The sequence below is a fragment of the Pseudorca crassidens genome, chromosome 5 (genome assembly GCF_039906515.1).
Source record: "Pseudorca crassidens isolate mPseCra1 chromosome 5, mPseCra1.hap1, whole genome shotgun sequence".
NCBI classification, from domain to species: Eukaryota; Metazoa; Chordata; class Mammalia; order Artiodactyla; family Delphinidae; genus Pseudorca; species Pseudorca crassidens.
Window position 1 is genome coordinate 90835232 of NC_090300.1, and position 121896 is coordinate 90957127.

The 121896-nt window shown below is 36.6% G+C and overlaps 1 protein-coding gene across 1 annotated transcript; it reads left to right on the forward strand.

The window, feature by feature from the left end:
- The first annotated feature begins 23753 nt into the window (after positions 1 to 23753).
- Positions 23754 to 118865, forward strand: SLC9C1 (solute carrier family 9 member C1). Its single transcript, XM_067737159.1, has 27 exons — positions 23754 to 23898; positions 25054 to 25154; positions 27892 to 28020; positions 37519 to 37684; positions 40477 to 40605; positions 45543 to 45704; positions 50222 to 50321; positions 54310 to 54453; positions 56093 to 56267; positions 69127 to 69208; positions 71632 to 71798; positions 73671 to 73796; positions 77212 to 77306; positions 80611 to 80730; positions 89327 to 89522; positions 92970 to 93158; positions 94216 to 94365; positions 96266 to 96317; positions 97541 to 97689; positions 101391 to 101516; positions 102652 to 102750; positions 103279 to 103452; positions 106269 to 106400; positions 106534 to 106719; positions 108186 to 108309; positions 116493 to 116557; positions 118785 to 118865. The coding sequence occupies exons 1-27, from the start codon at positions 23754 to 23756 to the stop codon at positions 118863 to 118865; spliced, it is 3564 nt and encodes a 1187-aa protein (XP_067593260.1).
- The last annotated feature ends 3031 nt before the right edge of the window (positions 118866 to 121896 follow it).

A 121896-nucleotide genomic window follows, 5' to 3' on the forward strand; every position in this document is an offset into this window, starting at 1 on the left:
TTTTCTTTGTATTTAATTTTTGACAGTTTGATTAATATGTGTCTTGGCGTATTTCTTCTTGGATTTATCCTGTATGGGACTCTCTGTGATTCCTGGACTTGGTTAACTATTTCCTTTTCCATATTAGGGAAGTTTTCAACTATAATCTCTTCAAATATTTTCTCAGTCACTTTCTTTTTCTCTTCTTCTTCTGGAACCCATATAATTCAAATATTGGTGCGTTTAACATTGTCCCAGTGGTCTCTGAGACTGTCCTCAGTTCTTTTCATTCTTTTCTCTTTATTCTGCTCTACAGTAGTTATTTCCACTATTTTATCTTCCAGGTCACTTATCTGTTCTTCTGCCTCAGTTATTCTGCTATTGATCCCATGTAGAGTATTTTTAATTTCATTTATTGTGTTGTTCATCGTTGCTTGCTTCATCTTTAGTTCTTCTAGGTCCTGGTTAAATGTTTCTTGCATGTTGTCTATTCTATTTCTAAGATTTTGGATCATCTTTACTATCATTATTCTGAATTATTTTTCAGGTAGACTGCCTATTTCCTCTTTATTTGTTAGATCTGGTGGGTTTTTATCTTCCTCCTTCATCTGCTGTGTGTTTTTCTGTCTTCTCATGCTGCTTACCTTACTGTGTTTGGGGTCTCCTTTCTGCTGGCTGTAGGTTCGTAGTTCCCATTGTTTTTGGTGTCTGTCCCCAGTGGTTAAAGTTGGTTCACTGGGTTGTGTAGGGTTCCTGGTGGAGGGGACTAGTGACTGTTCTGGTGGATGAAGCTGGATCTTGTCTTTCTGGTGGGCAGGTCCACATCTGGTGATGTGTTTTGGGGTGTCTGTGGACTTATTATGATTTTAGGCAGCCTCTCTGCTAATGGATGGGGTTGTGTTCCTCTCTTGCTAGTTGTTTGGCATATGGTGTACAGCACTGTAGCTTGCTGGACGTTGAGTGAAGCTGGGTGCTGGTGTTGAGATGGAGATATCTGGGAGATATTTGCCGTTTGATACTATGTGGAGCTGGGAGGTCTCTTGTGGACCAGTGTCCTTATGTTGGTGCTCCCACATCAGAGGCACAGCACTGACTCCTGGCTGCAGCACCAAGAACGTTTCACCCACACGGATCTGAATAAAAGGATGAAAAAAATAGAAAGAAAGAAGGAAAGAAAGAAGATAAAATAAAACAAAGTAAGATAAAATAAAATAAAGTTATTAAAATAAAAAATAATTATTAAGAAAAAAATTTTTTTAAAAGAAAGAAAAAAAAATTGGACGGATAGAACCCTAGGACAAATGGTGAAAGCAAAGGTATACAGAGAAAATCACACACAGAAGCATACACATACACACTCACAAAAAGAAGCAAAGGGGAAAAAAATAATACATCTTGCTCTCAAAGTCCACCTCCTCAATTTGGGATGATTCATTGTCTGTTCATGTATTCCACAGATGCAGGGTACATCAAGTTTATTGTGAAGCTTTAATCCACTGCTTCTGAGGCTGCTGGGAGAGATTTCCCTTTCTCTTCTTTATTCACACAGCTCCCGGGGCTCAGCTTTGGATTTGGCCCCGCCTCTGTATGTAGGTCTCCAGAGGGCATCTGTTCTTCGCTCAGACAGGACAGGGTTAAAGTAGCAGCTTATTCGGGGGCTCTGGCTCACTCAGGCCGGGGGGAGGGAGGGGTGCGGATGCGGTGTGAGCCTGCGGCGGCAGAGGCCGGCAGGACGTTGCACCAGCCTGAGGCTCACCGTACGTTCTCCTTGGGAAGTTGTCCCTGGATCCTGGGACCCTGGCAGTGGCGGGCTGCACAGGCTCCCCAGAAGGGAGGTGTGGATAGTGACCTGTGCTCGCACACAGGTTTCTTGGTGGCAACAGCAGCAGCCTTAGTGTCTCATTCCCGTCTCTGGGGTCCGCGCTGTTAGCTGCGGCTCACGCCCATCTCTGGAGCTCCTTTAAGCAGCTCTCATAATCCCCTCTCCTCGTGCACCAGGAAGCAAAGAGGGAAGAAAAACTCTCTTGCCTCTTCAGCAGGTCCAGTCTTTTCTCTGGACTCCCTCCCGGCTAGCCGTGGTGCACTAACCCCCGTAGGCTGTGTTTACGTCGCCAACCCCAGCCCTTTCCCTGCGCTCTGACTGAAGCCCAAAGCCTCAGCTCCCTGCTCCGGCCGCCCCGGTGGGTGAGCCGACAAGCCTCTCGGGTTGGTGAGTGCTTGTTGGCACCGATCCTCGGTGCGGGAATCTCTCCGCTTTGCCCTCCGCACCACAGTTGCTGCGCTCTCCTCTGTGGCTCCGAAGCTTCCCCCCTCTGCCACCCGCAGTCTCTGCCTGTGAAGGGCTCCCTCTTTTTCTTGATGAATCTGGCTAATGATTTATTTATTTTGTTTATCTTCTCAAAGAACCAGCTTTTAGTTTTATTGATCCTTGCTATTGTTTTCTTTGTTTCTATTTCATTTGTTTCTGCTCTGATCTTTATGATTTCTTTCCTTCTGCTAACTTTGGGGTTTTTTTTGTTCTTCTTTCCCTAGTTCCTTTAGGTGTAAGGTTAGATTTTTTATTTGAGATTTTTCTTGTTTCTTCAGGTAGGCTTGTATAGCTATAAACTTCCCTCTTAGAACAGCTTTTGTTGCATCCCATAGGTTTTGGATTGTCCTGTTTTCATTGTCCTTTGTCTCTAGGTATTTTTTGATTCCCTCTTTCATTTCTTCAGTGATCTCTTGGTTATTTAGTAACATATTGTTTAGCCTTCATGTGTTTGTGTTTTTTACATTTTTTCCCTGTAATTCATTTCTAATCTCATAGTGTTGTGGTCAGAAAAGATGCTTGATATGATTTCAATTTTCTTAAGTTTACTGAGGCTTGATTTGTGACCCAAGATGTGATCTATCCTGGAGAATGGTCTGTGCGCACTTCAGAAGAAAGTGTAATCTGCTGTTTCTGGGTGGAATGTCCTATAAATACCAAATAAATCTATGTGGTCTATTGTGTCATTTAAAGCTTGTGTTTCCTCATTAATTTTCATTTTGGATGATCTGTCCATGGTGTAAGTGAGGTGTTAATATTCCCCACCATTATTTTGTTATTGTCGATTTCCTCTTTTATAGCTGTTAGCAGTTGCCTTATGGATGGAGGTGCCCCTATGTGTGGTGGATATATATTTATAATTGTTATATCTTCTTCTTCGATTGATCCCTTGATCATTATGTAGTGTCTTTCCTTGTCTCTTGTAATGTTCTTTATTTTAAAGTCTATTTTATCTAATATGAGTATTGTTACTCCAGCTTTCTTTTGATTTTCATTTGCATGGAATATCTTTTTCCATCCCCTCACTTTCAGTCTGAATGTGTCCCTAGGTCTGAAGTGGGTGTCTTGTAGACAGCATATAGATGGGTCTTGTTTTTGTATCCATTCAGTAAGCCTGTGTTTTTTGGTTGGAGCATTTAATCCATTCACGTTTAAGGTAATTATTGATATGCGTGTTCCTGTGACCATTTTGTTAATTGTTTGGGGTTTGTTTTTGTAGGTCCTTTTCTTCTCTTGTGTTTCCCACTTATAGAAGTTCCTTTAACATTTGTTGTAGAGCTGGTTTGGTGGTACTGAATTCTCTTAGCTTTTGCTTGTCTGTAAAGCTTTTGATTTCTCCATAGAATCTGAATGAGATCCTTGCTGGGTACAGTAATCTTGGTTGTAGCTTCTTCCCTTTCATCACTTTAAGTATATTATGCCACTCCCTTCTGGCTTGTAGAGTTTCTGCTGAGAAATCAGCTGGTAACCTTATGGGTGTTCCCTTGTATGTTATTTGTTGTTTTTCTCTTGTTGCTTTCAATAATTTTTCTTTGTCTTTAATTTTTGCCAGTTTGATTACTATGTGTTTTGGCATGTTTCTCCTTGGGTTTTCCTGTATGGGACTCTCTGTGCTTCCTTGACTTGGGTGGCTATTTCCTTTCCCATTTTAGGGAAGTTTTCAACTATAATGTCTTCAAATATTTTCTCAGGTCATTTCTCTCTCTCTTCTCCTTCTGGGACCCCTATAATGTGAATGTTGTTGCGTTTAATGTCCCAGAAGTCTCTTAGACTGTTTTCATTTCTTTTCATTCTTTTTTCTTTATTCTCTTCCACAGCAGTGAATTCCACCATTCTCCTTTCCATGTCACTTATCCGTTTTTCTGCCTCAGTTATTCTGCTAGTGATTCCGTCTAGCATAGTTTTCATTTCATTTATTGTATTGTTCATCTGTTTGTTCTTTAATTCTTCTAGGTCTTTGTTAAACATTTCTTGCATCTTCTCCATCTTTGCCTCCATTCTTTTTCCGAGATCCTGCATCATCTTCAGTATCATTATTCTGAATTCTTTTTCTGGAAGTTTGCCTATCTCCACTTCATTGAGTTATTTTTCTGGGGGTTTATCTTGTTCCTTCATCTGGTACATAGCCCTCTGCCTTTTCATCTTGTCTATCTTTCTGTGAATGTGGTTTTTGTTCCGCAGGCTGCAGGATTGTAGTTCTTCTTGCTTCTGCTCAAAATATCTTTTCAATAATAATTTTGATCAATGGCCTTTAATAATATTTTGATATGATTTGTCTCCTTGGAGAAAATCCCCTCTATATTCCCAAGTTGATACTTCTGGTCCTTATTTGCTCTGTAAATTACAGATTCATAAATCTGGATCCTTCTACTCCCTTGCTTTAATTACTTCAATGGATTGATATTGCAGACACTTAAAAGCCCAAATGTCTTTCCAGGCCTATGGGCCTTACCTGTTCTGGCCCTCACTGCAATCTCAAAATTATTGTTCTACTCATGTTGACTTTCTCATTTTTCTTTGGACACACCAAGCTCATTCCCTCCTTGGGACTTATAGTAACTCTTCCTTTTTGTCTGGACTACTCTTTGCCAAGAACTTTACTCACAACTTTTTTTTTACCCATTTCTCATTTTAAAATTCACCTCCTCAAAGAGACCACTCAACATAAATTGGCCCCATCATCTCTTTCAATTATATCATTCTACTTTATTTTCCAAATAGTACTTATCACTACCCAGTATTTTCTCATTTCCTTGTATCTTTCCTTGATTGCCTCTCCCCACTGGGACATAAGTTTCTGAAGGCAAAGAACTTGTCGGTTTTAGTTGTGACTCTGTCTCCCACACTGAGAACAATGCATAGCAATGTATAGGCATTCAGGAAGTATTTGTTGAATAACTGAATCAATATTTTATTATATTAGTCTTGTAAAGTAAGACCACTGTCATCTTACTGTGGCTTTGTCAGGTACATTTATCTCAAGTTCCCAATCTCAACCTTTTTGTGTGTGTGTGTGTGTGTGTGGTACGTGGGCCTCTCACTGTTGTGGCCTCTCTCGTTGTGGAGCACAGGCTCCAGACGTGCAGGCTCAGTGCCCATGGTTCATGGGCCCAGCCGCTCCACGGCATGTGGGATCTTCTCAGACCGGGGCACAAACCCGTGTCCCCTGCATCGGCAGGTGGACTCTCAACCACTGTGCCACCAGGGAAGCCCCAATCTCAACCTTTTTTTACCACCCAGAGGTCAGCTTCCCACCAGTTGTCTGAAGTCCATATGCTCTCTCCTATCAAAATCTGTCCTCAAGAAAGAATCTTAAACTCAATTTATCATAAGCATGAATGATTACTAATAGCCTACCTCTATAACAATCCCAAGTAGCATATCATTTTAATAAGAATAAACCCTTGAGTGCAAAAATTACCAGGGATATACAAAGGAGTTTTCCATGATGATTCTTTCCATGATGAATTCTTCCAGAGCCCTTGGAATTTTTCTGTGGTTTTTATTTTTCAGATTTGAAACTATATGTGTTTAATCCATCTTTTCTATCAAAGCAGGTAGTAATACAACTTACTTTTTCTTTCTCTGAACAATACAGATGATGATAAATAACATACATGGAACAGTAATGAATGCACCAACTATACACAGCCAATTATAAGAAAAACCAGCAGTACCTAAAAAACACAAATCAGAAACATGTTCTTTGGGACTATACTTCTTTATGTACACTGTACTGACATTTTGGCACCTTTAATCTGTAATGCTCTTTTGATTTACCCTTGCTTTGTTGACATGCAAATTGATACGGTAAGATTATTTGTCACATTTCATTTTGTAAAATAATATACTAATATATATTAAAATTGAAGACAGACAATATTTATTTTCATCCTGCTACTCTCAGGAATTTAAAAAAGTATAGCCACCTAAATATCCACTTATATATAATCACTTAAAAGTGATTAACCAAACTATAATATAGTCACTTGATGAAATATTATCCAATTACTAAATGGAATTTCCAAAGAGCCTGTAATAACCTTAGAAAACAAAAATAATTAGTATTTAAGATTAATGTTCTAAGTAATGTGATAAACTTTTTATAAGGCTTATGTAGGGGAGCAGTATTTGCCACACCAAAATATATCTCTTTCACCTAAGGATTATTTCAGGCTGATTTTTTTAAGAAGCTGCAAACACAGGAGAAACATTGAAAACCAAGTGGAAGTTACCCTTTTGTAAGAGACATGTTCATGTATAAGAGAGATCTCCATTTGTACCAGGAAGAGGGAGATGACTCTAAATCTCTAGAAATTCTTATCAATTGAGAAAACAACAACTTAAATCTGCATAACAACCTTACCCTTGTTTACTGTGCTTTTTCTGGTAACCTCCCGTAACTGACTCTCCACCTCTAACATCTTCTTTCTTTAAAAAGCTGATGATGGTACTTAAGGTGATGGCTTCAATATTTTTAAAGATTCAGTTTTCGTGGGTCTCTCCCATGTATACATATATTAAACTTTAGCTTGTTTTTCTCCTGTTAATCTGTCATACCATTTTAATTATTAGACTAACCAATCAACCTAAAAGGGAAGAAGGGACAAATTTTCCACCCCTATAATTATTTACATCAACTAGGTGAGCACAATTATTTGTTATGAGATGGAAAATGGGGGCTCTGAGATGTAAGAAAATTGCCCAAAACTATATGGTGTTTTGTTGGCAAAACTTGGAAGCAAGTGCAGTTCTGTCTGAATCCAGGGCCTGCACTCTTAAGAAAAACACAAATGGTAAAATTTTTAATAACAGTGAAAAACAGATCTCCAGGCTGGAGGCAGGAGGTCAGTGAGAAGCCTGCTGCATAATCCAGGCAAGAAGTGGAAGTGGATCAGAACAGGATAGTAACATGCTGAGAAGACACAGAGAGCAGACAGCAGAAGCAGGGAGAAGTACAATCCTGCAGCTTGTGGAACAAAAATCACATTCACAGAAAGACAAAATGAAAGGCAGAGGGCTATGTACGAGAGGAAGGAACAAGATAAAACCGCAGAAAAACAACTAAATGAAGTGGAGATAGACAACCTACCACAAAAAGAATTCGGAATAATGATAGTGAAGATGATCCAGGACCTTGGAAAAAGAATAGAAGCAAAGAATGAGTAGATGGAAGAAATATTTAACAAAGATCTAGAAGAATTACAGAACAAACAAAAAGACACGAACAACACAATAACTGAAATGAAAAATACACGAGAAGGAATAAATAGAAGAATAACTAGGGAGAAGAACGGATAAGTGACCTGGAAGACAGAATGGTGGAATTCACTGCTGCAGAACAGAATAAAGAAAAAAGAATGAAAAGAAATGAAGAGAGTCTAAGAGACAACTGGGACAGCATTAAATGCAACAACATTCACATTATAGGGGTCCCAGAAGGAGAAGAGAGAGAGAAAGGATCCAAGAAAATATTTGAAGAGATTATAGTTGAAAACTTCCCTAACATGGGAAATGAAATAGCCACCCAAGTCCAGGAAGTGCAGAGAGTCCAATACAGCATAAACCCAAGGAGAAACATGCCAAGACACATAGCAATGAAATTGGCAAAAATTAAAGACAAAGAAAAATTATTGAAAGCAGCAAAGGGAAAATGACAAATAATATACAAGGGAACTCCCATAAGGTTACCAGCTGATTTCTCAGCAGAAACTCTACAAGCCAGAAGGGAGTGGCATAATATACTTAAAGCGATGAAAAGAAAGAACCTACAACTGAGATTATTCTACCCGGCAAGGATCTCATTCAGATTAGATGGAGAAATCAAAAGCATTACAGACAAGCAAAAGCTAAGAGAATTCAGCACTACCAAACCAGCTCTACAACAAATGTTAAAGGAACTTGTCTAAGTGGGAAACACAACAGAAGAAAAGGACCTAAAAAACAAACTGAAAACAATTAAGAAAATGGTCATAGGAACATGCATATCAATAATTACCTTAAATGTGAAGGGATTGAATGCTCCAACCAAACGACATAGACTGACTGAATGGATACAAAAACAAGACCCATCTATATGCTGTCTACAAGACACCCACTTCAGACCTAGGGACACATTCAGACTGAAAGTGAGGGGATGGAAAAAGATATTCCATGCAAATGAAAATCAAAAGAAAGCTGGAGTAACAATACTCATATTAAATAAAATAGACTTTAAAATAAAGAATATTACAAGATACAAGGAAGGACACTACATAATGATCAAGGGATCAATCCAAGAAGAAGATATAACAATTATAAATATATATGCATTCCAAATAGGAGCACCTCCATCCATAAGGCAACTGCTAACAGCTATAAAAGGGGAAATTGACAGTAACAGAGTAATAGTGGGAGACCTTAACACCTCACTTAAACCAGTGGACAGATCAACCAAACAGAAAATTAACAAGGAAACACAAGCTTTAAATGACACAATAGACCAGAGAGATTTAGTTGATATTTATAGAACATTCCATCCAAAAACAGAAGACTACACTTTCTTCTCAAGTGCACATGGAATATTCTCCAGGATAGATCACATCTTGGGTAACAAATCAAGCCTCAGTAAATTTAAGAAAATTGAAATCATATCAAGCATCTTTTCTGACCACAGCACTATGAGATTAGAAATGAATTACAGGGGAAAAAATGTTAAAAAAAAAAAAACACATGGAGGCTAAACAATACGTTACTAAATAACCAAGAGATCACTGAAGAAATCAAAAAATACCTAGAGAAAAATGACAATTAAAACACGACAATCCAAAACCTATGGGATGCAGCAAAGGCAGTTCTAAGAAGGAAGTTTATAGCTATACAAGCCTACCTGAAGAAACAAGAAAAATCTCAAATAAAAAATCTAACCCTACACCTACAGGAACTAGAGAAAGAAGAACAAACAAACTGCAAAGTTTGCAGAAGGAAAGAAATCATAAAGATCAGAGTAGAAATAAATGAAATAGAAACAAAGAAATCAATAGTAAAGATCAATAAAACTAAAAGCTTGTTTTTTGAGCAGATAAATAAAATTGATAAACCTTTAGACAGACTCATCAAGAAAAAGAGGGCGAGGACTGAAATCAATAAAATTAGAAATGAAGAAGGAGAAGTTACAACAGACACCACAGAAATACAAAGCATCCTATGAAGCTACTACAAGCAACTCTATGCCAATAAAATGGACAAACTGGAATAAATGGACAAATTTTTAGAAAGGTATAGCCTTCCAAGACCGAACCAGGAAGAAATAGAAAATATGAACATTTATGATAAAAACTCTCCAGAAAGTGGGCATAGAGGGAACCTACCTCAACATAAAAAAGGCCATATATGAAAAACCCACAGCAAACAACATTCTCAATGGTGAAAAACTGAAACCATTTCCAGTAAGATCAGGAAGAAGACAAGGATGTCCACTCCTGCCACTATTATTCAACATAGTTTTGGAAGTCCTAGCCACAGCAATCAGAGAAGAAAAAGAAATAAAAGGAATACAAATTGGAAAAGAAGAAGTAAAACTGTCACTCTTTTTAGATGACATGATACTATACATAGAGAATCCTAAAGATGCCACTAGAAAACTTCTAGGGCTAATCAATGAATTTGGTAAAGTTTCAGGATACAAAATTAATGCACAGATATCTCTTGCATTCCCATACACTAATGATGAAAAATCTGAAAGAGAAATTAAGGAAACACTCCCATTTACCAATGCAACAAAAAGAATAAAATACCTAGGAATAAACCTAACTAGGGAGAAAAAAGACCTGTATGCAGAAAACTATAAGATACTAATGAAAGAAATGAAAGATGATACCAACAGATGAAGAGATATACCATGTTCTTGGATTGGAACAATCAATATTGTGAAAATGACTATACTACCCAAAGCCATCTACAGATTCAATGCAATCCCTATCAAATCACCAATGGCATTTAATACAGAAGTAGAACAAAAAATCTTAAAATTTGTATGGAGACACAAAAGACCCCAAATAAACAAAGCAGACTTGAGGGAAAAAATGGAGCTGGAGGAATCAGACTCCCTGGCTTCAGACTATAATACAAAGCTACAGTAATCAAGACAATATGGTACTGGCACAAAACAGAAATATAGATTAATGGAACAGGATAGAAAGCCCAGAGGTAAACCCACGTACCTATGGACAACTAATCTATGAAAAAGGAGGCAAAGATATCAGTGGAGAAAAGACAGTCTCTTCAATAAGTGTTGCTGGGAAAACTGGACAGCTACATGTAAAAGAATGAAATGAGAACACTCCCTAACACCATACACAAAAATAAATTCATAATTGATTAGAGACTGAAATGTAAGACCAGACACTATAAAACTCTTATTGGAGGGGCTTCCCTGGTGGCACAGTGGTTGAGAGTCCACCTGCTGATGCAGGGGACACGGGTTCGTGCCCTGGTCCGGGAAGATCTCACATGCCGCTGAGCGGCTGGGCCCGTGAGCCATGGCCGCTGAACCTGCACGTCTGGAGCCTGTGCTCCACAACAGGAGAGGCCACAACAGTGAGAGGCCCGCGTATCGCAAAAAAAAAAAAAAAAAAAAAAAAAAAAACCTCTTAGAGGAAAACATAGGAAGAACACTCTTTGACATAAATCACAGCAAAATCTTTTTTGATCCACCTCCCTGAGTAACAGAAATAAAAATAAACAAATGGGACCAAATGAAACTTAAAAGCTTTTGCAAAACAAAGGAAACTACAAACTAGACGAAAAGACAACCCTCAGAATGGGAGAAAATATTTGCCAACGAATCAACAGACAAAGGATTAATGTCCAAAATATATAAACAGCTCATGCATCTCAATATTATAAAAACAAAAACCCAATCAAAAAATGGGCAGAAGACCTAAAGAGACATTTCTCCAAAGAAGATATACAGATTGCCAACAAACATGAAAGTATGCTCAACATCACCAATTATTAGAGAAATGTAAATCAACACTACAATGAGGTATCACCTCACACCAGTTAAAATGGGCATCATCAGAAAATCTACAAACAACAAAGGCTGGAGAGGGTGTGGAGAAAAGGGAACCCTCTTGCACTGTTGGTGGGAATGTAAATTGGTAGAGCCGCTATGGAGAACAGTATGGAGGTTCCTTAAAAATCTAAAAATAGAATTACCATATGAACCAGCAATCCCACTACTGGGCATATACCCAGAGAAAACCACAATTCAAAAAGACACATGCACTCCAATGTTCATTGCTGCACTATTTACAATAGCCAGGCCATGGAAGCAACCTAAATGCCCATCGACAGACGAATGCATAAAGAAGATGTGGTACATATATAGAATGGAATATTACTCAGCCATAAAAGGAACGAAATTGGGTCATTTGTAGAGACGTGGGTGAATCTAGAGACTGTCATACAGAGCGAAGTAAGTCAGGAAGAGAAAAACAAATATCTTATATTAACGCATATATGTGGAACCTAGAAAAATGGTACAGATGAACCAGCTTGCAGGTCAGAAATAGAAACACAGATGTAGAGAAGAAACATACAGACACCAAGGGGGGAAAGCAGCTGGGGGTGGTGGTGGTGGTGTGATGAATTTGGAGATTGGGATTGACATGTATACACTGATGTGTATAAAATGGATGACTAATAAGAACCTTCTGTAGAAAAAAATAAATAAAATAAAATTCAAAAAAAATTTTTTTAATATTAACACTTTTTACAGCAGGTATTATGACCACAGTGTACTTAAATTGTACTATAAATGTCACTTCTTTCTACATAGTCTTCTGAATATAATTTATATTTTACATTGCAACTTCAATTCAAAAAATGGCCATCATTATGATTATCAATGATAGTTCTTAGGTGTAACATAAAAGTGAACCTATACCTTGTGGATGGACCTTAAGGAAATTTGCACTTATATTAAGTGGCATGAACTACTGTGCATTTTGTATTCTTAGGTCTTCTCGTGAATGGTTGTTTTTGTCCTCTTTCTGATTGTCAGATTGATGTCATTTGTCTGCTCACTGTAACCTCTTTTTCCTTTTTAATTTGCTGCTTTAATTTTCCATTATCATTGAAGAAAAAGATAAATTCTTATTAGCAATTACTTCTTCCCTGAGATACTATTAGAAAGTCCATATTTAATTGAAAAACTTTGTGCTATTTATTTTTGACTGTTCAGGTATCACTTTGCCTCAGTTTCTACTTTTAACTATGTTCTTTTTCAACGAGATATTACATAGCTCATTCAAAATGTGTGGAGGAAGTTGAATGGGAAGAATTTGGCACAAAAATGTGAACACAGCCGTGAAGTCAATGGCAACAGAAAAAGGGAGGAGGGAGGGAGCTCTATATAAGATTTCAGCAAAATCAGGGATTTATATCCCAAATACTTGTTATGAAGCTAAGCAAGGAAGAATCCTCTTTTGAATTGATGTTACTTCTTTACAGACGTTTGTATCTCAGTGATAAGTGAAATTAACCATAATAATCTACCCAATAGATTGAGAGGACCCACATATACTATTCAATTGCCATAATTCAATCTCATGATTTGGGGAAACTTACCAGGGGAAAAAAGCTGATTAACTTTCGTTTTAAGAGATACATGTGGGCTTCCCTGGTGGCGCAGTGGTTGAGAGTCCACCTGCCGATGCAGGGGACACGGGTCTGTGCCCCGGTCCGAGAAGATCCCACATGCCACGGAGTGGCTGGGCCCGTGAGCCATGGCCGCTGAGCCTGTGCGTCCGGAGCCTGTGCTCCGCAACGGGAGAGGCCACAACAGTGAGAGGCCCGCGTACCGCAAAAAAAAAAAAAAAAAAGAGATACATGTAACAGAAATACTTACCTCTATTCTTTCCTGAAACTCCATTAAAGTAACAGTAACAAAAATAAAATGATTAAATGAAAAATAACAAGTAGACAGAAGAGAGACCTTCATTAGCAAGAAGTTTAAACAAACTTATGAAAGGTGTAAAAAGGTTAGAAGAATGGCCTATGAAGGTGCCGGATGAAAGAAGCTGAAGGTTCATTTATGTACAAAGCAGACTATTTCTGCAGAGAGAGCCCTGCAGAACCTGGAGAGGCTCAGGATTCAGACAACAAAGGAAGGAATATTCTGAATCACAGAATAAAAGAGTCAAAAGCATCCACTTCCATGGACATAGAAACTGTCATACAGACTGAAGTAGGTCAGAAAGAGAAAAACAAATATCTTATATTAACATATATATGTGGAATCTAGAAAAATGGTACAGATGAACCGGTTTGCAAGGCAGAAATAGAGACACAGTTGTAGGGAACAAACATATGGACACCACTGGGGGGGAGCAGGTAGTGGTGGTGGGATGAATTGGAAGATTGGGATTGACATGTATACATTAATACATATAAAATAGGTAACTAATAAGAACCTGCTGTATTTAAAAAATGAATAAATAAAATAAAATTCAATAAATAAATAAATAAGCATCCACTTCCATAACCCAAAGCACAACTTTGGACAGCCAAGTGCTTTTGCCAACCACTCAGGCAAAAAACATGAGGTGGTAGTTCAAGTAATTTATTAAACATACAAAATAACCAGGGTAGAGGGGGTCAGAGCACCAGAGTAAAGGCCTCTGCATTCCAGCTTTTAGACTCTCCTGGCTAATTGCTACCTACTCTCTACAAAAAAAAGTTTGTCTCTTCACAAGATGCAATAAACCAAATAAGGATTCTTTAAACTCCCAGTGAAGGCTCACTAGACTTTGAAGAAAGCCTGTAATCAAAGTGAAAAATACTGAGTAAAAGAAATATAAAATTAAAATGATGGTAGCGGAGGTGAGGCAGGGACTGGTGAAGATAATTAAAGATAATTATAGCACCTCTAAATTATTATTCCTAGATAGATTTGAGGGGGTATTTTTTCCTTAAAATAAGAAGATAAGGGTATGAATTAAAGCAATTTTAAATTGTAAAATTAATTTTAAATTGTAAAAGCAATTCAAAATTATAAACCTGATTATCAAAAGAAGGAAACATTTAATGAAAGAGTTTGAAGACAAATTTTAGAAACTCAGACAGTCTGAAAAAAAGAAAAAGAAATGTGAATATTAAAGAAAAAATAAAATAAAATAAAATCCAATCTAAATACTTTAGTGACCACTTAGTCAAAGTTTATCAAAGAGAATGTTAGATGAACAAAGGGAAAAGTCTCAAAGAAATGAGAAAATAGTCAGAGTTGAAGGATTTGAGTCTCTAGATTGAATGAACTCACCAAATGCCCATCACATTAAAGGATTAAAAACAAGACAACTAAAAATAGCACCAGGAAGTTTCAAAACTCTAATAATAAAGAGAAGATACAATGTTACCACTGAGAAGTAATATTTACTATTACAATTATCAGATTGACATTTGGCTTCTTATTAATAATAATAGATAGTCAGGGTAATGGAGAAATACTCTAGAAGTTCTGAGGGCAGAAGGATGATTAAACTAAAGTTGTATAACAAGCAAGCTATCAATCACATGTGAAAGCATTCTAAGACCATAGGATAGATCCTGTGGCCTGGTAGCATGACCACCAGAGTCACCAGGGAAATTGCTAGTTTCCCTACAGCACTGAGTTTTGAACTGTACTTGAACCAGGTTGTGTAGCCTGGAGAGGCTGAAAATGACAGAAGAGGGTAGATTTTGGTGGTCTGAGTGTATTATGTTTTACAACCATCTCATTTGGTGCTAGCCTTCATTTTGTGCTTTATTTAGATTAGCCCAGAGGTTAATTCAGAGATTGATGAGATTTCCTAAATGAGGTTATGTTTAGCCCATCTGGACTGCTTACTAGACTACTCATTCCAATACTCCTGTAGTTGGCTATGTACAAAAACTGTTATATTTCCAAAAGACGTGATGTCTCCTTCACTCATTCAAAATTTATGATTCAACATCACTGAAGGCTAGTGATGCTTTTTGTTTCTTGGATGAATGTGACAACTTATGGAGATACTTTAATCTTCTCATCGTTTTCCTGAGTTTATAAAAACCAAAAGTATAGATATCTTAATAAAAGATATCTTTAAAGATATCTTAATAAAATAGGATAAGTTAAAGATATCTTAATAAAATAGGATAAGTGGGCTGACTAACATGACTTACTTAATGTTCTCACCAACTCTGAACATAGCAATTTTATGAAAACTGTCAAAATATAAGACTGGGAATTAAGATACCCTAAGTTCTACTGCAAGCTGTCCCATCAAATAAGATTCTGGAAAAGTCATTAGATTGTGCTTTCTGCAAAAGATATGCAGAGGTACTCTAGTCTTATTTCTAAAATGATCTGTAACTAATGACTTGCCTTCTCAATGTGTATTTTGGAGAAAGAAAATATTTCACTCTCATTATAAAGTCTAGGATTTGAAGCATTACTATCTGAATACTAAGCACCTACAGTAGATATCTTCTGCAGGAAGAGATGGAAACTCCAGTTGGCAGATAAGCCAAGAGCTCTTCTCTATTTCTATAAAAACTATTTAAGGCTATGTAATGAGGGCAAGAAACTGTACTTTCTTGAATTTCTGAAAACTGGGTCAAAGCACATTAATTACTGAACATGGTTAGAAGAGCCCTGTTGACAAGGAAGCTATGGAAATGCAGTTACAAAAGATGAAAAGATGGGACTTCCCTGGTGGCTCAGTGGTTAAGAATCTGCCTGCCAATGCAGGGAACACGGGTTCAAGCCCTGGTCCGGGAAGATCCCACTTGCCACGGAGCAACTAAGCCTGTGCACCACAACTACTGAAGCTGCGTGCCTATAGTCCATGCTCCGCAGCAAGAGCAGCCACCGCAATGAGAAACCTGTGCACCGCAACGAAGAGTAGCCCCCGCTCGCCTCAACTAGAGAAAGCCCGCGCACAGCAATGAAGACCCAATGCAGCCAAAAATAAATAAATAAAATAAATAAATTTTTTACAATACCCGAAAACTTTCCAGATTTGATTAAAAATATCATTAGTCTACATATCCAAGAACATTTATTCTGTAGAATAAATACAGAAAGATCCACACCGGGGCTTCCCTGGTGGCGCAGTGGTTGAGAATCAGCCTGCTAATCAGGGGAGCCCTAGTCTGGGAAGATCCCACATGCCGCAGAGCAACTGTGCCCGTGAGCCACAACTACTGAGCCTGCGTGTCTGGAGTCTGTGCTCCGCAATAAGAGAGGCCGCGATAGTGAGAAGTCCATGCACCGCAATGAAGAGTGGCCCTCTCTTGCCACAACTAGAGAAAGCCCTTGCCCAGAAATGAAGATCCAACACAGCCAAAAAAAAAAAAGATCCACACCAAGGCACATCATAATCAAACATAATCAAAGACAAACTTGAAAGTAGAAAAGGATTTTCAATAACATTAACAACTAATTTTTATCAAAAACCTTTGCAAGGCAGAAATAGAGACACAGATGTAGAGAACAAACATATGGACACCAAGGGGGGAAAGCCAGGGGTGGGATGAATTGGGAGATTGGGATTGACATATATACACCAATATGTATAAAATAGATAACTACTGAGAACCTGCTGTTAGAGCACAGGGAACCCTACTTCAATTTGTTGTACAGTAGAAACTAACACAACATTGTAAAACAACGATACCCCAATTAAGATGAAAAAGTGCTAAGAGGAGTGGCCAAGATGGAGGACTATGAAGACCCTGAGCTCACCTTCTCTCATGGGTACACCAAAATTACAATTATTCACACATAAATTATTGATGAGAAAAAACTGGAAGACTAGCAGAAAATATCTTGCACAACTAAAGATATAAAGAAGGAGCCACAATGAGACGTATAGGAGAGGTGGAAATGTGGTACAGTCAATGTGGTACCCCTGGGTGGGTAACCCACAAATGTGAGGATAATTATAATTGCAGAGGTTCTCCCAAAGAAGCAAGGGGTTCGAGACCCAAATTGGGCTCCCCAGCCTGGAGGTACTGCACCAGGAAGATGGTTCCTCCAGAACATTTGGCTTTGAAGGCAGGCAGGGCTTGCTTTCAGGAGAGCCAGAGGGCTATAGGAGATAAAGGGCACACACAGAATCTCACATGCTTCGGGAACCAGGGCAGAAGCAGTCATTTGAAAGAAGCCTGGATCAGAGCAACATGCTGATCTTGGAGAGCCTCCTGGAGAGGCAGAAGGCAGCAGGGGGCTTGCCCCAGGGACATAGACACTGGTGGCAGCCATTTGGGGAGCTCATTCTGCCATGTGGCCCGGGTGCTGGCAAGACCCATTTTGGAGTCCTGCCTCTAGCTTATAAGTGCCAGGACTCAGCCCCATCCATCAGCCTGTGGGCTGGGACACCTTAGGACAAGCAATGAGCTGAGTGGAGACACAGCTGTACCCACCAGTAGGCTTGCTGCCTTAATACCGCACAGCCCGCACCTGCCTCAGGACCTGGCCCTGTCCACCAGAGGACCCTGGACCCAGGGGTCCTCTGGCACTATCACTGAACGGAAGGTAAATACCAGATCTGAGACAACTTGGACACCTCAGCCAGCCACCATGGGATCTACCCCACTCACCAGTGGGCCAACACCAGCTTTGGGACAGCCCAAACACAACAGCGAGCCATGTCAAAAACCAGTCCTACCCACCAGCAAGCCAACTCTAGATCTGAGGCTGCCAGCCCCACATTCACCCACTGCAGCACACATCTCTGCCCACCAGTAGACCAGAACTACACCAGGACCTCCTGAGGCCATGTGGCCAGCAGGTGACCTGAGCCTGTCTTCCAGTGGCTGGGAGCCTCCTTGCAAGGCAAGGCATGGCAACCAACCAAACCAGAGGCCAGAAGGACCCATATAGGCAAAATAGGGAGCACCTCTAGAGCATAGAGCCAAATAAGAACCTAGATTTCAAAATCATTATAGAATTCCTTCCCAAACATTTTATGATGAGAGTGGGAACATGAAAATTGGCTCTATGGTAGTATCACTAAGTAATTTCAATGAAAATATCCTTTTCACATTATGTTTAGAAAAAAGAAATGAGTCTATCATTATTCCAAAAAATTTCCCTAGATAAAGGACTCAGAAGATAAAATCTATCTTGCCTGTCTTGATTGCATTCTCCTACATGGTTAGAATAGCCATTGTCTCCCTCTGTCTCTTTTTTGTTTCCTAACCCAGCAACCTGCATCCTCATATTTCAAAATCTCTATCACTCTATCTTATGTAGGAGTCTCATTCCCACCAGAATTCTGGGAAAACAGTGTCTATTGGCTCTTTGCCAGAAATCCACTGTTCCTAAGTTTTAAATTAATAGAGCAATACAATTTCTGGAGGTTCCTTTTCATCCTTGTTTATTTATTTATTTATTTATTTAAACGTCCTTAAGGCTTCAAGGGTTGCCGTAGATGTGCAGGGGCAATGATGCCGTGTAGCACCTTCTAGGACTGTATTTCATCAGCCAATCAAGTCAGGGGTTGTGAAGCTGAAGCCAATGGGTTCAGACCAGGGGCGGGGCTTACAGCAAGTAACTGTCAGTGAGATAGCAGTTAGTTGCGGCTGTTCTAGGGTGAACGGATTAGGTAGCCTCCACTTCTCACCTACATACCACACGATACTCCTCCTGAGGCTCTAGATGGTGAGTCCTCCCTTGGCTTCCCCTTCAGGAAGTTGCCCTTCTCCTTGGGTACTTTCTTCCGCAAAGAAGAACAAATGCTCCCACAGTATTCCAGCTACAGATTCAGCCAGCCACTCCCTCTTGTAGTTTCCAACTTTCCTATGGCAGCCAATCAAACACTTTTCCGAAGATCAACCAGCCTTTCAGTGTGAATTTCTGTCCCTTAGCCCCTGCCCCTCCTCCATTACACTTCCCATATCAACTTTCCAGACTGTGGTTCACCTGCCTGGTGATTGTTCCCTTTTGCCTTATGAGCACCAAGAGGAAAGCACACTGATGCCGTGGTGAATCTCCTCAGGTGTATGCAGCAGAGCCGAGAGGGAGGAGGGGCTCGTTCTGAGTGAAGAAGCCTTAGGAGGGCAACAGACTGCCCACCTTCGGAGTCTGTGAGTAAGGCCCCGCTGTATTGTGTGGAGAGTCTTCTGAAGAGACAATCCAACCCCAGTTCTGTATCTGCCATAAATCAATGAGAGCTTTACAGCTAATGAAGATTACTGGGATCCCACAGCTCTCTTTTCAGGATAATTTTGTCACCAAATTCCTGCAAAATGTGGTGATTAAAAGGAAGAAAGATTTCCCATTTTCAAGTACAGACTGAATCAGTACGATTTCCACTCCATGAGAGAGAATTTCTCAAGGCTAAGTGATGTTCAGGACAAATCCATATGCCATTTTTGAGAGGACAGTTATTAACTCCACACAGAAAGAGATTTGAGGCATTATTTAATTTATTGATAAGTTACTATAGGAAACCTATGTGGCAATTTCAAGGCAAATCAATATTTTTTACCTAATGAGGCATTAACTCACAAACTTATTCAAAATTGTCAAAAGTCAATTTAAGCTGAAGAGGAGTTTTAATTACATTGAAAATCTGTTTAATCTAAACTGCTACTTCTTTACCCATATCCTTTAAAGTATCAAACTAGAATGATATTAGCATTTACATGCTAACTTAACATGAGATCATTTTGGTCAGGGGAAAGGTTTGTTAGGAGAATTTGGAGTAGAGGTTGAAGAAGCCAAATTGAGTATTTACAGCCAAACAGGGAAATTCTGTTGAACTTGATCATATATGTCCCTAAAGTTCAAGAATAATTAAGATTTGCAGTAATTTTATTCTTTTATGAAAGAGATTTATTAGGATTGAATGTATAAACACTTATTAAGGTTTTCTTTTTTAATTTATTTTTTTATTGGGGTATAGTTGTTTTACAATGCTGTGTTAGATTCTACTGTACAGTGAAGTGGAGTTCCCTGTGCTATACAGTAGGTTCTCATTAGTAATCTATTTTTTACATATTAGTGTATATATGTCAATCCCAATCTCCCAATTCATCCCACACCCCCTTTCCCCTTTTGGTGTCCATACATTTGTTCTCTATGCCTGTGTCTCTATTTCTGCCTTGCAAACAGGTTCATCTGTACCGTTTTCCTAGATTCCACATATATGCGTTAATAATATATGATATTTGTTTTTCTCTTTCTGACTTACTTCACTCTGTATGACAGCCTCTAGGTCCATCCACATCTCTACAAATGACCCCATTTCATTCCTTTTTATGGCTGAGTAATATTCCATTATATGTATGTACCACATCTTCTTTATCAATTCATATGTCGATGGGCATTTAGGTTGCTTCCATGACCTGGCTATTGTAAATAGCGCCACAATGAACATTGGGGTACATGTGTCTTTTTGAGTCATGGCTATTAAGGTTTCAAATAAACAATTTTAGAAATGAGAAAATGCTTATGGGAACATGTGTCCCTGCTTTTAGTTTGGAAAACAATAATTTCCTTAACTGTATTAAATTCTGAGAGCCTATAGGAATGTATAACTATGATGCAGAAAATAGTTTTCCTTTTTTGGTCAAACCCATTTGCTCCAGAATATTTAGTCCAGGAGTAACAGTGAGAAAATTAATAGGTGAAATTGACAATGTTTTCCTAAATAGTTTGATGCTGGGAGCAAATACCATCAGTCTATCACAATGTTCTTCCCTAATGGCACAGATTTCTCCTAGAGCAGTGCTTCTAAATAATGGCTGATTATTAGAATCACTGGGAAGTTTTTAGGTTCCTAATACTCAGGTTGCACCTTAGACCAATTAAATTAACCTCTGTGGTACCACCCAGGTATCTGTATTTTTAAAACTCTCTGATTCCAATATGCAGTCAAGGTTGAAAATCTCTGTCTTAGAGGGATAACTGAGCTTGCTCTCCTCTATCACTTAAATTACTATCAAGGTCCCTTGGTCTACTTTCAGTTCTTAACATGTTAAAGTGAGGTTAAGGAATTTAGAAATCCTTTGAGGAAAAATGAAACAAATCAAAAATAAGCAGCCCCAAACATCAGGGAACTGGTCTGACACCCAGAGCTAGGTGTCACCTAGTATTACTACAAGCTGGTCTGATGCTCACAGCTAGTCCATGCTGTTCTCCTACCGGACATATAATCTCACAGAACATCAAAATCAGATGAGCTCACTAGGAGACCGTAAATAAAGTTGGACAAAAAGAAGTCACCATGCAACCCATACAGTACCAAACATCCCCTCCCTCATCTAAAATGAGTGGCTGCTGCTTCTGTACTCATCACAGCTTTATCCCCATTCTAGTCTGCTTTCTCTATACATAAGATTTATTGAGATACCCAATCACAGAATTGTCCTTGCTTTTTTTTTTTTGCGGTATGCGGCTTCTCACTGTTGTGGCCTCTCCCGTTGCGGAGCACAGGCTATGGACGCGCAGACTCAGCGGCCATGGCTCACGGGCCCAGCCGCTCCGCGGCACGTGGGATCTTCCCGGACCGGGGCACGAACCCGTATCCCCTGCATCGGCAGGCGGACTCCCAACCACTGCGCCACCAGGGAAGCCCTGTCCTTGCTTTCTGACAGCACCCAAGTTACAGTAAACTTTCACTTCCTTAGACCTTCTCCAAAATTACCCAGATCCACAATTAGTTCTTTCTAACATCCTTTTACTGAACCTCCCAACAGTTCCCCAGGGTGAATGGCCTCCCTCACTGAGACACATTATAAACCAAACTTGTCAACTACAGTTGTGTTTCTGGGGTCTTCACCAGAAGGGCATTGATACCCTTTCTCAAAATATCTGACTCAAGAATATTGAAAATAAGCTGGCTTTGAGACTGAAAACTGAGCAATGTTGCCTTTGAATTGGGTGAATCACAGTGGTTACTACCATTGGCTACACATTAAAATTGCCTGGGGAGCCCAAGCTGCCACCTAGACTGATTTAAATAGGAATCGCTGAGGATAAGACTCAGGCAATAGTATCGTTATAGCTCCCCAGGTGATTTCAAATAAAATTATAAATACAGGGAGAGGAATTACATAGACTGGGAAACTATACAGATTAGAAAACTGAGGCCAACAGCAAGTTGCTCAGAGTCTTTTACCCTGCAAGCAGCAGCCCATCAGATCTTTGCGTGCAGAGAGTCGCAATCTGACCAGAGAATCGACACTTTTACATTGGTGCTAATATGGTACAACGTTTGTAAACAGTGTTCACAAGGCCCTTTGATGCTGGTGTTACAATACCATGTGGAAAGAAGTAGAAGGTATAATTATATAAGGATGAACAGAACTATATAAATAAAATATATAAAAGCCACTAGATGACATGACTGTGCATATTTTTTTTTGTTTTTGAAATGCTTCTTTACATATTTATTTCAAAAATATTCACAATAAGCATGTACTCATTTAATTTTCTTTCAAAAGGTTGTTTTTATAGTCAGTAAAGAGCATATTATAAAACATATGTATGTGAAATATGAAACTGAAAAAGACATTGCTGGATTGTGAGAGGAAGTTTAGTAATAACTGATTGCTTAGCGGGGCAGCCAGATGAGATGCTAATAGACATGAGAAAAGGTTAAGCTAATACTATGAGAGAATTGGAAGAGTTCCCTGCATGAAGTTTAAGACCCCGACGTAAAACTTTCCTCACCATGGGAAGCAAGTGGGATTGGCAGACTGCAGCTATTACCTATTTCTTCAAACCAAGACACACCATGGCCTTTGTTCCTTTTCCAAGAAGTAACAATAGAAACATGTAACAACTCCCTTGTTTTAAATCATCTTGTTTTCAATATTTTTCTTAGGTCCTTGGTTGCTATAAAAATATTTAAAAGTTAGAGAAAACATGGCCTATCAATGTCTCAGAGGAGATAAAAGAAGGCTGTTATTAAACATCATCATAGTCTATTCATTTCTGTCTGGATAGAACAACAAAAGAGATCAGAATATTCTCACCACCACCACTTCTTACTTTGGAATAGCTGCCAGAACATGCTTCCAGAGGCTCAGATAAGCTGAGAGCAGACCCCTGGTTGTCCATCCTCAGAACTAAGTAACCTGCACCAGCTTGTGGTCCTGGTGACTGGTTAGATGAAAAATCCTCTTTTCAGCTGGATAGATACAGGACGAAAATAGCTGAGTAGCGCTTGGCATCATAAGAACACAGGATGACACTGGCTCGTCTCTATCACTTGGGGTTGTAATTCTTCTATCATCTAAATTGAAAACATCATAGAAGAGGGAGGCATCCCTAATTTGGGCACACCTTAAGAAATCACTAGAAATAACTAAAGAGAAATATAGGCTTTTTATTTATTTTTTAAGAAAAGCTGTAGAAGGCCACCAAGAAGGAAAATCTTATGTTCTTTTGGTCCTAGGTGAGTTTTGCAGAGTCCTAAGAGTTGGATTCAGACGGCCTATGAGAAACCACAGGATGAGTGGCCCTGTTTCTAATTTCACTTTTCTTAACAAAGGATTTACCAACATATGGCTGGATATTTTTAGGACAACATTCACGAAAACTTCTCAGGACCTCCCTGATATCATTCTAATATTGTCTTTGATCTGTACAATTGGAGGTAGGTGTAATTCTTTTTATTTAAGTGTGTTTTGTGCTTGTATTTTGTAAATGTCACCATAGAGAATTAAGAAAAGTAGCAATAATAGGAAATTAGATTTTTTTTTCTAAATTCATACCTCTATACCAAGATTTTCAATCAAATGAATCCAACGGTAATCTGCCCCTGAGGAGAGACCATGTAGATCTGATCCACATTCTTCACCTCTATTGAGTTCAGAGTATTCATACCTTCTTACTTGCTAGGTCATGGTTAGATTTAAGTGATGTGGAGAATTGAACCAGATAAGCAGAAAATCAAAGGTTAGGGATTTTATTGTTACCTGCATCATCATAAACTAGAGTTTCATTCATATTTTAAAATTAGGTGTCCCACAGATTTCTTCACTTGGAAAAAGAATTTTCAAAGTGATAGGTCTTCTGAATGATTCAGTTACTTTTTAACCCCTTGGTAGGTGTTCCCTTAGGTTTTGTCCAAATGGTAAATTATGCCCAGCTTTTATGAGAAGAAAAGAACACTGTAGAAATCAAAAGAAAGCACATTTTTTGCATGTGCTTTTGACCTGATTAGGAATTGTATTACAAAGAATTAGAAACATTAAACTGAAGGAAATGCTGTGATACTACTTATTGCACCTTGAAAAAAATTATAAACAAAGTTAAATATTCATTTTATAGGCTTTCTAATGGGTAGTATGTAATTAGTAATAGGTAGCTAGTTTTTCTCATTATTAAATTATTATACTAATTGCTCATTGCTATCTTGGGAATCAGCCAGGATATTTCATTTAAGGTTAGTAATTTATTAATCCCTCATTGCAGGATTGCTAAAGAAATGAATATCTGATTTATAGCATGTACATAAACTGCTGTAAATATTTTAGTAGGAACACAAGAACGAACGATTACTAGCAATATTTAATAAAGATTCTAAGAAAATGATAGACTTTGTAAAAGAAGTAAAGCATGAATTTAGTGGATGACCAATTATACTGATTCTATATGCTTAAGTGTGAGGGAGGGTTTCAGTTACAGGAATATAGCAAGTAAGGAGTGGTGCAGTATTTCATTGTCCTCAGTATTAAGAAGTCATGTCCAATTAAAGTTCTATAAATGTGGTATTTCACTGCCTTTCAATAGACATATTTTTTTGCAGCATTTTTGAACCTACACTTGAAAGACTTTCCAATTCCTCTCCCTGTGATATTATTTTTATTTGGATGCAGTTTTGAAATGTTCAGTTTTACATCTGACCAGGTGTGTATAGTAAATATGAGTAAATATAGTAAATATTTTATATATCTGACTATATCTAAGATTCATATAAATACAAAGATGGCTTAAGAAAATTTGTAAACATATTTCTTCACTGCTGTGCCAGTTGATAGAGGCTTATGATGTGGATAACATCATATCAGCTGTGTAGAAGAAGGAACCAGGCATGAAAGAGCTGAAATCCAGGTAACATAGTCAAAACAGAGCCTAGGTCTGAAACTAGGTAGGCAATTCAGAATGAGTACATGTACAGCTGCTAAGAATGTGAGTAGCTGAGTATTTAATCATAATTCAAAACCTTAGACAAGAAATTGGTAAACAAGATAGAAGCCCAGAGAGACTTTGAGCTACTGATACAGGACTCTAGTGGCAAGAGAATTCTGACATTGAACAAATCTATTGCCTTGGGAATGTTTCATAGTGTTCCCATTAGAGTAGAGGCTACTCTCTAAGTGCACCTGCCTTAGAATATTTCAAGAAACATACACTGAACCTCTTACATGGAGCTGGAAGTGAGGAACAAGACAAAGTATATAGTCAAGGCATATACAGTATTACTAAATAGTTGGGAACAGCCGGAGTCAGGTAAAGGAGAGACAATATGCTTACTACAAGGAATATAGAATGCATTATTGACACATTAAATAGTCCTCTAGCCCAGGGGTTGGCGGCAAAGTGTTTTCTGTAAAAGGCCATATAGTACATATTTTAGACTATAAAGGCCATATGATCTCTGTCACGACTACTCAACTCTGCCATTGTAGTTTAAAAGCAGCCATAGACAATACATAAGTAAATTGGTATGGCTGTATTCCAATAATACTTTATTTATGAAAACAGGCATTGAGCCAGATTTGTTCCCAGGGCCCACAGTTTGCCAACACTTGCCCTAGTTAATCAGTATATAAACACGAACGTGTGTGAAAATGATTGACTTTCCCAAACAAATTTAACCAGTGATGTTAAAAACCATAATGGAAACCATGTATCCATGCCAGAACCAGAAGCAGATTACTCCTTCATTTGTCATGAACAGGTTTTATAATCATCTGATTTTTGACATAAGTGCAATTTTAAGTACTTCTATAAACTTTACTATTTGTCAACAACTCTTTAAAGGAAGAGACCATATGTTGAGAACTGTGAACGGTCTAAGATTTTACTCAACTTTCAATCTAATAATTTTGCTTGCCACAGTTGCATCGCCCTGGCAAAAGACACGGGACTCCTGGGCTAGAAACAAAGGACTTTATTACTCATAGCAATAACAGAAGCCAGAGTCTCCGCATTTTCTTGCCCCTGTTCCATGAGCCCCACAGGGAGAAGTAAAGAGGGCAAGGTGAAACCTGCATACACAATGGGTTGCATTATAGGAGAAGAAATCTGAGCTTAGAGAACTTGAATATTTTATGATGGGCAGTGAGCTCATCTGCCCTCTTGCTCCAGAGAGAGATAATATCTTTATAACACTGGACAGTATAGTAAACCTGCCTTTTTCTCTGGAGGGAGACACTTGCTTTATCTTCCAAAGCTATTAACCATACAAATATTCTTGAAAGAAAATATTCCTGGAAGAAAAGCAGTCAGTGCCCCCATCCATAGCATACAGAGAAACACAAGAGACCCATGAAGAATCATTTCCCAAATGCAAGGAGAGAGCCTAACACAGTAGGTACTCAGTGTTTCCTTAATGAGTGAATGTTGAATGGATGTGTTAACGAACCAAACTTGGTCTGCTTGCCCACGGGCAGTAAAGCCAATCTACTGACAGTGGGTTGTGGTGAAGGAAAGTGCAGCGTTTATTGTAAGGTGCCATACAAGGAATATGGGACAGCTAGTGCTCAAAAAGCCTGAACTCCCCGATGGGTTTCAGCAAAGCATTTTTAAAAGCAAGGCAAAGGAAGGGAGTCCCAGGGTATATGATGAGCTCATGCACAAGTCTCTGACTGGTTGATGGTGAGGTAAAGTAGAAAGATCAAAAATTGTTGCAAATATTTCCTGGTTCCAGCCAGACTCCTGAAGGGATGTGTTAATTTCTTTCATTTGGTGCGGCTGGGGGGGGGGGGTTGCATCTGTAAAACAACTCAGGAAATGTGCATGAGATACTATTATCTAGGTACTTCAGAGAGGACCTAAAGCAGAGGATATAAGGGAGACATCTCTCTGGGGAAGGCCCCATAGGGTCCTGCTTGGTTACAGATGCCCATATAGGATTTAAAACTATCAACTAAATATTTTATGATAAACACCATTAATTGGTTATTTCATAATCTGCATTACCTTCCCAGTCTCTATCCCTGCTATTCTTCCATACACATCTTCTGTATAATCCATGGCTAATTACGTAGTTTCTGGAAATTGATACGATTGTTTACTCCTTTGTGGATTTTGTGCATGATGATCCGTCTACCTGAAATCTCTTTCTTTCTCTTGTATGCCTGAAAATCTGCTACATACCCTTTAGTACTTTTGTCAAACTGTTTCCTATATCTATTCTTAAAAAAAAAAAAGAAAAAGAAGCATAGAGATGTTCATTAACCTTTTGCTGTAGTTGGTAATGATCTGATGCAAAATTATGAAAATCCAAGAGTTAAGACTTCAGCACTTACTATGTTGTGATTAATCTTTCTATCTTGTGCTAGGCATAGGAGTGCCTGGCATGTATTCCATGCTAATAGACCAACAGATAAATGAGAAAGTAACATTTTTATATTATTAGGTCCAAAACTATGCAGATGCCATACAGTGGATGGATCCACATTTATTTTTTGATATATTTACACCAATAATTCTCTTTAATGTTGCATTTGACATGGATGTTTACCTGCTCCACAAGTTATTCTGGCAGGTAAGAAGTGTTATTTTCAATAATATTATTCACTCATGAACTACTACATGTTATCTGTGTTCAGATTTTTTTACAGTTTTAAAAATCAACTATATTTAGGTATAATTTATATGCAATAGTATGCATACATTTTGAGAGTACAGTTTGATGAGTTTTGACAAATATCAACCTATCAAGATATAGAAATTTCCATTATCCTAGAAAATTCCCTCAGACTTCTTTGAAGTCAATCCCTCATCAATGCCTCAGAGAGGTAAGTACTGATCCAACTTTCTCTTTTTTAATGATTCAATTTCATTTGATTTACCTTAGAAATTCTGTCCAAATATTATGTAATTTTTGGTACAGATAGTCATTTGCAAGGTCATGGGGTACAAGTGCAAAGACTAACTTTCTCATTACTTGTCATTTCTATATAGTATATTTCTTTTGAATATTAATTCAAAGAGAAAAGTAGGAAATCATTTCTATAGCCTTATTATTAAAGTCTCAAATAGATGCCAGGTGAAAAAATTTACATAGTGACTATTACAGGCATTATTTTCAAAAGTCATTCCTAAGCAAGATAAATTATATTCAATTAAATTGATTAAAAAATCCATTACATATTGTTTTTAGCAGGTTCTTCAAGATTTACATAACAGTGTCATTGTCTTCCATGTATGACTTAGATTCACAATCAAAAATAAGTCTCCACTTTGATACCACTGTAGTTTTCTTTTTTCCAAAAATTTTTACTTTTGATAAAGTTCATCAATTTTTCTTTTAGAATTTGTGTTTTTATGTCCTATTAAAAATTATTTGCCTATTCTAAGGTCACTAAGATCTTTTGCTATGTTTTCTTCTAGAAGTTTAATAGTTTTAGATTTCACATTTAGGTCTAAGATCCAATTTGAGTTAATTGTTTTATATGATGTGAGTTGGGTGTTCTGTTTCATTTTTTTTCATATGGACATTCAATTTTTACAAAATCATTTTTCTTCTTCCAGTTTTATTGAGATATAATCAATGTAGAGCACCATATAAGTTTAAGGGGTACATCATGATTTGACTTGTATACATCATGAAATGATTATCATAATAAAGTTAGTGAATATCCATCATCTCACAGATACAAAATTAAAGAAATAGAAAAAAATATTTTTCTCTGTAATGAGAACACTTAGGATTTACTCTCTTGACAACTTTTGTGTGTAACATACAGCAGTGTTCATTATATTCATCATATTGTTGTACATCACATCCCTACTACTTATTTATTTTATAATTGAAAGTTTTGTACCTCTGGACTGCCTTCATCCAATTCTCCCTCTCACACCCCCTCCCACCCTGCCTCTGGTAACCACAAATCTGATCTCCTTTTCTATGAGTTTGGTTGCTTGTTTGTTTATTTTTGAAGTATAATTGACCTATACCACTGTGTTAGTTCCTGTTACACAACACAGTAGTTTGATATTTATATACTTTTCAAAATGATCATCACAATGTCTAGTTACAATATGCCACCGTACAAAGATGTTAACTAGTTATTGCCTATATTACCCACACTGTACATTTCATACCTGTGAATCATTTATTTTGCAACTGGAAGTTTGTACGTCTTAATCTCCCTCACCTATTTCTTTCCTTCTCCCAACCCCTCTCCAGGTGGCTACCTGTTTGTTCTCTATATCTATATAAATCTGTTTCTGTTTTGTTACATTTGTTCAGTTAGTTCTTGCCACAGATGGCAAGATTCCATTCTTTTGTGGTTGAGTAATATTCCATTGTGTGTCTGTGTGTTGTTTGTGTGTATATATATATATATATACACACACACACATATATAAACCGCATCTTCTTTATCCATCTATCGATGAACATTTAGGTTGCTTCCATACCTTGGCTATTGTAAATAATGCTGCAATGAACATAGAGTGCACATATATTTTTGAATGAGCATTTTCATTTGCTTTGTGTAAATACCCAAAAGTGGAATTGCCAGATGATAGGTAGTTCTATTTTTAATTTTTTGAGGAATCTCCATACCGTTTTCCATAGTGGCTGCACCAATTTACATTCCCATGAATGGTGCATGAGGTTTCCCTTTTCTCTACATCCTCTCTAAAACTTATTTGTTGTCTTTTTGATAATAGCCATTCTGACAGACGTGAGGCGATATCTCATTGTCGAAATCAGGGATTTGCATTTCCCTGATGATTAGTGATGTTGAGCACATTTTCATATGCCTATTGGCCATTTTTCTGTTTTCTTTGGAAAAATGTCTATTCAGATCCTCTGCCCATTACTTAATAGGTTTGTTTGTTTGTTTTTGATGTTAAGTATTATGACCTCTTTGTACATTTTGGATCTTAACCCCTTATTCAATATATTGTTTGCAAATATCTTCTCCCATTCAGTAGGTGATCTTTTTGTTTTGTTGAGAGTTTCTTTCCTTCACTATGCAAAAGCTTTCTAGTTTCATGTAGTCCCATTTATTTATTTTTGCTTTTGTTTCCCTTGCCCAAAGAGACATAGCCAAAAAAAACGTTACTAAGACTGATAACAAAGATCTTACTACCTATGTTTTCTTCTAGAAGTTTTTCAGGTCTTACATTTAAGTCTTTAATCCATTTTGAATTTATTTTTGTGCAGGATGTGAGAGAGTAGTACAGTTTAATTATTTTGCATGTAGCTATTCAGTTTTCTCAACACCATTTTTTGAAGAGGCTGCCTTTCCCAAATTGTATATTTCTCCCTCCTTTGTCGTAGATTAATTGCCTATATAAGTGTGGGTTCATTTCTGGGCTTTCCATTCTGTTCCATTGATGCATGTTGCTGATCTCTTAAGCTCAGATGCATTTCAACAACCCTGCATTTTTATTCCCCCCCTCACATTTACTGTTTTTGACATCATATTTTACATATTTTTGCTTTATGTACCCCTTTACTGCTTATTGTTGATATAGATGATTTTACTACTTTGGTCTTTCTACCTTCCTACCAGCTTTTAAGTGGTTGATCTACTACCTTTACTGTATATTTGTCTTTACCAATGAGATTTTTCCTTTCATAATTTTCATATTTCTAGTTGTAGCCTTTTCCTTTTCACTTAGAGAAGTACATTTAACATTCCTTGTAAAGCTGGTTTGGTGGTGCTGGACTTTTTTAGCTTTTGCTTTTCTATAAAACTTTTCATCTCTCCATCAAACTTTAATTAAAGCCTTGCTGGGTAGAGTAGTCTTGTTTCTAGGTTTTTCTCTCTTACCACTTTAAATATATCATGCCACTCCTTTCTGGCCTGCAGAGTTTCTGCTGAAAAGTCTGCTGACCGTCTTTTGGGAATTTCCTTGTACGCAGGCCTCTCACTGTTGTGGCCTTTTCCATTGCGGAGCACAGGCTCTGGACGCGCAGGCTCAGTGGCCATGGCTCACGGGCCTAGCCGCTCTGCGGCATGTGGGATCTTCCCGGACCGGGACACGAACCCGTGTCCCCTGCATCGGCAGGCGGACTCTCAACCACTGCGCCACCAGGGAAGCCCCTCCTTTGCTGCTTTTAATATTCTTGCTTTAACTTTATGATCATTACCTTGAACTCTTTATCAGGTAGGTTGCTTATCTCCACTTCACTTAGTTCTTCTGGGGTTTTATCTTCTTCTTTCATTTGGAACATATTCCTCTGCTGCTTCATTCTGCCTAATTTGCTGTTTTATTTATATGTATCTGGTAAGTTAGTTACATTGTCCAACCTTGGAGAAGTGGTCTTTTTTAGAAGTCCTCTGTGACCCAGCAACATACTCTCCTCTCATCACCAGAGTTGTATCCTCTAGGAGTTCTTCCTATGTGGGCTTTGTGGGTCCTTCTGTTGAAGGAGGATGACCACTGTGTGCATTCTGGTAGATGTGGCTGACACCCAGTCCAGTTGGTTGCCAGGTTCTGCCTTGTGTGGGTGCTGTCAGCTGCTGGTGGGCAGGGCCAGGCAGCTGCCTGCAGAGCCCTGGGTGGTCCTGGGGCTAGGGTTGGCCCACTGGTGGGCAGAGCTGGGTTCTGGAGTGGGTGGTTTTGGGACCTGGTATCCTGGGTCTAGTGTCTGCTGCTGGTGGGTGGGCCCAGTTCCTGACACAGCTGATTACAGAGTCTGGAGTACCCCAGAGTTCATGTTGGCCTGTTGGTGAGTAGGGCTGAACCCAGGGGTGGGGAGCTGAGGGGTCAAAGATATCTCAGAGCTGGTGTCAGCTTGCTGACGGGCTTGGTGGTTGGGTCCCAGAACTGGTGTTGGCCTACTGATGGGCAGGGCCATGGTCTAGGGGGTCCTGGAGCAAGTGCTGTCCTGCTGATCTGGATGGCTTTGGTGCTCTGGTGGCCCCTGGGCTCATGTCCACCCACTGGTGGATGAGGATGAGTCCTGGGGCTAGTGCCAGCCCACTGGTGAGTGGAGCTGTGGCCTAGGTTCTCTGGCTGCAGGGCCCTGAGGGTCCTGGAATTGGTGTGTTGGCCTGCTGGTGGGCAGAGCTGGGGCCTGGGTTGTCCTGGGGCTAGTGCCAGCCCGTCGGTGGGTGTGGCTTGTCCAGGGGCTAGTGCCAGCTTGATGGTGGGCAGAGCCAGGTCCTTACAGATGGCTGTGGATATGCAGGGGATCCCAGGACTAGTGCCAGTGCATTGGTGTGTGGGGTTGGATCCTAGGCCTTTTGATGGACAGGGCTATGTCCCAGGATAGTTGTACACTCAGAGAATGTTAAGACAATTGGCCTGCTGGTGGGTGGGGCTATATTCTCACCCAGGTAGCTGCTTGGCCTGAGGCGTCCCAGTACTTTCCCAAGGTGAGCTCCGGTTGCATCCTTCCTTTCTGAGAGGCGCTCCGAGATCAGCAGGTGGGTCTGACCCAGACTCCTTTCAGATCACTCCCTCTGCCCTGGGTCCCAGAGCATCTGAGATTTTGGGTGTGCCCTGTAAGAGGGGAGTATCTATTTCCTACAGCCATCTGGCTCTCCCAAAAGAAAGCCCTGCTGGCCTTCAAAGCCAAATGTTCTAGAGGAATCATCTTCATGGTGCAGTACCCCCAGGCTGGGGAGGCTGATGCAGGGCCTGGACCCCTTGCTCCTTAGGGAGAGTCTCTGCAATTGTAATTATCCTCCTAGTTGTGGCTCACTCACTGTGGGTATGGATTTTGACTATACCGTGTCTCTGGCCCTTCTACACATCTCATGGTTTGTTTTTTTGTGTTTTTTTTTTTTTTTTGAAGTATAGCTGATTTAAAATATTTAAAATATTATATTAGTTTCAGGTTTACAATGTAGTGTGATTCAGTATTTTTGGAGAACATACTCCATTATAAGTTATTATAAGATAATGACTATAATTCCCTGTACTATACTATTTTATACATGCTAGTTTGTGTCTGTTAATCCCATATACTTAATTTGTCCCTTCTCCCTTTGGTAACCACTAATTTGTTTTCTATGTCTATGAGTCTGTTTCTGTTTTGCATATACATTCATTTGTATTAATTTTTTTAGATTCCCCATATAAATGATATCAGACAGTATTGGTCTTTGTCTGGCTTATTTCACTAAGCATAATATTTTCTAAGTCCATCCACATTGCTGCAAATGGCAGAATTTCATTCTTTTTTGCATTGGTTGTATAGTGGTGAGCATAGGTGCCTTCCATTCTTTTTATGGCTGAGTAATAGTCTATGGAATACATATACCACATCTTCTTTATCCATTTATCTGTTGATGGGCACTTGGGTTGTCATGGTTTGTTCTTTATATAGTTAGTTGTAGAAGATCATTTCTGCTAGTCTTCTGGTCTTTCTCAACAAAAGCTACTCTGTAAATAGTTGTAATTTTGATGTGCCAGTGGGAGAAGGTAAGCTCGAGGTCTTTCTATGCACCGCGCCCCCCACGTCTTTGCCACTGCCCTCTATATTCAAAAATTTTAAAACTTTGCTCCAAATTGTAAAACAAAGTAAACAAGGAAAAAGTATAAAGTGTGGGAAAAGTAAATTCAGCTCTACATTTTAGTGAATAAACTATATCTTTTCAATTGTCTAGCATGTTGAAGACTCAAGAAAGAAATTATGGAGGAAAAAAGTAACAAAAAAATCTGACCGGCAAAACTTAACGCCACTTATGATTTTAACTCTGATACTATAAGAAAGCTATTATTAAATATACTAGGTCCAGTAAAAGGAAATTACTGATAAAAGTTGTGTTTCAAATACCCACCTTCTAAAATTTCCCACACACACACATAAAAGAACAGCACAGAGAAGACTACTCACAGAAACAGCAATAATCCTAATTCACAAGCTATTATGATTATTTTCTAATCATGTGATATTTGAACCCCTCCAGGAAAGACCTTGAGAAAAAATACTCTAGATTATAAGCAGGATGTGCATTTCTTTCAAAGTAATCAATACAGTTTTGCAAGTATAAAGCTGTTACCTAAAATACATTAGAATCAAAACTATTAAAATAACTTACACTTGAAACAGAGTCCAGGCAAATTAAATTCAGACAAATTACAAAAAAATGAAATTGAAAAGAATAGAGATATAATACTAGTTTGAGCTGGTTCTAGTGTTCCCTGTCAAGCCATCTCCTGAGTCTCTGTTCAACTGGGGGGTCAGCTGAGGTAGGATGAGCTAGATGGCTCTGCTCATATGTCTTTTGGTTGGTACTGTTAATATTGGCTATAGGCAATGATTGTCACTGTACATGTATCTCATTATCCAGGCAATTATTCCAGGCTTCTTCACATGGTGATTTCAGAGTCTCAAACATCAGTGGGAGAGGGCAATCTTGAATTTACTAGTGCTTTTTAAGAGAAAATTTTTATTGAAGTATAGTTGGTGTATAACATTTTCTAAGTTATTGGTGTACAATATGGTGATTCCCAACTTTTTAAAGTTATACTCCATTTATAGTTATTATAAAATATTGGCTATATTCCCTGTGTTCTACGATATATCATTGTAGCTTATTTTATGCATAATAGTTTGTATCTTTTAATCTTCTACCCCTATATTGCCCCTCCACACTTCCCTCTCCCCACTTTTTAAGTCTCTAGTTACATCAGGTTTGCTCCTGTTCAGTCAGTATGGAAGATAGCTACCCAATGGTGTGGATTCAGGGAGCAGAATTACTGCAGCCATTTTTGCAAACAATATACCATGTGATTTATTGAGGTATCAACAGCTATTTGGTGGAAGAACAAAGATTTGGATATCCTGACCCTCAATCCTCTTGTCTCAAAGCCTCATTTTAATTTGTTCCTTTGAACAGGAGTTAGTAATACAACTCCCTTGACCACCATAACCTTAAATTGAGAATTCAGCCACCCTAGAGGTAAATTACCTAGGGGACCTTGATTTTCTTTCACCATTCTGATGCTGTTATCAAGCTTTATCTACCAAAGACTCCTTCTCAATAGTGTCAGGCCTCAGTAATGCCATATAAGCACTCTGTCATTGTTCTGTCAATTTTAAGATTGGGTTAGAAATGTCTGATTAAGTGACAACGAAAATCACTCAGGACTAGCACCCGGGCCTCCTGAGTCAGAGTCCAGTTATTTCCCAACTGGACCCTAACTCTCCGCAAGAATGTCCCTGTACAGACAAAAGACTAAAATAATCAGAAGGAAGATAGCTTTTAATATTTTAGCTCTGCTGAATTCTCTTTTTCATTAACTGCATTAGGTATGTCTTTCTCCAGTGCCTATTGCAATGCCTCATTGCATAGTAGGTAGTGAATAAATGTGTAATAAATAAGGGGGTAAGAACTTGTGCTTTTTCATTTTTCTTGATGTAGCAAAAGTTGAGACAGGAACCTGGGGATTTTATTTGATTTTACTTCTCTGGAGAATTGTTTTAAATGGGAATGATTAGTACACTGCTGGTGGCTGTGTTTGTTGGTAAAACTTTTTGGAGGATATATTAGTAATCTCTATGGAAAGTTCCAAAATGATGCATGTCTTTAATTTTACTCATTGAAATTCTAAGGATATAATTAAGGATGTATGATATTGCTGTTTTTAATTTTATATTGGCAGTAAGAGCATTTTTCAACATCATTATGAAATTCTTAGTTATCCATTTTTATTTCATTTTATTTTTAAATTGAAATATAATTGACATATAACATTATTTAGTTTCAGGTGTGCAACATAATGATTTGATATTTGTATATATTTCAGAATGCTCACCAAAATAAGTCTAGTTAACATCCATCACCGCACATAGTTACAAATCATTTTTCTTGTGATAAGAACTTTTAAGACCTACCTTCTTAGCAAATTTCGAATATGAAATGCACTATTGTTGTTAACTATAGTCACCATACTGTATATTGCATCCCTATGCTTTATTTGTTTTATAACTGGAAATTGGTATCTTTTGACCCCTTTTACCCATTTCACACCTCCAACCCCCCACCCCACCCCACTGCCCGCCTCTGTTCTCCGTATCTATGAATTTAGTTTTTTGTTTTTTTAGATTCCACATATAAGTAAGTGAGATCATATGATATTTGTCTTTCTCTGTATGACTTATTTCACTTAGTATATGCCCTCAAGATCCACCCACATTGTGGCAAATGGCAAGATTTCTTTCTTTTTCTTATGGCTGAATAATATTCTATATAGATACCACATTTTCCTTATCCATTCATCCATAGATGGACATTTAGCTTGCTTCCATGTTTTGGCTATTGTAAATAATGCTACAGTGAACATGAGGGTGTAGTTGTGAATTCTCATAGGTACTTTAAGGCACAATCACCACATTTTCCCAAGTGCATTTGGTAATAAAATCTTGCTAGATAACCACCACAGGTAGAATAGGAGAAAGTAGAAGACAATGGTGGGAAGGCAGAAGGCCAGGATCCAGTTGTAGAATAACAGAATGCCCCTTCCCATCTTTTTTCTGGTCCTCTGCCCTTTCTATACATTCCTTCTATTATTTTGTTTTCTCTTTTTTCCCCTCTTTTGTAACTTCTTTCTAAATTTGTGTTCTTTTTTCTATGTTAATAGGCTATGTCTCAGTTTTTATGCATTGTTAAATGTGTATATATATATATAATATATATATATATATATGGTATGTATGTATATACCTTCACACATATACATCTATATTCAGTGGCCTTATCAAGAAAATTAAAAGTTCATTTTTTTTCCATTATGGTTTATTACAGGATATTGAATATAATTCCCTGTGCTTTAGAGTAGGACCTTGTTGTTTATCTATTTTATATGTAGTAGATTGTATAAAAGTTCCTTTTTAACTATAATGTGGTATTTCCTGTAACTGGTATTTCTTAGGTCCTAAGAATCTCATTGCAATATTTGTTCCTTATTTCCAGAGTTGCAATCACATAGATGTTAAATAAGATAATTTAAAATTTCCCTTTAATGGATTGCATGTGATTCTACATCTCCAGTATCCTGATTATCTGCATTTAAAAATGGAATACAAATGCCATCTGATTTTTCTATCTGTAAAATTTCTTTGCAGATACTTTTAATTACAATTCCTGGCTTTTTGATTAATTATACCTTAATTCTTTGGTATTTGGCATCTGTGAATAAATTAGTTTTGAAAACCACCACATGGTTATTATTTTCAGCTATCCTTGTGAGTTCAGATCCTATGCTGACTTCATCTTCTATAAAAGACCTGGGTAAGTATATTTTTCTCTTTTCCTATATTTAAAATATATTCCATGCTTAAACTGTCTAGTTTTAAGATCTTTTGTTCACTATAGCTTTTCACTATGTGAAGTGGGGTGCTGGGACATTGGGGATTGAGCATAGAGATTCAGGTGGTGATGCTTAGAAAAGAAGGAAATGCCAGTGATGGGCTTACTTAGTATTTTAAGTCTTACATTCAGTTGTGGAATAGGGCAGGGGATTATTTGTAATCCTTGACTTTATACATGCTTCTATCCTGAGCCAACAGAGTAGTTCTGGGAGAATCACAATATTGCATGTACATTGCGGTGACATTTCTATTGCCCAAAACCCCTTTTCTGTTGAAAACACTGTCATTAAGATAATTCTATTGGTAAAAAAAAAAAAAAAAAAAGAAAGAAAAAGTCGTTGGAGTGTTTGTCACCATTAAGACCAAAAGCCTAAAAAGTCAAAAACAATAAAATCATTAATGATACAGTGTGTACTATTTTAGGAGAAAGAAATCTATATTTAGAAGTATAAAATATCAAGTCAATGTAATCCAGAAAAAAATCCAAGAGCCTCATTCAAAAAAAAAATTACCTAATTTGTATTCCCTCAGCTATTTTTTAGTAATGAGAACAAAAACATTTGCTTTAAAGTAGAATTAAAGTATAATTTTAATATGGCACATACATGCACATACACACACACATACTTTTTATGGCCACTTGAAAAGGAAAGAGCTCTCTGAGGCAAGTAGAAACAGAGTAGTGCAGAAACCTCAATTGTACCTATGTGAATAAAGAAAAGCCATATCTTTAAGACAAGGAGATTTGTCTGTCCCTCAACCCTGCTTCTATGAGACTCTGTCAATGTCAGGCCCTTTCCTACTCAAAAGATTTGGAAGAGTTCTATGCTACCTGAGAGAATTCCATACTCTTCTTAATTGGAATCTAGTTACTTATTCCACTGACTTCCTGGCTTACCATTGTTGAATTTAAATAATTTCTTTGGGTTGAGTTACAAGGTTGTTCTCATAAACTTTGACCATCTTGTCGTTACTTTTGGAATTTTATTTTTCTCCTCAATTTGCATCTTAAAAAAAATTTTTTTAAATAAAGTATCTTTCTCTTGGCAACATTTTTGTCTGAGTTTTCAAAGCAAGACTTTTATATATTTTTTACTTTATTCTCAAAAATAAAATCTGCCCAGGCCAATGTCTGGAGTACATGAATACATTCACGTTGTTTTGAGCTTTTTAGGGTCCACTGACTTCTCTTATGTTCCTTGTCTGTTATTTATTTCTAAATACTCACATTTTGTTATAGCCCCATTTTCTAAAATGGAATAGTTATACAACAGTGTCAGTTAGGGTTTGTCTTTGTCTTTGTTTTTGACTAAAAAGCCACCACCAAAACATAGTGGCTTAAAACTACAATTATATATATATATATATTTTTAAACATCTTTATTGGAGTATAATTGCTTTACAATGGTGTGTTAGTTTCTGCTTTATAACAAAGTGAATCAGTTATACATATACATATGTTCCCATATCTCTTCCCTCTTGCGTCTCCTTCCCTCCCACTCTCCCTGATGGCATAGGCTGGGCTCCACTGATTGTGGCTAGGCTTACTAATGAATCTCCAGTCAGCTGGAGGGTCATTTGGGGACTAAGTGATCTAGGATGGCCTCAACTAGGAAGATTCACCTTTCTTCCATGTATTTCTCACATTCCTCCAGAAGGGTAGCCAGGGAATGCTGCCATGGTGGTGGCAGGGATCCAAGAGAGAGGAAGCAGAAATCTTCCTCAAGCCTCTGCTTTCATCAAGTCTCATTAAAAAATAATATTTTTTTTAAATTTAAAAATCAGAACTCTTTGGTGAGAGAAACTGCAACTTCTTACAGCAGAGGGCCTGGATGAAGGGAGAGGTGAAGAATTGGACCATCAAGGCAATTGAACTTCCACAGGAACAGACTGCCTTGGCTTTTCTTCTCTTCCAACAGCATACTTACTGTATTAGATTGTGATCACAACTATAGAGTGGTTGGTTCACAGGGAGGGCTTTTACCATTTCCTTAATAATATTTCCTTTCTATGGACATTTTGAAAACCATTAAAGGTGCTCAAAGTTATAGTTTTCCCCTACAGGCACATTGAATAGCAAAGAAAAATGATAATTGATGGATATCTAAACTTAGAATATCATCATAAATAGAGGAGGATGAGGATGGAAGTAGATTATATCAGGGTGCTCTCCATTAATGGAGCTTGATTTCTAAAACCATCGAAAGTGATGTATGAGAAAGTCAGACAATGTCTAATTATAGTGTGATTATCAGGACAATTGCCTTAATACTTTGATTGGGTACCGTGGTATAAAGCCTTAGTTTATAAATATACTTTATTCCTCCACCATCAGTTTTTCTTGTCTTAAATGCATGATGTATGTATTTATATAAGCCAAGTCTCAGAATTAAAAGTAATAAATTTTATGTTTTCATCTGTGCTTTGAAACAAGGAATGAGAGCTCTAGTTGATTATCTTACTTACATAAACTATAATCAACGACAATTAATTTGGTAACTAATCACGGTGATCTAGACTTAACTTGTAGTTGATACATAATGAAATTTCCTTGAAGGGAGTTTACAAACATGACTAAAGTATACTTAAGTATGTAGGAAAAGTATGTGATATAAATACATAGCTGAATATCCTTCTAATTGTTGATAAAATTTTATTCTTCAACATTGATGAAGTTTTTCCCACCTTAAAAAAATATTTTTCCTTCTGCAGGTCTTTCTAGAGGCCTCGTCAATTTAATTAATGGAGAAAGTCTGATGACCTCTATAGTGTCTTTAATAGTGTTTACTAGTATTATAGATATTAACTTTGGCTTGCAAAAAAAAGTAAACTATTCCTTAGGTAAGGACTTATTTTTTTCTTAATTTCTTAAAATTAGAATCCTGTATTTTCTGAAAGTTTACATGGATTTTGTAACACCTTACCATAAGTTATGCTTATACAAACATAATTGTATTAGTATAATGATTTACTCTTTACAAAGCACTACCACACATCCCTTATTTAATATCTGTTGTAGTTTTGTTGTGAGGCTGAGTTGGGACTTTTCACGAGGATGCATATAGAAGCAACATTCCACAGGCCTAGGCTGAATCAGAATGCTTGATAACAAGAATGAGGGATGTTGTTTTTTATGCGTTGAAGATGAACTCAAAAGATAAGCCAAGTAGTGCATCCACCAGTGGCGAGAGGAGGTGGCTTCCCTTCCCTTCGCCCTGGGACTATCTCCCTGCAGGCAATACAGAAAGCTGTCAGCTCAGGGAGGAAATGTGAGTTATACAGCCATCTACAAGGCCTGAGCGCAGTGCTTGTAAGCAAAGAGACTGTAATATGCCTGGAAGCTCATTTACCACATTCAGATAGCCCTGAACAATAAGTATTTTATTTCCTTTATCATATGTGTATGTGTGCATTTGTGTGTATGAAATAAATGATATATGCACACTATAATGAGTGATTATAAAGTATTCATAAAGTATACAGATGAGTAATTATCACTCAGGACCAGAAATACAGTTACCAGCACTCCCATGAGCATCTTATATGTCCCTTCCCCATGCTTTCAGTGGTGCTCAGAGTGTAGTCTCAATAAAATTAGAAATTAAAAAGGAGAAGTTACAATCAACACCACAGAAATACAAAGGACCATAGGAGACTACTATAGGCAACTATATGCCACTAAAATGGACCCCTAGAAGAAATGGACAATTTTTTAGAAAGGTACAATCTCCCAAGACCAAACCAGGAAGAAATAGAAAATATGAACAGACTAATTACAAGCACTGAAATTGAATCTGTGATTTCAAAAACTCCCAACAAACAAAGGACCAGGACCAGATGGCTTCACAGGGGAATTCTACCAAACATTTAGAGAAGAATTAATACCTATTCTTCTGAAACTATTCCAAAAAATTGCAGAGGAAAGAACACTTCCAAACTCATTCTATGAGGTCACCATCACTCTCATACCAAAACCAGACAAAGATACAAAAAAAAAGAAAGAAAATTACAGGCCAATATCACTCAATATCACTGATGAACATAGATGCAAAAATCCTCCACAAAACACTAGCAATCCAAATCCAGCAATACATTAAAAGGATCATACCCCATGATCAAGTGGGATTTATTCCAGGGTTGCAAGGATTTTTCAGTATCTGCAAACCAATCCATGTGATACACCACATTAACAAATTGAAGAATAAAATCCATATGATCATCTCAATAGATGTAGAAAAAGCTTTTGATAAAATTCAACATCCATTTATGATAAAATCTTTCCAGAAAGTGAGTGTAGAGGGAACCTACCTCAATATAATAAAGGCCATATATGACAAACACACAGCTAACATCACATTCAATAGTGAAAAACTGAAAGCATTTCCTCTGTGATCAGGAACAAGACAAGGATGTCTGCTCTCCCCATTTTTATTCATCATGGTTTTGGAAGCCCTAGCCACAGAAATCAGAGGACAAAAAAAAAAAAAAAAAAGAATTAAAAGGGATCCAAATTGGAAAAGAAGAAGTAAAACTGTCACTGTTCACAGATGACATGATACTATACACAGAAAATCCTAAAGACACTACCATAAAACTACTAGAGCTCATCAATGAATTTGGTAAAGTTGCAGGATACAAAGCTAATACACAGAAATCTGTTGAATTTCTATACACTAACAATGAAAGATCAAAAAGGGAAATTAAGGAAACAATCCCATTTACCACCACATCAAAAAAGATAAAATACCTAGGAATAAACCTACCTAAGGTGACAAAAGACCTGTGCTCTGAAAACTGTAAGACGCTGATGAAAGAAATCAAAGATGACACAAACAGATGGAAAGATATACATGTTCTTGGATTGGAAGAATAAATATTGTCAAAATGACTATACTACCAAAAGGCAATCTACGGAGTCAAGGCAATTCCTATCAAATTACCAATAGCATTTTTCACAGAACTAGAACAAAAAATTTTTTAATTTGTATGGAAACACAAAAGACTCAAAAGCAAACTTGAGAAAGAAAAACAGAGCTGGAGGAATCAGGCTCCCTGACCTCAGACTATACTACAAAGCTACAGTAATCAAAATGGTACAGTACTGGTATATACCATACTGTTTTGATTACTGACTATTCTTTTCCAAAAAAAATCACCCCTCTCATGTCTTCCTCTAGGGAGCTGGTTCAAGTGGTGGACAATTAATTACCCTACTTGTGCATAAGAAGCACTTGCTTTCAACATTGTTCTGTATCCAATTATTTTACCCAGGCGATGGCAGCTTGGAACATCAACTGGAACCCCAGTTTAGCACAGGAAGGTACATTCTCTTTAAATTCTTCATATATGCCATCTGTGGTGTATAAGAAAACCAAACCAACTACCTACATACAACCTTTTCCAAAATCCAGAATACAAAACGAGGTGACACCATACAGCACTTAGAGAGTTTTTACCATAAAACTTGCTGCAGATAAGGGCTTCCTGAAGATGAATAAGGTGAACAAAAAAGAAATGTTTATATTCAGAAGCATCTTAAAAACTCAAGAGCCACCCTTGGGGGAAACTGAAAAATGTAAAATGTAGTCATACATGCTGGTCAGAAGGATCCAAGCCCAGCCCCTATACCTGATCTAGTATTCTACCAGGTCCCATTTAAGATAGTAAATACTAATCACAGAATTTCAGGGAACTTTATCAGAGGCAACATCTACAATCTAATCAAAAGAGCTTTCTTGATATTCACTGAGAAGCAAAAAAAAAAAAAAAAAAAAGAAAAGTAAAAAGAAAAGTACTGATTTAGAAGTTAATTCATTCATTAATCCAACAGTTACTTGTTGATATGTACTATGTGATAGCTCCTATTCTAGGCCCTGGTGATTCAGCCATGAACATAATAGTCCTTGCTTTTGTGGAGCTTGCCTCAAAATTTTGACTATAATCAATGGAATAGAATTTTGTTTTTGATTAGATTTCAGAGGAGTACAAACTTTTAAGTAATCACTGTTAAAATGATAATAGTAACAACATTTTATTACAAATGTCTGCTGTAGAAGGAAGAGAAAAGTGAACTTATTTTCTTCGACATCAGGACTTTCTCTGAATTTTTAATAGGAGAATTTCCCCTAAGAAAGGTTCTTGATAAGTTTTACTGGTATTTCATTTATATCAGTTAACACAGCTGTGAAACAGTAATTTTCATAGTAATCATTATTTTACAACATGTAATTATTTAAACAGTAGTGCTCTATCTTTGAAGTGAACACATATTTCATAATAGGGAAAACCAAGAAGTTACTGCACTCAGAGGTTCTTACCTTTTCCTATTTGTATATTAGAAGTTTAAGAACATTATAAGAAATAATGGATTTGCTTTGAGGCTTTTCCTAACCTAATAAATCCATTCAGCATATATTGTACTCATTAAGAGCTATTTTTCTTTCTTAAAGGGGAAAGCAACTTTTAAACTGGGTCTTTTAACTCCAGTTCCCTGCATTTTTCTGAAACCAGAGTTGGCCTCCAGCCTATGTTTCATTTACAGGAGGTGCTGGATTCCCAAAATTATCATCATGGTCAACTCCATACCTAGAATGGATGTGACTTAGAGGGTCATTCATGAAATTCTCCTCCCAAGTTCACACTATCCCTACGGATGTTAAATCTTTCTGCTTGGCATATCTAGAAACCGTGGCTCCCTTTCAGCCATAGGAATGAGACTAGGTAGAGAAGGAATCTAAATAGCCTCAGTACTCTTAACAGTGCCCTCTCCACCAGTGGACATGATTGAGGATTCATAAATGGATTCTTTCTCCTTCATTTTACTATCTAAGAGCATAGTTCTAGGATTTACTTCCCCAAATTTAGCCTTGTTTTTCGATGTGGTTGCTGTTGCTGTTTTCTGTTGGCCATTCTTTGTTTCGATTTTGTTCTTGCTCTTCACATATTCTGTTGAAGTTGACCCTTCAGGCTTTCCTGACCCCAAGACCCACTCTCATCTGTAATTCAAACTTTGCTCCTCTGTTCCTCACCCTGTAAAGGTGGGAAGGACTTCCTCACCCACTGAAAATGCCTGATTCCGGCAATCAAGGCTATCAAGGGCTTAGGTCTCCTGTTTTCCAGGGGAGGGCATCATAACGACTGTAGAAAGCAATTTGGCAAGATATAATAATATCGATAAAGGATCAACTATCCTTTAGTGTAGTAATTCCACTTCTGGGGACTAAGGAAGTAATCAGAGAATTACAAAATAATTATGTACAGAAATACACACTGCAACATTGCTTATCAGGGAAAAAACTGGAAACAATGAAATGCCCAACAATAAGGAACCAATTGGATCGGTTTGGCAGGCCAAGACAATACAGGAAATTCACTCAGCTGGGACTCAGAGGCATTCCTTGTTTTGTATTTCTTTGTGTGTATTATGTTAGACCTGGAAAATAAGTTCCATGGGTTTAGAGACTTTCTACTTCTTGTTCATTACTGTTTTTCCAAAATGTATTACAATTTTGGCACTGAATAAATATATATTCCCTAATGGGGACTGAAAAAAGCTCTTAAACTAAACTGATCAAATTTTACAAATTTGTGTCTGACTTTTAACATTTGAAAAGAAAGTCTTTCAATTTAGGAATAAGAAAATACCCTACATCTACCCCAAAAACTATGAGCTATTTTTAAAGAGAATGACAAAAAGAAAAGTTGACCCAGATTATCACTTAAAATTAAGAGCAAGTAAGTTCTATTAATTATTTCCTGTTTACTCCCCTTTCTTACAGCTCATAGCATCATGGATAAAATTTGGTCATATTGTATAGAAAGTCTCTTGTTTGGAATTCTAACTTCAAAACTGGTACAATTGTGGTTGTCTACTGTTTTTGGAGATGATGTGAATCATATAAGTCTCAACCTTTCAATTCTATACCTCATCTTTTATATTTGTAAGTAAGAGGGATATGCCTAAAATTAAATGATGTAGAAAAATTGAAAATAAAGATATGGGAAATATTTAGGCCAAAAAAGAACATTCAACTGATCTAGAAGGAATATTTTTGAAAACAATGTATCAAAGGAGATTAAAAATATTAATATGTATACAATGGAAAACAATGTGCCAAGATATATAAAGACAATTATAAATGACAAGAGAAATTTGACAAAATCATTACAATGAGATACTTTAACATGCCTTTCCTAGATAATTTCATAACCAAGTGGACAAAAAAATGACTATGGCTATAAAAAGATTTAAATAAAAACTCAAATGCTTGGCTCACAAGATATATAAAGAGTTTTATCTTCCAAAACAGAATACTTATCCTTTACATAGACATATAGACATTAACAGAAATAAACTAGACTAGAAGAACATTACAATAAAATTTCAAACATTGCTCAACCACAATGCAATTAAATGTTAACTTCAAAAGGAGGATCTTTAAAAATAAACATTCTAACTGCCTGAAATTTAAAAAAACTTTTCTTGGTAACTCTTCAATCAAAAAGGAAATAAAAATAGAAGTTACAGATCAAGGAAGGCTAAACATTAGAAACTCTATCAACATTACTAATCCATTTACCACAACTCCCTTCTCAAAGAAGTATGGCAGGCAATGATAATTAGCCATATCACTGTTCCCTGACAGAGCCTCAGAATCCCTTTCAACCCAGCCCTTTAGACAGCTCCACAAATGATTTGGAGTTGGCATGTGTGATAATACTTACTTCCCAAATTACACTATGTCTTTCCATTACACTTAGGAATAAGAGTGTTGCCTAGCCTCATATCCGTGATTAAACACAGATGTAGAGAATGGACTTGAGAACGTGGGGAAGGGGAAGGGGAAGCTGGGACAAAGTGAGAGAGTGCACGGACTTATATATACTACCAAATGTAAAATAGATAGCTAGTGGGAAGCAGCTGCATAGCACAGGGAGGTAAGCTGGGTGCTTTGTGACCACCTAGAGGGGTGTGATAGGGAGGGTGGGAGGGGGAGACACAAGAGGGAGGAGATATGGGGATATAAGTATACGTGTAGCTGATTCACTTTGTTATAAAGCAGAAACTAACACAGCATTGTAAAGCAATTATACTCCAATAAAGAGGTTAAAAAAAAAAAGTTCTGGAAGCTCTAGCTAATATAATAAGAAAAAAAGAAAGACGTTTATACATTTTAAAGGAGAAAATGGTTACATTAGTCACAGCATTTTAGATTATATAGAAACACCCAAGAGAATTAATTAATAAACTAAGACAAAACATTTTAGATTATATAGAAACACCCAAGAGAATTAATTAATAAACTAAGAAAACAAGGTTCTTTAATAGTTTGATATAAGGCAAATATACAAAAATTAATAAATCAAATAGCATTCTCATAAAGCAGCAGTAACTAGTTATAAAATATAATGAAAATTGATTCTCTTTACATTAGCAAAAAGTTATAAAATATCAAGGAATAAACTTAACAAGAAGTTTGGACTTAAACAGAAAGCTACACATTTTATACTTCTGAGAAATATAAAATTTAAATAGACACAAAGAAAAGCTTCTTTTTAGAAATGCTAGAGTAACAGGATTCACTACTTTCATGTCTGAGGAAGGAAAGGCAGAACATAGGGATGTGAGGTTTCCTAACTAATCTGGATTTAAACCAATTATAATCTAGTGAGGTTGCACAATCGTTAATGAATTAATAGACAGTGAGAGAATAATGAGTCAGTACAAGTACATTCGTTACATACTACTTTAATGGTGTATTCCTAATGCTACAAAATTTATATTCCAGCAAACATAATTTCCTCTAACATCATTAAGTAAGCATAGCCTCAAGATTAAGAGTTACACTCAAGGAAATAATTTTATCTATTTTAATTTTAAAAATTGAATTATCATTGATTTACAATATTATATTAGTTTCAGGTGTACAACATAGTGATTCAGTATTTTTATAGATTATACTCCATTCTAAGTTATTACAAAATAATGGCTATATTTCCTTGCACTGTACAGTAGATCCTTGTTGTGTATTTATTTTATACATGATAATTTGTATCTCATAATCCCCTACCCTATCTCCAAGAAAATTATTTTAAATTTTTAGAGTCAAGATGTCTCAATAAACATTTTAGCAAAAAAAAAAATCCTAGGACAGAATTTCATGAAAACAGATAATGAGTAAATATAAATCTAATGTAAAATAACTTTTACCCTGACGTAGCTTATTGTTTATATTAATATCTTCAAGGTAGTCATCATAACTATTTTCCAAATTTTACCATTACTTAACAAGTTATAAAGAGTAGTCCAGGATTTGATCTCAAAGCACATGCATCCACAGTTTCCTCTTCCTTCACGATTCAAAACTGACTAAGTAAAGTGTTCGTTTCTGGCTTAGGTATCATTCCTAGCCAGAACTAAAATAAAGAATATAAAACTTGTAATTTTCCATCTCTAGAAAGGAAGACTCAATAGTGTGATAATGTTGTACATTTCATCAAATTAAGATTATCACAATCTGAATCAAATAATGATAGAATTTTGGAGGGAGGTGAAATTTTACAGAATAATTTTAAAAATTCATCTGGAAACAAACTGTGAGACTATGCATGACAACTTTTTTAAAGTGAAGAATTTTACAATTAGGTAAGTATTAAACATTTAAAAAGCCTATAGTAATTAAAATACAACTGCTATTAACAGGGAAATACAAAGTAAACCAAAGAAACAGAAGGGGCACAAAACAGATCCATGTATGACAATTTGATAAACATGGCAATAATGGTCAAAGTGGCATATCCATAATATTCTTCAATATTAAAACAAAAATTTTAATTTGTACTTGTTAACTAGAACAATGTCTAGTTCAGAGGAAAAAAAATTAAGAGAAAAAAAATAAGCCCATTACAGAACTGTATTGCTGTATAATCCCTCTGTAGTTTTTCTTAATGTGTGACTGTATATATGTATGTTAGAAGCAAGCCTCTGTGAGTGTTCACAGGGTACTCCACTCCTCTCTAAGATCTTAATCCAATTATCTTAAGCTTCCAATTCTATAGTCTATGAAAACCCAAAGATATCTCCTCATAATTTCTGAAAATTTCTGGAGTTTTCTTCCTCATAATCTCTGCTGCCTCCTCATAAATATATAGCAATTTCTTCTTCTTAGTAAACTCTAGTGAAGATGGAGACAAGGGGAGCTCACAAGGAAAATTACGTTGTGTAGTTCACAACTCTATGAGATCTAACAGCTACCCATATCTCCTCACTTTTCCATGTTTCCCGCTTAATTTTTACCACTTGTCTCCAGTATAGAAATTCAGCAAGCAGCCTTTAATGCTTGGAGTTGCCTTCTGGGTGTCTCATTCTGTACTTTCAAGTAGCTTATCTTATGATTTTTTTCTAGGCAAATATAGTCCTCTCTTCAATAGAAATTTCAATCAAAATGTTCTTTACTATGCGGCTGCTTCCCACTAGCTATCTACCTTACATTTGGTAGCGTATATATGTCCATGCTTTGTGACTGCCTGGAGGGGTGGAATGGGGAGGGTGGGAGGGAGGGGGACGCAAGAGGGAAGAGATATGGGAACATATGTATATGTATAACTGATTCACTTTGTTATGGGGCAGAAACTAACACACCACTGTAAAGCAATTATACTCCAATAAAGATGTAAAAAAAAAAAAAGAGGAAACAAACAAACAAACAAAATGTTCTTTAAAACTATACCTGAAGTCCTGGCAGTGGAATTATGGGTATTCCCTTTTTCTAAAAAATATAATCTCTATACTGTATCATATTATTTGAATTTTTCACAGTGATAATATATCACTTTTATAAGCTACTTTCAAAATTATTTTTCCCTCTAGCTCATGAAAGCTATGAGAATGTTTAAGAATATTCCACAGTTTTGTACACTTTTCAGTCCCTGACAGTAAATTCACCAAACCAAAATTAAACTGGGGGAGTAGATCCATATTAGGTTTCTATTGGCTCCACTCCCTTAGTCTTGTCACAAGATCAAACCATTTCTATCTCCTACTGTCTTCTAAGAAAAAGTATGTGAAGTGAGCTAGTCCATAGAGAGCTCATCAGCTCACTTCTATTTAATTCATCCAGAGCCCCTCTGAAAAAATTAGACCTGTGAAGGGTGCTCTAGCCTCACTAGGGCACATGAAGAGATTTGTGAACTCCACATTGTTGCCAATTATCAGAAGCCAAAGCAGTGCAAGGATGTTCATTACAGACTTTTCTGCACAGTTGGGTATGAATCTAAGGAGGAAGAAGGACAATGGGTGGTGATAATAATTTGTGATATTATCCAGTTGAAACCAAGGGGGATAGCCTCTCTATATGAAGTCACTGCTATCAGATATCTGATGTTTTCATCTCTGGCAAAATTTGTGCCACTGTTGATGTAAAATTAATATTTTATATTTGTTTCTTTAAAAACATAGGTAAGCTAGTTGGAATGTCTGGAATATTTACCATCGTCGTTATGGGACTTTTTTTAAATTCTACAAGTTTTAAACCAGGAGTTGAAGCACTTCTTCTTGAGTGAGTGGCTAGCATATTTTCACTTTGTTTCGTACATTAGAAGTTATAATATTGTAATAGTAACTACATCTACGTCTACATGGTCAAAATAAGACACTGACTTGAAAACTAGCTAACTAAAAACCCGTTCTAAAAACTCTGTTGCCTATGTCCTCTAAACCTCCATCTTTAAGCAAAATTTGTAACCTCACTTTGAGTTCATGTTGACTCTATTTCACCACTAATTCCCTTAAGTCTGACCATATTACTCAGTAATGTTCAGTCTAATCCCCTAGACAGGGGCTAGGATTAAGGTAAGGCAACTGAGGCCTTCATCTCAGGCACAAAATTTAAGAGGGTGCCAAAACACTCAGTAATCAAAGCAAATATTTTAATGCAATATTTTAAAATTGAAATTAATACAAAAAATCCATGGTGAAAATACAGAATTTTAAAAGAAAGATCAGTATTACTAACAATTCCTTTTGCCTCAGGCTCCAATATGGGTCAGTTTGGCACTGCCACTAGAATGGAAGACCAATATTTTAAGGACAGTGAAGAGAGGCCATGCAAAGCCAATTAAAAGATTAAGCTGGGGCATTTAAATACAATTGGCAGTGTTAAAAAAGAAAATAGAAGAGTACAAATTGTGCCTTGCTCAAGGGCACCCAGCTGAGGGGGTGAGTGGAATCTGTGTCAGTCTTGAAGAAGGGGTACTTTCTGTAATGTTCCAATACATGGGATGGGAACTTGGCCTAAATCACACAATGGCAACATATTAATATGTGTTAACAGAGGCCCTGAACATAATCAATGATTTTTTGGCTTTTGGGAGATCATTATGGAAGATGAAGTAAGTTCAGAAGTCAGAAGCTGAAAAGTATAGGATTTTATAGGATTTGAGAGCACGTCACTAAAATTTCCTGTCAATTACAAAGGAAGCCAGTTGTACTAGCAGCTAGGCAGCATTAATTGGGCCACCATTGTAAGAAGAATTTAAAATGTTATGCATGTATTTATATCTATGGGAAGTGATTCTGAAGGCTCCCTTCATTCTTGCTGTAACTGAAAGCTGGATCTCCCCTGAAGACATTATTTCCCTCGTGTTCCTTAAAGGTTATAGTGTCTTTCTCACCTGCATCCCTGGTGCTATAAGACTAGGGTTGAGGTGGGTGATTTTTCTGTACCTCAGTCATTTCTATATTATTTTTCTTATTCTTCCCCAGAGGAGCCCAGTTTTGAAGCTCATGCCATCAGATTATACCATCGGCCACCCTCTTGGTTGTAGTTATCTCTAGAACTCTGAGTCACACTCTCCATTTTGTGAAGATCTTGGCCGCTGTCTCACTGCGACTCTCTCCAACATCATGCTATCACCATCCTTAGTGGCATCAATCAATATTCACACAATTGATCCTACTATTCCCTCACCTTTCAATTCCAAGACTTCATCTCCTCCTGTGAGCACATCTATCACTCCGCTTCAGCCACCCACTTTATGCTCATAAAAATAATAACTTCATAATCTCAATTTCAAGAATCTTACTATCTAAAATATAATATGTGGCAGCTCCTACTCTCTGAGACAGTAGAAATCTAAGATAATAATGGTAAATCCTATAAGAGTCTACAGCAGGTCCATGCTACTCTCTAAGAGAGGAGGCGCACCATCTCCCATCTTTTCAGCTTAACCCCCTAGGACCCCAATTCTAACAATTCTGTTGTCACACTGAGAATATAACGCATTGAACCTATGATGTTTTCTGACCCTCACCCACCTCATTTCCTCCTTACCCAGATCATTTCTTTTCTTTAAAACCATCTAATAACTTCTCATTTGGCTACAAGTCAAAGTTGTTTCACTGGCAAACAAATGATGTATTTGTCCCCCTGTTACTTCTGTGATTCATTTCTACCACCCTCACCCTCACCCACCCTGCTCTAGCCACACTTGTTATTCCTCAAATATACCAAACAGGCTTCCTGTTTGGGCTTGTGTTCTTGTGCTTCTGCTCTTGAAATGTGCTTCCTTTACATATTGGCATAAGTAGCTGCCAATTTCATGCTTCTATTTCATGCTTCTATTCATACATCACCTTGTTAGAAAGAAATTCCCCAAATAAGAGATACTTCCTTGTCAACCCATATAATTCTTCTTAAGTCATATAGTACTACTTGGTTTATTTTTATTTTTTAAATTTTATTTTAATTTTGTTTATTTTTGGTTGCATTGGGTCTTCGCTGCCGTGTGCGGGCTTTCTCTAGTTGCCGCGAGTGGGAGATACTCTTCATTGCGATGCGAGGGCTTCTCATTGCAGTGGCTTCTCTTGTTGCTGAGCACAGGTTCTAGGCACGTAGGCTTCAGTAGTTGTGGCACACGGGCTCAGTAGTTGTGGCTCACAGACTCTAGAGTGCAGGCTCAGTTGTGGCGCTCGGGCTTAGTTGCTCTGCAGCATGTGGGATCTTCCCGGACCAGGGATCGAACCCATGTCCTCTGCATTGACAGGTGGATTCTCAACCACTGTGCCACCAGGGAAGTGCCAACCTGTATAATATTTTATTCTTGGCAAATTGATGTCCCTAAAATGTCCAGGCCATAAGGTCTTATCATTCCTCTAGGCTAAGGGCTGTGCAACATTGAGATATAAAAATGATACAGATGCCTAGATCTATAGTATCAAAATCTATGAGGGTGAGAGCATGGGATATCTGATTTTAAAAAACTCTTCCAAGATGATACTTATATACAGAAAGGGTTGTGACCCTTTGCTCCCGTAAAAGGTCTAGATTTGTTAGGATAACTCATGATCACCAAATAAAGGAAACAGACTTTAAAAAAAAATTCAGAAGCTTTTTTCTGTGTGCCTGACTGATTGAACACACACACGTACATGCGCACGTCTATTAGATGGATTTGGAGCTTGGTTATTCAGCTCATATCCACTCTGAATTTGGTGGGCATTGATTCCTTACAGAATCTGGTTTCCTCCTCATAAGATTTCTCCCGTTAATTTCTACCATATATGAAAGAGTCTTGATAACTCTTCAATATATGTCACTTAATTGATTTGATTACATTTTGTGCTAATCTCAACAAGACTGAGATTTTTGATATTTGGAGACATTTTCCCACAGCGTTTCATGTTGAAATTTTCTCTGGTAATGCCTAGGTATTTGTGTTTCAGGGACAGAGTCTGGCAGCATATGGGTAAAACCAAGCTCTTTTTCCTCTCATAAAATGGTGTTCATGTGCCCTTTTAATCTTTTCCATTTATTTTGCTACACATATAATGTCAACCTTAAAGACATGAAATATACAGAAAGATAACATGAAGTTTTAAATAGCTATGGTCCCAACACCCAAAAATGACAAATACTCGTGTCTGAGTGTACTTTTTCAAACTGCTTTGCCTGCAGCTGATGAGAACGTGAGCTTTGGGAATGATGCAGAGTTTTCCTGGGCTCTGGAGTACTTGAATAAGTACAGACTCAGAAATCACAAAAGGAGAATCTACAAAGGGCATTCATGTGAATAAAAGATTCATTCACATATTCTAAGTGCTAGCTAGATTTTGGGCAAAGGCTTAATTCTATCACTATGTAAATCAGACTAGTAGTTCAGTATTTCCTTTTAAAATAAACAATTTTAGATCTTCCTAATGATACAAGGACTTCACAATCAGTATTTTCCAGCTACTTGAACCATAGTGCCTGAATGAGTTCTGTCAAATAGTATAGCTACAACCTAACATATCTTTCAAAGTCAACCCAAATAGAAAGACACTAATTGACATTCAGTGTAAACTGGTTAAAATTGCTTTAGAAGTATTTGTTTACTTGCCTTAGTGCTCCTTACTCCCCAGTTAAATTATAAGCCCCTTGAGTGTTGGTGAATGCCTTATTCATCTTTATTTTCTTTATAATGCCGCACAATGCCTTACATAGGTAAGTCTTGCATTGAACATGTTAGATTAATTAATTATATTTAAATTTTTTTCTAAAAATGCAGATTCTGGAGTTGTCTATCATTTGTTGCTTTTCTTATGGTGTTCACTTTCATTGGACTTCTAATTCCTGCACATACATATTTATATATATCATTTTCTGATATATATTATTCATTAAATATCTGCTTAACACTTGTTGTTTTCAGGTAAGAAAGTCATTTGAATATTTCTATTTATAAGACATTGACTAAGCCTGAAGACATTCTTTAAATGACAGAGATGTTTCATACCTTAGAATGAAAAATTCACTCAAACTTTCCAAGGAATCATCAGCAAGTTAGCACTCAGTGTTTTATTCAATTTTTAACTACATTTCAAAGCAATGCAAACATGTTGTAAAATTTTTGAAAATTAGAAAAAAGAAAAAAACTTCTCATAATCTTACTACCTAGAAGCAACCACTATTAACATTTCGTATATTTCCTCCAGTGTTTTTTATTGTTTTTTGTTCTATGAGGTTTCATGAAGTTAAACACCTATCATAAATAAAAATGTTATCTTGCTTTGTTCGCTTAATATTATATATTAATATAATATATATATTATATAACAAATAACTTACTCTTAATAAAGTATAGTTGGAAATTGCTTTTTAAAAATCAGGGAGGGACAAATTGGAAGACTGGGATTGATATATACATGCTACTATGAATAAAATAGATAACTAATAAGGACCTACTGTACAGCACAAGGAACTCTACTCAATGCTCTGTAATGGCTTATATAGGAAAAGAATCTAAAAAAGAGTGGATGTATGCATATGTATAACTGATTCATTTTGCTATACACCTGAAACTAATACAGCATTGTAAATCAACTCTACTCCAATAAAATTTTTTAAAAAAGAAAGATAACCTTTCTTTCCTCCTAAATTATTATTCACTATTATTTGATATCTGCTCTGTTCGGTGTTCTGACGATTCTGGCATTCTGCCATGTTACGTTATGTTATGTGATGTTATGTTTAGTTACTTTTAGGTTACATTTTTCTAGCTTTGATTCAAAAAAATTAAAAATAAATTAAATGATCACATGTCTAATAAATAAATAAAAATCATATGGAAGTTCTCCTTGTAAATGTCTTTTTTTACCTAAATAATTTTTGTAGCCCCCTTTCCAGTGTTAAAAGGCAGAAAACAATCTGCTTATGTAACTGAAAAGGAGATAACATAGAAGAGGAAAACCACCATAACAATTCTTTAATCTCCATCACCAAAATTGTTAACATTCTACTTCCATCTAGGAAGATTAATTGGGACTCAACATCAAGTCAGCCAGTGCCAAGTAAATGGAAATTAGCCCCAAATTGTCAGATACAGTTAGTGTAAAATATAAGAATGATCTGTTATTAAAAGAAGAAATAGAAATGAATTAACTGATACTGGGCAGATTCAGTAAGATTAAAATCTACAAAGAAAAAGAAAGAGGACATTATTTTCTCTTGTATTTATTAGATTTGCTTTTATTTGTTTTTGAGATCTAGAATAGAGTATATCTACAAAATGTCTCTAACACTTTTTTTCCACCTGGAGAAGCACCACTCAAAGGTGATGTGGAATTACTCCACTACTTTCCTAAGAGAAAGAAAGAAAAAGAATAATACCATTCTCTTGGTATGGAATGCCCTTCTGCCTTCCTTTCGTGCCATGCCAACAGAGTGTGAAAGATGGTTCATTGGTCTGAGAGTTGGCAGTTCCACAGGGAATAGATTGGAATAGCATAGAATGGGATGGAAAGAAATTTCTATAACAAAAATAACTTTTTAAAATCTGTTTTGTCTTTTAGACTTCTGGTCTTTCTATTATTGAGCCCTCTTTTGTCTCGACTTGGTCATGGTTTCAGCTGGCGCTGGGCATTCATTATGGTCTGGAGTGAAATGAAAGGGATTCCTAATATAAACATGGCTCTTCTGCTTGCCTACTCTGAATATTCTCTTGGATCTGAGAGGGAGAAATCTCAAGTAAAGAAAGATGTGGTTTTTTATTAGAATATTTTATGAAAACTGTTTCTGTGTACTAAAATATGCTTTTGTAGTGAGATCGCTCAACCCCACTTGGAATGTGGGAGTGATTTAGCTATGATGGTAAAACTGGGGAGGGGAAAAACAACTGGCAACTTTCCTCTTCTCCATTCTAGCTTAAGGATTCCGAAATCCCTTCATCACACTCCTAAAAGATAGGTTTATTGTACAAGTTAAGAGAATTAAAATTTATAAGTCATTTAAAATATTACCTGATACAGAGTATGCACTTAATAAATGTTTCTATTTTTATTTACTTCTAACACCTACTCAAGAAAAGGAGAAACCTACTTATAATTGGCTCTATTGCCTTCTGTAACTTTATGAGGCCACATTTAGTAATGCTAGGAACCAAAACATTTTGTTTATTAACGGAAGTTATCTCTAAGATAGAACCCCCAAACTCTGCCTAACAGAACATAATGGGTATGACTCTCCCTCTACCTCATCTCAAAATAAGATAATTTCAAGGAGCTCTTTAAGAAATTTTCTATGCAGACATCACAACACATCTAATACTTCCATCGTGGCTTTTCTTTTTACATAAATTCCAAGAGTAAAGGGAACAGTACAAAGGCCATTATTATGTATAATCCAAACATTAAAAAACTAAATATTCAAACACTGCTTTCTAAACCAAAGTATCTAATATTACATGACCTCCTCCTTCTTTTTAACCTATCTCCACCTGCCTGAATAAAAATCAGCGGCATCATCATACATCCTGACCAGTATAATGGTGAACGTTGCACGTGGATATGGGTTCCGAAATTTTTAGTTGGTTGCTATTTACTGTGTGACCATCCACAAGTTATTTAATTCCCACCACCTCACCCAAGGTGTCAGTTTCCTCACTCCAAAACAGATTTACTAATAATACCAATCGTTTGCTAATAAATATTTAACAAGTAACTTTCTCAGAGAGGGGGAGACCCTAAGTTGTAGTGTTTGCCCATTTCTGTTGTGTAATCACTGGCACCAACAGGAATATCAATCTGCTCATAAACTTCCTGAAAATGTAATGATCAGCTCTCACAAACTTGTATGAGCCAGGTCTATCTGGCTATATCACTATCTCCACTGTCTCAAAGGGTTATTATGATAAATTGAAAATATACCTAAAATGCTTAACACATTGTTTAGCATATAGTAAATGTACAATAAATCTGAGCTATGATGATGATGATGATGATGTTGCCATGTAGACTTGCTTTCAAATAAAACTTTGGTAGATAAAATCATTTGAGAGATGTCTCAGTAGTAGTTAACTAGTTGAGAAGAAAGTAGCACTCCTTACTTAATTTAATTTAGCTGAATCTTACAGCTAATTTATTAATACTCACAAAGAGGCACTACAATGAAAGCTTAAAATTTTAACTTAATCCTCTCTCTACTACTCACAAGTTCAATGACTGAACTGAATATGTTCCAAACAAGTACATAAAAATATGTGAAGCCAAAACTGAGAACTAAGAGGAAAAATAGACAAACTATATTTGGAGACTTTAACACTCCTTTTTATAATTTGTTCAACAAAGTGTAGAACTAGTAAAAAAATCAGCAAGGATATGGAAAAACTAAGCAACACCATCAACCAACAGGATCTAATTGACATTTATAGAATCGTATCAACTGATACAGAAAAAGCACTTAACAAAAATTAATACTCATTTATGACAAAATCTCTCAAAAAATAGAAATAGAAGGGAATTTCCTAATGTTGATAAAGAACAGCTACAAAAAAATTTACAGGTGGCATTATAATTAATAGTGAAAGACATTTTCACCCTATAATTGGGAAAAATCCAAGAATGTCTATTCTTACTCTTTTTATTAAACATCATGATGGAAGTTCTAGCTTGCTTCATAAGACAAAAAAATAAAATTAAATTAATGAAAAAAAACACATGAATATTGAAAAGGGAGAAATAAACTATCCTTATTTGCAGATAATATTATCTATATAGAAAATTCCAAGGGTCTTCAAAAAGAAGAGAAAAAAAAGCTCTACTAGAACTAATAAGTGAGTTCAGCATGGTCTCAGGATACAAGATAAGTATAAAAAATCAAGTATTTCTATATACTACCAATTGATACAAGGAAATGAAAATTAAAGATACAATTCTACATACAATCATTCAAGAAATAAAAAGCAAAGGAAGGGCTTCCCTGGTGGCGCGGTTGTTGAGAGTCCGCCTGCCGATGCAGGGGACACGGGTTCGTGCCCCTCCAGGAAGATCCCACATGATGCGGAGCGGCTGGGCCCGTGAGCCATGGCTGCTGAGCCTGCGTGTCCAGAGCCTGTGCTCCGCAACGGGAGAGGCCACAACAGTGAGAGGCCCGCGTACCGCAAAAAAAAAAAAAAAAAAAAAGCAAAGGAACTAAAATAACGAAAACAAGTTTGAAAGAGAAGAAAAAATGGGAAAAATCACTATACCCAATTTTAAGGCATTATTACAGTTATAGTCATGGAGATTAGATAGTATTGTCAGAGAGAGAGAGAGACACGTGGAACAGAACAGAGAACCCAGAAATAGATCCACACAAACATCCCCAACTATTTTTTTTTTTTTTTTTTTTTGCGGTACATGGGCCTCTCACTGTTGTGACCTCTCCCGTTGCGGAGCACAGGCTCTGGACACGCAGGCTCAGCTGTCATGGCTCACGGGCCCAGCTGCTCCACGGCACGTGGGATCCTCCTGGACCGGAGCACGAACCCACGTCCCCTGCATTGGCAGGCGGACTCTCAACCACTGTGCCACCAGGGAAGCCCCCCAACTATTTTTTGATAAAGGTGCAAAAGCAATTCAATAGAGGATGTCTTACAAATGGTGCTGAAGAATGGGTCATTCATAGGCAAAAAAAAAGAACATTGACTCTAAGTCTCACATCTTTTACAAAAATTAATTATAGTGGGTCACAGAATTAAATACAAAATGTAAAACTAGAAAACTCTTTTTTAACTTGGAATAAAATCTTTGGGACCTAGCATAAGGCAAGGACACCAAAAGCATAATCCATAAAAGAAAAAAAAAAGAAGAAATTATACTTCATCAAAATCAAAAACTTTTAACAGTCCAATGGGCAGAATACAGGAAGAGATATTCCACAGAACAGGATATACACATGACAAATAAGCATAAAAAGATGGTCAACATGATTAGCCACTGGGGACATGCAAATTGAGACCACAAAAAAGATATCTCTCTATTAGAAGGGCTAAAATGAAATATGGTGATGAAACTAAATGTTGGTGAGGATGCAAAGAACCTGGACCACTCATACATTACTAGTAGGAATATCAAATAGTACAGTCACTCTGGAAAAGAATTTGGCAGTTACTTAAAAAAAAAAAATTACATACGCAAAGGAAGGGACCCAAAGGGCCTGGGGTAGCATGGGCGCTTCTGGCCCGGACACATAGAGCTCCCAATGCTAAGTCTGTCAAGGTCAAGGCTACAGCAACTCAACAAGACTTTCCACTATCCTCAAGTCAAGCAGTTATTGCTGGGAGCTTGGAGGTATCAAAAATTCGTGCCAGAAGACAAACTGTGCCTGTCCCTTAAACATTTGCCTTAAGGGCAGCTTCAGAGCACTACGCTCTGTTTCTGAACCAGCCCATCTGACAGCAGCCTGGTGAAGCTGCCTCCTCCATTCAGCCTCCTCCATCAGGAACCATTTTCTTCTTTGAACACCATCAGGGACACCCACAACAGGGGCTGGGGGTCCAGTCCAGCGAGAACCCAGGAACTCAGAGATTTCTCCTGATTATGTCACAGAGTGCTAAGGGTAGGACTAGAGCCGTGTGGCTGACAGGGTCTTGGTTCTCCAGCTGGGTGTCAGCCCTGAGCCTCTGAGGTGGGAGAGCCAAGTTCAGGACATTGGTCCACCAGAGAACTCTCAACTCCTCATAATATCAATCGGCGAGACCTCTCCCAGAGACATCCGTCTCAATGCTAAGACTCAGCTCAACTCAACGACCAGCCAGCTCCAGTGCTGGACACCCCATGCCAAACAGCTTACAAGACAGGAACACAACCCTACCAATTAGCAGAGAGGCTGCTTAAAACCATAAGTCCACAGACACCCCAAAACACACCACCGGACACAGTCCTGTGCACCAGGAAGACAACATCCAGCCTCATCCACCAGAACACAGGCACTACTCCCCTCCACCAGGAAGCCTACACACAACCCACTGAATCAACCTTACCCACTGGGGGCAGACACCAAAATCAATGGGAACTACTAACCCGCAGCCTGCAAAAAGGAGACACCAAACACAGTAAGTTAAGCAAAATGAGAAGACAGAGAAATACATAGCAGATGAAGGAGCAAGGTAAAAACCCACCAGACCAAACAAATGAAGAGGAAATAGGCAGTCTACCTGAAAAAGAATTCAAAGTAATGATAGTAAAGATGATCCAAAATATTGTAAATAGAATGGAGAAAATACAAGAAATGTTTAAAAAGGACCTAGAAGAATTAAAGAGCAAATGAACAATGATGAACAACACAATAAATGAAATTAAACATTCTCTAGAAGGAATCAATAACAGAATAACTGAGGCAGAAGAACAGATAAGTGACCTGGAAGATAAAATAGTGGAAATAATTACTGCACAGCAGAAGAAAGAAAAAACAATGAAAAGGATTGAGGACAGTCTCAGAGACTTCTGGGACAACATTAAATGCACCAACATTCGAATTATAAGGGTCCCAGAAGAAGAGAAAAATAAAGAGACTGAGAAAATATTTGAAAAGATTATAGTTGAAAACTTCCCTAATATGGGAAAGGAAATAGTCAACCAACTCCAGGAAATGCAGAGTTCCATACAGGATAAAACCAAGGAGAAACATGCCAAGACACATACTAATCAAACTATCAAAAATTAAATACAAAGAAAAAATATTAAAAGCAGCAAGAGAAAAGCAATGATTAACATACAAGGGAATCCCCATAAGGTTAACAGCTGATCTTTCAGCAGAAATTCTGCAAGCCTGTAGGGACTGGCAGGACATATTTAAAGTGATGAAAGGGAAAAACTTACAACCAAGATTACTCTACTCAGTGAGGAGCTCATTCAGATTTAACAGAGAAATTAAAACCCTTACAGACAAGCAAAAGCTAAGAGAATTCAGCACCACCAAACCAGCTTTACAACAAATAATAAAGGACCTTCTCTAGGTAGGAAACACAGAGAAGGGAAAAACCTGCAATAACAAACCCAAAGCAATTAAGAAAATTGTAATAGCAACATACACATCGATAATTACCTTAAATGTAAATGGATAAATGCTATAACCAAAAGACATAGACTGGCTGAATGGATACAAAAACAAGACCCATATATATGCTGTTTACAAAAGACCCACTTCAGACCTAGAGACACATATAGTCTGAAAGTGAGGGGATGGAAAAAGATATTCCACACAAATGGAAATCAGAAGAAAGTTGGAGTAGCAATTCTTGTATAAGACAAAATAGACTTTAAAATAAAGACTATTACAAGAGACAAAGAAGGACACTATATAATGATCAAGGGTTCAATCCAAGAAGAAGATATAACAACTGTAATTATTTATGCACCCAATATAGGAGCACCTCAGTACATAAGGCAATTGCTAACAGCCATAAAAGGGGAAATTGACAGTAACACAATCATAGTAGGGGATTATAACACCCCACTTTCACCAATGGATAGATCATCCAAAATGAAAATAAATAAGGAAATGCAAGCTTTAAATGATACAATAAGTAAGATGGACTTACCATCCAAAACATACCATCTAAAAACAACAGAATATACTTTCTTCTCAAGTGCTCATGGAATATTTTCCAGGATAGATCATATCTTGGGTAACAAATCAAGTCTTGGTGAATTTAAGAAAATTGAAATCATATCAAGTATCTTTTCTGACCACAGCATTATGAGACTAGATATCAATTACAGGAAAAAATCTGTATAAACTACAAACACATGGAGGCTAGACAATACGCTACTATATAACCAAGAGATCACTGAAGAAATCAAAAAATACCTAGAAACAATTGACAATGAAAACACAACGACCCAAAACCTATGGGATGCAGCAAGAGCAGTTCTAAGAAGGAAATTTATGACAAAATACAATCCTACCTCAAGAAACAAGAAACATCTCAAATAAACAACCTAACCTTACACCTAAGGCAGTTAGAGAAAGAAAAACAAAAACCCCAGTTAGCAGAAGGAGAGAAATCAAAAAGATCCGATCAGAAATAAATGAAAAAGAAATGAAGGAAACAAGAGCAAAGATCAATAAAACTAAAAGCTGGTTCTTTGAGAAGATAAAGAAAACAGATAAACCATTAGTCAGACTCATCAAGAAAAAAAGGGAGAAGACTCAAATCAATAGAATTAGAAATGAGGAAGGAGAAGTAACAACTGAGACTGCAAAAATACAAAAGATCATGAGAGTTTACTACAACCAACTATATGCCAGTAAAATGCACAACCTGGAAGAAATGGACAAATTCTTAGAAAACCACAACCTTCTGAGACTGAAGCAGGATGAGATAGAAAATATAAACAGACCAATCATAAGCACTGAAATTAAGATTGTGGTTAAAAATCTTCCAACAAACAAAAGCCCAGGACCAGATGGCTTCACAGGCGAATTCTATCAAACATTTAGAGAAGAGCTAACACCTATCCTTCTCAAACTCTTCCAAAATAGAGCAGAGAGAGGAACACTCCCAAACTCATTCTACGAGGCCACCATCACCCTGATGCCAAAACCAGACAAAGATGTCACAAAGAAAGAAAACTACAGGCCGATATCACTGATGAACATAGATGCAAAAATCCTCAACAAAATACTAGCAAACAGAATCCAACAGCACATTAAAAGGATCCTACACCATGATCAAGTGGGGTTTATTCCAGGAATGCAAGGATTCTTCAATATACGCAAATCAATCAATGTGACACACCATATTAACAAATTGAAGGAGAAAAACCATATGATCATCTCAATAGATGCAGAGAAAGCTTTTGACAAAATTCAACACCCATTTATGATAAAAACCCTGCAGAAGGTAGGCATAGAGGGAACTTTCCTCAACATAATAAAGGCCATATATGACAAACCCACAGCCAACATCGTCTTCAATGGTGAAAAGTTGAAACCATTTCCAGTAAGATCAGGAAAAAGACAAGGTTGCCCACTCTCACCACTATTATTCAACATAGTTTTGAAAGTTTTTGCCACAGCTATCAGAGATGAAAAAGAAATAAAAGGAATCTAAATCAGAAAAGAGGAAGTAAAGCTGTCACTGTTTACAGATGACATGATACTATACATAGAGAATCCCAAATATGCTATCAGAAAACTGCTAGAGCTAATCAATGAATTTGGTAAAGTAGCAGGACACAAAATTAATGCACGGAAATCTCTGGCATTCCTATATACTAATGATGAAAAATCTGAAAGATAAATTAAGGAAACACTCCCATTTACCATTGTAACAAAAAGAACAAAATACCTAGGAATAAACCTACCTAAGGAGACAAAAGACCTGTATGCAGGAAACAATAAGACACTGTTGAAAGTAATTAAAGATGATACAAACAAACGGTGAGATAGTCCATGTTTCTGGATTGAAAGAATCAACATTGTGAAAATGATTATACTACGCAAAGCAATCTACAGATTCAATGCAATCCTTATCAAACTCTCAATGACATTTTTCACAGAACTAGAACAAAAAATTTCACAACTTGTATGGAAACACAAAAGAACCCGAATAGCCAAAGCAATCTTGAGAAAGAAAAATGAAGCTGGAGGTATCAGGCTCCCTAACTTCAGACTATACTACAAAGCTACAGTAATCAAGACAGTATAATACTGGCACAAAGACAGAATTATAGATCAATGGAACAGGATAGAAAGCCCAGAGATAAACCCACACACATATGGTCACCTTATCTTTGATAAAGGAGGCAAGAATATACAATGGAGAAAAGACAGTCTCTTCAATAAGTGCTGCTGGGAAAACTGGACAGCTACATGTAAAAGAATGAAATGAGAACACACCCTAACACCATACACAAAAATAAACTCAAAATGTATTAAAGACCTCTTATAAGGCCAGACACTATAAAACTCTTAGAAGAAAACATAGGAAGAACACTCTATGACATAAATCACAGCAAGATCCTTTTTGACCCACCTCCTAGAGAAATGGAAATAAAAACAAAAATAAACAAATGGGACCTAATTAAACATAAAAGCTTTTGCACAGCAAAGGAAACCATAAACAAGACCAAAAGACAACCCTCAGAATGGGAGAAAATATTTGCAAATGAAGCAACTGACAAAGGATTAATCTCCAAAATATACAAGGAGCTCATGCAGCTCAATATCAAAAAAAAAGAAAAACCCAATCCAAAAATGGGCAGAAGACTTAAATAGACATTTCTCCAAAGAAGTTATACAGATTGCCAACAAACACATGAAAGGATGCACAACATCATTAATCATTGGAGAAATGTAAATCAAAACTACAATGAGATATCATCTCACACCAGTCAGAATGGCCATCATCAAAATAGCTACAAACAATAAATGCTGGAGAGGCTGCGGAGAAAAGGGAACCCTCTTGCACTGTTGGTGGGAATGTAAATTGGTACAGCCACTATGGAGAACAGTGTGGAAGTTCCTGTAAAAACTAAAAATAGAACTACCATATGACCCAGCAATCTCACTACTGGACATATACCCTGAGAAAACCATAATTCAAAAAGAGTCATGTACCACAATGTTCTTTGCAACTCTATTTACAATAGCCAGGATATGGAAGCAACCTAAGTGTCCATTGATAGATGAATGGATAAAGAAGATGTGGCACATATATACAATGGAATATTACTCAGCCATAAAAAGAAACTAAATTGAGTCATTTGTAGTGAGGTGAATAGACCTAGAGTCTGTCATACAGAGTGAAGTAAGTCAGAAAGAGAAAAACAAATACTGTATTCTAATGTATATATATGGAATAAAAAAAATGGTTCTGAAGAACCTAGGTGCAGGACAGGAATAAAGACGCAGACATAGAGAATGGACTTGAGGACACAGGGAGGTGGAAGTGTAAGCTGGGACGAAGTGAGAGAGTGGCACGGACATATAGACACTACCAAATGTAAAATAGATAGCTAGTGGAAAGCAGCTGCATAGCACAGGGAGATCAGCTCGGTGCTTTTTAACCACCTGGACACGTGGGGTAAGATGCAAGAGGGAGGGGATATGTGGATATGTGTATACGTATAGCTGATTCACTTTGTTATACAGCAGAAGCTAACACAACACAGTGAAGCAATTTCACTCTAATGAAGATGTTAAAAAAATAAAATAAATAAAATGATAAACTTTAAAAAAGAGCAAGAGAGGGAGACAGAGACAGACAGAAAGAGATAGGGAACAAATTACTGATATCCATAATTAAAAAGAAAACATGCCTACAAGTTATACAGTTATTAAAATAGTAATAAATAGAAATTATGCATAACTTTTTGTCAGAATAATTCAATACCTTAGATGAAAATGGTTAAACTCCTCAAAAACACAACTTACCCAAAGTGACACAAAAGAAAATAGAAAATCTGAATAGCCCTATATCTGCTAAAGAAATTGGGTATATAAATTAAAACTGTCTCACAAACTAGAAGCCCAGATGGCTTGATAGAAAATTCTGCCAAACATTTAAGGAATAAATGATAACAATTCTACATAAACTCTCTCATAAAATAGAAAATGATGGAACACTTCCTAATTTTATGTGGCCAGCCCACTCTGATACTAAACCCCAACAAAGATAATTACAAACAAACAAAACCATTAAGTAAACATGATGCAAAAATTCTTAGAAAATATGTAGCCAATTAATTTTAAATATATAAAAAGTATGACATTATGATCAAATAGACTATCCAAAAAATATGTCCAGAAATATTAGTTTAACATTCAAGAAACTATTTGTGGAATCTAAAAAAACTGAGCTCATAGAAACAGAGAACATATTGGTGATGGCCAGAGGTGGTGAGAGGAGATGGAGGAAATGGATGAAGGCAACCTAAAAGTACAGACTCCCAGTTATAAGGTAAATAAGTTGCCAAAGAAAGTAAAACCTTCATTTTTACCTCACACCATATGTAAAAGTGCTTAGAGATGCATCATAAACATAAATATAAAATCAAAAGCCCTAAAACTTCAGAAGAAAACATAAGAGAATACCTTTGCAACCTTGGAATAGACAAAGGGTTTTCAGATCAAAAAAACAATAGTAATTGGAGTTCTCAACATTAAAAATGTTTGCTTACCAAAAGATAGCTTTACATAAATGGATAATGTAAGTCACAAACTGAGAAGAAATATCCATAACACATATATCTGATAATGCACATTTTTCTGTATTTTTCTAGTGAAATATAGCTAATTCATAATGTTGTGTTAGTTTCAGGTATACAGAAAAATGATACTCTTTTCCAGATTCTTTTCCATTATAGTTTATTACAAGATATTGAATATAGTTCCACGTGCTATACAGCAGGTCCTGTTACTTACCTATTTTATATATAGTAGTGTGCATATGTTAATCCCAAACTCCTAATTTATCTCCCCCCACCACTGCTAAACCCATTGGTAACCAGGGGTTTGCTTCCTGTCTGTGAGTCTATTTCTGTTTTGTAAATAAGTTTATTTGTATCATTTTTTAGATTCCATACATAAGTGTATCCTATGATATTTGTCTTTCTCTGTCTGATTTACTTCACTTAGTATGATAATCTCTAGGCCCATCCAAGTTGCCACAAATAGCATTATTTCACTCTTTCTCATGGCTGAGTAATATTCCATTGTATATATATATAACTTCTTTATCCATTCATCTGTGGATGAACATTTAGATTGCTTCCATGTATTGTAAATAGTGCTGCAGTGAAGATTGCTGCACATGTATCTTTTCACATTAGAGTTTTCTCCAGATATATGCCCAGGAGTAGGATCATATGGTAACTCTATTTTCAGTTTTTTAAGGAACCTCCATACTGTTCTCCATAGTGGCTGTATCAATTTACATTCCCACCAACAGTGTAGCTGGGCTCCTTTTTCTCCACACCCTCTCCAGTATTTGTTATTTGTAGACTTTTTAATGATGGCCCTTCTGACTGGTGTGAGGTGATACCTCATTGTAGTTTTGATTTGCATTTCTCTAATAATTAGTGATATTGAACTTCTGTTCATGTGCCTGTTGGTAATCTGTATGAGAATGCACTTTTATCCAGAATATATTTTTCAAAATTTCTACAATTTTATAATAAAAGAAAAATGACCCAATTTAAAAAATAGGCAAGGGGCTTCCCTGGTGGTGCAGTGGTTGAGAGTCCGCCTGCTGATGCAGGAGACACGGGTTCGTGCCCCGGTCTGGGAGGATCCCACATGCCGTGGAGCGGCTGGGCCCGTGAGCCATGGCCACTGAGCCTGAGTGTCTGGAGCCTGTGCTCTGCAATGGGAGAGGCCACAACAGTTAGAGGTCCGTGTACTGCAATAAAAATAAAAATAAAAAATAGGCAAAAGAGTTGAACAAATGTTTCAAAAAGAAAGATATATACCACTAAGCACATTAAAATGCTTAACATCATTACTCTAGGGGAATGCAAATTAAAACTACAATGAGAAACATAATATTCAATTTAAATGAAGGTTTTAGAACTGGCAAATCTCACCTATAGAAATAGAAATAGGAAGAGTAGTTGCCTCGTGTCAGGTGGGGATTGATTGGAGCAGCACTGGAGAAATTTGGAGGGATATGAGAATATTCTACATCTTGATAGGACTGAGGGTTATATGGGTGTATGCACTGTCAAAACTTATCAAATGATACATAAGTACATTTCAATGTGTGTAGATTATACCTTGGTTTTTCTAATTACCAGTGTTTGGGCTGCACCCTTGAAGAATTAAATCAGAATATTCAGTGGCACCATCCTGGGCACCAATATTTTAAAGTTTCTCTGGTGATCCTAGTGTGCAAACTTGAAGGCCTCTGGTGTGGTTTCATGCTCTGTCTCTAACCTTTCTTTGTAGCCAAAAAATAGAGGACTGGCTAAGAGTTTAAAATAAGTTCTGGAAGTTAGAATTCCATAAAACGATGGAAGTATGTAGTATCAAATTGAAAAGTGTCGCTTCATCTGTCCATGGAGATTAACTTGGGATATAAATGGAGAAAAGAAACAGGTGGCACCAAAGACATCAATTGCTCCTCCCTGCTGGCAATGAGATGCCAGAGAGGCAAAGTATGAGGTGGAGCAAACATACCAAGACCTCTGAGTTGTCCTCTTTTCCTAAGTGGAGAGAATTATTTCATACAGATGTGCTGATAATGTTGAGCAGAGAACTGTGTGGCTGTGTACATGGAGGTGTGTATGGTGGATGAGAATTGGTGAAGCACAAGTATATTTTCAGGGCTCAAGAAGTGCAGTGATAGAATTTAAGAACAAGTATTTTCCCCTAATGTCTTCATATGTACATAAATATTTGTCAAACCATGTGTCCTGATTTTTGGTTTGGTTCCAAAATGTGAATGAAGCACATGCAAGAAGATAGAGAATCCCCAGAGTACTTTCATCATGTCTGACATCCAAATTCCCCTCTGCCATGAGTATCTATTGACATAGTACATCCTAGCTTAATTTACATTGGTAAATATAGAGTATATTATATGACATTGTGATGAAAACTTACTTTTTTTTTTCTATTCCAGATATTATTTCATGGAGTGTCAGTATCCTTAATTAGCCTGATTGTCAATAGATTTATTTTGCCAATGGCAGTTACTAAACTCGGTAAGCCCTGCAAATTCATATTCTGAGTGAAGAGAAAAATATTCCAAACATGCTAAAGAATTGTTAATAATGAAGAAAGAAGCCATATAAATACAAATCAATGGTGTCTAATTGAAGAGGAAATTGGATCTCTATGTAAAGTCATATGAATTGTTTAGGCCAATAAGCTTGTTAGGCCAATAAGCAATAATCTTGTACCCCAGTGTTCATTGCAGCACTATTTACAATAGCCAGGACATGGAAACAACCTAAATGTCCAACGATAGATGAATAAATAAAGAAGATGTGGTACATATATACAATGGAATATTGCTCAGCCATAAAAAAGGAATGAAATTGGGTCATTTGTAGAGATGTGGATGGATGTAGAGTCTGTCATACAGAGCCAGAAAGAGAAAGAGCCAGAAAGAGAAAAACAAATATCGTATATTATTAACACGTATATGTGAAATCTAGAAAAATGGTACAGATGAACCTATTTGTAGGGCAGGAATAGAGATGTAGACATAGAGAACGGACATGTGGACACACAGGGGGAAGGGAGGGGTACAACGAATTGGGAGATTAGGTTTGACATAAATACACTACCATGTGTAAAATAGATAGCTAGTGGGAACATGCTGTATAGCACAGGGAGCTCAGCTCCATGCTCTGTGATGACCTAGATGGGTGGGATGGGGGGCAGGGGGAGGGAGGTCCAAGAGGGAGGGGATATAGGTATATATATAGCTGATTCACTTCATTGTACAGCAGAAACTAGCATAACATTGTAAAGCAATTTTACTCCAATTAAAAAAAAAAGATTACTTATTTACATTAGTCCAGTTTAAGTAAAATTATACAATAAGTTTATTCAGTTATTTGACAAACTTTTTGTTAAGAGCCTCTTATATGCCAGTCATTATTCTAACTGATAGTAATGCATTATGAAGACAAAAAAGATTTCTGAGTTGATGGAGAGAGGAGAAACAGGCAGTAAACAAGTCAAATAAGGTAATATCAGAGAGTCATTTTTGTATAAAAATCAACAAACCACATATAAATAAAATAGAAAACACAACAGGTAATATATTCCTGAGGAAATTAGAAAATGAGTGTGTTCAAAGAAAGAAGGTAAGGTGCTGGGACCTTCGAGAACAATGCCAATAGTGAAGGAAGTTCAGATGGGAGAGGTAGGGAAAGAGTTAGATAATGAAGGACCTTAAATTTTAAGATTTTATTCTAAGGGATAAATGGATTTCTTGGTTGGTTTTAAGCAACTAAGTGTAATTTTATGAATAAGGTCCTTAAAAAGACAACTCTCGTTCTGTGGATAGCTGATTGGGAGCTATGAAGAGAATAGAAGCAGAAATACTAGTTTTAGGAGGCAACTACATTATACAATATGACTGTTTCAATCCCCTACTTTTTAACAATTGATAAATTGAAATCTAAAGAGTTAAAAGTTCTCGTCTAAGGTCACATGGCTTGATAATGACAGTTAAAGAACTAAAAACAAATTGCTCTAATGTTTTTAATCCATTGTATTCTTAACTGCTTTATCACCCTTTCTTGTTACACGCAGAGTTTTCATTCATATGGCATTTTGTAACCAATCTTAAATTCCATGTTTATGGATAATATTGCACCTTCATCCTCATATTTGCAACAAAATCTTTCCTTTCATTTACTTTTTTTATTTTCTGAGCCTTAACATAGTAAAATGGAAAAAACAGATTAAAGAGGTAAAAATTTTCAATTTATCAGATGTTCTACTTAGTAGCTAAATAAACCTAAAATTCTTATTGTGGAGCATCTGTTTACTTGCACTGAGAGCAGTGAACATTTGCTCATGGAACATTATTGCTTTCCAAAGAAACTTCTATGGCTCAGAAAAAGGGAATTTGTGTCTGGTAGTAAGATTCCTTCAAACATTGAGGTCTGGAGATATATATACATACACACACACACACACACACACACACACACACAGTTAATCCTTGATCAACATGAATTTAAACTACACCAATCCACTTATAAGTGGATATGAATTTTTTTTAATTAAAAAAAAATTTTAATATATACTTCAGTATAACACAAACCTGCTTATTGAATCTGAGGATGCACAACCATGGATATGAATGGCCAACTATAAAGTTATATGCGTGGAGGGTTGGCACCCCTGACTCCCATATTGTTCAAGGGTCAAATGTATACATCTGGAGATAAATAAATATATATCATAAATACTTATATATATGACCTTATGTATAGGTGGGAAATATATGTATATATCTACACATACACTGAGTACATATATGTATATGTATATCTATACCTCCTGCATATATCTCCTACACATCTATATGTATATATGTATATTTTATATATATCATTAAAATGATGATGTCTACTATTTATAAAATGTGTTCTTTGTATCAAAGGTCTTCATGATGTCACATCAACAAAGTATAAATCACTGTATTATACATTTCAACACTTTCAAGAACTAACCATATCTGTAGCCTCTGCACTCAAATTTGACAAAGATCTTGCTAACGCAGATTGGAACATGGTTGAGAAAGCAATTATGCTGCAAAACCCATATGCAGTAAGCAAGTAATATCTTTTGTTTATTCCTTCAAAGTGGATATGATTGCCCTTAAATAAGTATAAATGTTATAAATATTAATTCACAATTCTTCGGGATTTTTGTGACCACTATGGGGCAAAGTAGAACTGACAACCCCTTTGAGTATAGCAAGTATGTATTGTAAATTCAAAAGAAGGACTAGTGTATTGGAGCTGCCTTTAAAAGACAGCGTAGGGCTTCCCTGATGGCGCAGTGGTTGAGAGTCCGCCTGCTGATTCACGGTACACGGGTTCGTGCCCTGGTCCGGGAGGATCCCACATGCCGTGAAGCGGCTGGGCCCGTGAGCCATGGCCGCTGAGCCTGCGCGTCCGGAGCCTGTGCTCCGCAATGGGAGAGGCCACAACAGTGAGAGGCCCGCGTACTGCAAAAAAAAAAAAAAAAATTATACATATATCTATATATATATTACTTCGTAATATAAAATAGAATTCAAAGCCAGTGTCATACGATTAGATGTCGTGAAATGTCACCTCCTGCTTCTGAGATATGCTTTAGAATCTCCATGGTCAGACTTCTAATTCATATATGAGTTCATAATTCATTAGCTCTCATGAATGCCACAAGGAGAAATAATAAAAGTTGTCCTGGTATCTGCTCAATGCTTCTTCTGGGTTGCCATCTCCTACATTAAGTCCAATTTTCATTGCAATGTTTTTCTGCATCAAACAATATGAGGGGCCAACTTCTATGACTGTAGACATAAGATAATTGGTTGCTATGAAATAGGATTTCTAAAACTCCATTTTAAATTCTCTAACAGGTGCTTGAAGCTCCAGATGGGGGCTCAGATCAAGCCTTGTGTCTGCAGGAATATTGCCAGGATTTCTGGATAAGAAAAGTACCAAGTCAAATCTAAGGATTTTTTATAGTAGCTCTCAATATCTGATTGTGGCCTTTTGTTAATCTGGCTGCATCAGAATCACTGGGAAAGCTTATTAAAAAATACGGATTGATTTCCCAGCCTCTACCCAGGAGATTCTGATGCAGATGGTCTGAGGAGGGTCCCAGGAATATATATTTTTAATCCATTTACCCAGCTAATTCTAATGCAAAGTCAGGGTTGAGGTCACCACTCTGGTATTTGATCTGTTTCAGAAGGCAGATAATTAAACAACTACATTCTCCTCTTTATGATGCTGACATGAGGGATATTCTAGTGTTATAGATAGAACATTGGCTTTAGAGTCAGAAAATCTGGGTTCATATCCTAGATTTATCACTTAATAGATGCTTTGTGATCTTTATATAAACCTTTTATTTTATCTAAGCTTCAACTTTTTTCATCTATAAAATGGAGTTATCCATATACCCATTTCCTAACAGCCATGTTCACTTTTTATTCTACCTTAAGTGATTAGTTTAAAGCAGTGGTTGTCACACTTTAGCTGTAGCAGAATCATGGAATGGGTTTGTAAAAACACAGACTGCTGTCCCATCTCCCCACAGTCTCTGATTCAGCAGGTCTATGGTGGGGTTTGAGAATGTGCATTTCTAACAATACCCAGGTGATGCTGCTGGTGCTGGGGAACCACACTTTCAGAACCAGTGGTTTAAAGTGTGATCAGCAATGTAGTAGCTTTTATAAACTTTTACCAATGACATGCAAAGGTAAAAATATGATATAACTCCTTCCCCCCAAAACTGGCAATTATGTTACCTTCTAGATGACTGTGCAAACGATGAGAAAACTCATCTGAACATTTTTCTGTATCTAGCAAAATTTCTATACTTTTTTAAACCAAAATGGTATGTGAATTGCTTGAGGTTTATGCTAAACAATATGTTAATGTTCATGTATTATTTTTTGGTTTTGATTTGTGTTTTATTTAGTTGGGCCAAGAAGAAAAAGCAGAACATCAAAAAGTGAAATGTATACACTGTAACAAGGAAATAGACGAGACCCTTAATATTGAAGCAATGGAGCTGGCCAAGAGGCGTCTCCTGTCAGCACAAATAGTTAGTATTTTATTATACGCTTTTTAAATTTTTGTCCTATCATTTATATCATTTGCAAATATTATTTTACCATTCAGTAGGTTGTCTTTTCATTTTGTCAATGGTCTCCTTTGCTAAGTTTACTTAGGGCCCATTTGTTCATTTTTGCTTTGTTTCCTTTGCCTTAGGAGACAGATCCCAAAAAATATTGCTACGATTTATGTCAAAGAGTGTTCTGCCTATGTTTTCTTCTAGGAGTTTTGTGATTTCCAGTCTTACATTTAGGTCTTTAATTCTGAATTTATTTTGGTTTGTGTTGTGAGAAAATGTTGTAATCTCATTCTCCTACATGTAGCTGCACAGCTTTCCCAGCACCTCTTATTAAAGAGACTGTCTTTTTCCATTGTAAATTCTTGCCTCCTTTGTCATAGATTAATTGACCATAGGTGCATGGTTTTATTTCTGGGGTCTCTATCCTGTCCCATTGATCTACATGTCTGTTTTTGTGCCAGTACTATACTAAAAAAAATTAAATTTAAAAAATTAAATTATTGGCTAAAATTATACTGAAAAGTTTCTCCCTTGCTTAAGACATCTTGGTTATTCTCACCTGCACAGCTTAATAGATTGCTTACAAAGGCAAAGGGAAGTTTGGCATTGTCTTAGGAATCTGCTTGAGTGCAAAGAGAAAAAAGAAAAGGACAAAAAGAAAAAGAAATCCACTCAAATTAGTTTAAGTAGAAGGTGTTTTATTTTGAGGAACTTGGAATTTCACAGATCCCAATGGCAGGAATTACAGCTGAGCTCTACCACCAGATGCGTTATGCAGTCAGTTCCATGACACTGCCTATCTCTGGACCGAACCAGTTTTTCCCGAAAGAATACCACCAAGTCCACTAGTAACTGCAGGTATAGGTTAGTATGTTTTCATATCAAATCTTGGGTAAAAATTAAAGAAATTCTGTAGCACAGCAGCATATAGGACTCTGTGAGGAAATGCTAACAGCCCAGTTACCATTTTCTATCCAGGTCAGAATCTTGACCAGTTGCCATGACTCATCCTCTCAAAATGTTCATGTTGGGCCTTCCTCACTGCCTGTGGAACTGTCATGCATTTCTCTTCTGTTCCATGCATATAGGATTCTGCTTGCTCAGTCTAACTTGGGAAATGGAAGATCTTTAGGGTATGATTATTCCCTCCTCAGCAGTAGTCCTGGCAGACAAGCTGAGTCTCAAAGACAGCTTTCCAAGGACCCAAATAACTTCTTTAAGCAATTGAGGCAGTGCCATGAAGGGTGAACTTATGCCCATATCATGCTTTGTTCCACCAGCAGATTTTATGAGATCATGTCTTTGAGTCACTTCCAGATTTTTAATTTATTTCAGGAAAATATAGTATTCAGGAACCCTTAAAATCAATGCAGGAGACTCCATTTTGAGTCTTGCTTTTATTATTAATATGATACGTGACTCAGAACATATTCTTTTAAGTTATTATTCTCCCCATCTGTAAAAGGGGAAATTATGCTACCTGAATGACCTCTTAGATTCCTTCCACTCATGATAGCCTGTTTTCTGCAATATATACTTCCTGTACCTTTTTGATTTATTGTCTTAAACTTTTTTTTTCTACTATTATATCTTCATTGATTTTGTGCTGTGTGTTAGGTCTTAATCCAGAAATCCTATTTTTCAAAGTATATTGGATCTCTATGTTCTATTCTCCAGATCTTCATCTCACCTCATATATTTTTAGTCTTTCTTTGTTCTGGACATATTTTCATGTGTATCTTAGCTTGTTGATTTGATTTCTGCAATCTCAATACTAATGTTCACTGTTCTCAACAGTATTAATTGGTTATTGCAGTTTTCAAAGCTCTGAGAGTTTTTATTTAAATCTCAGCCAGCTCTTGTTAACGGGAGCAATATCTCCTCCACTACTGTATGTTAGAAGAGGGGGACTTCCCTGGTGGTCCAGTGGTTAAGACTCCACGCTCCCGATGCAGGGGTCCCAGGTTTGATCCCTGGTCAGGGAACTAGATCCCGCATGCATGCCGCAACTAAAGATCCCACATGCCACAAGGAAGAACCCACACAAGGCAACGATGATTCTGTGTGCGGCAACTAAGACCCAGAGAAGACAAATAAATTAATTAACTAATTAAAAAAAGAAAGAAGAGGAAGCACAGCATGGTAAGACAGTGGCACAGGAGAGCAGCACAACATAATGGGGGAAAAGAGAGGCAGGCTTTAAATTCAGAAAGAACTGAGTTTCCAATGTGATCTTGAGAAAACTGCTCAACTCCCTGAGGAGCCTCATCTTTCTCATCTATGCAGATTCGTATACCTTCCTCATAAAGCTGTTGCAAGAATTAAATAATTTTCTGTAAAACATAATTATGTTAATTCAATAGTATAACAGAGAGCTCAGAGATGGCAGTTATTGTTAGGAATCAACCATTCTCTAAATTCTTCTTACATTTTGGTATGAAGGATCACTTAAGAGTTAACATTTTTCTAGTATCTAACTGCTTTGTCACTTATGTCACTAAGCTTTCGTGAGCTCCATATGACTTTCAGCTTTCTTATTTTCCCCACAAACTACAGTGTTTATCTTTGAGGATACTGAAAATATTTTAATGCTACATTATTTTGCAAATATTTTAATGAAGTTTAAGGAGAAAATGATACCCTATAGAATTCCTTTCATTACTGACAAATAACCTTTTGACCATTCATCCTTAAATTTAGTTCTGTCCCTTTCTAGGATCCCCCAAGAGCAAAACCATGTTTCAATGTCTGTAAATAATTGTGCAGACAGAGTGTCTTCTATGGAACCAGGAATCTTTAGTCATATCACACATCCCAATTTAGGAAGTTGATTCTCAACAATGTTCAGCACACAGAAGTCGAGTGGGCTCTCAGTATATGGATTGAATGAATGAATGTCTGTGTTCTGCACCACAGGAGCAGCTCATTTCATGCTGGGAATCGATTGGAGACAAGAGAGTTCTGTTGTCAAAATATTGGGGGAAGTGGAATTAAATAAAGCTATAAATCAGAATTCCTTACTGTAGAATTTCTCAGAGTTTTTAATATTCTAATATGCATTATAAACTTTTAAGATGGGGATAGTTTGCAACAGTTCCCACACTTATTTGGCCACAGAACTCCACTTATTTTTGAAAACCTAATTAACATCTAGAGGAACCTAGTTTCCTGCATAACCATTTTCATTCCACCCAAAACTCAGACCTACCTTCTGCACTGACCTCATGGTCTGGACTCCATAGGAGAAAAAACTTTTTTTATATAAAGATACCAGATTATTTGGGGATTTTGACTTCTTTCTCACAGATTATTTTTCCATAAAGAAAATAATATATTGTCCCTGTTACCCATATTATAGAATGATTTGATTCAACATTTCTTTTAGGCAAGCTACCAGAGACAATACAGGAATGAGACTCTGTCCCAGAGTGCAGTCCAGGTGCTGGTAGGTGCAGCAGGAAGCTTTGGTGAGAAAGGAGAGTAAGTATATTTTCAGGAGAAAGCTTCCAGCCTAAGCCACTGCATTTAGGAAATTGTGCAAATGAGTTTCCCGCTTTTGTCCGGTAACTTGAGATCATCCAGTATTATGCGTGCAAGCCACTGCCTGCTCTCCACCCCACAACCAGGCCAAATCACCTGCTTCCAGTTTCCCAAACTTGCTCCACTCATTCACACCTCTGTGCATTTGAACTAGCTGCTGCTTCTGACTGAGATGCTCTTCCCTTTCTCCTTTTGCCCACCCCTGCAAAGCTAAGCTGTGGTAAACCACTCCTCCTTCTAGGCTACTCAGATACCTCACTGAGGTCAAAGACTTCCTTAGTTCTTCCAGGCACATCTTCCCAATGCACAACCTCTCCTGATATACTCACAATGATTTCCTTAGATGCAAGCCTCCAGAGTCGACAATGAGTTCCTCAAAGTCAGCATGTTAGGGAGTACCCTCAGATCATCCCCTGTGGAGTGGAAGGATGAAGGATGTATGATTGGGCAGAGGATGAGTTAAACTGCAATGCAGTTGCGACAGTGACCACCCAAAACCCAGACATACCTTCTTGTTCTAGATCTCACTTCTGGTACTGCGGACACCAAAATTTCCTGCTCAAGTGGTCCTAAGCTTATTTCTAGGATCGCTTGGGCCTTTTCCCTTATGTCATGATCTTACAAGCAAACTGGGCCCTTGGTGTGCACCCCTCAAAACCTAAGACATGTGCCAGCCTGGTGTCCACTCACATGCACAGGCTTGAGGTACAGTGAGAGATAAAGCTGTGTGTGGGAAGAGAAACAGCCAGACACTAGAGCATGCTCTCACTGCAGTGTGAGTACAGATTTTCAAAGAGTCTAAGAGTTTTAATTTCAAGCCTAGCCATGTAAATCATTATGACATTATCTTTCCATATATGGTGCAAGTCCTCCACCTGCCCTTTTGCTCTAGGGCCCTCAAATGCTTAGGGGACCTGAGCGATGTTAGTGAAGTAGAGGGAGAAGGCTGGGCCGATGTGATCAGTTTTAAACTATATGATTCATACTTTAAAGACAGATGCACTATGTACAGTGGAAGTTTTTAAATGAATGAACAAATGGCATGCTGAAAAGTAGTATCACTGCATTGTCCAGGAGAGGTTAACATATGTAGAATACATATAAAACAGTACCTATATAGAGCAATTCAGCCCACCACCTTGATTTTTCCTCTTAAAATCCACGAAGGCAGAAGCAACATATGCCTCTGAGGACCCAGAGTAAATGGGGTTAAGGTGTGAAAGGACTCGTAGTGGGCAACAAAGGCAAATTTTGAAACATTTATTACATTTTCATTTATACATGCAAGAGATAAATATTGAATACTAATGTGTGCAAAACTATATGCCAGCACTGGGGAATATCAAGATCAGTGAAATGGTGTTCATATCAGAGAACTTTCTCTTAATTACACTTGTGTTCAGTGATAACTGCTTTGCTGTGTTGCTTTGGAGTTGATTTCACCATCTGCTGATCATTCCTATCCATAGCCCCACCTGTTGGGGTACCCTGTGGCAAGAAAACAAGTCTAAAGATAAAAACAGTAGGGGGTTAAATAGAGGTACCAGGACCTGTGCTAAGTGCCTGCGTAATTGCCTAAGAAGCAATACTTTGAATAGAGCTTATATTTATTGTCTTGTGTCAGATACAGTTTTAAACATATTACATGTATTACCCATTCAATGTCATAAAAATCCTATAAGTGCTATTATTATCTTTATTTTGCAGATGGGGAAAGTGGGGCACAGAGAGATTAAATAATTTACCCAGGGTTATTTAACTAATGAATTACAGAGCACGGGTTCAAAGCTATCCTACCTCACTATCCAGTTAGAGAGATCATACTCTTTTCCTAAATCAGGTCTAAACAGTGAACATGTTGATATAAAATAGGAACTCAGGAGCCTGAAAAACACAATAATTTGGCCTGTAAAATATCACACACATTGATATCACAGAATTTTAGGATTCATAGGAACTTGTGAAATGATCAAATCTTAGCTTAGACATTAATTCCTTCAGGAAGGTTTCCTGATTCCCCAAGACTATATTCAACACCCTCCTTTGTGGGTCCAGAGTGTCCTCTTATTGTCTCTGCAGAATGCTTACTACACTTAACTGCAACTGTTGTTTGCATGTTTTACTCCACTAGTCTTCTGGATTCTTGAGGGCAGAGACCAGTATTAATGGTTTATCCCATGCATTTATCAAGCATAAAAGGTGCTCAATCAAATATTTTAAAAATCAGAAATGAATCAAGTCATATATACATTCATGATTTTCCATGTAATTACCACATGATTATATTGAATCACAGAGAACGGAATAACTTCCTTCTTTTTAATTATATCAGTATCCCTGTAACAAAGAAATTGCCCAAATTTTAGGCTGAGAACATCATAATCCATAGGAAGAACAAGGTCCACCTTTGTACTTAAGTCACCAATGCCTTTCCATTAAGCTGCATTTTAAGGTAGGGCCTCAGATCCAGGGATGGAGCCCCATCCTCCTTCTTATGAAGACAATGTAAGTATCTGGTCAGCAGCAGGTAAGTTCCTCATGAAATCAAGGGAATTTGCTGAGCAAGACCAAATGATAACATATAGATCTGAACTGCCTCAACAAAAAACCCAGAAGAAACCTACAGGCAACCTGGGGCAAATGTCTTTTGGCGGTTTATGAGCACCAACTTCTCCAAGTAACCATTTTTACTCTTTCACTTCTCCACTTGTATTTTCCCCATAAACTCCCTGATTACTTGCCCAGAAGGTGCAAGAAAAGAGATGGGTGAATGTGTGAGTTGGGCTGGATGCCTCATATATGCTTTCTCATTTAAGTTTCCCAGGCTGACATAAGTATTTTTACTTCCATTCTGAGAGCAAACAGGTTAATGAGGTAATTTGTTCACTGCCACCCAGATAATGGAGGATCAAACACAAAAACCCACATATATTTGAATCCCAAATATTTGAATCATGGTATGCTTTCTCTCCCTGAAACTTGACTTCTCTATTTTGAAACATTTATCTCCATTTTTTTTTTTTTTTACTCTCTGTTTAATGATGAGTCCCACAATCTAACTTCATAATTATATATCCACCTTCATCTACATCTTCATGACTTGGACCTATGCCCATGAAAGTGTCTCATTTCCTGTCGTCACTGGACAAAATAGTTTTCCTGCCTCCTGACAATACTGCATTAAACTTATCTCAAAAATTTTAAAGCATATTTAAAGGTTCTTCTTCTTTTTTCTTTTTTTTAGATATATGAGTGCAGAGACAATAAAGAATTATTCTGAAAGCAAAAAAATTCTTGTCTTTACTAGAAAAGTATTGCTCAACTGGGTGTATAATACGAAAAAGGGAAAAGGGATCCCATCAAGGTAAGTGCTTTTAAACCTTACTAGAAATGTTATTATAATCATTTGAAATTTCCTTTTATTTATTTTTAAAAATTTATATCCTGAATACTTTGTAAAATATTTTGAGGTGGTTTACAACGAAATTACTTATATACATACAAAAAGTTACTTAAAGAAAAAAAGATATAGTGTAATAACTTTTATTATAGAGGTAAATTTCATACAAGATTAAACATTAACCATTTTTAAGTGTACCATTCAGGGTTATTTAGTATATTCACGTTGGGCAACCAACTCCTCTGTCAAATTCCACAGCATTTTCATTGCCCCAAATGTAAATCCAGTACACATTAAGCAGTGACTCCCATTCTCTCTTCCCCCCCCAGCTCCTGGATAGCACTAGTCTGCTTTCTGTCTCTATGAATTTACCTATTCTAAATGTATTATATAGATAGAATCATATAACATATAGCCTTCGGTTTATGGATTCTTTTTTTTAACATCTTTATTGGAGTATAATTGCTTTACAATGGTGCGTTAGTTTCTGCTTTATAAAGAAGTGAATCAGCTATACATATACGTATATCCCCATATCTCTTCCCTCTTGCGTCTCCCTCCCTCCCACCCTCCCTATCCCACCCTGGAAGCAACCTAAGTGTCCATCGACAGATGAATGGATAAAGAAGATGTGGCACATATATACAATGAAATATTACTCAGCCATAAAAGGAAACGAAATTGAGTTATTTGTAGTGAGGTGGATGGACCTAGAGTCTGTCATACAGGGTGAAGTAAGTCGGTTTCTGGATTCTTTCACTCAGCATAATGTTTCTTCCACATTGTAGCATGTATCTGTAGCATAAGGTTTATCTACTTTGTAGCATGTATGAATACTTTATTTCTTCTAATGGCTGAATAATAGTCCATTGTACAGACGTGCTGTATTTTCTTTATCCATTCAACGGTTGATGAGTATTTGAGTTGTTCTGAGCTTTTGGTTATTGTAAACAGTGCTGCTATGAACATTTATGTACATGTATTTGTTTGAACTTCTGCTTTCCATCTTTTGGGTATGCACCTAGGAGTAAAACTGCTGGATCATATGAAAATAACATTTATTTAATTTAATTAATTTATTTAATTTCTTGAGGAAACACCAAATTGTTTTCCACATCTGCTAGATAATTATGAAATCAGGAAATGTGAGTCCATCCACTTTGTTTTCTTGTTCAAGATTGGTATAGCTATTCAGGGTTCCTTGCAATTCCATATGAATTTTAGGATTAGCTTGTCTATTTATGCACATAAAAATGTCATTGAGATTTTCTTAGGGATTACATTTAGTTTGTAAATTGCTTTGAGTAGTATTACCATCTTAAAATATTAAAATTTCTGATTCATGAACATGGGATGTCTTTTCATTTATTTAGATCTTTAATTCCTGTTAGGAAAGTCTTAAAGTTTTCAGTGTACATGTCTTTGGTAAAATTTAATCCTAAATACTTTTATGCTATTTCAAATAAAATTGTGCTCCTGATTTCATTTTTGTAGTGTTTATTTCTAGTGTATAGAAATACAAGATATTTCTGTATATTGATCTTGTATCTTGAAGCTTTGCTGGATTCATTTATTAGCTCTAGTTGTTTTTTGTGAATTCTCTAGGACTTTCTGTATTTAAGAGCATATCACCTAGGGATAGAGATAATTTTACTTTTTCCTTTCCAACTGGGATGTCTTTTATTTCTTTTCTTAGATTCAAGAGAGGTCTCCCTCTTCTCAATAGGAGTATCAGTAAATACCAAATGGATATTTCTGTACTATGGTTCTTTTAAAACCTTCAATAGTGACTTAGGCTACAACTTTCTAAGTACTTACTTCTGTTGATGTAACAAAGAAATGGAGATTTGAAAAACTAGGATTTATAGTCGTCTACCTTTTAGGCTGTCTCTTATGTATCACTCATCTCAGAGTACGTAGTACAGATTCTGGAGTCAGATGGCTTAGTTTAGAATCCTAGTCTTTATCATTTATTAGCTGGATAAGTTTTACAGGTCTCAGTTTTCTCATTTGAAAAACGGATAAAGTAATATCGATGTCATATTCTGGAGACTGATATATGTAAAGCATTTGGCAAAATAACTGGCATATAGTAGGTACTAGTATATGCTAGTTGGGTTCACCTCTGCCTACATTATGGGATTGTTGTAAAGATTACATAAATAGTGTGTGTAGAAGCACTTAGTCCAGAGACTAGCACTAAGTAAGCACTTAAATGTTAACATTTATTATTGTGCTAAATAAAAATTGAGTTCTCTAACCAGTGGATGAAGTCACTATCAAAGATGAACAAAGACACAAGGAAACAAATAATCATGAGAGTGAATCAGCAGAAATAACGGCAGATTTATATCCCTAAGACTTCAGTTATTAAAATTATCCAATATGGACTATAAGTATTAATGAAATGTTGATGTTAGTAAGTGATGGAATCACAAACATGAACAAGGCCAATCACCAAAAGAAGATTTATATAATGAAAATGAAAAAATATATAATTTATATATAAATTATATAACATGGAAAAAATATATATGATAGTTTCTACCACCTTTTCATTGCTTCCAAGGTAATTACCCAGGTCAGGTCTCAACACAGTTGGAGGGGAAAATATAGTGGCTGCTTCAGGAGACTACAACTTGTCAGCTGACGGAATTACAGGACCTGACATCAGCAAATACTAGTAGAACATATAAGGGAATGGGTTTTGAGGATATGGGACCAGAGGGCTGCAACATAAGGCCAGATTGGGGAGAAATTTATTGGCACAGAGGTCTTATCCATGATAATTCAGGATTCAACATTCTATCTAGGACACTTGGAGCTGGTGCTATTATATTCCTGAGATGGTTCTTTGAAGCTTGATCAGGCCAATAACCTACAATAAATGAAGTGCAGATGATAAAATTGGAATATTTAACCAGATTTATTATATTAGAATGAAGAACCAACCTCATGATCTTGTTCCCTGCGAAAGAACAGAGGATATTTCCCTTCACCAAGGCAACAGTGAGAAACTCAATGATAGATGTCCTCTGCAGGACATGGTTAACCATCATTAAGTCTGCTGTGGAACTGGCCTCTCTAGTATCAAAAGGAAATGGGAATGGCAGAAGACAGATGGCAACACTTAAATGTCAGAGGCAAGGTGGGCATACTTTATTTTGTGGACAGCAAACCTGGAGTAGCAGTCAGAGTGTTTGACCTAAGGATGGGTAACAAATATTCTATATTAAAAGACAATATAGACAAACAGTTAACTATGTTATTACTTGACTTTTCTAAAGATAAAAAGGGAGAGCTGTTGAGCAAAGGGATGAAGTCAATTACTGCAAGATAGCTAAGTCAATTCTCAGAACCAGAGTCCTTGAGAAAGAACTGAAGCACCACAAATATGTAGGATAAATATTTCCTCAATCTTCTCTCAAATGGACATTTAATCATTTTACCAGAGTTCCTGTGCATTGGGAAAAGAAAATACTCAGATTCTGTTAGGACTTTGGGTTATGGCATTTTAAATGATACTGATATCAAAGGCTTGAAATACTATTGTGTTCCTCAAGTTAAACTGGGAGCTTTTAGGCCAGATAATTTATGGAGTTTCTGACCCAGTCTGTCTCATAGAAGTCCACCAGGTCCACTGTGTGGTTATTTCCCTAAGTCCCTAAGTGTATAATTGGGATGAATATACTTAGTGTCTAGCTGAACACAAACATCGCCTTGTTGACCTATATTGTAAGAATCATGGCAGAAATGGCCAAGTGGAACCCTTGGCCAAAATAGTAATGAGAAGCAATATAGCATTCCAGGAGGAGTTTAAAAACTAACGCCAACATTAAAGATTTAAAGGAATTGTAAGTAATTCCCATCATATCCCCTTTAATTTATCTATCTGACATAAACAAATCAGATTATAGTCAATTATCAATTTAAGCAAAAGGTAACCTCAAGTGTAATGCTGTGCCAGATGTGATTTTATTGCTGGAAGAAATTTTAAAAAGCAGTCTGTTCTCTCAACCAAGATGGTGGCATTGAGACTCCTGAACTCAATTCCTTCCATGGACACACCAAACCTACAGCTAAACATGTATGAATTCTCCTTGAAAGAAATCCAGAAACTATCTGAGCAACTCCTACACATCAAGCTAATGAGAAAATACCTACTTTGAAACAGGTAGGAAAGGCTGAGACACACTTTCACCATAAAACTCACCCCCTAGCACAGACATACAATTGGAAGGGAACACACAGCTCCCAGTCTCTCCCAAGAAGCAAAGGGCTTGAGCCAATATCTAGTACCCCAACTTTTAAGACTTCACCCTAGGGGATGGGCCCTCAAAATACTTAGTTCTGAAATCTAATGAGGCTTATAACCACAAAATACACAAGACTAGAGCAGACAAAGAAACAGTTCTTAATGGGTTCATGAGGATGTTGTCTCCTTGGAAGGAGCTTGTGTAAAATTTGGCACCCTGGATTTTGTGGCTGCCACACAAAGGACACACCTCTTGATTGCCTGGCTCTAGTGGCCAAGGGGGCTTGTATTTTAGGACCCACAGGACTGTAGCAAACAAAGAAACACTTCTTAATGGACTACACCTCCAGGATTCAGTGCAGATGGAGCAGATAGAAATACCCATCTCCCAGTCTTTCCCTGAAAGAAGTCTATTTACATACCTCAAAAGCTGCTACCTGAGGAGTCCAGTTTCCAATCAGCTTGCATCTAGGTGATGAATGATACTCTCCACAATGGGACACAAACAGGTCTTGGCACATCCTCAACTACTGGGAGCCACTAAGAGCAAATAAGGCAGCTTGGACAATCACGAAGGTCTGAGAGACAACCAAGAGCTCAGGCTAGGCTGAATGATAAGGTTTATCTACACAAGACCAGTCCATCAAGACTGAAAGAGGTGGCTGTTTTATCTAATATGCAGAAACCAACACAGAGCATGAAGGAAAATGAAGAAAGAGAGGAATATGTTCCAAACAAAAAAACAGAATAAAACTCCAGAAACACCTTAATGAAATTTAGATAAGTGATTTATCTCTTAAAGAGATCTATTAGAGTGATTTATCTGTTAGAGAGATCAAAGATGCTCACTAGGGTCAGAAGAAGAATGTATAAACAAAGGGAAAAATTTAACAAAGAGATAAACAATATAAAAATGTCCCAAACAGAAATCACAGAGCTGAAGAATAACTGAGCTGAAACATTCAATAGAGGGGTTTAACAGCAGACGAAATCAAGCAGAAAAAAGGATAAGCAAACTCAAAGACAAGGCAGCAGAATTCATCCAATCAGAGGAGGAAAAAAAAGAATGAAAAAGAGTGAAGATAGCTTAAATGACTCATGGGACACCATCAGGTGGACCAGTATTTACATTATAGGGGTCCCAGAAGAAGAGAGAAAGAAAGGGGCAGCAAACTTATTCAAAAAACTAATGGCAGGAAACTTTCTTTACATAGGGAAAGAAACAGACATCCAGATCCAGGAAACTCAGTAATTTCCAAATATGATTAATCCAAAGAGACCCACACCAAGACACATTAGGTAATTAAATTGTCAAAAGTTAAAGACAAGGAGAGAATATTAAAAGCAGCAAGAGAGAAACAATTTGTTGTATACAAGGGACACACACACACCAATAAGGCTATCAGCATATTTTTCAGCAGAAGCTTTGTAGGTCAGAAGAGAATAGCATGATATACTCAAAGTACTGAAAGAATAAAAAAAGAAAAAACTACCAACCAAGAATTCCCTACCCAACAAAACTGTTCAGAATTGAAGAAGAGATAATGAGTTTTTCCAGGCAAGAAAAAGCTGAGGAATTCAGCACCCTCAAGACCAGCCTTACAAGAAATGTTAAAATGGACTAAAGTCCCTTTCAAGGTAAAATGAACGGGAATTTTTTAATAACAGGAAAACATATCAAAGTATAAATTTCATAAGTAAATAAATATATAGTAAAATTCAGAGTACTCTAATGTTGTAATAATGGTGAGTAAGTCACTTATAAATCTAGTATGAAGGTTAAAAGGCAGAAGTACTAAAAATAACTACAATAATTTGTTAATGGATACACAAGGTAAAAAGTTGTAAATTGTAACATCAAAAACATAAAATGTGGAGAGGAGGAGTAAAAATGTAAAGATTTTAGTATGTATTCAAAGTTAAGTTTACCTTAAAATAGACTGTTATAAATATAAACATGTTTTATGTAAACCTCATGGTAACCACAAAGCAGAAAACAATAGTAGATACACAAAAGATAAAGAGAAAGGAATCTAAGCATACCACTACTGAAAATCATCAGTAGATAGGTATGGATTTACTATTGCCATTTGATAATTGTTTTCTTGCTACTTTATATAGTTCTTTGTTCATTTCACATTCTCTTATCTCTTAAATTGATGCAGCCACTGCGGAAAACACTGTGGAGACTCCTCAAAAAATTAAAAATGGAACTACCACATGATCTAGCAATCCCACTTCCGAGTATATATCCAAAAGAAATAAAAACAAGATATCAAAGAGATATTTGCACTCCCATTTCACAGTAGCATTATTCACAATAGTTAATATACAAAAATAACGTAAGTGTCCATCAATGGATGAATGGATAAAGAAAATACAATAGAGTATTATTCAACCATGAGAAAGAAGGAATTCCTGCATTTGTGACAACATGGTTGGATCTTGAGAGCATTATGCTAAGTATAAACCAGACTGAGAAAGACAAATACTGCATGGTATCACTTATATGTTAACTCTAAAAATAAGTAAAATGAAAAAAATGAAATAAAATAATAGATTTTAAAAAGTCAACTCATAGGGACTTCCCTGGTGGTGCAGTGGTTAAGAATCCGTCTGCCAGTGCAGGGGACATGGGTTCAAGCCGTGGTCCAGGAAGATCCCACATGCTGTGGAGCAACTAAGCCCGTGTGCCACAACTACTGAGCCTGCGTGCTGCAACTACTGAAGCCTGCGTGCCTAGACCCCATGCTCCACAACAAGAGAAGCCACCACAATAAGAAGCCCGTGCACTGCAACAAAGAGTAACCCCTCCTCGCCACAACTAGAGAAAGCCTGTGCACAGCAACAAAGACCCAACACAGCCAAAAATAAATAAATTAATTCATTCATTAAAAAAAAATAGTCAACTCATAGAAACAGAGAGTAGAAACCAGAGCTGAGGGTTTGTGGAAATAGGGATTGGTAGAAGGTTACAAACTTTCAGCTATAAGGTGAATAATGCCTGAAGATCTAATGTAAGACATGGTGACTATAATTGAGAACACTGTACTTTATAACTGAAATTTGCTAGAGAGTAGAACTTAAATGGTCACACCCCCAAAAAAGAGTTATGTGAGGTGATGGGTATGTTAATCAACTAGATGGGGGGAATCCTGTCACAATGTATATGTATATACATTGTATTGTATATATACATGTATATATGATGTACACTTTCAATATCTACAATTTTTTATGCCAGTTATACCTCAATATGGCTGAATTTTTAAAAAAATAGAAAAGGAAAACAGTCTGGAGAGAGGGCTGAGAAGGGCAAAGGCAGTGTTACCATAAACTTAACAAAGCTTACACTCTATGGCTCCTCCCTCACACTGGCACTGCCTGAGGCCTTGGAGGATTTTTGCAATTTGATGACAGCATCATATATGTATTCATAATTTCATCTTCTTTTCCTTAAACAGGGGTCCAAATTGTAAAAATTTCAGGTCCTGCGTAACACGGATCTACCTCTAAGAATAGAGAAATAATCCAGCACTTACCCACTCTTCAATCAATAATTGATTAATAATTTCATTTGAGTTTTAGCAATAATAATGCATTATTATACTAGTTGAATAATTTAAAAATAAAATTAAAAATACATTAAGTAATTCCTCTCACCCACAATTCTGTCTAGCATACTCAGTATAAAAATAATTTTTCAAAGCATGTATGTTAATTTAAAGTTTTTGATAAAATATGACCTAACCTGTTCCACTACGACACATGCTGGGATTTGTTCCAGATTATATGCCTTGACAAGGAAAAATGCTCATGATCCATTGCTAAGAGAAAAAACAGGTTATAGAACAATATGTATGATATAATTCCTTTTGTATTTATAAATATGATTATATAAACAAAAATATTGGAAAAATATTCAAACTGGTAATAGTAGCCATCTCTGAGAAGTGAAATTATTAGAAGGTGGGAGAGATTTGCTTTGTTTTTTTTTTAATATTTCCAATTTGAATTATCCCTGTCTTATGATCTGAAGTATTTCTACTAAAAGTATAAGTAAAAATGAATGAGAGGTGAGGAAAGTGAGAAAGAGGGGAAACCAGCCTGAAGATATTTAGCAGAGGAAGAAATTAAAGGAAAGTATATGAAGTAGGATGCCAGAAAGTGTATGGTATTGACAGCTACTTCTCAGAATTAAGCTGGGCTTTGTAGCTGTTGATGATTAGGACAGAACTGAGCATATATTGAAATTAATTCAGTGTAATTATTTTATCAGATAAAACTATCTTTTTTTTTTTACAGCCATTGCTTTCTTCGTGTATGTCATAAAATAGTATTTACTGATGAATTTGAGTATGTCGGATATCTTGTGATACTAATGAATATATTTCCTATTATAATTTCTTGGATATCTGTGTTAAACGATATCTATGAGCTTGAATTAGCATATGCTAACTACTCTTTTCTTGCATTTTATATCATGGAGGCACTACTTAAGGTAAGCTAAAATGTGATTTTGTGTGTGTGTTTGTGTGTGTGTGTGTGATATGTCTAACAGGGAGATTTCCTAATTTCATTTTTCAACACTAGCTACAGACAGTTTTCCAAAGGAGTGTATAAAATTCTCCCTCACTCCTCAAACAAATTTATTTTTTAAAGGTGATTTTAGGGTGACAATAGAAAATATTCATACTTTAAAGATTGATTTTGTATTTGCAAATTTTTAATTAGTGTGTGTCAAAGAGATGCAGAGTGAGTTAAAAAGGTATTGGCAAAGTTCTTTAACTTAGCAGAGAGGTGAGCACCTGGATGTTCATTTTATTATTTTTTTTTTAATGGAAGATTTTTTCTTTCTTTCTTTCTTTCTTTCTTTCTTTCTTTCTTTCTTTCTTTCCTTATTTTTGGCTGCTTTGGGTCTTTGTTGCTGCGCACCGGCTTTCTCTAGTTGTGGCACGCCGGGGCTACTCTTCGTTGCAGTGCGAGGCCTTCTCATTGCAGTGGCTTCTCTTGTTACAGAGCACAGGCTCTAGGTGTGCAGGCTTCAGTACTTGTGGCATGTGGGCTCAGTGTTGTGGCACATGGGCTTAGTTGCTCCACGGCATGTGGGACCTTCCCGGACCAGGGCTTGAACCCGTGTCCCCTGAATTGGCAGGTGGATTCTTAACCACTGCGCCACTAGGGAAGTCCCATTTTATTGTTTTTATACTAGATAGATAAACAGATGGATAAGTAGATTGATAGAAATTCATTTATACTTGAAAAACATTTCATAATTTGATTTGTTAAATCCAGTATAAAGGTAGCTGTTAAATGATGGAAATGTATTGATGGGTCCACAAACTGATAATAGTATTGTGTCATATGGATCAAGTTGTAATATAAAATATTTTTAGCCAGACGATTTAAATAGAAGAATTATATATGATATTCAAACAAAGTGGATGAAATCTCGCATCGTTACTGGAAAATTAAAATGCTACTGCAGAGCTGTGATTGGTGGGGAGAGGGGAATGGCTTCACATTCAATCACATTGTATGTAATAAATTCCAATTAGTTGGAACGACCATAGGAGATGTCACTTAATTAAGAAGAAATAAAGCAATTAGGGTTAGGGTTAGTACCAGGGTGAGTGTGAGTAAAGGATTCCCTAAAATCACTTAATATGTACTATAGTGGAAAGAACACCGAGCTGGGATGCAGCAGACTTGGCTCTGGTTTTGGTTTTCTCTGACAGACAGTTAGCTGTTCACCAAGTCACTAAACTTTTCCCAACCTTAGTTTCTTCTTCTGTAAGATATCAGGGTTGGCCTAAATGAGAGGAAATGATCCCTCCAGCTCTGTGGTCTTTGTACTTTGCCAAGTTTAAGCTTCTGTCACAACTGTGCATAGCCATAGCTCCTTCAGTCAGGTCCACTTAAGAGAGCAGAAAAGGACTGCAGAGACTTCGCTACACTTCATAGCTAAGAGGGTACTCCCAAATGTGCAACTCTGTTCTTGTCTCTCCCTTCTATTTAACTCAGGATTCATCTTCACTGCCCGATTTACAAGCTTGCCTTCACTTATTTTCTTTGCTGTCTTTTCTACACAAGTTCAGTTCTGCCCCCTTTGTACTATGCCTATTAAAAATTCATTATGTTAATAACAACAATAATAAATGATCACTAAGGTACCAGGTATCATTGCAATTATAACATTTCAAATCCTTAAGTTAGCCCTTTAATGTAGATATATATTATGACTTGCATTTTACAGATGAGGGACCTGAGTCTCTGAGAAGCTGTTTAAGGTCACATAGCTAATGATAGTAGAGTTTGGATCCAACCCCTCAAAGTTTGTGTTCTTTCTAATACACAATTCTACCTTAAACTTTCCTTCTTGTATTTTCAAACTTTTCCCAAAACACTCCTCAACCTATTAGAGTAATGGATCTTTTGAAACTTTCTCAGAGGAAGAGTAATCACTCTTCTATATCTGAGTGCTGGAGGCTTCCATTACCTGAATTTCTAACCATTCTTTAACAACCTTATATTTAACAAACCCTCTTCCTTTGAAGCCTACACTATCCTTTTATACCAAGCTCTTCCTCTCCTGTGGCTGTATTCTATTGACCTCCAAAAAACTCCTTCACGTTTCCAAATACTGGGCATCTGGATAAAGTCTTACTGTTGATACCAGTTCTTTCAAGTTCCTAAGAGAATGATCTAACCTATATTCTGTTTCAATAAGAAGGAAATGAGACATCTACAGTAGCTGAATGGTGCCTTGAGCAGGACCTCACAAGACCAGGATCTGGTCTTCTGCTCCCTAGATTCAGACATTGAATTTCCTCAGCCCCGCCAAATGTGAGCAGACTCAAGGGAAATGACTCTCTACCACTAAACACACAACAGTCTGTTTACAAACAAGCATGACAGTTTCTTAATTTGTAATCGAGCTTACACTTTCCCTGGCGTAAATAGGTCTGTCTCCTACAGTCTCTGAATCATAGTGAGTAGGGGGATCAGGCTGCTAAAAAAGACAAATTAATCAAATTTACAAATCAGTATCTTAAGTGTTATGATAGAGACCTACACAGGGTGCTATGGGAAAAAAATGGAGTTCCTTACACAGAATAGTAGGTTTAGAGAAGGAAGGCTATTAAGGAAAGGAGATGCTTGAGTTGAATTCTGAATAATGAATAGGAGTCAAAGTAGGGAGTATGTGAGTGGACAACAAGAATAAGGGAAAACTTAGAAGCAACAATGTGACACATACAAGGAACAATATTCCTAATGACAGGAGCTTAGGGATGGGTTGGTCACGATGCAGATTGGAGAGATGTTAAATCTGTGAGGAGGATATGGAAAATGAGACAGGAGACACAGACGTGAATTAAATAATAAAGGGCCTCATGGGTCAGGCTATCTCAACCACTTCCCTGGCATCAACTACCATTCATAGTCTAATGATTCCCAAACTCATGTCTCCAGCTCAGATTTTATTCCGAGCCTCAGATCATATAGACAACTGATGACTGGATCTCTTCAATAAAATACTGTGCAAACATCTCAAACAGCATATTCAAAACAAATGTATCATCTCTAAACCTACTCTTGCTTCAAAATTCCCCTGGAAACCTAATTTCCCAGGCTGGATTCCACAATCATTTTTGACCGCTCCTACTCTCTTAGTTATAGTAGGTTTTCAATAAAATTTTTTTAAATAAATAAAGAATGAATTAACAAGTTAGTAGGTATTTTGAATATTTTATCTCTTGGAATAGATATTTCAATATTTTAACCATTTAATTTCAAGTTGATATGATCACTTCCTAGTATTTTAGACAAGTAGAATCTTAAGGTAGATCAGAGAAAAACCTAACTAGTAATGTTTCAGTTATTATGGAAAATGGTGTAGTAAAAGCAAAAACAAATAAGATAATATAATTTCTTTTTAAATCGACAGATAGCAGCAATGAAGAAGGAATATTTTTTACATGCCTGGAATCTATTTGAGTTAACAATTACATTAATTGGCATCATAGATGTAATGCTTATTGAGACAAATTCCATTAATTATCATACTTTTGATTTGATTCAAACAGTGGCCTTTATAAAAGTTGTTCGATTTCTTCGCGTTCTACGCATTTTGAAGGTAAAGAACTATTAAATCATGCAGTTTCGAACTGCTCCCGACTGCTTCATGAAATATGGACTAAAATCAGTTTACTAGTGTTATGGTTTCCACTTTCTGTTGGGCTGATGTTTATATTTTAGATCCCTTTGACAAATTAAATTTTATAACAGATTATATTATGAATATCCAAGTTATATTAGAAATTTGTTAGCACATGAAAGTACAGAAATACTCATCACAGCTTCTCCTTTGAATAGAGAGCACATGAAAACTCCAAAGTAATGTTTATTCTTATGAATACCTGAAATAAATGATGGAAATCAACAAAACAAACCATGTAGCGACAAAGCAAATAGTATACATTCATACAAATTAAGAAACCGAAAAATACACATTCTGTGTTATATAAACTCATAATATTATAAAATCACAGCATCAAAAATGACCTTTGACTGTCTAATTAATGTCTTCCTATAACAAGTATAATGAGTAGTTATTTATTTCTATATGAGTGTGGAGATTATGGAGCATGGACTTAGGGATCAGCCAACTCTGCTGAAGTTAGGAGACTGTACAAGGGTAACAGATAACCTGGGGACTTAAACCCTCAGCAAAGAAACAATGAAAAGTTAATTGTGGGGCCAAACAGGGAGTATAGTTGTGGTGGACTCTCACTCAAATGAACCATCTAGTGAACAGTTTAGTGGGAGGTTTAACAGGTAAAAGTGACAGTACTTTATAGACGGTCATTTTATGGCCTAAGCCCAGAAGATTAATCACATTGTTTTCCAAGAATTTAAACCAGTTGAAAATAGCATGCAATTCTCTCTAAGGGAAATAAGTAAAGAATAAAGTCTTAACCTCACAGAGACATCTAATATTATTAGTTATGGGGAAATAGCTCTAGCCATGAAATTATAGAGATACTATGAATAAAATAACCAAGAATCTTGACAAGTTACTATAGTTACCATTGAGAGCATGTCATTTTTTATTAATACCTATTTTAAACTAACCAACATAAAATCAACTATAATTTGTACAATTTATATTAAATAGTGGTCCTGTTTTTTAGCTCGTAACACCAAAGTTGCTGCAGATGTTAGATAAAAAGATGAGTCATCAGCTGTCCTTTAAGTATGCTATACTAAAAGGATATATCCAAGGTGAAGCAGACATAATGACTATAATTGATAAGATTGCAAGTTCTAAACAGATTAAACAGGTGAGGAAAACTTTAAATACTAAGAAAATGGTTTATGTTCCTCACCCCTCAGTCTCCCTCACCCATCATGTCTTCTGTCTATATATGACCTTTGATTCCTGGTTTGCTAAGAATTGTCTGTAAAAACTGAAACTGATCAACATTTAGATTACTCAAAAGGCTCCTTACTGAAGTGTCTATGCCATATTAACAAGTTATGAGGCTCTTGGAGCACATCCTTTTGTCCTTGTGGAGCTGTCATGAAACCTGTGTGCAGCGGTCAGCTTCTCTCAATGCAAGTTCCAGGATCTGTCAGGCTACAGATGCATTAAATAGGAAATATTGGAGGACGATAAGCGATGGCAGGGTTGAGCCAACGGACCTTCCTCATAATTCCCAAAGGCTCCTTCTATTTCTCTATATCCCTGATTTTCCCACAGTAAATAATGAAAGAAGTAAAGGATGGGGATATGGCAAATGGAAAGGAGTACCAATAACTTACTTAGAGGGAAATCACATCTAATTCTCTCATTATACAGATGAGAAAAATGAAGCCAAGAGAGGTTAAATGATTATGCCAAAGTCACACACATAGCTAATAAACAGCAAAGAGAATGCTAGGGCCTAAGTTCTAGACCTTATTTTTCATTTTCTCAATTAGGCAGATTATATGTCCCCACAAATTTGCCAGCTATGTGGAATTAAGCAGTCACCTTTCAAGATAATTTAAAACATTTGAATGCTATAGTCTTTTTTTTTTTTTTTTTTTTTGCGGTACGCGGGCCTCTCACTGTGGGGAGAGGCCTCTCCCGTTGCGGGGCACAGGCTCCGGACGTGCAGGCTCAGAGGCCATGGCTCACGGGCCCAGCTGCTCCGCGGCATGTGAGATCTTCCCGGACCGGGGCACGAACCCGTGTCCCCTACATCGGCAAGCGGACTCTCAACCGCTGCGCCACCAGGGAAGCCCTGAATGCTATATTCTATATGCTATATGTCCAAAGCTTTGTAGTTGAGAACATTGACACTCAATATGTAGTTGAATACAAAGAGCTGTATCTTTTCTCTCTTCACCACCTGTAACTATAAAACTATTTTGCTGCATTTTATTACCTTTATAACCACTCATATTGAGGATACACAGTAGAAAATACAGAAGGACTTGAATCTCTAAGATATTGGCCAGTTTCAGTCCTCATTTCTGCTCCCACATAGTTTGGTTAAAACTTCTATCTCATTTAAGGTTGAAAGCCACACCTGTTTCCGAAATTTGGAGGCTATCAAAAATTGAATGGGAGAGTACTAGCATGCCTGCAGTTTTCAGAATCAATAATATCCTAAAGTAAGTTACTTTAAGAAAAAATATATGACTTACCTTTAGGCTTCTCAAAATTAGCCTAGGTAATGCCGCTTCTTATCCTCTCCACCACTCTTGCTAGAGTAAAATAAAATTCATTGCACAAAATTCAATTCTAATTCCTGAAAAGTTCCCCATCATATTTTTCTTTAAAGTTATTTTTTTAATTCAGTTTATTTATTTATTTTTGGCTGCGTTGGGTCTACATTGCTGCTTGCAGACTTTCCCTAGTTGCAGTGAGTGGGGGCTACTCTTCGTTGCAGTGCGCAGGCTTCTCATCGCAGTGGCTTCTCTTGTTGCGGAGTACAGGCTCTTGGCACACAGGCTTCAGTCGTTGTGGCACGCAGGCTCAGTAGTTGTGGAGCATGGGCTTAATTGCTCCACAGCATGTGGGATCTTCCCAGACCAGGGCTTGAACCCATGTCCCCGGCATTGGCAGGCGGATTCTTAACCATTGCACCACCAGGGAAGCCCTAAAGTTATTAATTTAGGTTAAAAATTCATCAGTTGCAAATGTAAAGACATTTTATAACAGTTTTTTCCCAAAACATTTCTTTTGTTCCGTAGATGTTATTAAGGAGGATAACGAAGAATACAGGACATGCTATGGAAGAGCTAGGTAGGTACCTCTCACCCTAAAGATCTAACATGACCATCTCTTATCATCGTTTCTTCAGAGAGGCAATGGTTTTGATAACGAAACTGATCTTTGAGGAGACCTACTTACTATCAATAATAAAATGAATAACTTCAACAATCAACATGATCGTATCTTTGGCTGGATGAGAATAGTGTAATATTACCCCTCCACATTTGTTCTCTCTGCCTTATACCACAGTGAAGGACTTTTAATTTCTGTTTAAAGAAAACACATTTGCATGCCATGGTTATGCATGTCTTTATCACCTTATAAATTCTGTTTTCTTCCAAACATACCTTCCTGAGCAACACAAGGAAAGAAGCTATTTTTTCCTCCGTTTGCCACAGAGTTGCCATCTGACAATTTAGGCTTTAAAACGAGTTGAAATCGGAACAGAGCCTCACAGATCGCTGATGTGACTGCTAGGAGACTCAGTGCCCAAACGTGACAACAGCCTGTTCTCTGAATCACACCAATTCATGGTCCTAGTGCAGCACAAATCCTGGGAGTGAGACAGACACATCCCTATAGCACAGTGTTTACATGTATGGAGAAGAAGGGGGTTTGGTACCAGATGGTGGACAACAAAAGAACACAGCAAGCCTGGGAATGAGGCCAAACATGAGAGATCTTGCATGGCAGATGGTTGTCAAGCCAGACAAGAGGTCATGACCAAGAAAAAGTCCTAAGTGGATGAAACTCTCATGGGCATCCAGGAATCCACATCAGACAGGCAGGAGAACATAGATGAGTGATCTAGATGCCCAGGCAGGACAGGTGGAAATGACCCAGGAGGAGTGAGAGAACTTGATCAGAAGCCATATTTAAGCACACAGTCTGCAGTCAGAAATCTTCATTTAAACAGAATGAAAAATTGGGTCATGAACTCCAGACCTAGAGCCCAGGAGAGCCTCTCAGTGTCCAGCATAGGTGCTTCAGTATAATTTTGATCCTAGGACTAGGGCTGTCTGTCCTTCACGGGCTTAGACACAGGTATGGGCTGCCAACAAGAAAATGTCAGGCAGAATTCTGTAACTACTGGTGAATTTTGATTGATTGTAGAGACCTCTTCAGGGAGAGATACATTTCCCTGTGGTGAGGGTTATACTCCATGAGTTTAAAGAAGAAATATTAGCTTACTGTCCACATGAAATATTTAAGCAATGTCCTATTTCCTCTGAAAATATTTTGTTATTTTTCAGGCTACTTAGAGTATGACCACCCAGAAATCGCTGTCACTATGAAAACAAAGGAGGAGATTAATGTCATGCTCAGTTTGGCTAGAGAAATTGTTAAAGTTTTCAGGTTAAAAGGAATTCTTCATAAAATTGAAGGTTTTGAAATTAATAAGGTATGGTAGAATATTTTCAAAACAAATATACTTACTTGATATATAGTTATTTATGATCATCAAACCTACTTTTGGCTCTTTCCAATATAGGCCATTCCTGCAATATAAATATATAACTTAAAATAGTTGTCTAAAGAAAAGCACCTATCAGAGAGAGTTTCCTTCCTGCAGTTCTATTGGTCAACTTCCCTTTCCTTTCTTGCCATAGTGAGGGACAACTTCTTTCTACGCTTTGCACCCAGACTAAAGGTATAATGAAACTATTCCTCATCCTAGGCTAAACTGGGTATCAATATGTTCCTGGGAGTTACCTGTGACACTCAAACAACTTTTTCCATAAAAACTATGATTTATAAGAACACTCAATTATAGGGTAAGAATTAATTACATTTCCTTTCTCTAAGTTATTTAAATGGTACTGTGACATGTAAAAAGTTAGAGAGGGTCCCAACTCATTCTGTAAGTATAAAATTTATTCCCCAAATCGAGAATAGTATAAGGGGAAAAAAGTTATTATACTTGTGAATACATATATAAAACTTTTTAACACAATAGTAGCTAGTTGAATCTGGCATAATACACTATGACTAAGAAGGTTTTGTCTCCCAAAATAGCTATATAACTCACTTATTAAGAGATCAAAGAAGAAAAGTCATTTGATAAAATCCAACTCTCATTCAGAATGTTCAAAGGCTAATAAAAGAAGTAACATCCTTAACTGGATAAAAAGTATCTATTAAAAATCTGAAGCAAACATTGTATTAGATGGCAAAACATTTAGAATTATTCCCATTAAAGTCAGAACAGTACCATTCCAGGTAGTGAATGCTGTGCTTGTAAGTCTTAGCCAGATCAAGAAGAAAAATAAAAGGAACTTGAGAGATGGAAGTTTTGGAAAAAGAATAAAACTGTTATTTCCTATTGATTGTTTAATCTAAAACCCTAGAGAATTAACTTAAAATTGATAATATAGGATCAATAAAATAATTCAATAAGGTTTCCAGAAACACGATCAACTTTCAAAATTATTCCACAACTAAAGAAAATGTGGAAAAATATTGTATTCACAATAGCAATTAAAAACTCTAAATCCTTAAGAATGAACCTAAGGTAAAATATGTATAACACCACATGGCAAGAACTAAAAGGCATAAAAAAAAATAAGTCTCCTTGAAAACAGGACCATGGAAATTATAGCATCTGAGGAATAGAAAGTAAAAGATAGAAGAAAAGTGAGCAGAGTCTAAGGGACCTGTGAGATACCATCAAGTGGACCAACACATGCGATGTATATGTCCCAAGAAGACAAGAGAGAGAGAAAGGAACAGACAGGAAATTTAAAGAAATATTGGCTGAAAACTTTCTAAATTTGATGTAAGCCATGAATATTAACATCCAGGAAGCTCAGTGAACTTCAAGTAGGGTGAACTCAAATAGACCCACATCAAGGCACATTGTAATCAAATTGCTGAAAGATAAAGAGAGAATTTTGAAATCAGCAATAGAGAAAAAATTCATCACATACAAAGGATCCTCAATAAGATTATCAGGAGATTTCTCATCAGAAACTTTGGAGACCAGAAGAAAATGGGCTGATATATACAAAGTACTAAAAGAAAAAATAGTCAACTAAGAATCCTATATCCAGCAAAAATGTCCTTAGAAGTGAGAGGGAAATTAAGACACTTTCAGACAAACAAAATCTGAGGGAGTTCATTACCACTATACCTGCCCTGAAAGAAATTCTAAAACATGTCATGAAGATTGAAATGAAAGGACACTGGACAATAACTCAAACCCATAGGAAGAAATAAAAATCTCAGTAAAGGTAAATACATGGGCAATTATTAAAGCTAGTATTATTGTAATAATTGTATCTGACTCCATTTTTTTTGTTTTCTACATGATTTAAGAAAGTAATATATTTTTAAAGTAATTATTAGTCTAAAAGCTAGAATTATTACAGCTTTGGCTTGTAATGTCATATTTAAGAGATGAATGCATTTTTAAAAACATTTAGTTTGTGTTTTGGACAGACAACACATAAAGATGTAATATTATGACATCAACTGCAAGGGGTGGGGATGAAGCTGTTAAAGGAGCAGAGTTTTGTATGTTATGGAAGTTAAACTGTTATAAATTCAAATTAGAGTGTTATATTCTAGGATGCTAAATGTAACCCCTGTGGTAATAGAAAAGAAAATAACTAAAGAATTACATATAAATAAATGAGAAAGGAGTTTTAAGTGTTTCACTACAGAAAATCAACTAAATACAAAAGAAGAGAGTAATGCAGAAAATGAGAGACAAAAAAGGATACAAGATAATGAAAAGATGATCCACAAAAAGGTAGAGGAAATTTTCAAAATAAATATATCCAAAAAAGTGCTCATGTTCAGAATATATAAAAATATCTTACAAATCAATAAGAACAGGACAGAAAATTCATTTTAAAAAAAAAAATCAGCAAAAGATATGAACAGGCACTTCCTAACAGAGAATATTCTAGAGGCCAATAAACATAAGAAAAGATGCCAAATATCATCATCATAAGCTTAATGCAAATTAAACCCAAAAGTAAATACAAATACACAACCATCAGAATACTTAAAATTAAAATAAAAACAAAAATACTGGCAATACCAAGTGTCGGCAACTGGAACATTAGAGTGGGAATATAAACTGATGCAATCACTTTGGAAAATTATTTGGCAGAATCTACTAAATTTGGACATATACATATCTTAAGACCCAGAAATTAGATTATATAACCATATATACAACAGAAATGAGTACATATGTACAGCAAACAAGTATTCACTGCAGCATTTCAAAAGTCCAAAACTGGAACAGCCCAAATGTCAATCAAAAACAGATAAATAAAGCTGTGGTATATTCATAAAATATAATACTACACAACAGTGAAAATGAAATGAATGAATGTTTATTCCTTGCAACATTATAGATGAATCTCAGAAACATAATGTTGAGCAGATGAAACCAGACACAACTAAGTACATACTCATTGATTTCATGCAGATAAAGTTCAAAACCAGACAAAGCTAAACTATGGTAATAGAAAAAGAGTGATTAATTTGGGGTAGAAGTAATGACTAGAAGAGAACATAAGGGAGGATTCTAGGGTTCAATAAATGTTTTATTTTTTAATCTGGGTGCTGGTTACGCAGATATTTTCATGTGGTAAATGTTCTTTGATGGACATTATGATTTGTGCACTTTTTGCATATGTGCTATACTTCGGTAAAAGATTTATTTATTTTTCTTAGTTTCTGCTTTATAACAAAGTGAATCAGCTATACATATACATATATCCCCATATCTCCTCCCTCTTGCATCTCCCTCCCATCCTCCTTATCCCACCTCTCTAGGTGGTCTCAAAGCACCGAGCTGATCTCCCTGTGCTATGCGGCTGCTTCCCCTAGCTATCTATTTTACATTTGGTAGCTGGGACGAAGTGAGAGAGTGGCATGGACATATAAGATTTACTTTTAAAAGTAATCTGTGACTTCAGAATAATGATAACATAGAAAAATGCTATAACGGGAGAGGTTGAAGGTTTCCATGGAAGAACAAAAATCTCAGAAAAGCAAGAAAAGGAAATAGTATAAAACCATAATTGTTTTAAACATTCTGTGAACACCAATTTTGTTCATCTCCTTTCTTAACTTTTGTGGTTTTAGTTAATAATGGCCAGAAAAAGAGAGATACTTGATCTTCAACCTATGTACAAACCTCTTACTGTTGACAAAGCACTCTATCATATTCCATGGCTAGATAAAGACCAAGACTATATAAGCTTTATTCAGGTAATATTTGTATTTGCTAGTAATACTATCTCTAACGTATCAGCAAATGATATTTTAAAAGGTAAAGATTTAACCATGATACTCTTCAGTTTTAAATTACCTAAATGTCATTGATTACCTGTAGGATAAAATCAAAATCTCTTTGAATGACATGCAAAGTTCTCCCACAGTCTGCCTCCTGCCTACCTCTCCATCTTTACTTTCTGTTACCCATGTGTCATATACCCCATACTCTATTTATACTGAACCACTCATGGTACCCCAAGAACTTTATACTGTTCTTTAAGTCCATTCCTCTGTGAGTGCTATTTACTTATCTTGAAATGCTCTTTGCTTTCATTTTTTCCCCCAAAACCTCCTCTGCTTATTGCTTCTCTGGAAACACCCCCACCACAGGTACTCTGAAAAGCAGGCTTTAGAGTCAAATACCCCACCAGTAGAAGAACATCCTATGGTCCATCCAGAGTTTGGAAGACCAAAGGAATCACCACTGTTACTGTATATCTTTATTATAGCATCATTACATTATATTACAATTATTATCTTTACATCTCTCTCCCCTACTATAATTTTTACCTCATCCAGCTTTTGAATACTCAACTCCTACCATGTAGCATCTCACATAGCGGGTGTTCAGTAAGTGTTTGTGGGATGAACAAATAAAGAGATTTAACCTGTTCTATTAACATCTTTTTCTATATCAAATAAGTAACAAAAGACAAATTATATTTTTTCACCTGCTTAAAATATTTTGAATGAATGAATTTTTTTATTACTTCATCAGCTGTTTAGAGCACGAGTATGTATAAGACACATATGTGCCATTAGTTTCTATCTGTCCTATCTTTCATCCAAATGAAATATTTTCATCCTTCTACTACATTCTTATTCCTAGATTAGATTGTTTTTTAATCTACGTATGAACACCCCATCTGAAATTACATATACCTGTGAATATCCACCTTCTTCTGTTAGCCATAATTCCTATTTTCTCTTACAAATTTATTACTAACACAAAATTTCAGATATTTTAAAGTAACATTTACTTTAAAAATGTACAACTTTTTAAAAAATGTAAACTCCAATCACCACTAAAATATTATTTATGGCTTATGTATTTGGTGATATTTTTTAGGAAAGATCCAGAGTTGTAACATTTGATTGTGGAAATGATATATTTGAAGAAGGTGATGAGCCCCAAGGAATTTATGTAATTATTTCAGGCATGGTAAAGGTAAGGCAGAGACATTTATAAATGCCCTTGTGGGCACTAGTTAAAAAGTTACATAATACAGAATAAATACCTTTCAATGTTAAGAACTCCATTATTCCTCTTTTTGGACAGCAGCTGTTATCCAAACAACAATTTTCTTCCTCAGACACAATGATAATACCAGCCATCACCTTTAAGTCATACGTTGCTATTGATAACAAGAAACCTCAAAGGATCAGCATTAAGATGGAAAATTATAATATACATTGTTATTTATCTTATGTTTGAGTTGGGCTTTTAGCCATTCTAAGACAGGTATAGGTTGAGTGAGTAGGTGGGATCAGAAAGATCAGAGTATTTAAGAATGCTTTTTTTCCAAGTCATTGCTAATTTAATAAATTCACTTTAAAAGTTATGAGTAATACGTGTTCTCAAACAATATATAAATATTAAAACTGTTAAAACCAAAGGGGGAAAAAGCCATAAATTAAATAGTTTTGGTAAATTAACTGGCCTATGTATTTTTTTTCTTTCTTTGTTCCTGAACAGCTTCAAAGATCAAAGCCAGGTTTGGGAATTGACCAAATAATCTGGGAGTCAGAGGAGAAAGATTACCAAATAACGTACACAGACTTTGTGATCAGTGGGGCAATAATAGGAGAGCTAAACTGCTTGACTAATGAACCTATGAAATATTCTGCCACCTGCAAAACTGTAGTGGAGGTCAGAAAACATCACCTAATGTCTTACTGTTGTACTTTGTTAAATATCTAGTACAAAATTTAAGGTTATTTTTGTACTTGTATATGTTTACAGTCTAGCGACAATTTTTTAAAAAATAAGGATGATAAAGAAATAAAACTTGTTATAAAATTTTATGAACACACTATAATGTCCTAACAAAATGGTTTGTAAAAGTTAACCTACCATACTGAAACAAGGATTTAACCAGAAAAACTGGTTATATGAGATCTCTCATGGGAAAATTAGATGGGATATGTTAACTATCAATACCATAATTTGGAGGATAAGGAAGGGAACAAGTCAAAGAGCTGGGGTTTATTACTAGAAAAGTTGAGCAAAGTGGACGGAAGTTTCCTGACACACAATTGAGGACAAAATCCTCAAAGCAGCAGAGACTTCCACTGGCCTAATGTGAACTCAGAAAAAATAATGACTGTAAATAATTGAACCTCCAAAATATATAAAAACCCATAAGTCGATAATGACACCTATTTTTTTATTCCATAAAGGTTGCTAGGATATCAATTTATGTCTCTGAAAATGGATTACTTCTTTTTTTTTAAAGGACCGTGTTTTATTTATTATTTTTTTTACTATATATATATATATATATATATATATATATATATATATTTTTTTTGGCCATGCTACACAGCTTGCGGGATATTAGTTCCCCAACCAAGGGTCAAACCCGGACCCCTGGCAGTGGAAGCCCGGAGTCCTAACCACTGGACCACCAGGGAATTCTGGATTGCTTCTTTTAAAAAAGAAAAAATTAAACATTTATCTTGCCTTTCCTCTATGAACTCTTTCAAGGAAGCTAAAAAGAAAAAAAAATGATGAAAAATTCTTCTGTGTAGAAGAATTCCAGCTAACAAATATAGAATGACAGAATTAGAATATCTCCATTTTGCCATCCCTAATGAAGTAACAAAACCTCTGTCAGAATGTCTATCATCAAAAAGTCTATAAATAACAATGGGACTTCCCTGCCAGTCCAGTGTTTAAGACTCTGTGCTTCCACCATAGGGGCCCCAGGTTTGATCCCTGGTTGGGGAACTAAGATCCCACATACTGCAAGGTGTGGTCAAAAAGTGAAAAAAAAAAAAAGTCTGCAAATAACAAATGTTGGTGAGGATGTGGATAAAGGGATGCCTAGTACACTGTTTGTGGGAATGTAAATTTGTGCCACTATGGAAAACAGTATGGAGGTTCCTAAAAACTAACAATAGAGCTACCATATAATCCAGGAATTCTGCTCTTGGATAGGTATATGAAGAAAATGAAAACATTAATTCGAAAAGATACATGTACCCCAGTGTTCACAGCAGTATTATTTATAACAGCCAAAACATGGAAGCAACCTAAGTGGTAATATATATATATATTATATACATATATATGGTAATATTACTAAGACATAAAAAAAGAATGAAATTCTGCCATTTGCAACAACATGGTTGGACCTGGAGGGTATTAACGTTTAGTGAAATAAGTCAGAGAAAGACAAATACTATAAGTTATCACTTATATGTGGAATCTAAAAAAAGAAAACAAACAAATTAATATGACAAAACAGAAATGGACTCACAGATACAGGAAACAAATTAGTGGTTACCAATAGGGAGAGGGAAGGGGTTGGGACAAAATAAGGGTAGAGGATTAAGAGGTACAAACTACTATGTATAAAATAAATAAGCTACAAAAATATATTGCACAGTACAGGGAATAGAGTCAATACTTTGTAATAACTTTAAATGGAGTATAATCTATAATAATATTGGATCACTATGTTGTACACCTGAAACTAGTATAATATTGTAGATCAACTATGCTTTAATTTTAAAAATTGGGCAAAGGATTTGAACAGATACTTCACAAAAGAATATACAAATTGCCCATAAACACATGAAGAAAATAATCAATATCATTAGCTCTCAGAGAAATGCAAATTAAAATCATGATAAGTTATCACTACACACCTACTACATTGGCTAAAAATAAAAAAACTTAACAGTGTATTAGCAAGGATGTGAAGCAACTGAAATTCTCATACATGGCTAGTTAAAGGGTAAAATGTTACAACTTCATCTGAAAACAGTTTGGCAGTTTCTCATAAGGTTAAATACATACTTACCCTATTACCCAGCAACCCCACTCATAGATACTTACTAAGAGAAATTAAAACCAACATACACAATGTCTTCTGTATTCATAGCAGCTTATTCCTAATAGCCAATAGTCTGTTCATTGTTAGTATCCGCATTTTATTATTGACCAAAACACTCGCTCCCCTCAAATAATGTGTTTTTAGAAATACTTATGTCTTTAGAAAAGGTTAAATGATCTTTGATACTTGGTTTTCTATTTTTTTCAGAATCTGTAAGAATAATAAAGAACCTCTCATTGGATCATGTAGTCTTTTAGTGCTTAGTGTATGACAAGATTGCACAAATATTTATTAAATAGATACATTTTATTAGGTTTCCAGGAAATAACATGAATCTATATAATTGAAATTATTAGCTTTAATGTTACATATATAAATGGGAAAACCTCATTTCATTAAATCATGGGTGCACAGGATGAAATGTTAAACTGATATCCTCTGGGACTTCCCTGGCAGTCAGGTGGTTAAGACTTCGTCTCCCAATGCAGGGAGTGTGGGTTCCATCCCAGGTTGGGAAACTAAGATCCCACATGCCTCGTGGCCAAAAAACCAAAACATAAAACAAGCAATATTGGAACAAATTCAACAAAAGACTTAGAAAAAATTGATATCCTCTTCTTTCCAGGCATACTTTATTCCCAAACATCACTTGTATGAAGCTTTTGAACAATTCTGTCCTCACATTGAATATAAAATGTGGCTAAAACTTGGACTTTCTATTACTGCCAAAAAAATCAGGGAACATTTATCTTATGAGGTAAGAGGTGTTTATATAAAATTGTATTTCTCTCTGAGTGAAATAGCCCTAAAGTTTTGTTAGAAATTAACTATTTAGGAATTTATATTAAACTTTATAAAAAATAAACTATGAAATTGTGTTTCTCTTATAGGATTGGAATTACAAGATGCAGTTAAAACTCTGTAACGTTTATGTAAAAAATATACCAAAGAACACCAAAACTGATATCTATGGTGAAACTGTAATTTATGTCATCCTCATTCATGGAGCTGTGGAAGACTGTCAGTTACGAAAAGCTTATAAGGCTCCTTTCTTAATTCCTATAACATGCCATCAGGTAAAGAAATATTGATTCAAATCTTCAGGTCAATATGCCATTTGTCCAATGTGTTAATGTTAGAAAAATTGTCACTTTTCCACCTTCCCATTCTCTCCCTTTCCCCCACCACCTCCATACCCCCCACACACACACACACACCACACCAAATTAATTGATTGTTTTGCACTGGGTAGCCCAAACACCAAGCTATTCCTATTCACTGTCAATGAATTGGGCCAAGCTATACATTTTAACCACAGTTAGATTTTGGTGCAACTGTAAATAGCAAAAGAGGACCTATTAAGTTCATGTACATATTGCAGAAGGACTACTCTCTCTGGACTGTAACAGCAGTGCTCTAAAAATGTTCTGTCAGTCCCATGCTGAAGTGAGTACCAGTGGTATTTCCCCAGATACTTTCAAAGTGAATGTAGAAATGAAGGACTTCTCATATTTAAGCTGTTGGGTTACCCTTCCAATTAAAATGAGAAGCTGTGCCATGAGAAGAAAGAAAGAAGTAAGACTGTATTATGTGTGTGTCTGTGTGTGTGTAGAGTAAGAGAGGCACATGTCAGGAGGAATCAGAGGACACATAAAATACAGCTAAAGAAAGTAACTTGAAAGAGGGACCTAGAGTCAATTAAATCAGGTACTTTTTAAAAGCAACTATGACAGAAACAGTGCTAGATGCTAAAGTGGTCAAGATGAATGAGACTTTAAGCTTGCCCTCAAGAGATCTCTCAACCAAGCGAAAAGAAACATATATAAATAGATTAATAAACATTTACAGCTATGGTAGAAGTGCTTAAAAGGTAGATTTGGGACACAAGGAAAAAACTGAGGTGGGAATAAGAGGAATTCTAAGCTGAGAAACAGTCACAAGAAAATTTTCTACGTGGATGCCACTAGCATCAATTTGATGCCAAGTGAGAGGAAGTAAAACATTATTCTTAACTATGGTGCTCCCCAACTCTATTCTTGAATACATAACAATAGAGCTTAGTTGGGGGGTGCTGGTTGGGAATTTAGATGACCAAGTAAGAGATTCTCAAGGCAGCCCAAACCTGCCCAACTCTGTCTACTCTCCTAGGCATAAAACTCTGCTCACTGTGGATTTGGGCACCAATGTTATTCAAAGCATATTGAAGACAGTCACAAGGTTGGAAGATTTCTTGAAATCCATTGATTTTCAAACTTCCTTCCTGCCACATAGAAAAACTTTCTGGGTGATATTTTAAAGGGTCATTGATGATTAACTCGATTATTTTTCTCATTTGTAATAAAAATGAGCAAAATAATTAAAAATCAGTGAAAGTATGTAGAATATTGACTCTCACAAAACTAACATATCCAGGTATTTAAAGATATCTAATATCTATTGCTACTGTCAATTTTCAGGCCCAGATATTTAGAGAGGGTCTGAGATAGTAGCCTAACAGAAACATTCAACTGTATGATATAGCTTGTAATCTGTCAACTTTCAGATACAAGGCACTGAAGATTTCACAAAGGTAACAATTGTTCGAACTGCGATTGATTCAAAAAAATTCAGGTGGAACACTAGAAAGTATATAACTTCACGTAAACGTGCTCATCCTGTAGCATCAGGTATGTTAGATTCCTTTGAGCAATTGGGAACTTACTTTCCTTTTGTAAAATACTCCTATATGTATTTGGAAACTTGTATGCATTCTACCTAGAGTGTAGAACCCTGAGGAATTCCTGAGGAATCCTTTTAACTGCCATATTTGATATCCAATGTGTGAATTAAAACTGAGAACATCTAAGTTATTAGAAATTTTAATATTTAATCTATAAAAACAAACACATATAATAGTATTATATATTATACACATTATTTGTGTATAAAAGTAATTAATGAGGGAATTCCTAATTCATCCCAAAAGTTAAAATATTTTATATAGCAGTAATAGTGAAAATATTGTTGCACTGTCTGAACAACAGAGATATAAATCATGTGACTAAATGAATAACTTTATTATTTTTAAAAATTTTTTTTAATTTTTCTATACAACAGGTTCTTATTAGTCATCCGTTTTATACACATCAGTGTATACATGTCCATCCCAATCGCCCAATTCATCACACCCCCCCCCAACCCCACACAGCTTTCCCCCCTTGGTGTCCATACATTTATTCTCTACATCTGTGTGTCTATTTCTGCCCTGCAAACTGGTTCATCTGTACCATTTTTCTAGGTTCCACATATATGCGTTAATATACGATATTTGTTTTTCTCTTTCTGACTTACTTCAGTCTGTATGACAGTCTCTAGATCCATCCATGTCTCCACAAATGACCCAATTTCGTTCCTTTTTATGGCTGAGTAATATTCCATTGTATATATGTACCACATCTTCTTTATCAATTCAGCTGTCGATGGGCATTTAGGTTGCTTCCATGACCTGGCTATTGTAAATAGTGCTGAAATGAACATTGGGCTGCAGATGTCTTTTTGAATCATGGTTTTCTCTGGGTATATGCCCAGTAGTGGGATTGCTGGATCATATGGTAATTCTATTTTTAGCTTTTTAAGGAAACTCCATACTGTTCTGCATAGTGGCTGTATCAATTTACATTCCCACCAACATTACAAGAGAGTTCCCTTTTCTCCACATTCTCTCCAGCATTTGTTGTTTGCAGATTTTCTGATGATGCCCATTCTAACTGGTGTGAGGTGACACCTCATTGTAGTTTTGATTTGCATTTCTCTAATGATTAGTGATGTTGAGCAGCTTTTCATGTGCTTCTTGGCCATCTGTATGTCTTCTTTGGAGAAATGTCTATTTAGGTCTTCTGCCCATTTTTGGATTGGGTTGTTTGTTTTTTCAATATTGAGCTGCATGAGCTGTTTATATATTTTGGAGATTGATCCTTTGTCCATTGATTCATTTGCAAATATTTTCTTCCATCGTGAGGGTTGTCTTTTGGTCTTGTTTGTAGTTTCCTTTGCTGTGCAAAAGCTTTTAAGTTTCATTAGGTTCCATTTATTTCTTTTTTGTTTTATTTCCATTACTCTAGGAGGTGTGTCAAAAAAGATCTTGCTGTGATTTATGTCAAAGAGTGTTCTTCCTATGTTTTCCTCTAAGAGTTTTATAGTGTCTGGTCCTACATTTAGGTCTCTAATCCATTTTGAGTTTATTTTGTATATGGTGTTAGGGAGTGTTCTCATTTCATTCTTTTACATGTAGCTGTCTAGTTTTCCCATCACCACTTACTGAAGAGACTGTCTTTTCTCCATTGTATATCCTTGCCTCCTTTGTCATAGATTAGTTAACCATAGGTGCGTGGGTTTATCTCTGAGCTTTCTATCTTGTTCCATAGATCTATATTTCTGTTTTCATGCCAGTACCATATTGTCTTGATTACTGCAGCTTTCTAGTATAGTCTGAAGTCAGGGAGTCTGATTCCTCCAGCTACATTTTTGTTCCTCAAGACGGCTTTGGCTAATCGGGGTCTTTTGTGTCTCCATACAAATTTTAAGATTTTTTGTTCTAGTTCTATAAAAAATGCCATTGGTAATTTGATAGGGATTGCATTGAATCTGTAAATTGCTTTGGGTAGTATAGTCATCTTCCCAATATTGATTGTTCCAATCCAAGAACACGGTATATCTCTCCATCTGTTGGTATCATCTTTAATTTCTTTCATCAGTGTCTTATACCTTTCTGCATACAGGTCTTTTGTCTCCCTATGCAGGTTTACTCCTAAGTATTTTATTCTTTTTGTTGCAGTGGTAAATGAGAGTGTTTCCTTAGTTTCTCTTTCAATTTTCATCATTAGTGTATAGGAATGGAAGAGATTTCTGTGCATTAATTTTGTATCCTGCAACTTTACCAAATTCATTGATTAGCTCTAGTAGGTTTCTGGTGGACTCTTTAGGATTCTCTACGTATAGTGTCATATCATCTGCAAACAGTGACAGTTTTACTTCTTCTTTTCCAACTTGTATTATTTTATTTCTTTTTCTTCTCTGATTTCCGTGGCTAAGACTTCCAAAACTATGTTGAATAATAATGGTGAGAGTGGACATCCTTGCCTTATTCCTGATCTTAGAGGAAATGCTTTCAGAATTTCGCCATTGAGAATGATGTTTGCTGTGGGTTTGTCGTATATGGCCTTTATTATGTTGAGGTAGGTTCCCTCTATGCCCACTTTCTGGAGAGTTTTTATCATAAATTGGTGTTGAATTTTGTCAAAAGCTTTTTCTGCATCTATTGAGATGATCAAATGGTTTTTATTCTTCAATTTGTTAATATGGTGTATCACATTGATTGATTTGCATATATTGAAGAATCCTTGCATCCGTGGGATAAATCCCACTTGATCATGGTGTATGATCCCTTTAATGTGTTGTTGTATTCTGTTTGCTAGTATTTTGTTGAGTATTGTTGCATCTATATTCATCAGTGATATTTGTCTGTAATTTTCTTTTTTTGTAGTATCTTTGTCTGGTTTTGGTATCAGGGTGATGGTGGCCTCATAGAATGAGTTTGGGAGTGTTTCTTCTGCTGCAATTTTTTGGAAGAGTTGAGAAGGATGGGTGTTAGCTCTTGTCTAAATGTTTGATAGAATTCACCTGTGAAGCCATCTGGTCCTGGAATTTTGTTTGTTGGAAGATTTTTTTTTTTTTTTTTTTTTTTTTGCGGTACGCGGGCCTCTCACCGTTGTGGCCTCTCCTGTTGCGGAGCACAGGCTCCGGACACGCAGGCCCAGCGGCCATGGCTCACGGGCCCAGCCGCTCCGTGGCATGTGGGATCCTCCTGGACCAGAGCACGAACCCGTGTCCCCTGCATCGGCAGGCGGACTCTCAACCCTGCGCCACCAGGGAAGCCCTGTTGGAAGATTTTTAATAACAGTTTCAATTTCATTACTTGTGATTGCTGTGTTCATATTTTCTATTTCTTCCTAGTTCAGTCTTGGAAGGTTATACCTTTCTAAAAATTTGTCTATTTCTTCCAGGTTGTCCATTTTATTGGCATAGAGTTGCTTGCAGTAGTCTCTTAGGATGCTTTGTATTTCTGCAATGTCTGTTGTAACTTCTCCTTTCTAATTTTATTGATTTGAGTCCTCTCCCTCTTTTTCTGGATGAGTCGGGCTAATGGTTTACAAATTTTGTTTATCTTCTCAAAGAACCAGCTTTTAGTTTTATTGATCTTTGCTGTTGTTTTCTTTGTTTCTACTTCATTGATTTCTGCTCTGATCTTTATGATTTCTCTCCTTCTGCTAACATTGGGTTTTGTTTGTTCTTCTTTCTCTAGTTCCTTAGGTGTAAGGTTAGATTGTTTATTTGAGATTTTTCTTGTTTCTTCAGGTAGGCTTGTATAGCTATAAACTTCCCTCTTAGAACTGCTTTTGCTGCATCCCATAGGTTTTGGATCATTGTGTTTTCTTTGTCATTTGTCTCTAGGTACTTTTTGATTTCCTCTTTGATTTCTTCAGTGATCTCTTGGTTATTTAGTAACATATTGTTTAGCCTCATTTAATCATGTGTTTCTGTTTTTTACATTTCTTTCCCTGTAATTGATATCTAGTCTTATAGTGTTGTGGTCATAAAAGGCACTCGATACAATTTCAATTTTCTTAAATTTACCAAGGCTTGATTTGTTACCCAAGATATGATCTATCCTGGAGAAGATTCCATGAGCACTTGAGAAGAAAGTGTAATCTGCTGTTTTTCGATGGAATGTTCTATAAATATCGATTAAATCTATCTGGTCTATTGTGTGATGTAAAGCTTGTGTTTCCTTATTAATTTTCTGTTTGGGTGACCTGTCCATTGGTGTAAGTGAGGTGTTAAAGTCCCCCACTATTATTGTGTTACTGTCAATTTCCTCTTTTGTAGCTGTTAACAGTTGCCTTATGTACTGAGGTGCTCCTATGTTAGGTGCATATATATTTATAATTGCTATATCTTCTTCTTGGATTGATCCCTTGATCATTATGTAGTGTCCTTCATTGTCTCTTGTAACATTCTTTATTTTAAAATCTATTTTATCTGATATGTGTATTGCTACTCCAGCTTTCTTTTGATTTCCATATGCATGGAATATCTTTTTCCATCCCCTCACTTTCAGTCTGTATGTGTCCCTAGGTCTGAAGTGTGTCTCTTGTAGAGAGCATATAGATGGGTCTTGGTTTTGTATCCATTCAGGAAGCCTGTGTCTTTTGGTTGGAGCATTTAATCCATTCATGTTTAGGGTAATTATCAACATGTATGTTCCTATGACCATTTTGTTAATTGTTTGGGGTTTGTTTTGTGGGTCCTTTTCTCCTCTTGTGTTTCCCACTTAGAGAAGTTCCTTTAGCATTTGTTTTAGAGCTGATTTTGTGGTGCTGAATTCACTTAGTTTTTGCTTTTCTGTAAAGCTTTTGATTTCTCCATCAAATCTGAAAGAGATCCTTGCTGGGTATAGTGATCTTGGTTGTAGGTTCTTCCCTTTCATCTCTTTAAGTATATCATGCCACTCCCTTCTGGCTTGTAGAGTTTCTGCTGAGTTATCAGCTGTTAACCTTATTGGAGTTACCTTGTATGTTATTTGTCATTTTTCTCTTGTTGCTTTCAATAACTTTTCTTTGTCTTTGATTTTTTCCAATTTGATTACTATGTGTCTTGGCGTGTTTCTCCTTGGGTTTATCTTGTATGGGACTCACTGCACTTCCTAGACTTGGGTGGCTATTTCCTTTCCCATGTTAGGGAAGTTTTCGACTATAATCTCTTCAAATATTTTTTTGGGTCCTTTCTCTGTCTCTTCTCCTTCTGGGACCCCTATAATGCGAATGTTGTTGCATTTAATGTTGTATCAGAGGTCTCTTAAGCTGTCTTCATTTCTTTCCATTCTTTTTTCTTTATCCTGTTCCATGACAGTGAATTCCACCATTCTGTCTTCCAGGTCACTTATCCGTTCTTCTGCCTCAGTTATTCTGCTATTGATTCCTTTTAGTGTAGTTTTCATTTCATTTATTTCATTGTTCTTCTCTGTTTGTTTGTTCTTTAATTCTTCTAACTCTTTGTTAAACATTTCTTGCATCTTCTTGATGTTTGCCTCCATTCTTTTTCAGAGGTCCTGGATCATCTTCACTATGATTATTCTGAATTCTTTTTCTGGAAGGTTGCCTATCTCTACTTCATTTAGTTGTTTTTCTGGGGTTTTCTCTTGTTCCTTCATCTGGTACATAGCTCTCTGCCTTTTCATCTTGTGTATCTTTCTGTGAATGTGGTTTTTGTTTCGCAGGCTGCAGGATTGTAGTTCTTTTTGCTTCTGCTGTCTGCCCTGTGGTACATGAGCCTATCTAAGAGGCTTGTGCAAGTTTCCTGATGGGAGGGACTGGTGGTGGATAGAGCTGACTGTTGATCTGGTGGGCAGAGCTCAGTAAAACTTTAATCCACTTGTCTGCTGATGGGTGGGGCTGGGTTCCCTCCCTGTTGGTTGTTTGGCCTGAGGCAACCCAACACTGAAGCCTACCTGGGGTCTTTGGTGGTGCTAATGGCGGACTCTGGGAGGGCTCACACCAAGGAGTACTTCCCAGAGCTTCTGCTGCCAGTGTCCTTGTCCCCACGTGAAACGAAGCCACCTCCCACCTCTGCAGGAGACCCTCCAACACTAGCAGGTAGGTCTAGTTCAGTCTCCTCTAAGGTTACTGCTCCTTCCCCTGGGTCCCGATGTGCACACTACTTTGTGTGTGCCCTCCAAGTGTGGAGTTTCTGTTTCCCCTAGTCGTGTTGAAGTCCTGCAATGAAATTCCACTAGCCTTCAAAGTGTGATTCTGTAGGAATTCCTCCTCCTGTTGCCGGACCCCAAGGTTGGAAAGCTTGACATGGGGCTCAAAACCTTCACTCCAGTGGGTGGACTTCTGTGGTATAAGTGTTCTCCAGTCTGTGAGTCACCCACCCAGCAGTTATGGGATTTGATTTTACTGTGATTGTGCCCCTCCTACCCTCTCATTGTGGCTTCTCCTTTGTCTTTGGATGTGGGGGTATCTTTTTTGGTGAGTTCCAATGTCTTCCTATCGATGATTTTCCAGCAGCTAGTTGTGATTCTGGTGTTCTCGCAAGAGGGAGTGAGAGCACGCCCTTCTACTCTGTCATCTTGGTTCAGGGACCCAATAAATAACCTTAGTATAAAGCCTATTCATACAAATTTTGCATGAATAAAGTTGAATCAGAACATAAATGATTATTTAATAAATACTATTAAGTCATTGATTCAAATTTAGAAAATGAGTTTGAGGTAGATTTAAAAATTAACTGGTAAATGATTAAATTATTGAATAAATAGTAATATAATTTAATATTTATCATTTCACTGAAAGAGACATAGTTCTAAATTTAGAAATATAGAAATTAATTTTAAAATTCTGTGTCAATAAAAATATTACCAATCAAGAGGTCAGCAAAGGACAATTCATGGAAGAAAAGTTACATTGAAAACAAAATGTAAAAGAGTTCAACACTACTAACATTTATAGAAACAGAAATTAAATATTGCTCTCTTTAATTAGTGAGATTTTTAAAGAATTATAATGTCTAATGCTCAAAAAAAATGTTGTGAATCTGATATACATTCTTACCTTGATACTAGCACTAATTGATGAAATAAATTTATCACAAGATTCCAAAAGCCGTAAAGGTTTTTATATCCTTTGCCTAAATAATATAATTTTTATATATGTCAATTATACCTCAATAAAAAATTAATTAATAATATAATTTCTAGACATTTATTGTAAAGAAATAAATCAAAAAATGTGATAAGGGTAATTGAGCATTATTTATAAAAATAAAAAGTAGAAGTTATCAAAATGGCTAATGATAAATGAATGGTTAATTAAATTAAAACATTAGTCAACATGATTAAATGCTAAATAACCATTAACCAATTAATTTCCCATGTAGTAACTTGGAAAAGACCAATGATACATGTCAAGTAAAAATACCAATGATACAACATTGTGTTGCTAACATTAAACAAATTTTATCTTTATTATGTTACAATTATATACCTTTGAATCCATGTGGACACACAATACTGTCATCACATGAGTCTCCTCTGATCTTTAGATTAAGCAGAAATGGGACATGGTATTGAAACCTTCACCATCTTCTCTTTTTTCAGCCATCTCCCCTCCCCACTCTCTAAAACGTAGCCATACCAAACAGCTAATGGTTCACATAATCTGGGAGACCTCATGTTTTCTCATTCCTGAACTTTTGCACATTCCTTCTTTTCCTTCTGCCTGGAACTTCTAAACATGCCTCTCCCCACATCTCCCCATTCCACGGAGCTAACTTCTTATTCTTCAAATCTCAGCATCACTGATACATTCCAAATTCACAACACTTCACTCTCCTGTGTGCTCCCATAGCCCGCTATGCAGACAATCCTATTTTCCCATTTTGTATTTTTTTTTGCTGACCCATCTGCTCCAAGAGGGCACGGATCATAACTCGTTTGTTTTCTTATGTATCCCCATTGCTTACCAATGGGCCTGGCATGCTCAATAGATATTAATATAAAAGTATTTTGGGGATGGTGGGACAATAGATGATTTTGTCTCTCTACTTTCCAAACCTTCTGCACAATTGTTACACAATCTTTATAATAGAGGACTTTTAATCCCTTTTTTGAAAAGTGACCCCACTTGCTACCAGTCAAAATTACCACCAATTTCAGATCACATGTCCTGGGTGTAAGTGACTTGAACATGGTTGACTTTGAGAGTCGTACTATTTGATACAGTCCTTTGTTTCAGTGCTTGAACTAACACAGTCTTTTTTGAAGCAGCTGCAAGCAGAACAAATGAAGAACACCCTCAAGAAGAGACAAGTACTCAGGTAAACTGAGAAATAGAGTGAAAGTACAGTCAGCCCTCCATATCCTAGAACACGGAACCCATGGATACTGGGCGCATACTGTACTATGCCACTTTATATAAGAGACTTAAGCATCCATGGATTTTGGTACTTGTGGGAAGAGGGAATGTGGTCCTGGGACCAATCCCCTGCCAATACCTAGGGACGACTCTACCTCACTAGATCTACACCAGCCTACCTGTAGACTGGATTTTAGGGAGTTCCAGGTGGGGTAGAGAGTTTATTTATTTATTTAATAAATTTTATTTTTTAAAATTGAGGCATATTTTTAAAATTTATTTATTTTATTTTTGGCTGTGTTGGGTCTTCATTGCTGCACGTGGGCTTTTGTCTGGTTGCAGCAAGCGGGGGCTACTCTTCGTTGTGGTGTGCAGGCTTCTCATTGTGGTGGCTTCTCTTGTTGGGAGCACAGGCTTTAGGCACACAGGTTCAGTAGTTGTGGCACACAGGCTCAGTAGTTATGGCACATGGGCTCTACAGTGCAGGCTCAGTAGTTGTGGCACACGAGCTTATTTGTTCCGCGGCATGTGGGATCTTCCCAGACCAGGGCTCAAACCCATGTCTCCTGCATTGGCAGGCAGATTCTTAACCACTGCGCCACCAGGAAAGCCCAATTGAGGCATATTTGACATATTAGTTTCGGGGAGAATTTATTTTTAATTCTTGTCTTTTCCAAGCTGGTTGTATTTTTCCAGGAGATGTTGATTATCATGCCCAGAATCTGAGAAATATCTACTACAAATACATCAGAAAATTGTATATTTGATTGTTAAAAATGTTTTACATCAGTTAAGTCTGTTTGCTGTATTAGTAGTAGGCATCAAACTCAAAATACATGCTCCCTTTCCCCCGAAACTCTCCTCATGAGTGTATGTTGAATGAAAGTTAATTATAGGTTCCATGGGGGACGTTGAAGGTGTTTTTCTCATGTCCATCTTAAACTCAAACGTGTCCAAGTTCTCAGATCTTCAAGAGGCCAATACTCTTCTTTAACACAAATGTTCTCATTCTGCATAAAAGCAGGAAGTTCACTTTCTCCCTAAGTATTTTGGAGTCTTCCTGGGGAAGCTTTTCCTCAAACCTTCCCTGGTTGTTGCTTGTTACCTAGAACTCCTGACCCAATAGCTTTGGGGCTAAGAGTATGGGCTCTAGCATGAAATTCTCTGGTTTGTCTCCTGGTTCCATCATATATTAGCCATGTGACCTTGGACAAGTTTCTCAACCTGCCTGAGCATCACTTTTTCCCTGTCTATAAAACAGGGATAATAACAATGCCTATTTCATATAGTGCGACCACATGGGGATTAAAGAAATGCGAAGTACACTGCATAGTATTTGACATATAACAAGCAATACATACACAGAATGTCTATTATTCTTTGTTAACCCCTTCTTAACATTGTAAACTACGTCTCCAAACCTCTTTTGCTCTCCCCATATTAATTTTCTAAAAAAAAAAATATGGACACAGTCACCTCCTCTAATTCTCGCAAACACAGTTGCTGCTGAAGACTAGGAAATAGCAAAGGGAAATTACAATTAAAAAACAAAAAAAGAGGAGTAAGACACTTAAGATAAAATATTAGATGGCTTCATCTAGCTTACCGATTAAGCCATCTTTCTCCTTAGCCCTGGCAGGCTGACAAGCCTGTAGGATTCATCTTAATAGCATATTTGAGGGGATGGAGGGAAGAACCAGGGAAGCTAGTGCTCTCCCGGTACACTTTGCCCCAAAATGCTGCTTTTCCTTAATTAAAAAAAAGGATTGCATGATGGTTGCTAACATAGAGGAAGTAGTGTTAAAGTGAGAGACAGTCCATTAAATGGTAGAAACATCAGCTACTGAGACATACAGAGATCAACAAAGTGTGTTATGTAGTAAATTCTTTTTTCTCCCTGATGTCAGATCTTGGCTATGTTTCTGAGCCAGCTCCCTTCCTACTCCCCTCAAACCTTTGCCCTACTACTACCACCCCAGAACTGTAGCTTTACCTTTACATAATGAAAAAGGCTGACACAACATAAAGTGGCTCCTTACAAAATGTTTTGGTCCCCACACAGTGCTGTCACTGGCAGAAGTCCCAGTTCTAGGTCCCCTGATCTACAGACCAGATCTGACACCAGCTCTGCTTTATAAATCTGACCCTTATTAACAGTCTCAGACTTTGACTCCTATCTCCATTTTTAGAATCAACAGCCTACAGAATCAATTGTTAAGACCACGGAGGATAAGAACTTCTATGAGGATGCCTATAACAAGCCTAAATGAAAGTCTGGTAAGCTGCCTCAGTTTCTCCAACATGATCAGGAGCACACCTGTCCCCAGAGATGTAGAAGGAAGCCAGTTTATTTGCCTTTGTGTGATAGTATGATTATACTACCTTCCACTAGCCAGAGATGCTTCTAATGGCACTAGCTCTAAATTCTAATTTGGAAAATTAATTTTAAAATAAGATTCCTTTATCTGGATTTCTGAAAACTTTGTAGTCTCATGGTTCCCTCTCTATATTCTGCTATTTAGTCTCACATGCAACATTGGTTGCTCCCTATTTGGCAGGTCATTTTTCAGGCAGCCATGCACTGTGGAAGATGTAAACAGGCAATAAGCTATGACTTCATGTTCAAAAGTTTATGTTCTAGTTAAGGAGACAAAACATACCACACAGAAGGCAATTAAAATAACAATACGAGATACACCATGGACAGTGTCAACTGAAGCTAAATGAATTCAAAAGAGGAAAAGTAGCTACTGAGCATAAACAAAGTCTTTGTAGAGAAATGAAGCGGACGCTCAGAATAGAAGACACAAGAGAGCAAGACTTTGGGGGAAAAATGAGTAGACCAGCCTGACTGTTGACCATTCAAAATGTGGTATCTCTGGGGAAATATGTGTTCATAAGTGCTTTATATGACTCTAAGTTACATTAAGAATATCACTGGGTTAAAAATGACCTTCAGATAAATCTTATCTCCATTTAAAAAACGTTAGCTCTTGCATACCACTTCCTATGACAAAGATCATATTTAAAAATAGATTTAAAAGCTAACAATACACCATCGAAAAGGTGTTTGCAAGAATTATTTGCAACACATGGGAAAAATTTATACAAAATGATGAGGAAAACACCATGATTCCAACAGGCAAACTTATGAACAGCCAGTTCAGGGAAAAGACAATACCCAGAATATAGAGAAAATAAAAAATGCAAAACTAAACAACAATGAAGTATTAACATTTGTTTTTTTAAATGAACAATTTTTATTCAATGGTAGAATTATTGCCTTTGAAATAACTGAAAATAGAGTGATACTTGTTTTCTCATATTTAGCTGGTGGATAAGTAAAAGTAATTTGTTAACAAAAGTCATAAAAATGCTTACACACTTGGGCTCAGTGTTTTTTGAAAAAATCAGTCTGAAAATTGAAATCCTAAGAGAGTAAAAATCAATCCAAAGAGAGAAATCCGAAGTATTCAAGTAGACATATGTACAACATGTCTAGCACACTACTATTTCTAGGGGCAAAAAATTTAAAAGAGCCTAAGTGTTCAACAATGAGAAAGTGTATAATTTCACTGCAGAACATCTATACACGGACTATCATAAAACCATGAAAAAGACTGGTTGAGTCGTCCAATGTAAAATATAAAAGCTGAAGGCGAAACTGTACTTATACCTTGTTTAGCATAAAACAAGGCCAGAAAAGATAAATCCAAATGATGTAATTAAGTGGAAAGGTGAGAGTAGGGATGGTCTTATTTACCTTTTTTATTTTATGCAGTTTTATTACCCTTATAACGAAAAATATGATTGTAAAACTATCAAGCATTATTCAAATATAAATTACTTTAAAGTTGTCTTTTCTTTTTTACCACCGTTTACACTCAGCAATCCATAGTGTTAGGAAATGGAGTGGTAATAGCCAGAGCTGAAACTCAGTGAGTGACTCAGAAATGACTCCAGTGAAGTTATTCCCACAATGGAAAACCCTCCTCCTGACAATGCATAAAATACCCCTGTCCGGTTCGGCAGACGCCAAGGGCTACTTGGATTCAGACTCCCAGTTTAAATCACGCTGCCACCCCTTTATGAGGATGAATGATTCGCACTTCCTTGCTCAACTTCCTTCCTTGGCCTCATCAATAATGACCAGATGTTTCTTGTGAGAATGAAAATGACCCTCCAATACATCCTATCCCAGGTTGTGGGTCAATGTTGAAAGATTCCAAAGTTCTTTTGCCTTTGTTTTCTTTCCTTTCCGTTTTTTTAGAAATGGTTGACAAGGCTGTTTTGAAGACTGACACATGCATTAGTACTGCTGTCATGAGATGCCTCCTGTTTTTGAAATGCATTTCCCTACCTCAAGAGGGAGCAACTTCGAGTTGGATCCTGTGCAAATGTTCTTGGTGTCACAAGGAAAGAAGTTTGGACCTTGCAACTGTTCCGTTTAAAATACTTTTTTGCAAAATTTCCTTGATTTAAAATATCTATTATTTAAAATATGTAAAAGACCCCAGAAATTTTAGAGTGAGTTTTAGTTTTAGAGCCAGAAAATAAGCTTATGCCGCTTCAATAATTTGCATATTACTCTTAAAGCAAAAATGGTTTGCTTCACTTTATGAAAATTAAATGCTATTAAAATGTATTTTAAATGTTGCTCTTGAACCAAGTATTGATTTTTTTCATTCATTGCACTTCACTCATCTTGGAAGCACTCAGTGAATTAAAATAGCAAAGCATAGAAATTGATTTAGACTGAACCATGTAACTCAGTCCTAAGCGAAACTGCCAGTGTCCATTTTGTTCATCATTATATTTACAATAGTGACCACAACACCCAGCACATAATTTTAAAGGATAATCTTAACAGTGAATAGATATTGTGTGCTTTCTGTATGCTGGTATATGACAAATGCTGTACAGTTATGAACTTACATAATCTTCACAACAACCACGTAAGGTAGGTACTATTATTTCCAATTTACAAATGAGTAAATTGAAAGAGTGAGTGTGAGCAATTTGCCAAAAACCTCCCAGCTAGTAAGAGGCAGAGCAGAGAGTTGAAAACAAGCCTATGATTAGCTATTTTACCATATATACCTCCAGTATGGTAAGTCTTAAATAAGTATCTGAAGAATTTATAAAAATTTAAATATATGTCTTTAGGATCATGCTTCCACCCAGGGGTTGGGAAATGTTATTCCAAACTTTTTTCTCGCTACAACTGGTGGGAGGCACAGTTTTCAGAAGCCAAGTGTAGAGACTCCATTCACAAAATGCGCTTGTGGAGAAGACAGTTTG

Excerpts from the sequence above, each read along its gene's own strand:
- SLC9C1 (XM_067737159.1), top strand. The coding sequence starts at position 23,754 with ATGAGTGGCCCTGTTTCTAATTTCACTTTTCTTAACAAAGGATTTACC. Across the intron at positions 40,606-45,542 it reads AAAAGTAAACTATTCCTTAG|CTCATAGCATCATGGATAAA; the intron begins GTAAGGACTTAT and ends CCTTTCTTACAG. Across the intron at positions 106,401-106,533 it reads GGGAACATTTATCTTATGAG|GATTGGAATTACAAGATGCA; the intron begins GTAAGAGGTGTT and ends TTTCTCTTATAG.